This window comes from Pinus tabuliformis, chromosome 6 (genome assembly GCF_031772625.1).
Source record: "Pinus tabuliformis cultivar Carrire ecotype Pingquan chromosome 6, CPIR1, whole genome shotgun sequence".
Lineage (NCBI taxonomy): Eukaryota > Viridiplantae > Streptophyta > Pinopsida > Pinales > Pinaceae > Pinus > Pinus tabuliformis.
Window position 1 is genome coordinate 941,099,347 of NC_142292.1, and position 144,179 is coordinate 941,243,525.

Here is a 144,179-nt window from a genome sequence, read left to right on the forward strand (position 1 = left end):
CTCCTTTGCCTTCCAAAGAGTTGGAATAGCTACCAGGACTCTGTTAATGGAAGGGAGAAACTGCCAGATTAGGAACGACTGTGGTCAGATCTTATGCAGGAGGAGATCAAGAGGAGCACACAGGATGGTTCTTCATCCAGGAATGATGATGAATAAAATATGGCCTTAGCAAGTAAGGCAAGGAAAGGGAAGAGGAAGGCTTCCCATTTCAAATCAAATTCTTCTCATGGAGGGAAGAAGGGTGACATGTCTAAAGTGAGATGCTTTAATTGTAACGAGATGGGACATTATGCGACTAATTGCCCATCGAAGAAGTCCAAGAAAGGATCTTAAGAAGGATTAGAATGTGAGGCATTAGCCTCTTAGTTAGAAATGGACTTTACCCTCATTGCATGCATGGTGTCATCAATGATGGATTGTTTTTGGTATCTTGATAGTGGAGCCTCATTCCACATGACCAGTGATAAAAGTTTATTTAGAGACTTGGAGGAGAAAGACCTCAAGATGCGCATAGAGATGGGTGACGAAAAAAGTTATAGTGTTTTAGGAGTGGGCACGATTGCTTTTCATAGGGAGCATGGAGCTCCTATCACCATGACAGATGTGAAGTATGTCCCTGCACTGAAGAATAACTTGGTATCGGTCACGATGTTGGAGAACAAAGGATATGATGTTGTCTTCAATAAAGACAAGGAATTCCTAAGACACATAGACATGGGTAAGACCAAGACGATAGGGATTCGGGTGAATAATATGTATAAACTAGAGGTAGATGATTGTGCAACATTTAGTATGAAATAAGAATTGGTGCAAATCCAAGACATTGGCAGGTTGTGGCACAAGCGGTTGAGCCATTTGCTTCATGGGGCTTTGAAGATAATGTAGCAGATATCTACAAGACTTCCCAAAGGTAAACTTGAGCAAGTTGACACATGCAAAGGTTGTACCTTAGGAAAGTACACCAAGTCTTCCTTTCATGATCGAGATATTCAAGCAAAGGCTATCTTAGAGCAAGTTCATACTGATTCATGTGGACCATTCTCGACAGAATACAGAGTGAAGCAAAGGTATTATGTTATTTTCATTGATGACTATTCTTGTAAATGCTAGATTTATTTCATGTAGAAGAAGGACAAAACTTTCACAAAGTTTTGTGAGTTTAAAGCTTTGGTCAAGAAAGAGTCAGGGAAGAAGATCAAGGCCTTGAGAAGTGAAAACAGTGGAGAATATGTCTCTCAAAAGTTTAAGGACTTCTATGTAGCAGAAGGAATTAAACGAGAGCTGATGGAACCTGATAACCCACAACAGAATGGGGTGGCCGAGAGGAATAACAAAACTATTGTAGGGGCAGCACTGATAATGCTACATGACCAAGGCCTACCACTTCACTTGTGGGCTAAGGCATGCAACACAATGGTCTATTTGCAGAATAGAAGCCTGCATCACATACTTGGGATGAAGACACTAGAGGAAGCTTTCTTTAGTAAGAGACCAGAGTTGGGTTACTTGAGGATCTTTTGCTCATTAGTATATTTCCGTGGGATGAAGGATGCACAGAAGAAGCTTGATTCGACAACAAAGTTGGGGATACTTGTGGGGTACACTGATACCCCTCACAACTATTGAGTGTACTTGCCTACCAGTTATAAGATAGTGGTTCTTAGAGATCTCAACTTTAATGAGTAGAAGGCCATGCGAGTTTCCCTTGAGAAGGAGCTCCAACTAGAGGGTATGGAGGAACAGTTGGTTCCTAAAGAGGAGGAGCCTCAGACTGATGCGGAGCAGCCACATGCAGAGGTTCGGGGAGTGGAGACATCCACTCAAGCAGAGTCTTCCAAAGATGGATGGAAGCACACAAGAGAAGCTGTCATATTGTTGGAGGATGCGAGAGAGAATGTGGGAGCACCATCTTCTCAACATAGACAGAGGATGTCACCTAAGAGGTACACTGGATACATGAACCTTGCTGGCGAATGTGTTGAGACCGAGACATCATCCAAACTATTGACAAAAACCTTGTTCTACTATGAAGAACCCCAAAGCCTATAAATCCCCTTTGGCCCACTATAGAAGCCAATGGCATATAATAACCGAAATTAAAAAAAAAACAATATTACAATAAAATTTTATGTCATGATCAAGGCCTATGGGATTGAAAAAGTCCATGACAAGGTTTTTAAGTTGTTTGAAATAATATAAGCTCAAGGGGTTATGGACTTCTAGATGAATCAAAACACTTTATTACTAAAATGCAGGATGTAGGGTTTTTGCCTAAGTGTTCATTACTTTGTGTTGTTATTGCCACCTATGGAAGATTGGGTCAAGCTATAGGCAGAGAGGATGTTTGAAAATATGGTTAAGGAAGGTTTGGAGCCAGATGTTTTAGTTTATGATGCCTTGAAAAATGCATTTTCAAAAGTTGGATGAGTGGAAAAATTTGTACGTATATGGTCTTTAAAGAGAGGAATTCAAAGCTCTCCATTATTTTGTACAGAAAGGGAATTTAGAGGATATAGGTAAACTTCTGAAAGGAGAATATGTAAATTTTCTTCGAAGACCAAGATCTACTACCTTTACAACCCTCCATGCTAAATTTCTTAACAGCTTGGAATCTTTGGTGAAGTTGTTGAAATATGGCAACAAGAATAATCCAAATTAATTTGTCCTTCAATTAAATTGTGAATTAAAATCAAATTTAGTCTTAACAGCTACTTGGAAATAATTATTTAATTCATTTTGAATTAGTAAGTTGGAGAAATTCAAGTTAGAAGTCTTTCTGAAGTCATGCAAGAGTTATCCCTTAAATTAAGGAGATAAGATTGAGTTACATTTGAGATATAATTAGTTAACTCAGGTTACTAAGTTAAGTCCAGTTAAATTAGTTCCAAATTGTTTGAGGAACTAATAGAGAGTTAACAACCAGTTGATGCATGCATGCACTCAATTAGTGTACTCCAGTTAACTTAGAATTTGCTTGTCAGAAACTCATGCATGTCTGTTCTGAGAAAGACCTAGTTGAGATTAAAGAAAACGACACTCTACTATAAGTTGCATGTGTTTTCTTATAAAGAAAACTTATGCATGTAGTCAAGGCATCATTCCTTGAGGATTGCGCAGTTCTAACAGTGTGTGAGAGGATATCATTCACTGGGTAACAAGTGAATCATCCACAAGGAATAGCGCAAGGAAATAGGAGCTTGGAGGGTAGAGAGGAAGGCTGGTGAGAAGCCAAGAATTCTTGTGAGCATCAATGAGGATTGTACTAAGAGCTGGCTAGCTTTGAGAGCTAACACTTTGTCTAATTCCTATGTATTTCCAACTTGTATGATAATACACATAGTGGGGTTTTTAGCTGAGGCTTTCCCAAAAGTATTTTCATGTGTATTGTGTGATTGATTCTTCTTATTATGGCTCTATTTTTCAGCTCGATCTTTAAGCTTCCACAAATTGATAGTAGAAGTATGTTATAGTATTTTTCTTTGATTTATATTGCATTATTGGGTTAACCTACATCAGAATTTCTACATGGTATTGAAGTTACGAACAATATAATGAGAAGAGAATTTGAAGTTTGAAGTTCAGGGTTGTAGGTGCAAATTGAATTCATATCATACTTCAAGGTTGGCCAATGGCATTCTATGGCTTGAGACTCTAGGATGTCTCGGAAGGTAGCTCGAACTACATAGCATGGAAAGATAGAATGGAGGTTGTATTAGAACACAATGGCTTGAAGGAATTCATTGATTAAAAAATCCCAAAGCCAGCTTCAGCTAATGCACAAGAGTTGGCTTTGTGGAAGAAGTGTGTGGTGAAGGCGAGACAGATCATCCTTGAGGGTGTTTGAGACCATATTGTCTCGAGTCTCCATGGGAAGGATACTCCATTTTCAATGTGGAAGATATTGAAGGACATCTACCAGAATAGTAGCGACCACAGGAAATTGGTTCTCAAGGATAAGTTTCGAAGAATTAAGATGGAGAAGGTCTAGACGATTTCCACATATCTGAACAAGCTCACCACCTATAAAGATGAGCTTGGCAGTGTGGGAATAACTACTTCCGATGATGATATGGTGAGCCTTACTCTCCTTTGCCTTCCAAAGAGTTCGAATAACAACCAGGACTCTATTAATGGAAGGGAGAAACTGCCAGATTGGGAACGACTGTGGTCGGATCTTATGCAGGAGGAGATCAAGAGGAGCACACGAGATGGTTCTTCATCCAAGAATGATGATGAATAAAATCTGGCCTTAGCAAGGCAAGGAAAGGGAAGGGGAAGGCTTCCCATTTCAAATCGAATTCTTCTCATGGAGGGAAGAAGGGTGACATGTCTAAAGTGAGATGTTTTAATTGTCACGATATGAGACATTATGCAACTAATTGCCCATCGAAGAAGACCAATAAAGGATCCTCAGAAGGATCGAAAGGTGAGGCATTAGCCTCTCAATTCGAAATGGACTTTACCCTCATTGCATGCATGGTGTCATTGATGATGGGTTGTGTCTAGTATTTTGATAGTGGAGTCTCATTCCACATGACCGGTGATCAATGTTTATTCAGTGCCTTGGAGGAGAAAGACCTCAAGATGTGCATAGAGGTGGGTGACAACAAAGGTATAGTGTTTTAGGAGTGGGCACGGTTGCTTTTCATAAGGAGCATGGAGCTCATATCACCTTGACAGATGTGAAGTATGTCCTTGGACTGAAGAATAACTTGGTATCGGTCGTGATGTTGGAGGACAAAGGCTATGATGTTGTCTTCAGTAAAGGCAAGGCATTCCTAAGATACATAGCCATGGGTTAGACCAAGAGGATATGGATTCGGGTGAATAATCTCTATAAACTAAAGGTAGATGATTGTGCAACATTTAGTAGGAAACAAGAATTGGTGCAAAGCCAAGACATTGGCAAGTTGTGGCACAAGCAGTTGAGCCATTTGCTTCATGGGGCTTTGAAGATAATACAACAGATATCTACAGGACTTCCCAAAGGTAAATTTGAGCAAGTTGAAACATGCAAAGGTTGTACCTTGGGAAAGTACACCAAGTCTTCCTTTCATGATCGAGATAGTCAAGCAAAGGCTATCTTAGAGTGAGTTCATATTGATGTGGACCATTCTCGATGGAATACATAGTGAAGCAAAGGTATTATGTGATTTTAATTGATGACTATTCTCGTAAATGCTAGATTTATTTCATGCAGAAGAAGGACAAAACTTTCACAAATTTTTGTGAGTTCAAAGCTTTGGTCGAGAAAGAGTCAAGGAAGAAGATCAAGGCCTTGAGAAGTGACAACCATGGAGAATATGTCTCTCAATAGTTTAAGGACTTCTATGCAGCGGAATGAATTAAACAAAAGCTAATGGCACCTAATAACCCACAACAAAATGGGGTGGCCAAGAGGAAGAACAAAACTATTGTACGAGCAGCACCGGTAATGCTGCATGACCAAGGCCTACCACTTCACTTGTGGGCTAAGGCCTGCAACACAACGGTCTATTTGCAGAATAGAAGCTTGCATCACATACTTGGGATGAAGAAACTAGACGAAGCTTTCTCCGGTAAGAGACTAGAGTTGGGTTACTTGAGGATCTTTAGCTCATCGGTATATTTCCGTGGGACAAAGGATGCATGGAAGAAGCTTGAGCCGACAAAAACGTTGGGGATACTTGTGGGGTACACTGATACCCCTCACAACTATCGAGTGTACTTGCCTACCAGTCAGAGGATAGTGGTTTGTAGAGATCTCAAGTTTCATGAGTATAAGGCCATGCGAGTTTCCGTTGAGAAGTAGCTCCAACTAGAGGCTATATATTGTTGGAGTATGTGAGAGAGAATGTGGGAGCATCATCTTCTCAGCATAGACATAGGAGGTCACCTAAGAGGTACACTGGATACATGACCCTTGCCGGGGAATGTGTTGAGACCGAGCCATCATCCAAACTATTGACAAAAACCTTATTCTACTATGAAGAACCCCAAAGCCTAGAAATCCCCTTTGGCCCATGATGAGCCCCAAATTTGGTAACATTTTAGGCTCATTTGGCCTAACTACCCTTGCTCAACCCTTCATTTTTCATAACTTATGCATCATTTTTTAGTATGTTTATGTCATTTGTACGAATAAGGGCAGTCACTATTCCTAGGTGGCTAACACGTGCTCATTTCAGGTTTTTTGACACATGTTGGAGCAAAACCGAGCAGATAAGGGCTAGGAGACAACCAAGATGGGGTTGAGGATTCGTAGGAGGGTTGTCCACGGCATTAAATGGCCTTCCTCGGGATCTTCACCCCCAACTCCGAGCTCCAACAGCCACCACAACCGGATCTAGAAGGCAGCCAAACGGATTTTGAGGAAGCAGCTGTTCACTCCCAGTTTGGTCAGCCAAGTCCCATAGATTTAGGAGGCCAGCTTGGGGCCTCGTGATGTATAAATGATAAGGCTTTAGCCTTCGAAAAGGACTTTTGGAACACTGTTGCACATTCTGCACTACGAGCTGCCAGCTCTGTTTTTGCTCTTTTGTAGCCATCATTGGCAGACCTTTTGACTTATGATTATTATTTTTTAATGGGAAGCAGTCAGATTTGATCTCAGTTCTGAGTTTCTAAAGGAGCCATAGCTCTCGGGGTTGGGCCCAACCTGAGAGCCTAAGGCCTCCTTCTTTTGTATTGATATCTTTTCTTTCAGCATTATGGTTTTCTTTACATGCATTTGAAACGCAGTTTGTTGAGTCAGATTTCGTGGTATGGTTAAGTAGGTCATTGTTAGAAGATAGAGTTGCTCCAGATGTTTAGAATAGAGTAAAGAGATTAGAATTGATAAAAGCTCCAAAAAAGGGTTGCCTGCACTCTCATTTTCACCTCTTCCTAGGGGCTGGAATTGCAGACAGTGCTACCCACCAAAAACATTGGTTTACGCACTCATGCAATCTTTGGTGCAATATTTTCATTTGTAGAAGTTATCCATGTGCTCAGACCTCTTGGAATGTTTCTTTGCTTCAGTACCATACATGGTTCTCTTTAGAAATAACGTTGTTGTTCATTGGTTTCATTAAACAGTTAGGATAGATTAGTAATATTTTGATTATGTGCAGGACGTGGATGATTTGGTTCAGTTTATATTGTGCAGTACATCTCCAGCATTCTCTCGTCCTTCTAAGCTTTATCCAGGCCAACTACTCATCTCCAAATTAGACCCCTCGTCTCAAAACTACTCTACTGCCCACGTCATCCAACCTTTTTGGCCTTCCATTCCCTCTGCCCTCTTTAAGACAACTTAGCTTCACACACCCTCTCATCACCTCACCTCTCTGTCACTCAGTCATTAAAAACCCCTCTCCTACCTCCCTATCCATCCATGCAGCCTTTTTCACTCTCCCATCATCCCAAAATCCAATCGTAGAACATCCTGTAGGAATTACTGAACATCCTGTAGAAATTCTGAAACATCCTGTAGAACCCCTGCAGACTTCCTGTAGAAGCTCATAAACGCGGTCTCTTGGCAGCCAAACTTTGTGAAACTCACTGGAAGGATGTTAGGAACTCCTTAGACCCTCTCTGAACCTTCCCTACCTCTTCCAAGCATTTCTCCCCCATGATCCGCCTCTGCACAGTAAGAAGCCAGTTAAAAGCACATGCATGATAATTATAAATAACTTATTCAAAAATACAAAAAGATGTTTTCTTCAGGTAGAAGTAGTCTAGACACATGCATCTTACCTTCATAGAAGTAATGGCATCTCTTTCAGTAGTTTGCATTCCCATCTCTGCATCAGTAGGACTAGCTGGTAGAATTAGGGTTTGCTAGGGTTTGCGTTTCTTGTTGGCTTTCAGTTCCTTTCTGCAAGTAGATTAGCTTCCTTTGAGTTAGCTTTCGTCCATCAGTTAAAAGGCTTCTTCTAAGAGCTCATAGAAGTTGGCTTGAGCCCCTAGCGAACTTGTGCTAGCTGACCAAGTGACAGCTACGGCAAGAGCTAGTACTTGTGCATACAGCACCGTCGCTTCCAAGTTTGTTTCGAACTACCGGGTTGATAAAATTAAAGAAGGAAGCTCCAGGAGTTGTAGCATTATTGCTACAATACTGGAGCCCACCAACCCACAATAGATGTTAATGGCATATAATAAGCAAAATTAAAAAAAAAACAATATTACAATAAAATTGTATGTCATGATCAAGGCCTATGGGATTGAAAAAGTCCATGACAAGGTTTTTAAGTTGTTTGAAATAATACAAGTTCAAGGGGTTATGCTTGAAAGATGAATATATGCCTTTGTATTTTAGACACTTGCAAGTTCATGACTTCTAGATGAATCAAAACACTTTATTACTAAAATGCAGGATGCAGGGTTTTTGCCTAAGTGTTCGTTATTTTGTGTTGTTATTGCCACCTACGGAAGATTGGGTCAAGCTATAGGAAGAGAGGATGTTTGAAAATACAGTTAAGGAAGGTTTGGAGCCAGATGTCTTAGTTTATGATGCCTTGAAAAATGCATTTTCAAAAGTTGGATGAGTGGAAAAAGTTGTACGTATATGGCCTTTAAAGAGAGGAATTCAAAGCTCTCCATTATTTTGTATGGAAAGGGAGTCTAGAGGATATAGGGAAACTTCTGAAAAGAGAATATGTAAATTGTCTTCTAAGACCAGGATCTACTACCTTTACAACCCTCCTTGCTAAATTTCTTAACAGCTTGGAATCTTTGGTGAAGTTGTTGAAATATGACAACAAGAATAATCCAAATTAATTTGCCCTTGAATTAAATTGTGAATTAAAATCGAATTTAGTCTTAACATCTACTTGGAAATAATTACTTATTTCATTTTGAATTAGTTAGTTGCAGAAATTCAAGTTAGAAGTCTTTCTGAAGTCATGCAAGAGTTATCCCTTAAATTAAGGAGATAAGATTGAGTTATATTTGAGATATAATTAGTTAACTCAGGTCACTGAGTTAAGTCCAGTTAAATTAGTTCCAAATTGTTTGAGGAGCTAATAGAGAGTTAACAACCAGTTGATGCATGCATGCGCTCAACTAAAGTACTCCAGCTAACTTAGGATTCCCTCGTCAAAAACTCATGCATGTCTATTCTGAGAAAGACCCAGTTGAGATTAAAGACAACGACACTCTACTATCATTTGCATGTGTTTTCTTATAAAGAAAACTCACGCATGCAATCAAGGCATCATTCCTTGAGGATTGCGCAGTTCTAACAGTGTGTGAGAGGATATCATTCACTGGGTAACAAGTGAATCATCCACAAGGAATAGCGCAAGGAAATAGGAGCTTGGAGGGTAAAGAGGAAGGCTGGTGAGAAGCCAAGATTTCCTGTGAGCATCTATGGGGATTGTACTGAGAGCTGGCTAGCTTTGAGAGCTAACACTTTGTGTAATTCCTATGTATTTCCACCTTGTATGATAATACACAGAGTGGGGTTTTTAGCTGAGGCTTTCCCCAAAGTATTTTCATGTGTATTGTGTGATTGATTCTTCTTCCTATGGCTATATTTTTTAGCTCGATCTTTAAGCTTCCACAAATTGATAGTAGATGTTATAGTATTTTGATTTGATTTATATTGCATTATCGGGTTAACCTACATCAGAATTTCTACATGGTATCAAAGTTGCGAACAGTATAACGAGACGAGAATTTGAAGTTTGAAGTTTGGGGTTGCAGGTGCAAATTGAATTCATATCATACTTCAAGGTTGGCCAATGGCATTCTATGGCTTGAGACTCGAGTATGCCTCGGAAGGTAGCTCGAACTACATAGCATGGAAAAATAGAATGGAGGTTGTATTAGAAGACAATGGTTTGAAGGAATTCATTGATCAAAAAATCCCAAAGCCAACTTCAACTAATGCACAAGAGTTTGCTGAGTGGAAGAAGTGTGTGGTGAAGGCGAGACGGATCATCCTTGAGGGAGTTCGAGACCATATTGTCTCGAGTCTCCATGGGAAGGATACTCCATTTTCAATGTGGAAGATATTGAAGGACATCTACCAGAACAGTAGCGACCAGAGGAAATTGGTGCTCAAGGATAAGTTTCGAAGAATTAAGATGGAGAAGGGCTATACTATTTCCACATATCTGAACAAGCTCACCACTTGTAGAGATGAGCTTGGCAGTGTGGGAATAACTACTGCCCATGATGATATGGTGAGCCTTACTCTCCTTTGCCTTCCAAAGAGTTGGAATAGCTACCAGGACTCTGTCAATGGAAGGGAGAAACTGCCAGATTGGGAATGACTATTGTCAGATCTTATGAAAGAGGAGATCAGGAGGAGCACATGAGATGCTTCTTCATCCAAGAATGATGATGAATAAAAACTGGCCTTAACAAGGCAAGGAAAGGGAAGGGGAAGATTTCCCATTTCAAATCGAATTCTCCTCATGGAGGGAAGAAGGGTGACATGTCTAAAGTGAGATGCTTTAATTGTCACGAGATGGGACATTATGCAACTAATTGCCCATCGAAGAAGACCAAGAAAGGATCCTCAGAAGGATTAGAAGGTGAAGCATTAGCCTCTCAATTCGAAATGGACTTTACCCTCATTGCATGCATGGTGTCATCGATGATGGGTTGTGTCTAGTATCTTGACAGTGGAGCCTCATTCCACATGACCGGTGATAAAATTTTATTCCGTGCCTTGGAGGCGAAAGACCTCAAGATGCACATAGAGATGGGTGACGACAAAAGGTATAGTGTTTTAGGAGTGGGCACAATTGCTTTTCATAGGGAGCATGGAGCTCCTATCACCTTGACATATGTGAAGTATGTCCCTAGACTGAAGAATAACTTGGTATTGGTCGTGATGTTGGAGGACAAAGGCTATGATGTTGTCTTCAGTAAAGGCAAGGCATTCCTAAGACACATAGCCATGGGTCAAACCAAGAGGATAGGGATTCGAGTGAATAATCTCTATAAACTAGAGGTAGATGATTGTGCAACATTTAGTACGAAGTAAGAATTGGTGCAAAGCCAAGACATTGGCGTGTTGTGGCACAAGCGATTGAGCCATTTGCATCATGGGGCTTTGAAGATAATGCAGTAGATATCTACAGGACTTCCCAAAGGTAAACTTGAGCAAGTTGACACATGGAAAGGTTGTACCTTGGGAAAGTACACCAAGTCTTCCTTTCATGATCGAGATAGTCAAGCAGAGACTATCTTAGAGCGAGTTCATACTGATTCATGTGGACCATTCTCAACGGAATCCACAGCGAAGCAAAGGTATTATGTTATTTTCATTTATGACTATTCTTGTAAATGCTAGATTTATTTCATGTAGAAGAAGGACCAAACTTTCACAAAGTTTTGTGAGTTCAAAGCTTTGGTCGAGAAAGAGTTAGGGAAGAAGATCAAGGCCTTGAGAAGTGACAACGGTGGAGAATATGTCTCTCAAAATTCTAATGACTTCTATGCAACGGAAGGAATTAAACGAGAGTTGATGGTACCTCATAACCCATAGCAGAATGGGGTGGCCGAGAGGAAGAGCAAAACTATTGTAGGGGTAGCAAATGAAATGCTGCATGACCAAGGCCTACCACTTCACTTGTGGGCTAAGGCATGCAATACAATGGTCTATTTGAAGAATAGAAGCCTGCATCACATACTTGGGATGAAGACACTAGAGGAAGCTTTCTCCGGTAAGAGACCAGATTTGGGTCACTTCATGATCTTTTGCTCATCAGTATATTTCCGTGGGACAAAGGATGCACAGAAGAAGCTTGAGCCGACAACAGAGTTGGGGATACTTGTGGGGTACACTGATACCCCTCACAACTATTGAGTGTACTTTCCTACCAGTCGGAGGACAGTGGTTTGTAGAGATCTCAAGTTTCATGAGTAGAAGGCCATGCGAGTTTCCCTTGAGAAGGAGCTCCAACTAGAGGCGGTGGAGGAACAATTGGTTCCTAAGGAGGAGGAGCCTCAGATTGATGCGGAGCAGCCACATGCAGAGGTTCGAGGAGTGGAGACATCCACTCAAGCAGAGTCTTCCAAAGATGGATGGAAGTGCACAAGAGAAGCTAGCATATTGTTGGAGGATGCGAGAGAGAATGTGGGAGCACCATCTTCTCAGCGTAGACAGAGGAGGTCACCTAAGAGGTACACTGGATACATGACCCTTGCTAGGAAATGTGTTGAGACCGAGCCATCATCCTTTAAGGATGTAGTGCAGTAGCAGATTTGGGTTGATGCTATGGTTGAGGAGTATGACTCCATAGTTCGTAACAGTGTGTGGGATGTGGTTCCGAGACAGAGAACAAGTCAGTTGTTAGTTCACGTTGGCTTTACAAGGTAAAGCAAGTTGTTGATGGGAGTGTTGAAAAGCATAAGGAAATATTTGTTTCCCGTGGCTTTTCATAGGTCGAGAGGATCATGTTGTTGCAATATATTTCGACAAAGGAGCAAGATGCTGACATTTTGACAAAGGCATTGTCAAAGTGTAAATTCGAGTTCCATAGAGATAGGATCTGGGTGGCAGATAATCCCTTTCTTGTTGAGAGAGAGTGTTGAATTATGACAACAAGAATATTCCAATTTAATTTGTCCTTGGATTAAATTGCGAATTAAAATCGAATTTAGTCTTAACATCTACTTGGAAATAATTAATTATTTCATTTTGAATTAATTAGTTGGAGAAATTCAAGTTGGAAGTCTTTCTGAAGTCATGCAAAAGTTATCCCTTAAATTATGGAGATAAGATTGAGTTATATTTGAGTTGTAATTAGATAACTCAGTAAATAAGGCCAGTTGAATTAGTTCCAAACTGTTTGAGGAACTAATACAGAGTTAACATTCAGTTGACGCATGCATTCACTCAACTAGTGTACTCCAGTTAATTGAAGATTCCCTCATCAGAAACTCATGCATGTCTATTCTGAGAAATACCAAGATGAGATTAAATAAAAGGACAGTGAACTATCAGTTGCATGTGTTTTCTTATAAAGAAAACTCATGCATGCAGTCAAGGCATCATTCCTTGTGGATTACACAATTCTGATAGTGTGTGAGAGGAGATCATTCACTGGGTAAGAGGTGAATCATCCACATGGAAGAATGCAAGGAAATAGGAGCTTGGAGGGTAGAGAGGAAGGCTAGTGAGAAGCCAAGATTGCCAGTGAGCATCTGTGAGGATTGTACTGAGAGCTGGCTAGCTGTGAGAGTTAAGGCTTTGCATAATTCCTATGTATTTCCATCTTGTAGGATAATACAGATAGTAGGGTTTTTAGCTGAGGCTTTCCCCAAAGTATTTTCATGTGTATTATGCGATTGATTCTTCTTCTTATGGTTATATTGTTCAGCTCAATCTTTAAGCTTCCACAAATTGATAGTAAAAGTAGGTTATAGTATTCTGCTTTGATTTATATTGCATTATCGGGTTAACCTACATCAGAATTTCTACAGAAGTGTTTGGCTATTGGATGTCCACCAGTTTAAGAAAAGGCAATTGAGGCTCTTTCAAGACTGTGAAAAGACCAATTGAGGCTCTTTCGAGACCGTGAAAAGACCAATCTGTAGTTCTTGGAGATTTGGCAGTGAAAATGGCAAGATTTATTGATGCTTTGACAAATGGAGTCATTCTAGCTTAGAAGTGAAATCTCAAGGAGCTACTCTTCTTATTTTTGCTACCAAGGAACATAAGAAAATAGCATTGGATACTCTTAATGAATATGGGTTCTTTGCACAACTTATTCACTCTCTTGTTCGGATGGTGAAGCATGCTATGGAAAATGTTCAAGGTCGCACAAGCCAAGGAGGGCATGTTCGAGAAAGAGGAACATTCCTAGTGCATGATTATGTATCAGTGTTGGGAGGAATAATTGCATTGTGGTTGCTATCAATAATTACTTCCTTCCAACTTGCTCATTGGCTTCAGGTCCCCAAAATGAAGGAATTTTTTCTTTAAATTATGATTTTTATTCTATCAATCCATAAAACCAGGCACAAAGATGATGTCCTGTTGCTGGATGAAACTTGATGGCTAATGTATTCAAGTCAAGTGGTCTGCAACAATTATCGACTTAACTCCCATGCACAACTGCTTCAATTCTTATTAAAGTGCAAGGGAAATCAGTAGCTGATTCTTATGGTCAACTCGTTTGCTTCTATTGAGAACATTTGTTTCTACCGAAAGCTTTAACATGTATTAAAACTCACTTTTTACTTGCACATTTTATAACTATGGTGGACAAAATGCACTTTAGATTGCCAAGAAAGAGAACAAATACAAAAAGGAAGAGATTCAACAAACTTGAAACGTAAAGAGATGAGACCAAAAGCAGGGGAAAGAACCATTGAAAGTGAAGGTAGTAGAAAGAGAAGTTGTACCAGAATAACAATTACAATAAACTTGAAACATAAAAAAATAAAACAACAAGTAGGCGAGTGAGTAAATTAATACATCATAAACCCTGAAGATTTAATGATGATTACTTGCCACTAGGACTGTTGGATTCTTAGATTCCTCTGGATTAAAAAATAAAAAATATAAAAAAAACAATCTCTACTACTTTCCTTATTTTCAAACATTACCATTTAATACCTTTTATTAAATTAGTACATGCACAATTTCATATATATAAACGGTTGAAAAAGGTTAATAGATATTAAAATATTTTTCTTCCATATTTAAGGTTAAGTAAAGTGGTTAAGTAAAGCTGAAAATTCTAGATCCATTATAAGATTGGAAATCAGAAAAATAAGAAAGGTTTGAAAATCCTTAATTTCAATAATTCGATCTTTAAATTGCGTCAACCAAATCCACTCTATTCATTATTAATTTTTTTCCTTTTAAATAATGAAAATTGTGAAGAGGCTATTACAGAACACCACGCATAATAACTAATTATGGTAAAATTTAAACTCTTCCCGTTTATCCCTCATTGATCGATGCCGTAGATTCGTCGATGTCAACGAAATCACGAAACATTTGCAATATTTCTCCCAAATATCTTTTTAGGTAATGAGAATAATAAGGTTGGCCAGGAATGGCAGCGTGAAGGAGCGACTGCTAGAGCTGAAACTTGTTTTCTGTCATTAAATCAGCGCTACCCACTTTTTTGAAGAATATTTTTGCGATGTCCAGTGCAAGCAGCCAGTGCTCGGCAGGGAGATTATTCCAGTGCACACTCTGCCGCTCAATTGTCAGTGTGATCATTTCGTGGATGTGCATCAATAGATTATTTTCAATGGCATAAGCGAGAAATACTTCTTGAGACTCTTGGGCGATCAGGAGCAATTCACGGAGCCAGAAAAGGGACAGTTCGATAGCTTCATAGGCGTCATCCACAATGCCTATGCGATCATCCTCGTTCTTGAAGTTGACCATTGTATATATCAGAATTTGAAGAAACGCTCGCAGTATCTTCTTCCGGAGTCCAATAACACTTGCGCTAGTGTTAATTAAATTATACGAAACACTACAGAAGCCATTCAAAATGCGGGCTAAATTTCTGAGATCTGTTGAAGAAAGGGGCGTGGGATGGATCTTCAAAATGTATACCAAAATACGATAAACCTCGTCGTGGTCAACAATAGTGTATGCTGCGAGCGCGAGAAGGTCTAGGATTATGGGGAGTAAACCTTCGTCGTACAATAGGAGATTTCGAAGTAAAAATCCTCTAAACCGATCACACTCCGACACATCTTGAGGCATTAAATGATCGCGTAGTGGATGTGTAATCAAGTCGAGTGCGCGTATTGTTCTGAGAACTTCTCTGTGGAATAAGTTGGATTCTTCACTTTTTGCATCGAGAGCATAGGAAAGGACGATAATTTCAGCGAAACACCTGATTGGTTCTTCGTTTGAAAGGAAGTGTTGGCGGTTCTGAGGGCTCGTCTGGAGATTGAGGCGCAGATAATTAAGTCGCTTCCATGCATCAGACCAGGTCTCAGGTCTCATTTCGCGCACTTCTGCCTCTTCCTGGGGAAAATATTGGCGAACTTGTGCAAGACTGTCTGTAATGTTAGGCAAGGTGAGGAGTTGAGGGTAGTTGGGAATGACTTCCCATCCCGTGTATTCGGAGCCCATGAGATCCTGGAAATATTGTCTCATTTCTGCTCTGAGAGCAACGTTGGGAGTTATATCACCTACAACGAAAGGCTGGCGCGTTTGAGGGATAGTTGAATTCCGTGGATTCTTCTCCACCCATGTCTCCGCCGTGTTTCGATCGTACAGGAATGTTGTTGGAGTTATATTCACCGGGTCGTAAGCAGTGCATAGACTAATGCTGCATTGATATTCGTCCTTGTCACACTCCATTTTTTTCTTCAGTCGAGATGATATTCTATATTATATCTTTGCTAATTTGTTCTTGATCCAACACAATAAGCTGAAATCCTCTGTCACTTACATATGTGAGATTTCCTTCGCCATCCTACACCTTTTGTATTCGCGTGGCGTCGCTTCACACCTTTAACCCTAACCCTAAAGACCCTTTAGCGCTGCAATCTCGAACGATAAGCTCTAATCCATAGCATGATTACTCCTACCAATCACTTATATTAATCGCTCAACGCCCATCCATTTATATAAACTTAACGAATATACTATTTGAGCGAATCTCATAGTTATTATTCTATGGCATGTTATTTAAAAAAAATCACATTCAAATCATATATATGCCAAACTCTATATATCGTCTCTAAGGTATATAATATTTTATTATTAATCTCTGTTTTCAGCCGGACTATCACTCCATCGTTGAGTGCCAATTAGTATATTCTTTGACGGAAAATTTTTATGGTTATGTAAATTTAATCAAAGTTTTAATATTTGCAATTTCATTCATCTTAATTTTAACTAAATTTTTTGGGCCGTAAAACATTCCATGCAGTAAGGCTGAGGCAGTGTTATTTTATTTTATCCAAAATCTGGTTTGTGGAAATGCAGCAAGTTTTTCTAATATCCAGATTTTCTCGTATCTAAAGTTTTCTTATACAAAGGGTTTTTTGAACGGCAAGCAAATTCTTTATATCCAAAGTTATTGCCACATGCTATTTAATTGCAAAAATACTCACTATGAAACCTGGAAAATTTCTCTCTATTTGGGTAAGTTTAGGCTAATTACAGGTAAGAGGGTTTGTAGAGATAAGAACTAATCATTTTTTTTTAATTTGCCATTGAATAGTAATATCTCAAGGTGTGAAAGGTAAAAAATAATATCTTACTAGCTAGTATCCTTGATCTAGCAGCTGACCACATTTACCTTGAGGTGTCAGTGTGGAAGTGTTTAAAGTTTACTTTGACTTAGGACCAGAACAAAATTCTCTTTATGTGGTCCAGGAGCCTTTTTATTTAGATTCCCATAAATATGTATATAAAAGTGACCACATTTACCTTGAGGTGTCAGTGTGGAAGTGTTTAAAGTTTACTTTGACTTAGGACGAGAACAAAATTCTCTTTATGTGGTCCAGGAGCCTTTTTATTTAGATTCCCATAAATATGTATATAAAAGTGTAAGCCTTAGTGGATGAACTAAGGTTACTTATTCCGTTAATGGCTTCACTCGATCGTTGAATGAACGGTTGTGGTTTACCTTAACCAAGAAGAGAGTTAGAACCTGGATCCATATAAATGCTTTTGAGCCACATCCATTTCTCTTATTTCATTTATTTAATAAAAACTAGTTTATAGAATTCACTGAGTAACACCACCTATATCGATTGGAAAATTGTCTAGAGATATTACTGCTGAAATTTTTTCCAAGGAAAAGAAGTAACATCAAGGCTTTTAGATCTTACCTAGAATGCTCTTAAAGACGAAAAATTTGAACAGTTTCATCTTCTCCGCTGGTTTAGACTAACTTTAGGATTTTAGCATTACAGATCCACTGAAGCCCCCATTATTGGCTTCACCTAGTTACATGCCTACCCCCATTATTGGCTTCATCTCGTTACATGCCTACAACAGGTCATTATTCCTCATTATTCCACGGATGTAAATGCCCACCCAAGAAGGAGGGTGGAACTCAGACGAGGATGAAATTTTGGAATTATTGTTGTTGGTTCCTCAAGATAGATTGCAATCATACAAAAGGTTTTCCACAAAGCTCAAGGGCTTCACAACACTTTGTCTCTTCTTTCCACAGCAGACAACCGACTATGAAGCAAATAAGCCACCATCTTTGGAAGTTAAATTTTTTATTTTTATAATGTTCTTAATTTTTAAACCGTGAATAGTTTAATGTGGGAGTCCATAGGGCGAACGTGGGTAGAATGCAAGCTCTGTGTGTGCCTATCTCATATTCTTCGTATTTAATTTAATTTATTATGAATATTTTTTTGTTTTTTGTTATTTTTTTTAATGTTCCATTCAATTATTATAATGAAAAATGTGGCCCTCGTCTTCATTGATTGTACATGGATGTTGCAGTGTGCTTTAGATAGTTCTAAGGGAGGTTTCCAACAAACAAATCTTGTGTGAGGCATTGTCTTTCTGCTCTTGTTGGTTATTTGACACAACCTAGTAGGTGAAGAAGTTTTAGTTTTTTCAAAAATCCATTTCCCTTGTGTTCAATTCATACTACCATAGTGCTAATGGTCCAACCCATATGTCGCTTTAGGGAACACAAGAGAAGAGTTCAATTTTCCTTGTCCTTCCTGCATCCTTTTGAATGGTTATCCATTTAGATGCCTGAAAAGCCATGGTAAAATTTGTGTTTCTCTACCGATTGCAATTTTTAGGAACATGTATTAACTCTCAGAGGAATATTATTTTCATAACTAATTTTCTTTGGTTCTTAGATAATCGGAGGATGATTCCTACATATTGTTCCACTCCTGGATTTCAAAAGATATATGAAAATATGTGACACCAATGAGCAATAATCATCCCTGAAAACACTTGTTAATTGTAATGAATAACACATAACGCCTATTCACTTGTTAATTGTAATGAATAACACATAACGCCTATTTTTTGTTGTGTTCATGAGGCCTCTATATGCATGGATGTAGTTTCCATAATTATTGATTTTGACCACTAAACAAGACCTTCCAAACTCTTATAATTATTTTTGCTAGGCTTATATCCCTTTAATTTTGATAAACATAATGTATGATGATTTGAATCTTTCATTTTGTGTTTCTAAATCCACATAAGCAAAATTGCACAATAGCTTTACTTATGTCTTAATTTGTGTGAGGTTTCATGGATGCAACAAGGTTTAGAAGTTGGGAAATTATTGTGGATAAGGCAATATATTATTCTATGCATCTGGATGAATAAATACCTCTATAAATCCTATTTTCCTTTTTGGTTATATACCATTCAATGCTAAAGTATTCTCAATAAGTGTAGGATCAAGTAGCATGATTATTCAGAGTTGGTTAGTATAATTTTTTAAGCTTATGATAGGTGCTCTGCATTCACGTTGTTGATTGGTTAAATTATTTATTTATTCTAAAAAATGGTGAATAGAATATCATTTATACCTTATGAGGATTGTAACAATTCCTTTTAATCTTTTTTGCGTTCAACTGTAGCGAAATTTGTTTTATTAAACTTGTATTACCATCCCCAAGGTAGTTAATAATATCAAATACAACATGTATGAGCTAAAGTAATAGAGTAACAACAAGAATGTTAAATATAGATTACAACATGGAATACATGTTCAAAGGACTTACAATTTTACAATATATTAATGACCAATATTTCACACTATGGAGGTACTACTAACACTATTTAGATCGAAATACAATCCCCTTTTTGTTTCCCTATACCTCTCACAATACACTTCCAAAAGATCCACTTAAATCTAGATATCGTGCCTGCTTTGTTTGAAGCCAGTTATATTAAAGCCCAACATCGGTAACAATAAAGGTATTGTTGGTATTAAAACCAATCAAACCTTGAGACATTCTCCATTTTTTCTCTTTCAATCTATAACGCCACACTTTAAAAGCTTCAGTTCAGTATTTTACTTTCTTTTTTTTTAAACCTTCACTTAAATGTGTGTATTTTTCTTGCTCTGTTTTAAGCTAGTCTGCCAAAATTTTAGCTCAATCACTAGAAAGAAATGTCAAAACCAGTGAAATAAACACAAATTCTATGCGTTGGTCGAGATCATTATCCATTTTGTAAGGATATTTTTAATAAAAAAATTGTAGGTCAAGTTGTGGTTTTGTCTCCTCTATAAATGGTAGCCAAAGTTAAACCAGATGTGTTCACCTTGGAGAAAAAAGGATGTCAGGCATGGAATCCCCCCAAGGTAGGTTTTGGGGCTTAAAGCCAAATTTTTGACCTAATCCTTTTGTAAAAGCTCCGCAAATTGCGGGTGCAGAGCGTGAAATTATAATAGAGTCACAGGTTGTCCGCCCTAGTTTTTGTAATGTAATGTTGGCTGGATAGACCTACCCATGGTCCGCAGACTATGGGATTGTATAAATAGAGATAGGCTCTAAGTGTATAAGATAACTAATAGAGAAGATATAATAGAAAAGCATGACAAGTATAAGTGATTGAGAAGCAGTGTAAAGTGTTTCCTTGGGTTGTAAAGTAGGGGAAGGCTCTACAGCTAAGTGCACAGAGGCCTAGTAGTCCGTAGCTAAGTGCGCAGACCCCTGCAACTGAGTGCACAGGGCAGGCTGAGTCTGTAACCATTGGAAGAATAAATAAAGAGAAAGTTTACCATATTTCTGTGCATCTTTTCCTGTTTTAATATATGATTGGGTATAATTTGCAAGTATATTGTTTATATGTTGCGCAAACTTATTTGAATGTTTTGTATAACTAATTATAACATAAGACATCCAAGTATGCGAAGGTAATTAACTGGTATAGGAAGATAAGTAGGATCATGAGCAATAGCACAGAGCGTGGTTCTAGTAGCGCAAAAGCTCCACACTCCCTGGTTAGGGGTGCACGAAGGCAGTGTATCAGGGCATGAGGAACAGGGAAGTGCACGAAGTAACTTGCGCACAAGGACACACTGTGAGACCAGTCAAACCACTCAAACATCTCAAGGGTTCAGAAACTTGGTTCTAGCACCATCCCATAATACTTCGGGTGAAACCTCAGTTCGTGCTCCGTGGACTGTTGCCGAAAGGGCCAACAGTACCGGGATTTCTTTGGCTAATTAACTCTGAACCTAGGTCAGGCCCCAACAAGCCAACAAAGGATTACATTTTCATACCCAATTTCCTACATTTTCAAACTCAACAACTTCCAAAACATTTCCTGTAATTTCTATCAATTTCACTTTTTTTTTCAATAGACATGACTTAAATCTTAAATCTTTAATTATCTAATGAATTTTATCTAAAGCTTAGCCCACTTACTGACAAATTCCATTAGAAGATCCATCTTAGGAAAAGTGTGACACAACAATAAGAATTCAACCAAAAATATTACCACTACTCATTTCATATGAAATCAAATTAACTTGTCTCTACCAAAAACCTCTCTCTTGCACATACACGTGGTCATGTTCTCACATGTATAGAAGAGAATAAAGGATTAAATTTGTTTACCTAGATTCTTAGGAAAATTAAGCAATATTTCAAACCAATAAGGTTCACAAGAAAACTATGCTTAGGTGTGAATAGATACAATTGGACATATTTGAATCCCATTTCAGTATTTTTTAAAATTTCCATATCTCTCGAGTCATCTCCCACTTCAAGAAACTCATAGACTTGTAGCCATCTTTGTCTGCCATTTGATAGAGAATTCCTTCCATCCATGCAGTGTCAACAAAATAATAGGTATAAACAATAGATTAGAATAAAAAATTACTATTAATGATGCTAAATATATTAAGAGTTACTGCAAACCCAACTTCATATGCTCACAACTCCTTCCTATTCTACTACTAAACATCCTAAAGTATAAAATGCATTTAAAACATTGTTGGATACTAAGGGCCTGACCCAGGTTCAACAGTGAGTTTAGCCAAGCAAATCCTGGTACTACCGGCCCTTTCAGCAACATTCCGCGGAGCGCAAACTAAGGTCTCACCCGAGGTAGTTTGGGAGGGTGCTGGAACCAGGTTTCCCCACCCTTGGGATCTCTGGATGTGGGAGATCGTGGTATGTTCCAGCCTTCGCGCTTACTAGACTATGTGTACCAAAAGCTTCTGGTGTTCTTCGCACATCTTCAACCACAACGCGATCGATGTTAATTGTCCAATTCCTTATTAATTAGGGTTCGTTAATTAAGTATTAAGGAGAACCGCAATAATAACCATACATATAAGTGCGCGCAGATAAAGAAACACGTATCATCAACACATAACATTCAAATGTAAATCTATGAATTAGATGCACAATATAACAATCAAATTATCTTTATTATTAATCTCTTTCAAGCTTGATCAATACCGACTTGACTCCTTCCTGCACACACAGCTGCAGGGGTCTGCGCACTTAGCTACGGACTCTACTAGGCCTCTGCACACTCAGCTGCAGAGCCTTTACCCTTTACTATCACCTAAGACTCGGACTTATAGACTCAGAGTTGTTTCCTTCTCTAAGAACTTCATCAAACTTAACATTTCCTTCTACCCTTAGAGCCTCGCTCTATTTATACAATCCCATGGTATGCGGACCATAGGTAGGCCGACACACTCTATGTCGAATTTACAATATTTTAGGGCAGACTACCCTAGACTCTTCCGCTCCACGCCTGCATTTTGCGGGGTCTTTACATTGCATGGACCAAAACTTGGGCTTTAAGCCCCAAAAATCCACTATGGAGGCTCTGCTACCCAACAGGCCCTCAACACAATCAACGTGACTCGTCCCAAGTCACTCGGCTGGTGCGCTGATCTTTGTACGGAGTCCATCCAGCAACTTCTGCGCTTCGCTTATGGCGGCACCACACTCCTCCATTGTTCGCTGTATCTCTTGGGCGCGGCTCTCTAATGCATCATCGTCAGGGGAACCTTCTTGCCTTAACACAGATGCATTCTACATCTGTGAAAGCTTTTCCTCAATTGTGGCGGTGACCAAGAAGGCTTCCTTGAGCCAAGGTTGAATGCATGCTTTAAACATTTCTTCTTTTTGGTGCACAACATCCACCTATTCCTTGAGAGCCTAGGCCTCCTCCATTCTGGCAAGAGGCTGAGTAAGGGCGACCGCTTGTGCGGTCCCTCTGATATTGTTGTATTCCTGCTGTAGCTACCATGCTTATGTCTCTAGCTGCTATATGGTTGGATCTTATTGCAATGAAGTGAGTGTGAGGAGGGACTAATCCAACAATCCTGTGCAGTCCTGTACCATGTGCTCTATCGCTTCCAACCCTAATTGAATGGCACAGTGGCACTGCTCTCTAACTTCCGAGGGCGTAGAGGGTTGCACCTTCAGCCGTAGCTCAGCGATCTACAAGTTCAGCACCAACTGATCTTTCACGGCCTCTTTTTGGGCCCTACGGAATCCTACCACAATATGCTAAATCTTTTTAGCTGCTGGGAGTTCCATTGGCACAGCCAGTTCTGGTATGCTGCTACAAGATTCCTCCACAGCTTGTTCCAATCCTTGGTTGTGTACAACCAAGTCATCGTACTGTAGATTGATCTGCTCTAGATTTCCTTTTTGCTCCATTATGAATTAGAGGGCGTGACCTTCCCTAGCGTGGAGCTCAATGATTACCCCATCATGTAGCTGGTATAGGGTCTCTCTGGGAAGGGCGGCCAAATTCAACCCCCAACCCTTCATCGTGGCCCCATCGCCCTCAGTTCTGGCTAGAACTGCACCTTCTGGTAATCTAACGGTATGTGCCATATGGGCGCACACCAGCTGATTATTGTCGGATGGCCCTGTTGCGCCATGTGGTGGAATCACTCCTAGGGGTGGCACTTGTAATGCCTATAGCTGCTCTCTAAGCACCCCCAACATAGTTTTCTGCTCCGTGATTAATTCCTCCAAGGCATCTGTTGGCTCTAATGCCTTTATCCTCTTTCATGGCGCTGCTTTCTCCTGGGTGCATGGCCTCTTGAGTTGAGTTGGGACAGGGTCTGTGCATACCTTTGGCTGATATTCCCCCTGTATGTTCGGCTTCGTGGACATTTTCTAGCCCTCATCGGGGTCCCTGCTCGGCGCATCTTGGTGTCCTTCTTCTGCTGCTGCTCGGCAATCTTCTCTATTGCAGCCAAGTCTAGGGTGCACCACTCTAGAGGCCATGATTCCATCACCGCAAAGATTGCATCATCTTGGCGATGAACGGGAGCTTTACCCATGTGCATGCCGGATCCTTGTGGGCATGGATATACAGGTTATGCATATCTACCTTGAATTCTGCCGCACTTTGTAAACTGTTATGCACTGTCGAGGACAAGCGCAGCTTGAGGTCAATCCATCTACATATACTCACCTCTACAAACACCCAAAACACCTCTATTTCATGAATCCTCGTCGTGTTTTTTGTCGCCCATAGCAAGGCATACCTCGCGGCTTCAGGTAGGTTTCCCTCGACCTTGGGAAATTGGTTGTGCTCCGATAACTCTCCTACAACCTAGAGGATGGATAAGAGCAACCACGCATAGTGGAAGGTCTCACCCTACTCTTGGGCTTCTCTACAGTTTGTAAAAAATTCGTTGGAGAGGAACCGCGCCCAATTGAACTGGACCCCCTTTGCACACTGCTCTTCCAATGCGATTATCGTTGTTGGTACTTTTTTTGCTTGACATTTCGTCATCATCTTACCGTCCAGCAGCTGGGTAGCTATGCGCACCCCCCGATCCTTGATGCTTGCTATTGCATATCCTCTCTTCTTTTTCTCCAGCTTATATTTGGCTTTCATTGCTTCTGCAAGCGCCGAATCGCTGCTCTTTCCTATTATGGCAGTGAGGTTGTTCCCTTAGATTGGTAATCGAGAAATCCTGTGAATTAAGTCGGTTGTGATGGGAATCGGCTCCTCCAGCTAGAGATACCCATCATGGAACAAAAATAGCAGCTGCCGTATAACAAAGATCGTGACAGGTGCGTGGTGGTAGTGGGGTATCCATCGTAGATGGAGTAACCCCGACTTCTCTACTTCGTGTAGCCATTTTTGTTTCAACAGTTTCTCCATAGCCAATTGAGGGAATTTCTCACTGTCCACAAGGTCCCGGTCTTAGAACTTCATGTTCGGTACCCGTCCCAGTGGTGGTCTGTCAAACCTTAGTTCATCAGGAAGGAGTGGGGTCTAAAACCCGCTCTTTGTGGCCTCCAAGTCCATGGGTATCTTGGCTTTCCCCTTCCACGAGGTGGTGTAGGGGGGTAAATTTATTTTCGATGGTACTTGGGAGACATTCTTTGCCTCATCATCCTGTGCTTCAATTTGGGCAATCAGGGCTTGCAAATATTCCTCCTCCTCCTCCTCTGTTTCAAAATTGGTGGCTTTGCCCTTCTCCACCATTGACAATTTACTAACTCGTGGGTTCCCTGGTAATACCCGGACTGGCTCCATTATTTGCTTGTCTTTCTGTGGCTGCGGCATGCGGGGTGAATTTGGAACCTTTGGTGCAGCTACCGCCTCTCCTAACCCCTCCTGAGCCATACAGGGCTCTGGGGTAACTTCCGCGAAGCGTACTACGGTTCTTGCAGCTATCATTGTATCTACACTGGGTCCATTTGGTCGCATACTCAAAGGTGGCAAGAGTGCTTGGTGCTCAATGCTCTGTACTGGCTCAAATCTCAAATAACCAAGTGTTGCCTCGAGGCTAGCCCAATGGATTTTATAGTGTCGTTTGAATTTGAATTCACCCATTCCCTCCACTTCTGAGTCATTAATACCTTCTCGGCGACAGATCATCCTGAATCTATCTATTAATTCCTGCTTTAATTTCCCGCTACCCGCTCCTTTCTGCCTTAAATTGGACCTCTTGTCATGAACAGTGACATCAATGGTCACCTTCCAATCTATCCGCGTAGCATCGCAACTCCTTTTGCGTGACCGCAATCCTTGTGACATACTGTCCCTTCGTGTAACCTCCTTCCTGTGTAGTTCTTCTATAGACTTGTTTATAGTACTACACTTTCTTTCAACTGCTCGGAGTGCTGAGACTATGATTTCTATGACTAGTCAGGTGGGGACACCATCTGCGCAAAGCATCCCTGCACCTGCCAGCCTAGTCCACAAGCACCCTTCAATTACCCTTACATCAGTTAGCATCGCGCGTTCGTCTTTATATGGTGCACTTCCTTAGTTCCTTTGTCCATTGAAGTGCAGCCACAACCATGGTAGCGAAGCCACCAATTCTTCTAGTGTAGTAGCGTGGCTGCCTACCTTTCATTTTGTTGGGCTTAACTTCTCTGCGTGGCCTGTCTGTGTGATTTCAATTTCCAGTTTGTTGATTTCTTCATCTAGGATCCTACTTTTCGGCATCAGCCAGACTCTATATTCTTTGAGTGCACGAATTTTCAAGTATCCTTGCCGACCGACTCTCTGCATCTGCGTACATTTGTTCCTGCGCGACGAAATAACTTCTTTGCATTGGTCCCTATGAGTCGTTCCAATTATGTGATGATGCCTTCCTTGCAAGCCTATGGTCTCGACTCTGTCGGTCGTCTCCTTGCTCAGACGCTTGTACATAGCCCTAGAGGCCCACCGAACTATTGCTACGCGCCGGTCCCACGCAGTTCAGATGACCTGGTGAACCTTACCCAGGATCCCGCATACCCTTTTGACTGCTTCTAGGTGGCACTTTCATGGTGCGCATCATTTTTTATGTTGTTGTGAATGGTTTCCAATGTCGATCCTTAAGTTGTTTGCAGACGACACAGTCCATGTTCGCTGACATCAAGGAATGCACAACCTTTTCTGTCCTAGCTCCCTGACTTTTGTTTAGCGCTAGGAGCTTCCCATCCATAATCGCACCTACCTTTTAACCTCACGCCAGCTTACCATGGTCTTGGGATGTGTACTCCTCTGCATGTAGGTGTCGCACACAGTGATTTTTCATTGTTGTGTCCCACTGTTGTTTCGGTACTCCGCTTTCAAATTTTTCCATGAATTCCCCTGCCATTGTCACATCCTCCTGTGTGGGCAGTTCCCTTGCTTCTGTCGTTACCTGACAGAATGATCTAGTCATCATGTTGCAATTCAGTGTTGTCACTTCATGTAACCTATTCTGCCAACGTTCTACTTCCTCGTTTGAATCTAACATGCAGGAGCTGTCAGGCTCCCATGAGATCCTTCCATCCGTAGTCAAGCTCACCCAATCCTGGTCCTGTGTGGTTATTTGGTAAATGCAATCCAGCTCATTGTTGTTGTCCTCATCGTGCACGGGTTCGGTGTAGCATGCTCCTTCAGACGGGTCTAACGGGACTACTACACATAGTGATTCTTTTTCAAAAATCATCTTCCTCTTCTTTAGATTGATTACTCCATTCATATCAATTGCCCAGTCTATTCCTAACAATGAAGGATAAGGATTGTTGTCATCAACAATCTCCATAACTTCAAAGTCTGTCTGTGTGCTCGCACCTTCAATATCGACTGTTACACTTTGCAACCTTCCCATAGGCACGATCTTCTGTTGGTTCTCCATTCGTAATTGGATAGGGGATTAGTGCAACGCAAACCTACCCATGCGTTCCCAGGTTTTCTTTGGTAACACGTGTTCGACCCCAAGTCCAAGATAACTTGATCCATTTCATAATCACCAATCTGCGTTGTCAATCTCATTTCCCTCCCCATGCGCAAGGCATGTTTTCCCAACTTCTGGACTACACGCAGCTCTCCCGATCTTGTGCACTGAGTGATCAATTCTTGTAGTCCGTTAACTTCCTTATTGTCATGCAACAGCTTCATGCAAGTCTCCAGAAAGGTAGTAAGCATGGAAGGATCCAATTTTGGCTCTGGTTGGTCCTTACTACCTGAAGTGGAGGCTTCCATGAAGCTCTTCCTAGCTTCCATAAACGTCTCCTTTGCATGTTCCAAGTCAAACTCAGGTTCCTTGGAAGGAGTCTTGCAAACCCATGTATCGTCCTCAGGCCACTTTCCCTTGTCGTCCCCTGTGGTCATGCCACTTTTGAGCATCATTTCTACATTGGGATCTTCATCGCAGGGTTCAAATTTCATCATCTGGATGTTCTGAGTCGGAGGGGGCTGGAGTACCCCCTTTTCACGCATTTGTGCAATTGATGTAGGAAAATCCACTGGTTCATGATCAAGCTAAGCACAATACGAACAAGATATCCTCACTAGATTGGTGCAATCACGAGCATAGTGCCCCAATCCTCCACATTTGTAACAAATCAACTGTCTTCATCACCTTCCTGGTCCCATTCCTCCTCATCCTCAACCTCAGCCCTAAAATATAGCGTGTGCAAACCCTGCAGCTAGGTTGAGGCCTCACGTCTCTGTTTGCATCCTATAGGCCGGAGTCCAATCTATCATTAGCTCATAGCTACGACAAGTACACTCATAGTGTCCTACCGAACTGCAGAACTTACAAAACAGTTGTTGTGGGATTTGGGTATAGTTCTGCAGCAAGTGACAATTGTTTGTCATGTGTTTTCCTCTTATCTGACAGATTGTGCACAATAAGGCTAGTGTAGCACTTGGTCGTGCCTGTGGTTCTGGTCTCAACAGCATTGGCCCCCCTCCTACCAAGTAGTTTGTGAATACTGGATAGTGATCTTTGTCGTGACCCTGACCTTTACATTTTATACACCATACTTCTTGGCATGCCTCTGGCCGTGGTGCCCTATCCTGCTTCAAACTCTACATCTCCAAGCATAGATTCCGTAGTTGCGCGTGGATTTGTTGAACTCTCAACCTAGGATCTTTTATTGGAGTTTCATGCAATCTCATCGCCATTTCCAATGCTTCAGCCTGGTTTGAAATCTTCTGGTGTGACAGCACCATCCTCAGGTGTAGTGTCAGAAAGGCCACAAACCATGTGCGGTGTTGCACATCTGTAAGCGTCATATTAGCCTCATGGATCGTCCTTTTCAACTGCTGATCCAGATCCCAGGAGGTCTCGCTCGGGAGTATCACAATCTCCTTGAATCCAATGATTGACTACGTCTCAAATTTTGGACGGGTAAATTCTCTATTCAATGCGTTTTGGATCTCTACTATTCCTGCGTTGGGGTGATCGTTAAATTTGTTGATATACCAAGTCAACGCGTGATCTTGCAGCACGCTGACCAATGTAGCCTTCTTAATGTTATCACCCATGACCCCTTGTGCTTCCCACACTACTCTTACCATGAAACAGAATTGGTCTAGGACTTCATTTCATACTCCTCTGAATACAGGTAACCTGATCGCATTCACCATACTCAACGGTGGGATTGATGAAGGTGGAGTGGGAAAGGATGGCAGTGAGGGAGGTGAAGTGGGTGGTGTCGAGAGTGGACATGGTAAATGCAGAATGCGTTGTTTTATCAACATGACCATACTTCTCGGAGAGAACCTAGCGAGCTCTTCCTCACTTTCTCATAATGGTGAAATCAGGGGACTATTTTCCAATCCCTCGCTACCTTGGTAGATCTTCCCACTCCCCGTCATTCCAAACATTAATGTATTCGTATAATCCTCTTTTCACATAACAACATATTAATCCAGGTATCTAAATATTTGACGTACCTGCCTTGCGGTCCCTTGATAAAACTTCGTTCAGCTTTGTTGTAGCTCATGATTGTATCTCTCATGAACTCAGTGATGAATCCCCCTATTACCCGGTCAAGCCAGTGGTCCACAACCCATGTGGTCTTGTCTTTTGATGCTTCTAGCCTGCGCACCAACTCTGGGGTCCACACTATTGGTTGATCGAGCTTATACCTTCCCTGACTATTGACTAATCTCGCAATCCAATCACACAGTTTAGACAAAATGGATGCAATGAAAATCTCGTGCATTTTCGTATACACGTACCGATCCAACCACCTTTTCTCAAATAGTTGTGGAGTTATGTTTTCCTGTTTCAAGAACTCATGAATATTCTAATCAAACCACTCTTCAATTCCTTCCTTCATTGGATTCTAATGTTCCGACATTAGACATCCCTTAGGAAGATCCCGGTCCCGGCAAAGGAACCATTTGTTGGCTACTAGGGGCTTGACCCAGGTTCAGCAGTGAGTTTAGCTAAGGAAATCCTAGTACTACTGGCCCTTTCGACAATAGTGCACGCAGCGTGGACTGAGGTCTCACCCGAGGTAGTATGGGAGGGTGCTGGAACCAGGTTTCTACACCCTTGGGATGTCTGGATGTGGGAGATCAGGGTCTGTTCCAGCCTTCACGCTTAATAGACTACGCATACCGAAAGCTTCTAGTGTTCTTCGCATAGCTTCCGCTGCAGTGCAATTGATGTTAATTATCCAATTCCTTATTAATTAGGGTTCGTTAATTAAGTATTAAGGAGATCTGCAATCATAACCATACATATAAGGGCATGCAGATAAAGAAACACGTATCATCAACACATAACATTCAAATGCAGATCTATGAATCAGATGCACAATATAACAATCAACTGATCTTTATTATTAATCTCTTCCAATCTTGATCAATACTGACTCGACTCCTTCTTGCGCACACAGCTACAGGGGTCCGTACACTCAGTTGCAGACTCTACTAGGCCTCTGTGCACTCAGTTGCAGAGCCTCTACCCTTTACTATCACCCAAGACTCAGACTTATAGACTCAGAGCTGTTTCCTCCTCTAATAACTTCATCAAACTTAACGCTGCCTCCTACCCTTAGAGCCTCACTCTATTTATACAATCCCATGGTCCGCAAATCATGGGTAGGCCGACACACTCTATGTCAAATTTGCAATATTTTAGGGCAGAATACCCTAGACTCTTTTGCTCTGTGCCTACATTTTTTAGGGTCTTTACATTCCATGGACCAAAAATTGGGTTTTAAGCCCCAAAAATTCACTATGGGGGCTCTGTTGCCCAACAAGCACACAACTAGAAGAGTCCATTTTACAAGAAATGACAGTATGTAGATTCCATTTTATTGGACAAAGCTCATGTATATTCCAAAATGGGGATAGTTTCTCGCTTTACTAAACCAACAGAAGTAAATGTGCAATGCAGATAGATTTTGAGATTACCACAACCAAAACAAGAGAAATTGAAAGCAGTCTGGTAAGCAATATATAGACATGGAATTCTAATTCCAAGCATGAAAAAAAAACCAAGGGTATGCACTGTGAATAGGAATGTTAATCTTGCTCATGAAATAAACCAACAAGAAAATATCTGAAAATTGACCATAGAGATTCACTTTTTGGTTGAGAAGCACTTTAATGTTTAATAGAAATTATCTTAAGGTGTTCTACAAGCTAGTATGCAATATGAAATGTCAATGTCAATAGCCTAAGGGGTTAACTCAACCATTAAACTGGTTGTTGCTAATGTTGTTAGCCATTTGGCTAGTTCCATACAAACATGCATTGGGTTTGAATCCAGGTTACACTAGTCTATGCCGACGCATTTACTAGGGATGTTATCCTCAATTGTGTGCAAGCATCCCTTCTTTTTTTAAACAATAAAAAACTCTTATAGATGTTTTTTTACTTCATACTTACATTGTCATGTATTGCAAGTAGAGGTGCATCGTCATATTAGACTGTCATATGCTCTACATGCTTTTGTGCAGGAGCTTTTAGTTCTTCCGAAGAAGCAGGAGAATTAGAATGTTTTCTATCAACTTGAATTACAACATATATGGCAAAGAGAAACATATTTATTATCGCATCTGAATCAACTGATTGAATTCTAGCGAGGATGGAAATGACTTTAAAACCTAGGTTTGAAAGGTTTGTTATAATTTATTCGTCTTCATGTTACTCATACAAAACCGAATCATAATATTGAACACATTTTGAAAGTATTCGATCAGCACTAAGTTTGGTGGTTACTTTCGAAATGCCAAGAGACTTTTTTACATTCTACAATGATTTTGCAATGATTCATTGTCCACATAATTGGAATTTTAATATAAATCGATAACAAATGAATTTAGGTGAAGGATACCCAAATGACTGAAAATTAACACTCCAACATACTTTCAATTCCATGATATTTTCAAACAATTTCTATCCTCTCATTTACCGAATTTCCAAATTCTAGTTTTAATCTTTGAACTTTAGAACCATATAGGAAGGTCAATGTAATTTATTTTTATTGAATTTTACTACAGTCAGCATCTATTTAGAATTTTAGATGAATTTTTGATCGAAAAATTTATCTAATTAAATTTTTTGTGGCTTTTGAGCAACTTTTTCTTTCTAGTATCGACTATTGATATCTCTTAGCTTTTTGTGAGAACTAGATTGAATTCTCATCGCTTATTTTCCAAACTAAGACTGGGCCATAATAATTTTCATGCAAGGGGGGTCTTTATGTGCTCCATTCTCACCAATCTCTATCTTACAACATCTTACACAAAATATGAACTCATCCATAAGAGGAGGGTCAAATACTAAGCAGTGCTCTTTAAATCTAAATGCAACAGAATTTGTTTCCTCAACACTTAGAGTTGCACCTGGTAGTGAAAACAACATAGATGTATTCAAGTTAGAAATTGCAAAGATTTTTGGTAAAGTTGTCTTAAATAGAACTAAGTCAACAACCTCCAACACCTACGATGATGAAACTAACAAATATTAGTGTTTCAAACTTCTTCGTTACAAAATTCTTTGCAAGAGTGTGAGGGTTTTTTATCAGTAAGTTTGATTGGTCATGATTATCCATGTGCTTCGAAGTCTTAGGGTGTAATGGAAAATGGGCAACTAGATTTTGACAAGATGTGTCAAAGTGTTCATGTCAGTTTTCCCAATGGAAAGTCTAAAGTTTCATTTTGTTATTATGTAGAAGGGAGATTTGGTAGTGGAATGGCACCTTTATCTACTTCTACTGGATGGGAGAAATATATTATGGAACACGATAAGTAGCTGGTGAAAAACAAGGATGGATATTTTAGTGTTGATTAATGTGATGTTGGGTTTTTGAATGAATTGGTAGGAGAAAAATTGATTTCAGACAATGGAGATATTAATCCCATGGAAATTCTTGCTACAAAATCCCCATGTTTTGTATCTAATAGCCTAGCAGACATATACTATGCAAATGTAGGAGATTTAATCTTGACACTCATGATGCTGACTTAACTAGAGGTACTAGTAGACATTAGATTGTCAGTTATAAAAGTGTGTTTCTCATTGAATGTTTTCATATCAATTAAATCACCAATTATTTTTCTTTTAATATCGTCGTGTGGATGGATTACTAAATAACTTGTGCAACTTTTCACTAGTCACTTTTTGTCATGGAGGAGACTTTTGTACCATTCCAAGGAATCAAGAATGACCTGAAGGGAGGGTTTCTATGTAACAAACAAGATTGGGTTTGTGGCTTTAATGCAAGATTCAGATATTTAGTTCAAGACAAGCTCATTATAATTATCATGGAATGATATTATGGAATTAATTCTAAACAGTTTGCCATTTTCCACTGTGAGCATTATTGACTCCTTTTCTTTCTTTAATCGTTGCTCATATCTACTGTATTTGGACTTTATTTTTAAATAAATGTTTCGATTTGTTTCTTAAATTCATATATAGCCATGATGTCCAAACTCCAATGCAATTTATGTAGATGGATTTTCTTATATGATCTAAATATTTTTTGGAATAATGGTGCTTGAACATGATCCGTTCTCCCACTACATACATGTTCTTTGCTTCTGTTATTGCAATAATTTCTTTTGGAGAACAACTAGACAAAAGCACAATTCAGTTGATATTTTTATGGCACTCTCTAATATGAATTTGTATTTTTTATCATTTCTCCACAATAAGAATATTAGAAAGGGATAATATTCACGATATAGTCGTATTTACTAACCATCCTTCATTATAGGAAGATATTTGTTAGTTTTATGAGAAAAACATAAGACTTCTCTAAAATATTATAAGGATGGATCCAATTAAATATTTTGAACACATTTCATCATAAAGTTAGACAATCACTTTAGAAGGTCAATATTCTTATAAATAAAATTTGAAAAAAGATAGCAAAAAGATAAATACAATCAGGTGTTACTGTTATGTTTTATCACCTTAGCAGATTCTTTAGTAATACATGGTATTTAAAATAACAAATAAAATGTGTTGCGGATGGAATCATTATTGCAGTCTAGACGTTGTCATCCACTGCAATATGTGGCATCATCCATTCTCTTATTGGAGGTCAACCTCTGTTAATTTTTGGGGTGGAAAAACCAAATGTTCTTATGTATACATTCAAGTAAAAAATTTTCTAAAGATAATTCTTGGGGTGGAAAAACCAAATGTTCTTATGTATACATTCAAGTACAAATTTTCTAAAGATAGAGAATATTTAGGCCCAAAATTGTTCTTGGCTGGGACAAGTTGGTAAGAACTTGAAATTTTATCATCATCTGTGATCTTTCACATATTTATTCCCTTTTTCAATAGTATAATGAATGTTGGTATGAGACAATATGATATATTTATTCAGTTATTTATGAATGATACTCGAGATTTTTCACAAATAAGCTTTCATTCTATTGGAGTAACTACCAATTCTCTGCTTGTTACAAACAGGATATGCATATGAATAACATTCTTGTTAATCTTGATGGTCATTCTTTGGGAATGTTCAATTATCAATAGATTTACCATGATAGTTAGAGAACTATTTGAGACTCTCATTGCTATATTGTTCATGCAATAGGCTATCTAGGTATGATTATGTGAAAATGTTCACCTTCCATAAAAATGGCATTGATGAGCTCATTCTATCCTTTATAAGAATTTTGCTTTCCTTTTCCTAAATGTTAGTCATCCATAACCACATCTACAATGAATGTCAGGAATAAATTCATGTTTTCAAATCTTGATAAGGGCAAGATGTCGGTAGATTATTGCAAAAATTTCAAATGGCTTCATACCCCAATCTCTAATGCATGCAAAAAACTTAGCTACTTTGAAACATTAGGTACCTTTCCATTACAACTCAGATTTTATGTTTTGTAAAAATGTAAGAATGTTTAAGAATGTGATATTTTATCAATTAATGGGTTATACTCGCTACAGTTGGTCTATTATAGATTGGTAAAGATTGCTAAGAAAAACATTAAACAAAACTCAATCTTAGGGAAATTGTGTGGAAACACGCAAGAAGCATATAGCAAATGCAAACTCCATTGGTTTACCAGCCACCTCTAACCCTTGTAAGTTAATGATGCTTTTGGATATTTAAAAATTTGCAGGTTGTTCTTTATAGGAACTAAAATTTTCGTAGTTCTTTCTCATTCTAGTTTGGATGTGTTTTGGATCTTTGGAAGGCACTAAAACAACTTGAATAGGCGAACCTTCAATTAGCTGCATCTATTGGAAATTTGGATGCCCCGGTTAATGAGTCAATTTTTTATCCAAAGAAGGACATTAACAACCTACTTCCAGTTGAGGTCAAAGAAAAATGCATCAGTAATTTGTTGTCGTCCATGATGGTTGGTTCTTGTGTTGCTGCTATCCCCTTACTTAAAAATATTCCTACTTCAATGTTATGGGGTTACTTTGCGTCTATGGTAATAGAAAGCTTCACTCATAATCAATTTTGGGAAAGTTTAAATTTGAAAAATGTAAATGCTTTTCTTGTGTAGTTGAAATTTTTGGTTTTGAATTGAATTATTGTTGTGACTAAATTGAATTGAATACTTTTAAAACTTTAAATTGCGTAGTTTTGGTTTAATATCTTACAAAAACAAAATTACAGTAAATTGTGTCACCGTCAATTTACTAGTACAAACAACTACTCACTAGTATTTACTAAAAATTGGCAGGTACTACCGTTACGTAGTTGCCCTTGTTGATTTATGTTATCAACAAAAGGAAATGTACAATATTTTATGATTTTTTATTGGTTTGGTGTAGAGTTAATTTCTTGGTAGTGTCTATCAAAAAGAGTAACTAAAATTATAGTAAATTAGTAAGCTTTTAATTTTGATAATCCTATCATATTTAAAAACCACAACCTTATGATTGAGAGTAATATATAAAGACAAAGTATTTATGGACCATGTTAATTAGAAGGGGAGTCCATATATATGAGAAGACAAATCAAAATGTGCTAATATTATCTAGCCCTTTAATAAAAGTTGAGACTTTATCTTTTAGTTTCTACACCTTTTACAAACTTGATCAATTCATAGCACTAGCTTGATTTGAGTATCTGAGCACTCTAAAAGAACCTATCCCAAGTGATTTTAGATTTTCCACTATAGGCCAATTGTTTACATATAACATGTTTAGTGAGACTTGGTATATATAGTATCAAGAATCTAATTACAACTTTCCATCTCTATTAAAACACACTTCATCCTTGAAATTTGATATGATATTATGAATTTCAACCGGGGTAATATTATTAAATATTTCCATGGATTGTCGAACCTCCACCTAGGATTAAGGTTGCAAGTTTATTCGATCTCTCCTTCTCCATTACTTCCCATGTAAGTCCTTTGCTAAGAAATTTTAAGAGGGAATCCACACAAAAACCACCTATCCCACCTATTGAAAAAAAAGTTCATCATTTTCCAAACTATTGTAAGAGGGAAGGTACACAAAAAAATGCCTATCCCACCTGCTATAAAAGTAGAATTCACACCTCAACAGAGAACCCACAAAGAATAAAAATAAATTCCAGATAGTATTATGTACCAACTAAACCAAGGAAATGCAGAACTCCTTCCATCCTTCTAGAGAAAAAAATAGTTTGTTGAGGAGAAGGCCACAACAAGAAGGATTTTTGGATGTTATAGAGAACCAAAACCACTAAACTCCCTTGGTATTTAGGGTGAAAAGTAATATCTCCATATATAAATTGAGGACCTGAATTCAGTGAGAGAACAAAACCTAATATACCCAAGAATCCAAAAGATGATTCAAGAAATATCTAACCAAAGATCCAATTTCTAGTGCTCAGAAGAAACATAAATCGACTTGAGGACCAATACCTAGAGGTGTGGAAGGAATTCCTTGATCTTCGAACCAGAATTAGACACAAACAACCCAATTCCCAAGAACACATCAAATCCATCCAAACTCTTTCTCCAACCCCATCAAAAGACAAATCCAATATGAGAGGCATCGAGAGATAATTGACAAATAGAAAAAATATTGAATGGTTAGATTATTGAAAAAATCTATCGAAATAGAAATAAATGAGAACTGAATAACGAAACTAGGTTAGGAATACCTTAATACATAGTAAAGAAGTAATAAAACATAACACAGTAGACTGTACCACAAAAACCAACTAGAATAACTTCCTTTTAAACTTGCAATGTGAGCGAAATTTGATATTCACCACCCATGCGACATGATATAGGTCGATTCCTTATCACCACCTTCCATTCTATATGGATGATTAACCAAAGGACGGAGTGGTAGATTGAGTTGTCCTACAGGGACACCCTGATTCCTGCATTGCACCATAACACACATGACCACCCACATAATGATTTGATTACATGTGTGATGCCACTTGTGTGGAGCGACCAACCCCCTCATAAGTTAATATTTAAATTTATATTTGAAAATATCTAAAGAAATGTTTATTTTTAAATATTATTTGTCTAATACATTATATGAAATAAATATGATTATAACTTAGATTTATTAAAAAGAAAGAGATTTTATTAAAATCCCGATGAAAAGAGCATGTGTTTACTATTTAATTGACTTTGTATGTTAATTTTTTATATTAAAAGATGAAAATTTTTTATTCAAGAAAATTTTTAACAATGGAAGTTTATCTTAAAGTTTAGAAACCTTGGTAAACTTCACTAGTCTTTAATAGAAAGATTGTAAAATGTTTGATGATATTCTTGTAAAAATATTTGGATTTATGATTATATTATTTTATTTTATATAAGATCTTGATGATTTTTAAGATAAAATAATTTATATTATAAATATTGGGTGAATTATTTTTTGAAAAAATAGAAATTGGTGAACCTTTTTTTTGGAAAAAATATAGAAAATTAACCCACCTGCGAATATTAGCCCCCAAAATTTTTGTTCATTTGATTTTTAAAAATTTGATTTCTCAACCTATTTAATAAATCAAAATTCAAAATTCCTTTCTAATATATATATTTAAGATTAGGCACTTTAAATACTTTTAAGAGGAGGTCCATAGCTATTTTTCATAGGTTACTAGTATTGCAATTGGGAAGCCAAACCAATAGTAGAGGTTCATAACCTTAACATTTCATATTGAAAACGCTATAAATATATCATTTAAACTATAAAGAAAATTAATGGAAGTACATTACCAAAAATTAACATCCATGGCTATAGCAATGTCTCAATATAAAAATATCACATAAAACCTAGCTCGCCTAATAATGTTAGCCTCAAGGAGATTCCACTTGTATTAGTGCAAGAGAATCATTGTGCTTGTTAGAGGAGGTGAATATGAGGTTTATTAGCATTTTGGAAAGCACAAAAACCTTTATTTTCAACCCTTCCACTTTAACCATCACTTTTCAATGTGGACCAATGTTTCTTGATGTGTCTAAATTATCTATGAGAACCATTCACATGAGTTTTATTGTTCAAATATAAATTAACTATTCGAATGTATGGAATTTGACAAGCCCAAGTAGAACTACTATTATCAAGGATCCAATTCCTTATGCCCACGTTGAATCGATAATCAAGGATGAATATGTGACTATGACGAACTTCCTCCTCAACCTCTAAGATTGTTTTATGAACTTATTCAACAATAATATCCATAAATCTATCCATAGAATTGCAATCAACATCGTAATCTTGAGGCCATGAAAATGAGGGCCAGTGAGATTTGGGACTGAAAGGGGGGGAATATCTACCTCTTCTAACTCATGTGTGACTAGAGGATACCATTCATTACACCATGCTAAGGGGAGAAAGAAATTTGAAGATACAATGGCTAGGATTAAAGGGATAATTCCAGAGGCATGTGCCTAGGGAAGAGAACCAAACAGAGGAATGAATAAACCCATATAAGTTACCATTCCAACATGGATAACAGTTACTTTTCTTAATTCGCCATGTTAATAGACCTCCCTCCAAACGTTCATAGAAAAACAGGGGAAATCCAAAGTCTAACAAAAAGTCATTTAAGGACATGAGATAAGGGAAGGAATAAGAATAAAAACTTGAAAACCACTAGAAGGCCAAGTGAAGTGTATAAAAATTAGAATACAATAAAACAAATCCAAATGTAGAGTAAAAAAACTAAGAACCTTGAAATCCAAATGTAGAGTAAAAAAACTAACCTTGAAATAGCTAGGCCAATGAGAAAATAAATTACAATGAAACTAAACCTCAGTGTCTATGGTGGTGTAATATTTGCTCTAAATAAAGTGAGCCTAAGAAATTCCACCTTTATGTTGAGAGCCTCATTAAACTAAAGTGTACTATCATTGTTACCTAAAACCTTCCATTGAGTTAGCAACCCAACACTAACACTCAGAGACAACCAAAAACTATAATAAAGGAAACACAAGCAAAATCATGATAAATGAAATAGGATTTACACCCAAACATACAGAAAAATATAGGAAATTTGAATAATATCTCATCATACACAGGAAAGGAAAAATATAAAAACCTGACCAATATTCTGATTTTACTCCACTACCTTTTTCATAATTCTATATAATTTTGATTGAAATGACTTAGAAAAAAAATACGAATTTGAATGTCTGTCTCAAGTATACCATGCATCAACATCCATAATATTGAAACAGCCCATAATCTAAATTCAAACACACCCATACGTGTAAAATATTTCATGCATTATAACTTTTCAACGGGAAGCTTGCACTACCATCCTAAATTAAATTCCCTACTCTCATCGACACAATGGCATAGATTCCACCATTAACCACCTTTCATGGGAGATTAAATAATTGAATTGTTATTATATACTCATACAATATACAATTATTTATTTTTCCTTTTTTAATTATTTGAAAATATATTACATTAACGGGTAACATTTCCTTATACAAAATTATTATAAAATTCTCTCAATTTAATAAAATTCCATTTATTTACCAATTAAATGATTTTTTAATTTTATGAACAAAAATAGGAAAAATTGTTAATGGAAAATATAAGTTGAACACATTTCAATTATTTCCTAGAGAGGCACTGTATAACCAGAATGGGGAGACGTAGTGGGGAGATGTAGTAGTGTAAATGTTTGTTTATAAAAGTAATGGTGTAAATATTTGTTTGTAAATTATTTATGGAAAATATAAGTTGAACACATTTCAATTATTTCCTAAAGAGGCACTGTACATTCTGTCCAGAATGGGGAGATGTAGTGGGGAGATGTAGTAGTGTAAATGTTTGTTTATAAAAGTAATGGTGTAAATATTTGTTTGTAAATATTTATATGTGAGGTTCCACTAAAATGTATTAAAAAGTTAAAAGTAATAGAGATCCAATATGTGGAAGATGTAGTTTCTATAAATAAGTGTAAACATTTAAATGTTGTTGGTTCAATTAATTGATATTAGAGGCATATTATAGCCTAATATCATAGAGATGTGATATTATCCCGTTATGTTACATTTAAAATAATAAAATAATATTCACAATAACAAATTAAAAAATAATAATAATAACAAAAAGAAATCAATATTTCTCATAAATAGAATATGTCAACGTCCATCTTAATTTTACATTCAAATTATATAGAGATAAAATAATTGAAAATAAGATAAAAATAAAAATTTAATTCTTAATATTAAAGAGTTGTATAGTTCCTTCACTATTTAATATATTTAATATTGAGTTGACATACCATGAAAAAATAACATAATTAATATTACATAATATGTAATTCATTCTATGTTTAATTGGAATATATTTTTTAAAATAAAAATATACTAATAACTAAAAATATTATATTGTTATCCAAAAATAAAATATTTAGATGTCCATACTATATATCTATATATTTGTATTTTCACTTGTAATGGTAAAGGATATGTATAATTTATTTCATTTTTAATATAAAGTTGATATATAACCTTTATAAAATATTAATAACAAAAAATTGTATATCTATATATATATATATATATATAATTCTTAGTCAATTAATAGGTTTTTTCTTTAGAGTTTTGTAATTCATTTGTTTTTAATATAAAGTTGACATGTAACATTTCATATATTAATATCAAAAATTATATATAGATAATAAATATTTAGAAGAAAAATAACTATATATAGAAAGTTTTAACAAATATAGGTTTTTAATTTAGAAATATAATTGAAGCGTGTAATATATATATATATATATATATATATATATATATATATATATATATATATCCAATTCTTATTCCATTTTTTTTAAAAGATGTGTAATTCATTTATTATTCAATATCAAATTGACATATAACACACATACACACATATATAACACACTTAAAGAAATTTAATATGGATTTTATATATACCCGTGAAGCAAGGAAGATGTGTCGATCCAAACCTCTACTTCAAAAGTGGTCTACGGTATGACTTTGATTTTGGTTTTATATGTTGATGGTGTATTCTTGACAAGTAATGAGCTTGTGATGATTAAAATAAGAGGGATTTGGCCTTTGAAGTTCGAAATGAAGAATCATGGCATGATGGATTACTTTCTAAACTTTGAAAAAGAAAATCTATATCATTGAAGAGTTGTTGGAAATTAGAAAAACAAATCCTTGAACACTTTGATTGAATTATGCATAGATATTTTGGACCTGCCTTGGCAATCGATAGTTTATTAAAGCACTGATGTTTCTTTTGAACACTCATCTGTATATTCATATGTTTTGCATATAATCTGAGTCAATTCATGGTAGAGTCGCTTCATACACATTCAGTTGTCACCAAAAACCTTTCAGGATACTTGCATGAGACAATAACTTTTTGGTTTGAGATATTCTTCCTATGATATATGACTCCATGGATGTACTCATGCTATTTTAGATCATTCATGATGAGGACTTCTCTATAGGTTTTAACCCTGTATAGAAATTACTTGCATGCGAATTCTAAAACACAGAAGATAAACAATGCGAGAGCATAACACATAAAACACATATACACAGAGATTTTCCCCTGGATCCCAAAACTGGGACTACTAGCTTGATTTTTCATTATGTTCCTTTCAATGTTACAATACGTATTTATACACGTTGAAGCATCCAATACCATGGACCGAAAACCATCGCGTCCAAAACCATGGACTGAAAACCATCACGTCCAAAACCATGTGCAAAAAATACAAAACCATAAGTAGGTATGCCCAACCCAATATAGGGTTCAAAAACAAAAATTTTCAGGGCGCTACCCCGGACCCCATAAAGCGGGGTTACCTACCTGCACCCCTCAAACCCCCTATGACACCCCCCCCCCCCCCCCCCCACCCCGACTATGCAATCGGTGCAGCGAAGGGGGTGCTCTGCGCCCCTTCTAACCCCCCAGTTAACTGTCTAGGCTAGTCGTGGAAAGAATATAACACAACACAACATTCTCCCACTTGTTGTTTTCCTTCCATAGGGGGCCACAAGAGAGCTTATTCATTTATCTAGCCCTGCAATGCCCATTATTTCTATACACCAAGAGAACTTCTCAGAGCTCACAGATTTTTTCAATGCATCTATAGTATTCTTCAAAGTGTCCACCTTTACCAGCAACACCATTTTGTCTTCTATCATATCCCTCAAAAAGTGATACTAAACATATGTAGGTTTATTTGCCAAGAAAATTGCACTTTGGATGTCACAGTCTATCCTTATAACTCCCTATACTAACCCCATACTTGAACACAATCTCTGCAACCAAACTTCTTCCTTGCTTGAATGTGTGGCTGCCATGCATTCTGCCTCTGTAGTTGATAGTGCCACTACATATTGTTTCTTACTCATCCAACTGACTGAACCTCCATATAGGTTAAATACATACCCACTTGTAGATATTCTTTGATCCAGATCTCTAGCCCAGTCTACATCAACAAAGCCACAAATATAAAACACTTTGTCCAAACCTGGTCTTCCCTGATAGCATAAACCATAATCACTAGTGCCATGCAAATACCTGAAAACCCGCTTCATTGTTGTCCAGTGCTCCTTCCCTAGTTTTGACATAAGCTTTCTCAATACTCCCACTGCATGTACAATGTCTGGTCTAGTATCAGACCATCGCATATATCAGGCTACCGACTGCACTTGCATATGGAACACGGGACATGTCCTCTTCCTTTTGTTGTGTCTTGGGACACTATTTAGCAGATAACTTTACAGCTACAAGAATAGGAACCCTCACCGGTTTACTATCCTGCATATTAAACCTCTGCAATATTGTCTTGACATACTTCCTCTGGTTTAACCAGAGCTTCCTCTTTGTCTGATATCTTTTAATTTCCATGCCCAAAATATAGTTTGCAGCAACAAGATCTTTCATGTCGAATTTGGAGGACAAATGGGTCTTAAAATCCTAGATAATTTCTTTGTCATTTCCAACTAGCAACATATCATCCACATACAAGACCAGATAAATAACACGGTCACCAATTAATTTCAAATACACACAGTGATCTGTTTTGCTTCTGGTGAAGCCAAGTCCCCATATAAATGTATCAAATTTCTGATACCACATCCTTGGTGCACCGCAAACCCTTCAGGTTGCTTCATGTAGATCCCCTCTTCCAGATCCCCATGAAGAAATTTTGTCTTCACATCCATCTGTTCTACCTCAAAATCAAAAGAAGCAGCAAGAGATAAATGTAATCTAATAGAAGTTACCTTGGCAACAGGAGAAAAAATATCACCAAAATCAATTCCTGGCACCTGGGAATAACCTTTTGCTACCAACCGAGCTTTTTATTTCTCCACCTTTCCCTTTGCATTTACCTTCTTCTGGAACACCCATTTGATGCCAATGGGTTTCCTTCTGGCCGATAACTCCACCAGATCCCAAGCCTCATTTTTGTGCAATGATGCCATTTCATCAACCATGGCCTCTTTCCATAGTTTTCCATCCTCTGAATCTACTGCTTCCTTCACAGTTCTGGGATCATCATCAGTGATAGATGAAGCAAAATTTGAATAGAAAGTAGATGGACTATACCTTTCTGTCTGCCTTCTTTCTCGATCTAATATTCTCACACCCGGAGTTTGTGGTTCTTCATCTTCTGATTCCTCCTCTGTTGTAGAGTCTGATTCTTCCTCCTTTAGCTCAAACTCTATCTTCTCAGGTTCCTTTGGTTGGACTTCATGTTTAATAACATCTTTCACCTCTCTGAACACCACATCTCGGCTTTACACAACCTTCCTTTTTATTGGGTTCCAAAGCTTATAACCCTTTAAACCATCCTTATACCCAATAAAAATGCAATTTTCAGATTTACTATCCAACTTGGTTCTCTTCTCCTTTGGAACATGTACATATGCATCACATCCAAATACCTTCAAATGTGAAAGAGAAGGTTTCTTACCAGTCCATACCTTTTGTGGAGTCTTGTCTTCCAATGCCGATGAAGGTGAATTGTTTACCAGGTAACATGCAATCTCCACCACCTCTGCCTAGAATTCTTATCCTAACCTAGCACCACTGAGTATGCTTCTTGCCCTTTCCATTAATGTCTTGTTCATTCTTTTTGCAACTCCATTTTGTTGAGGTGTATATGGAGTAGTCTTTTGCCATGCTATACCACTCTTCTTACAGAATTCTTCAAATTCCTTACTACAAAACTCTCCACCATTATCTATTCTTAACACCTATATGTTCTTCTCTGTCTAGCTTTCCACCAGAGCCTTAAATTCTTTAAACCTGACAAAGACTTCAAATTTCTTATTAAGGAAATATATCCTTGTATTCCTTGAGAATTCATTTATAAATGATACATAGTACACATACTTACCCAGTGATGGAGCCTTCACAGGTCCAAACACATCATTGTGCACAAGCTCTAATATCTGTTTCGCCCTCTTACCACCAGAGGGGAAACTCACCTGGTTCTGCTTCCCATATACACAATTTTCACAGAAATCAAAATCTAGAGAGCTATTACTCATACCTTCTACCATACCTTTACCATGAAGTATTCGAAGGCCCTTCTCTCCAATATGTCCAAGCCTTTGAATCCACAACATGGTCTTCTCTCCATAGACCACTAGATTTTCTGCTCCACTTTCAGGAACCATAGAACTATTGCACCCATTAACAACAATGCTACCTTGCAGCTTGTATAGAGTTCCAATTCAAACTCCCCACATCAATATCACTTCCCCACGAACCATCTTGCAGGTATCCTTCTCGAACACTGTTTTTACACCTGCATCATCCAACTTGCTTACAGGAATTAGACTTCTGGCTAATGCAGGAATATGCATGTTATAGACATTTTTATGCCTTACAGCTATAAGCATGAAATGTCCATAAACCAAGGGATCCTAAGTCCCTAAAAGTGTTGTTCCAGCTCCTAAAGAAACAAGGTCAACAAATTATAGCTTCTCCCATAAGTTCTCCACCAGAAACTGCTCAAAACTAGTCAAAACAGGATCATTTCAAGTGCTCCACTAGCTGGCTGCGTTGCAAAGCACCCAAATACACTGGCTAGGCGCGTTGCAACGCACTTGAATGCACTACCAGGGTGCGTTGAGCGGGAAATGACAAATGGCAGAGTCATTCAACGAGGTGGAGAGACAATGGAAGCTTCCAGAATCTTCTCCAATGACACTTGCTTCACTGAATTCGACCAGTGATGAGTAAGAGGCTCTCGGTCTCCAAGTGGAAGCAAGAACTAACAGAGAGAAGCCACTAATCAATTCATGAGCTGACTCATCCTCTTTGCATACATCTATATATGGATCCCTCACCAAGAGATCCAGAGGCTGGAATTTTGTACATTGCAGAGAATTGTTGTTGGTTTTGTGATAGATATCAGAGTATTGGGTGATTTATGCTTTGTTGGAGGTGAAGAAGGGATTCTATGATGGGAGGTTGATGCTGGATCAGGAATCATCGGTTGTAACTCCTCCTGGATCTTCTTGTTTTATCAATAAAACTACTTGAGTTTCTCCTACATGCTTGTATATCTGATGTGTGTTATATTTGTATGTTTAGCTTAAATCTGATCCTAAGATTTTTATGAACATAAATCTATGTCTTTGTGTAGTTTCTCTCTTCTGTGAACTTGCAGGAACTTGGTGACGCTGGGCAAGTGAGGGAGCAGATCGTTGGAAGCTGGCAAAGAGAAGAGAGATTGGATCGAACAACTAGCGCAAGACACAGGTCGGTTCATCTTAATCATCTTCGTTTATAGTTCATAAAGGAGCATACAAGAGTAGTTTTCCCTGTTTGTTTCTGAGGTCTCTATCACAACCCAGTGGGATAGGGTCGTTCTGAATAGACACATTTCCCGAAAACAAAATGGCGACTTCGCTGGGGATCATGTCTAGTTAGTTAGTTTGTGTTTCTATTGTTGTTCATCTCATAAACTTAAGAGTAATGAATCGAACTGCATTTGCCATTTACAAATGCAAAGTAGGCATCTGCTACTCTAGTCCATTCACTGGGCCTGTTTATGATCTGAACAGTTGACTCACAAATGATCTGATTACCCTTTGTGATAGCTCTTAAACCTCTTGTAAATTAACCCTCTGATTGTGCACTATTGATTGCTTTTACCCGCCCAAAAACCATAGATTAAACTACAAACCGTGACCCAGAACCCAGAGAGAATTCTCGTTTCTGCTTCAGCGCAGGCTCTGTGAAGAGACTCTGCATTTCAGTGCAGTTCCCGAGAGGGCTACCTGCGTTGCAATTCAGTTTCTCTGTGTAGCAGGTGCGCTGATCAGCCTAGCCCTGCCTAGCTGAGGTTCTTTGCTCACTTTTTCCAGTTTTGCCTCTGATTTTTGCATCCTGTGATCAGTGTGTTTGTCTGTTTAAAAGCCCCTTTTCTTTGCCTTAATTCCGCCTCAGTTGTATAAAAGAAACTGTATTTGTTTTTTTGTGTTTGTTACGTCATTTACAGTTTCCCATTGCAAAAGTAAACTAGTCATACTGTCGTCCTTAGATCTAGATCTGTCGTAAGTGTCGTTTTTTATCTTAGGAGAGAGTTTATTTGTTGTTGACAGTTGATTACGCTTTTACTTTTGCCTTTGGTTTGAATTTGTGAATTTCTAGTGTCGAAACAAGTGTTTACTTCAAAATCATAAAGTGTCGTAATCGTCTCTACCTTTTGATTTCGAAAAGAAGCCTGTTTGTGTTTTTCACTTGAAATCGAATTCAAATTTGTACAACAACTTTCTTTTTAGGCATCAATATTAAGAAAGTGAAAAACAAATACATGCACAAGTGCATTTGCATATTGACAGTTTGTATGGCTTGATTTAGGAAAAATGCATTTACAGTGTGCTCTTTGCTCTTTGAGAAAAGATTGTGTCTTTCTTTTCCCCTTGTAGCTAGGATTTTCATTGCTGAAAAGAGATAAAAGCTTGCTTATCATCTTTAGATTGCATTCTAGGAATTACATCTACATCTCGTGGTGAACCCAAAAGGCAAACTTCATAAAAAAAAGATCAACCTAAAATAAATTTAATGAACTTAACAACGCTTTGTAACTTAACGCACAACATCTAGAGGTCTAGGCTAGAGACGTATTCCGGCGTCATAAAGCCTGGTAACTGTTGTCCTCACTGATGTTTGGGTGATTCCTCCACTTTGAGATGATAAGTGCCAGTACGGACTTGTGCTCCCACGTACCGTCAAGTATATATTGGGAGACCCCTATAGGCATAAAACCTTTATCCATAGGAAGCCGTGTCGGCCGCCCTACTGATCGCAATGCACCGAACACAACATTCGGGAAGATTGACTGCCGTACCCTAAAAAGTATTCTGCGGTTTTGTGATTGGTTTGGCACTCCCTCTACCTAGACCTCCAGAGCAGTCCCTTTCTTTCCTTTTCAGACTCCTTAACAGAAAAGGTCCATCTTAGCACTTGTCACTTTAGGCTCATTAAAAATCGAAGGAGACTAGAGTCATCTTTTGTTTTTTCTCGACTCTTTAAAACTGAAAAAGCAAGTTGTGTCAAAAGCGTCTAAAATTCATTTAACACGGAAACATACTTTCCCTTTTATTTTAGTTGATCGAGTAATCCGCAATCGTGGAAGAAACTCAATTGAAACCCCGTCGTTCACGGAGGCTTACGAGTCAACCGTCTTTGTCTCCGGAAGCGAAACCAGTACGGACAAAGCGAACTCGTTTAACCGGATCCAAGTCTCCTATGAAAGTTAGAACAAGTGTTCCAACGACATTAGAGACTTCGGTTACTCCAAACATTTCTGGAATCCCTGCCTCAACAGAAGAAGTTCAACAGCCACGAAAGGACAGTGATACTGATCCTAGTTTGAGAACAAGAACATGTGTTACTGAACCAGTTCCATCCATAACCGGTTCAGAGAGTCTTACTCTTCAAACATCTGTTGCTGCCTCTTTGGCACCAGAAATATTTTACGGACCTGACGGTCTTCCCCTTCCACCTGGTCTGATTGCGATAGAGGAAATTGTAGAAGATCCACAAGCAAGTACTCCAACACATTTTGGAGTTGGGATCACTCTATTTCCTTCGACATCAGAAGTTAGTCTACCACCAGCGGAAGTTCCTGTAGAATCACTAGGTAATCTTTTGGATAGACTACAAATGTCTGAACAACCGTCAACATCTAGGACTGTGTCTTCTGACACAGCGACGGCAGAACTCCCTGCTGTCATTCCAACAATGTTCGCCGGCATACCATCTGTCCCGACTAGCTCACAACCGCTAGAAGGAGCCCACCCAGGGGCTATTTCGACAGTCTGGTCCATTCCTGTTTGTTCATCCGGAATAATATCCGGAAACTCTTATGTTGAGTCTCAACAAATTGATCCGTTTGGAGGTCAATTTGGGCAGTCCGGTCCCCAAGGGCAAACAATCCCCTTGAGTTCTGGATTACCACCGTATGGGGGGCAGTACGCCCTTTCATTACCACCTTCGGGAGGATATCCATACGGGAGTTCACAACAGCATTCAGGTTATACTGGAATTACCTCAAGTGGTTGGGTACCTATACTACCTCAACAACCAAGGGTTGTATATTCGATGCAACAATGCGTACCTGTGTCGAACATACCCACTACGCCAGCTATTGTGACTGTGTCGCAAGTTCAAGCGTTGCGTGTTGTGTGTCAACCTCAAGTTTCTCAGGTTGTAATGCAACAGCCCATTGAGCCTGTGACTCAACCACAATCGCCAACTAGTGGGGCGACACAGGCCTAGACGGGTACAATTACCCCTCACCTTGGTCAAATGGTTAGTATCGGGCAACAGCACATGGCTTCACAACCGTGGCTAGTGCAATACCAACAACCACAATTCCAACAAGTATACCAAGGTGCTGAGCAACAGATCTTTGCAAACAGTGGACAACCGTACATTCAAAACGGTCAAAATCAACCATTTTATAATGGTCAAGTCCACCAACCTTACCAAACATACCAGCATCAAATTCATTATGCCGGTATGCAAAGACCAATTGCTCAGGCGATCCCATCGTATCCTGGGTATGCCTCACCTAACCTGAATCAACAGTTACCATTCGTGGAAACCTTAGAGTTACCTGATTTAAACCGGTTAACAAACGATCCAATTGCTTACGCCCCTTGGTGGCCAGCGATTCCGCATAAACTACCATCAGATATTCCTAAATTTAATGGAAATCCTGGTGAAGATCCATCGAATCACGTCATGACATTTCATCTATGGTTTTCATCAAACACTTTAAATGATGATTCGATAAGGCTTCGCCTTTTTCAGAGGACATTAACAGGTCTGGCGGCAAAATGGTACATTGAATTGCCTAGAGCTTCGTTCGACAACTTTAGTACCTTAGCCACAACCTTTTTAACCCATTTTCAATTACCGATAAGGTATGAAACGGGAACAGAACTGCTTACCAACTTTAAACAGACAACAGCCACTCACATATCTGATCATATACATGAGTGGCGGCGTCATCGTAGGATGGTAAAAACGTACGTTCCCGATCAGCTATTAGCTGAATGGTTTATCAAGTCATTACTGCCTTCCATCACGGAAGATGTGGCAAAGGGGGGAGTCGTAACAGAAGAGCAAGTGATCGCTCGTGCACAATATTTGGATTTGATTTACACTCAGTCCGGCACGCTCTACGACAAAATACCTGACACCCCTAGACCGGAATCCTCGATTCCTCCTCCTCCTAAATCAAACAATGACTCTCATGCCGGTGATGGCATGATTGGCACGACAGACACAAAATCGACAAGGGCCACATCCAAAAAGGCCCGTAAGGTTTCAGGTCAAAATGCAAAAGACGAACTTCTTGCTTCGGAAGTAAATGCCGTATCAACAGATAAAGGCAAAGAAACCAAACAACCAGGAAGCAAGAAGAAAGGAAAAGGAAAGAAGAAGAAACAGGATGAGCAATCTCCCGAAAAATCTTCTTCAAACCCTCATGGAAATAGGAAACCACCTTCAGGGTGCATGATATGCGATGAGGATCATTGGACGAAAGAATGTCCATACAAAGCTGAGCTTAAGAGATTCTTTAAAAGTTCAAAAACCTCAGCAATGTTAACCGATCCGTTTCCGAATCTAGGAACAAATCTGGTTGAAAATGGAAATGCTTCCCCATATCAAGTGCTAATGTTGTCGATTTTGAAACAGCAAAATGATGCTTTGATTTCGACAAGGAACAAAGATTACGAGAATCCTCAGCTGTCGAACAACAAGGATAAAGATCAACCAAGTAGTTCGACAACCACTTCGACAGAAGTTGTACCACCCACCATCCCTGAATTGACAATAAAACCGCCAAAGGGAGTAGTACACAAGTCGACGTTTAATCCTCGCGCTAGAGCGGCGCAACATTATAACATAGTGGAAGATTTGGCCCAATCGCCATCCGCTATGTCAACTCTTGAAGTACTACAAAACTGCCCATCCCAAAGGCAGGCTTTGTTATCAGCCATTGGTGGGATTGATCCAAAGGATTCCAATCTTGTATCCTTTGACCACAAAGGGTACGATCCTCAGTTACCAGCTCAATTAGCTTTCCTTGTTCAAGTGAAAGCCCTCAACAAAACTGTTCACCGAACAATTATTGATGAGGGGGCATCTACATGTATCATGTCGATGAGTTGCTGGAAAACTTTAGGATCTCCAACCTTGTCTCGGTCTGCGACAACATTAAAAGCATTCGACGGAAGGACGTATACCCCATACGGTATCCTAAATAACTTGAAGGTTGAACTAGGAGGGAAAACAGTAGAAATAGATGTTGAAGTCATCGATGGGAATCTTGATTACAACATCCTACTAGGAAGACCGTGGATATATGCCATGGCAGCTGTTGTGTCGACCTATTTTAGAAAGATTGCATTTCCCTTTCAGGGAGGGATTACAATCATCGACCAACAAAACTTCCTCCCCAATGGTTCACAGGTTACAGGAAGCATTCCCATGATCCATGGAAGCCCCCATTCGCTTCAAAATATCGGAGTAGGCCTACTAAAAGATCCTATACTAATGGGAACTTTTGCTCTTCCACCTTCAATTGATTTGGCGGAAGTAGCGTCGATAGGAACCTGCAACATGATATCTTGCAAAGATCTCAGAAAATGATATCAACATGGATCATGCAATGGTTTTTCCCCCGAGCTCGATAGAAATATTATAGAAATCAATGTTTCTAGCATGGGAGGCAAACCCGAATCAACGCTCAACAAGCGTTTGGATGGATAGGTCTAGAGAATATGATACTCCTTCAGATCCTTGGTCACGAGTGCATGACACCGACGAGGGAATTCTCCAAGCTATGGTAGTTGAAGGAGCGCCATGGAATGATTCCCACCATCGTTCTCTTCTTCCAAATTACGAAGAAGATACTCAAAATGACCTCTACCATCCTTCAGTAATTCATTTTCTATCAAATACTGTAAATACTGTGGATTCCGAGCGAAACTTGTCCAACATTGAAGAGACTATAGCCATAAATATCATAAATTCAGAACGACCCTGTCCCACTGGGTTGTGACAGAGACCTCAGAAACAAACAGGGAAAACTACTCTTGTATGCTCCTTTATGAACTATAAACGAAGATGATTAAGATGAACCGACATGTGTCTTGCGCTAGTTGTTCGATCCAATCTCTCTTCTCTTCGCCAGCTTCCAATGATCTGCTCCCTCACTTGCCCAGCGTCACCAAGTTCCTGCAAGTTCACAGAAGAGAGAAACTACACAAAGACATAGATTTATGTTCATAAAAAGCTTAGGATCAGATTTAAGCTAAACATACAAATATAACACACATCAGATATACAAGCATGTAGGAGAAACTCAAGTAGTTTTATTGATAAAACAAGAAGATCCAGGAGGAGTTACAACCGATGATTCCTGATTCAGCATCAACCTCCCAGCATAGAATCCATTCTTCACCTCCAACAAAGCATAAATCACCCAATACTCTGATATCTATCACAAAACCAACAGCAATTCTCTGCAATGTACAAAATTCCAGCCTCTGGATCTCTTGGTGAGGGATCCATATATAGATGTATGCAAAGAGGATGAGTCAGCTCATGAATTGATTAGTGGCTTCTCTCTGTCAGTTCTTGCTTCCACTTGGAGACTGAGAGCCTCTTACCCATCACTGGTCGAATTCAGCGAGGCAAGTGTCATTGGAGAAGATTCTGGAAGCTTCCATTGTCTCTCCACATCGTTGAATGACTCTTCCATTTGTCATTTCCCGCTCAACGCACCCTGGTAGTGCATTCAAGTGCGTTGCAACGCACCTAGCCAGTATATTTGGGTGCTTTGCAACGCAGCCAGCTAGTGGAGCACTTGAAATGATCCTGTTTTGACTAGTTTTGAGCAGTTTCTGGTGGAGAACTTCTGGGAGAAGCTGTAATTCGTTGACCTTGTTTCTTTAGGAGCTGGAACAACACTTTTAGGGACTTAGGATCCCTTGGTTTATGGACATTTCATGTTTATAGTTGTAAGGCACAAAAATGTCTATAACAGTTGCCCCCTAAAGTATGAGGCCGTTTATCGGGTGAAATGCTTTATTAGGAGGATCCGAAGTTCTTCTGATGCTGGGGAGGAGACCTGTAATAAGATACAATACAAGACATTCTCTTCATACTGTTTTCATGATCTAGCTGAGGCGGGCATTCCCATGCTCAGCTTTATAAATTCATTTTCATGTACATAGGACAGACAATCGTCTGATGGTAGACTGATGATTCTGATGAAGTCATCATCCTTTTGGTAGGATGATTATCTGTGCTGCAATGCTGTACATTTCAATGTCTTTATTTTTCCTGAATATATATCGCAGCCCGGATGGATGAAACTAGATCCGGGGTCTTCAATCTCGTCTGATCTTCACTCTAAGTACAAGTCGATCCATGTGAGAAATGTTTTGAAGTCGAACATGGAAAGACATCGCTTGATTACCAGTCAATGATGTAAACTGTTAACAAACGCGAGAGGAATCACCGATAATGATAATGACCCTCAAGGTACTGCAGTACAATTCACGTGGTGTGAATAAAGGACTCGGCGTTGAACACCACGCAAAATCTTTCGGTCGAAGGTCATTGATGTATACCTGTCGCCGGAAGTGAGAAACTTGCCATTGAGGCATGCAAGCTTCAAAGTACCGGAGGGGTGTTCCTAGATCAACTTCTTGGATAATGAGCTGATGTTGACAAGAAGCGATCCGTCAAAGGAGGGCCTTAATGAATCCCACATCGATGACACAGAATAGAGCAAATGATTGTGATGGAGGTGAAAACGATCTGGTGATATACGGTTTAGGGTGGCGGTCATGAAAGAATGAAGTATAATGTATGGTAGTGGATGGGACACGGGTGACTTCTCTGGATGACTTCTCTTGAACATGTCGGCAACACTTATGTGATGGATCGGTAGCATTTACCCCAAATGTGGATGGTATGGCGTGACCATGGTGATGTGACCGGTGAATGAAACAACCCAACCCGACTCTGGCACGGAGTGGAAGTGTCATGTTCAAGAGCGACTTGCTACCAATAAAATTTCTTTGAGTTTTCTTCCCAATTTTTCCCCAATCATTTCTGACCAGTACCTCTTTATTTTTGTCAAGCTTGAGGAGGATAACATATGCTTGTTCTATAATTTTCCCTTCGGGAAAACCCATCGCTATGTTTTAACGAGCCTAGCGATAGTGAAACTCGTTCTCGTCTAAAGACAAGTTTGTCGCTATTAATCTTTTTAACGAGTCTAACGACAAAGATAACTCGGTCCTTTTCCTTTTTAGGGAGTCTGAAAAGGTACGTAAAGATAACTCCGGAGTTCCTTTTTCGTCATCCAATCCCTTAAGTCCAAAAAAGTATAAAACAATACAGAAGGGATGAATTTTCGATAGTTTTAACGAGTCGAACAAAACAAGCACTCGATCTTTTTGTGCAATAATCCCTCAGGTCCAAAAAGATTAAAATCTAGAGGAGGGATAGCACTTCTTGTCGCTTTAACGAGCTGGTAGGCCAAAACTCAGCAATCTTTTCATATTTTACGAGTCAGATGAAAAGAGCTTAAAGAAGACTCGTCTTTTGAGGAACGAGTGATAAAACGGGTAGCAGCTGATTCCAGGTAAGGTTTGGAATTCTCCAATCACGGCAGTGTCACAAGGATGGCTAGTGAAATCACTCTTCGCAGCTGTTCCTCAAAATGGGTAAACAATCAAATGGAGGTGAACGATCGGCCAATGGAAAAGTGGAGGTGACGGTGCAAACACGACCAAGGCTTTAATGGCTAAAAATGCTTCATTCACAATGGTTATTTACCGAAGGATGGTTCATTTTTTAACGAGCTTAAACGCGGGTGGAAACATTTGCTCGATCTTATGTTTATTTTTTAACGAGCTTGAACTATGCGCTAAAACTGCTTGATTAAGTGGTCTTGTTTTGATTTTTACCATAGATAGCTTTGTCCTTCCAAAGATAGTACTATATTTTTCAACTGCTTCATCAAACTAGTTAGAAATGATCAATATTTGCTTTGAAAACGAGATTAAAATGCTAATACCTTACTTTGAACTACGTGAAAGTAATTAAAAAGTGTTTTAACCTCTCATTTTACCATTTCATTTGAACTTGGTTTGTTGGAGCTTTGGAGGTGTTTTCCCCCTCGATTTTCATCAGCTGATTTCGGGAGATTCTGTGGATGATTCTCGGCGCCGTCTGGACCAGGTAGGAGCTAAACCCTAGCCCTTTCATTTCATGGTTTCCTTTTGACCGCCTTTGCCTTGGAGAAGATACCACTGATGCAGCCGCAGTACATTGCACTCGACTTACCTTCTCCTACTGAACCACGCATGCAGAGATGGGTTGACCATATGTCTAGGCATGCTAGTCAATCTCAGATTTCTTTCCCTGATACCTTCTTCAGCTGGTTTGATCGTTAGGAGATGGTCTATTCCGAGTATCCATATGCCGGCATGGATTTCCGGGGTGATCCAGATTTGGTACTGCCGGATGGCGAGCAGTGGGGTGATATTGGTAAAATCTCTGACCATATTGCTGTTTACTATTTTTTTTATAATGTCCTTGTGCTTTGTTCTATCAAGACTCTAATCAAACTCATGTGTACATGCAGATGTCGGTCCTGTTCGTCCAGTAGCTCACGTGAGAGTACCAGCTGTTGTCCCAGCCAGAGAGGCCGCCGGAAGGGTTATTCTTCGCGACCTTGATGTGGCTGAGACTCTTACAGCTGTACAGGAGCAGGTTGAGAGCCTTACTCTCGGTATTCCAGATGTGAGGATCGACGAGCTACCTTTGCAGTTACAGCGACATACTACTGGTGTGCCCAGACGATGGACTCGTCTCTTACGCATGATCGCACAGGCTGTGACTTGCTATCACGAGCATCATTAGACTAGGGTGCCCCCTAGCATTTTGAGTTTTAGGTCGTGTGACCGATTTTGTCTTGGTTACAGAACATTATGTGTAAACCATAAACAACTATATATGTATTTTTTATTTTCGGAGTTTTATTCTGGTTGAGTTATGTAATCCACATGTAGAACATTGATGATGTGTTTCTTTTTATAAATGTTGCAAATGTCTATCTAACACATAGTTTGCTAATGAGTCGGTTAATGTGTTTAAGTTTCTGGAAATATGCTAGTATTGAATAAGATCAAATTGTCTTTCCAAAATCTTAACCCTTAGGAACATGTGATAAATAGCTGGGTTTCGGATGGAATATATACCATTGAGTTGTAGTATTACGAGCTGTGAGTCTAGCCTGACGATTAGTCAGCGTATACCATGAGTGATGGCATCAGATTGAAGTTCTATCAACGCACTATATTCAGCGATATTGTTTGTTGATTGACCAATACATACACCTCTGAAACTTATTAACTCGCCGCTTGGATCAAAAATGGCCCAGGCTGCGGAGGACAGGTTTTGCGAACTACGACTTGCTCCATCGACATATCCAACACATGGTTCCAATTGGTTTGACATCTGCAATAAATGTAAAAAGGTGGACTATTCGACCAAAACAAACACTCTTAGCGAAAACAAAAATATAACAAAAGCATATTGGTTACTACTAGGCGTAGTAACGCTTGAGGTACAACCCATTACGAGGTTGCGCCAGTGGAATTCCGTCGTAATCCATCAACTCGTAGGCTCCTTTTGCTAACACCCGCTTAACAATGTAGGGGCCCATCCATAAAGAGTTAAATTTACCTGCTCCCAATTTATCGGATTCTTGGTCGTAAAGCAGGACCAAGTCACCTTCCGAGAAGACACGGGGTTTGACATTTTTGTCGAACTGTGCCTTGACTCGTTTCTTATGGGCTTTGTTGGCCAACGCAACGTCACGACGGGTTTCATCCAATTGGATTAATTCCAAGAAACGAGCTTCTTCTTCTGAAGTTCTAGGGAGGAGATCGATTGCGAGTTTGAGAGACGAAATTTCACACTGGACTGGTAAGACTGCTTCTAGGCCATATACCAGTTGGAAAGGTGTGAACCCGGTCGCATTCCTTACCGATGTTCGGTAAGCCCACAAAGCTGAGTACAGGATTAGGTGCCATCTTCTTTTGTGAACTCCGATCATCCTTTGTAGCATGCGCTTCAGGACCTTGTTGATCACTTCAACTTGTCCGTTGGCCTGCGGATAATATGGAGTAGAGCTATCGTGAGATAGCCCTAGTTTGGCAGCTAATTCAACCATCATGTGATTGCGAAAATGCAATCCATGATCTGTGACTATAGCCCGTGGTATGCCGAATCTGGCGACTACATGATTGAAAAAGAAAAGGGCAGCTGTTTCACCAGTATTATCTAATGTAGGCATCGCCTCAGCCCATTTGGTAAAATAGTCCACTGCGACTATAATATACCCATGCCCCCCGGTCGAGGTGGGGTTACATGTCATGAAATCGATGCCCCATTTGGCGAATGGCCCAACAGCAACTATTGGCTGTAAAGGTGCGGGTGGTCTTCTGGTTTTGCTATCAAAAATTTGACAAGCATGGCAACTTCTGACTGCGGTTATGCAATCTTTGAACATGGTTGGCCAGAAGTATCCTGCTCGTAAGATTTTTTGTGTTGTAGCATATGCAGATTGATGCCCCCCACACGCGCCTTCACTGTAACAGGATCATGTAGGGCAATCATGTCCTCTTCTTCATGTTCTCGTTCTCGCCATGTAAGGGTCATTTTGCTTCAATATCTCTGCAAAAACAAACAAGAGAGGAGATTAATTTTGATGAGAAACAGGGAAAAATTCCATTAAAAACTGTGCAACAACTTTCCTTTCTGCGCCCAACGCACCTGCAGCAATGTTACAGGTGCATTGAATGTCAAACTGCCTTCATGAGGACCAACATTCAGCGCAGGTTTTGATGTACCCAAGGTGCGTTGATGGCAGAACGAGCCCATCAAACCCCAGGGGCTCAGAAAAGTAGGGAACAGGGCACAGAATGCAAAAAGGAAACCATGAAATGAAAGGGCTCGGGTTTAGCTCCTACCTGGTCCAGACGGCGCCGAGAATCGTCCACAGAATCTCCCGAAATCAGCTGATGAAAATCGAGGGGGAAAACACCTCCAAAGCTCCAACAAACCAAGTTCAAATGAAATGGTAAAATGAGAGGTAAAAACACTTTTTAATTACTTTCACGTAGTTCGAAGTAAGGTATTAGCGTTTTAATCTCGTTTTCAAAGCAAATATTGATCATTTCTAACTAGTTTGATGAAGCAGTTGAAAAATACAGTACTATCTTTGGAAGGACAAAGCTATCTATGGTAAAAATCAAAACAAGACCACTTAATCGAGCAGTTTTAGCGCATAGTTCAAGCTCGTTAAAAAATAAACATAAGATCGAGCAAATGTTTCCACCCGCATTTAAGCTCGTTAAAAAATGAACTATCCTCCGGTAAATAACCACCGTGAATGAAGCATTTTCAGCCATTAAAGCCTTGGTCGTGTTTGCACCGTCACCTCCACTTTTCCATTGGCCGATCATTCACCTCCATTTGATTGTTTACCCATTTTGAGGAACAGCTGCGAAGAGTGATTTCACTAGCCATCCTTGTGACACTGTCGTGATTGGAGAATTCCAAACCTTACCTGGAATCAACTGCTACCCATTTTATCACTCATTCCTCAAAAGACGAGTCTTCTTCAAGCTCTTTTCATCTGACTCGTAAAATATGAAAAGATTGCCGAGTTTTGGCCTTCCAGCTCGTTAAAGTGACAAGAAGTGCTATCCCTCCTCTAGATTTTAATCTTTTTGGACCTGAGGGATTATTGCACAAAAAGATCGAGCGCTTGTTTTGTTCGGCTCGTTAAAACTATCGAAAATTCATCCCTCTTGTATTGTTTTATACTTTTTCGGACTTAAGGGATTAGATGACGAAAAAGGAACTCCGGAGTTATCTTTACGTACCTTTTCAGACTCCCTAAAAAGGAAAAGGACCGAGTTATCTTTGTCGTTAGACTCGTTAAAAAGATTAATAGCGACAAACTTGTCTTTAGACGAGAACAAGTTTCATTATCGCTGGGCTCATTAAAACATAGCGATGGGTTTGCCCGAAGGGCAAATTATAGAACAAGCATATGTATCCTCCTCAAGCTTGACAAAAATAAAGAGGTACTGGTCAGAAATGACTGGGGAAAAATTGGGAAGAAAACTCAAAGAAACTTTATTGGTAGCAAGTCGCTCTTGAACATGACACTTCCACTCCGTGCCAGAGTCGGGTTGGGTTGTTTCATTCATCGGTCACATCACCATGGTCACGCCATACCATCCACATTTGGGGTAAATGCTACTGATCCATCACATAAGTGTCGCCGACATGTTCAAGAGAAGTCATCCAGAGAAGTCACCCGTGTCCCATCCACTACCATACATTATACTTCATTCTTTCATGACCGCCACCCTGAACCGTATATCACCAGATCGTTTTCACCTCCATCAAAATCATTTGCTCCGTTTCGTGTCATCGATGTGGGATTCATTAAGGCCCTCCTTTGACGGATCGCTTCTTGTCGACATCAGCTCATTATCCAAGAAGTTGATCTAGGAACACCCCTCCAGTACTTTGAAGCTTGGATGCCAAAATGGCAAGTTTCTCACTTCCGGCGACAGGTATACATCAATGACCTTCGACCGAAAGATTTTGCGTGGTGTTCGACGCCGAGTCCTTTATTCACACCACGTGAATTGTACTGCAGTACCTTGAGGGTCATTATCATTATCGGTGATTCCTCTCGCGCTTGTTAACAGTTTACATCATTGACTGGTAATCAAGTGATATCTTTCCATGTTCGACTTCAAAACATTTCTCACGTGGATCGACTTGTACTTAGAGTGAAGATCGGACGAGATTGAAGACCCCGGATCTAGTTTCATCCATCCGGGTTGCGATATATATTCAGGAAAAATAAAGACGTTGAAATGTACAGCATTGCAGCACAGATAATCATCCTACCAAAAGGATGATGACTTCATCAGAATCATCAGTCTACCATCAGACGATTGTCTGTCCTATGTACATGAAAATGAATTTATAAAGCTGAGCATGGGAATGCCCGCCTCAGCTAGATCATGAAAACAGTATGAAGATAATGTATTGTATTGTATCTTATTACAGGTCTCCTCCCCAGCATCAGAAGAACTTCAGATCCTCCTAATAAAGCATTTCACCCGATAAATGGCCTCATACTTTAGGGGGCAACTGTTATAGACATTTTTGTGCCTTACAGCTATAAGCATGAAATGTCCATAAACCAAGGGATCCTAAGTCCCTAAAAGTGTTGTTCCAGCTCCTAAAGAAACAAGGTCAACAAATTACAGCTTCTCCCAGAAGTTCTCCACCAGAAACTGCTCAAAACTAGTCAAAACAGGATCATTTCAAGTGCTCCACTAGCTGGCTGCGTTGCAAAGCACCCAAATACACTGGCGAGGTGTGTTGAAATGCACTTGAATGCACTACCAGGGTGCGTTGAGCGGGAAATGACAAATGGCAGAGTCATTCAACAAGGTGGAGAGACAATGGAAGCTTCCAGAATCTTCTCCAATGACACTTGCCTCACTGAATTCGACCAATGATGAGTAAGAGGCTCTCAGTCTCCAAGTGGAAGCAAGAACTGACAGAGAGAAGCCACTAATCAATTCATGAGCTGACTCATCCTCTTTGCATACATCTATATATGGATCCCTCACCAAGAGATCCAGAGGCTAGAATTTTGCACATTGCAGAGAATTGCTGTTGGTTTTGTGATAGATATCAGAGTATTGGGTGATTTATGCTTTGTTGGAGGTGAAGAAGGGATTCTATGCTGGGAGGTTGATGCTAGATCAGGAATCATCGGTTGTAACTCCTCCTGGATCTTCTTGTTTTATCAATAAAACTACTTGAGTTTCTCCTACATGCTTGTATATCTGATGTGTGTTATATTTGTATGTTTAGCTTAAATCTGATCCTAAGATTTTTATGAACATAAATCTATGTCTTTGTGTAGTTTCTCTCTTCTGCGAACTTGCAGGAACTTGGTGATGCTGGGCAAGTGAGGGAGCAGATCGTTGGAAGCTGGCAAAGAGAAGAGAGATTGGATCGAACAACTAGCGCAAGACACAGGTCGGTTCATCTTAATCATCTTCGTTTATAGTTCATAAAGGAGCATACAAGAGTAGTTTTCCCTGTTTGTTTCTGAGGTCTCTGTCACAACCTAGTGGGATAGGGTCGTTCTGAATAGACACTTTTCCTGAAAACAATGCAGAACACCCAGAACTTTTCTAACCCTTCCACCTTGCAACTTCAACTTTACTTTTCCGCGAAAAATGATTCTAGCCTTCCTGTCATCCCCCAAGAAGACATCACCAAAATCATATTTCTCATACTCGCAAAACCACTCTCTATGGGGAGTGAAGTGAAAGGATTCACCTGAGTCAATCAACCATGCCTCATGATCTACATGTGTACTTAAAGAATCCAAGTACACATCCCCACCTTCATCTAAGGTAGTTTTCACCTCTGCAAAAGGAGTTTCATCAGATCCCTTTCCTTTATCAAGAGCTTTAGATTTACAGTCCCTTTTGTAGTGCCCTTCATTTCCACATTTCCATAACACCATTTTTACAGGTTTTCTTGGAGATCTAGACCTACCTCTAGACTTAGATCTTCCACTCGATAACTTATTTTTATTTATGTTCCAGGACCTTCCTCATATAGAAAAGGCATCACCATTCTGGCTTTGCATATTTTTCCATCTCATCTCCTCCGTCAGCAAGGATGAGACTATTTCATCAAACTGTAAGGTAGTTGCATTGCTACCTATTGCAATAAACAGACTATGCCACAAATCTGGTAGAGAACACAACAAACCAATGCACTTATCTTGATTTAAAATTTTAATATCAACAGATGATAAATGACTTACCACAATGTTAAATGTGTTCATATGTTTTGTCACCAAGTCTCCATCTTTCATGCTCAAGTTATACAGTTTTTTCCGTAGGAACAGTGTATTCACCAAAGACTTAGATTGGTACAAAGTCCTTAAATTGTCCCACAAAGCCTTCTCCGTAGCTTCCCCTAATACATTCAACAATACTGAATCTGAGGCACACAATCGTATTGCGCTCTTAGCCTTCCGATCCAACTTCTTCCATTCTTCATCGGACACTCCTATTGGTTTAGTACCTAGATCTACCGTGTTACACTGATCTTTATCCACCAACAAATCCTCCATCTTGAGTTTCCATAACTCAAAACTCTGACCATTAAATTTCTCAATCTCTATCTTTCCACTACTCGCCATCCTCTTTCACCACCCGAATCGATCTCACAGATCTCCCACTGAACAGGGTCTACCATAGGCCTGAGTGAAACCCCTCAGCAACAAAGGCGTCCCCTTGAAGCCAAAACAACTATGATTCCAAATGTAGGTTTTAACTCCGTATAGAAATTACCTGCATACGAATTCTAAAACGCAGAAAAAAACAATGCGAGAGCATAACACAGAGAATGTTGTGATACATATTTATAGATGCTGAAGCATCCAATACCATGGAAAAAAAACCATCACGTCCGAAACCATGGACCGAAAACCATCGCATCCAAAACCATGTGCAAAAAATCATGCACAAAACCAAAGTTAGGTCCACTCAACCTAATATAGTGTTCAAAAAAAAAATATTATGAGGCGTTGCCTCTGACCCCATATAGTGAGGTTACCTTCACCCCTCAAACCCCCTGTGATCCCCCCCCCGCCCCCACGCAATCGGCACAACAAAGGGGGTGGTCTGCCCCCCTTCTAACACCTGGTTAACTACGTGGGCTAGTCGTGGAAAGAATATAACACGATCCAACAATCTGGGTGTTGTCTTAATATGATATCTTCCATGATATTCTTGGATCAAAATTTTGTAGCTTTAAGCATGGGTAATATTGGATATGATATTTTTGGAATAACTAGATGTGAGGCAAGTTGAAGAAGGTCTTTGGAGAGTTGTTTGAGGAGGTTCTAGATATGTCAGGGATACATTGAGATAATACTGAGTAGGATATCATTGGTAGAGAATCCCATATATAGCTGGGACTGAGATATATTCAGTTGTTGTTATTGTACGAGACAAGATTAGGCTTGTGGTTTCTACCTCCATGAGAGGGGGGATGAATAAGGTGTCATTTTTGTGATATATATTTGTTCTAACATAATATTTGATATAATGACCTATATGAGCAAGAGACAATGCTATTGTGACCCAATGATGATTAAGTTGACACCAGAGATGAGCAATGATGATATGTTTCTATTCTATAGAGAGCAAGATTGGTCGAGAACGTTGAGCCAACACTTCCCCCCCTGTCTAGGCTCCCAAATTTAGGAATTGAGATAGAGGGCTCCTAGGGTTGAGGAATCTTTGAAAAATAAGTTAATAGATGTTTCTCCCCTATCTATCACCCATAGGTTCAAAGATGTTATCTCCCATATCTTGGTATATGTAGAGTATACTCGAGTTTGCATCTTACCCACAAGTTGGGCTTGTTGGGAATACCGCTCCTCATCTAACCAACGGGTTGAGAGTGTAACCCAAGTTGATTGTGATGTAGGTGTTCTACCACATCACTCTTTAGGGTCATTGTTGGAAAAATCAATGGGAAATAGGATGGGTTGAGTTGTGCTCCCTTATATCACCTATTGTTTGACATAAAGTAAAATATGTTTTTCTCTCCCATGAGATTCTGGTTTGAGATGTGCTCCCCAATGTGGTTCAAGGTTGAAATGTGCTCCTTGATGATAAGTTCCCTAATTTTCCCAGGTGGTAGCATTGGGATCTCCACTAGAAAAGATTCCAGGTTGAGATGTGCTATCCGATGTGATAGAGGGTGGTAGCATATGAGAAGAGACAATCAAAAGATAAACAAGGATGAACTAATATATGCAATGATGACATTAGATGATGAGATACTTGAGATTAGATATGATTTGATGATAGGATACTTGTGATCATTACATGATACAATTAGAATTTCTCCCTAGCTGAGAAGGTGCATTAATTTGGTAGGCCATTGACAAATTCCAACTATGGGATGAGATTCCTCTTTTTGAGAGGACCAATTTTGACTATTGAAGCACTCAATTTGGACAAGGGAAAGTGTATTTTTGAATTAAATCCCACATCTACACATTTGATTAGGTCAACCCTAAAGCAAATTGGATACGCATGGAAGTCTACAAATACAAGTGACCTCAACCTTGTTTGGACATCATCATGGAACATTATTCTCTTCTATCTTTGGTTTTGGATCACACAGGTGTAAGGAAGTTCGTAGAAATTTGATTTGTACAAGTCTGAGATTATAGGGTCTGAAGCTCGCATGTGTCTAGGGTTTTTGGGTCACGACGGAAGGCTTGTCACAGGACATTTTTGGCTGCAACCACACATAGGCGGGCTCATACATGCGGTTGAAGCCTTTCAGCCACACGCACCTCACATCATCTGTGTCATTGGGACCTAGGTTTTGTTTTTATTGGTTGACCGTAGGCTTCGCTCATTGACCAAGGTTCAGAAGTTGACCGCAAATAGTGATAGTTGATCGCAGGCTTCTGAATTAGAGTTTTGATCATTGGCATTATTGGGTTCATCTCATGATGTTGTTTGGTTGATTTTTGCTGGATAGTTGTATGAATGAAGAGATGGATCATTATACTCTCTTCTACTGAATCATTCAATGAAAATCTAATAAGAAGAAGAATTTGAAAGGGTTTTCCCTATTGACGGTTTTACCCTAGTCTCCGACCAATTTTGGTGTCTCTATATGTGAATGATTTTCTTCTATTGTTCCCTTATGTTTCGCTACATTGACAATAATGTTGTTCTTTCTATATAATTACATATGTTGTTGAATAATGATGTAAATCTGAATAATGTTAAATTATTATGTGTGAAATATAATATGCAAATTTTGAAACACAATTATCAAAACAAAAAACAATATAACCTTAAAAAAAATAACAAATTGGTATTTATAAACAACTTTTTTATAATAAATTAAAGAAATAAAATAAAATAATTCTTATCTACCCTTATTAATTTGAAAACTAAAACCACCAAACCAATAGATTATTGAAATAACATGGAATAGAGATCATAACCAAGAAGACTTAAATAAAGATTGATGCTAAACTAATGCGACATGCAAGTCAATGAAACTAACAGCAACAAAATTGCTTGCGGTTCAATTGGCTAATTAAAAAATACATGTGAAATTAATAAAACCTTCCAATAGAATAAATAAAAATGAACTTGTTAAACTTGAGAGGGTAACTAAACCATTCAGAAATCATAAAGATAGACAATATAGCCCATATGTAGGATAACTCCCCAAACAAATTAAACAATTCAGAAATCATAAAGATAGACAATATAGCCTATATGTAGGATAACTCCCCAAACAAATTAAACAAAGATAAGTGGGTTAAATTAATAAGAAATATGATCTAAGAGATTAAACTATTATGAAAAAAATCTTTTTTTTAAAATATTAAATTTATTCAGCAGGGTAGATTCATGGAGAGAGCAATGACATGAAGGTTAAACTATTAAAAGAAAAGGGAGGGTATTACATACCTGTAGCTCAATTTTGTCTACTGAAAGGGTTTTGAACGGTTTGAATTATATTGAAGGAAACTCTTTCTTCCTTACTCCATTGAAATATTACCAAATCTGAAACATTTGCAATTATGGTTTGAAACAAGTTCAGATTTGAGATTTATTTCTCTTTTTCAACCTCACTTCAACGGATACATAGTTTTCTCTGGAACAATCCATCGGTTACAAAGGACACGAACGTCCTCTCTCTCTACAAACGTCCTCTCTCTCTGGAAAATTCCCAACAGTGCGCTTACCCATTCTTCTCACGCACCGTCCGTCAGAATCTCCGGCCCTTTTCAGTTTTGATTTCGAATTTAATTACATATATTTAAAAATAGGGGGCGGAGTCCTTTTAGAAACTACATATATCTCATATTTACCCAATTATTCACAATTATATCATATGTACAGAAGCTGGAATGAAACCATCGGAGTGAAATGGGATACATCGAACCCAGGTGGGGAGGCTATAACCACGCGGGATAAAGACTCCATCTATAAGCTGCCGTCGTTAACCACGCCGGATAAAGACTCCATTCTTAATTTGATATATGGTTTATAGCTTATTTTTTCTAAATTAGAGTATCACAAAGTATTTTAAATTTGTTTAAAGTATTTGTATTTTGAAATATTTAATAATAATAAATATTAATTTATTATTTACATTTAAGTAGTTTATTTCAATATTATATTGAAATATTTTTAAAACTTATAAAAATTATAGATCTTTTCCTGATATTTAAAAGTACACATATAAGTGATTTTATATCATTTTTTCAAATTGATAAAATTATATTATATAGACATTAAAATATTGCATATATAAATGATGACATTTTTATCACATTTCCTTGAAAATTAATTGTAATGTTAAAAATAAAGAAATGAAAATACAATTATTATATATTATAATACTATTTTTAATAATATAAAAATAATATATTATGTTATAGTATTATTTTTAATAATATATTATAATACTTCTTTTAATTGTCTCTATACTTGTCACCTCTTTTGTCCTGGAAAATACCTTAATCTTTTTTTGCAAACATGGAATTATGTTGATGGTAGTTTGTTTGCTCGTTTGCTTTAGTGTGGTTAGAGAGTAATTTCTCTGTCAACCAAGGTGGGTAACGTTTAAAGGATTTCATTGGGTTCTTTCGTCATACGTATTACGAGTGTTTTAAGTATGTGAATATGGGTTTTAGTAAGTATGTCTAAGTGTAATTTTTTTTTATTATGTTGGGTTTTGTTTTCCCGGTGATATTGGGTGTTGTACTTGATATTGTCTTTTGAGTGGGGTATGTGGAGTTTTCGTTGTTTGTTATGGTTTGGGGGAATATGGTATGTTATGTATTCTTTGTGTAGTGAATTTGAAGTTTGATTAAAATTTGATTTTATTATATAGTAATTGTGGAGTGATTTTGTAGTCTTTAGTTTAGGTTTTAAGTCTTTCTGTCTTGTTCATTTTTTGTTTCTCAGGTAGAGATCTTCTTAGTGGTTGTTCACATTATTTCCTAGTCATTGTACCTATGCATTATCGCCAGAGAATAATGAGGAGGGGTGGTGTAGGTAATGTACCGTACAAATGAGTTCGCCCTTTTGCCTATAAACCTGTTGCTACTTTTTTTAATGTTGTTCCTCTTGAGATGAGGAAAGAAATTTTATTATTTTATTGTATCATTCATATTCTAGAGTGGTGGGTGAGGATATGAAATGGGTTCCTGAGCTTGGTAGATTAAGGAAAAGTCTACTTCATTTCTCGAATTCTTTGGCTTTACACCAACAAATGGCTACATTGTTGCATTTAATTTTCAAAGATAAGAAAGTGAAGAATTACAATGTATTTTCTTCACTAGAGAACATCAAACCTATGCTTCAGAATCAAAGGTTTTATTTAGAAAATGCGGATTCTCATTTGGCTCTAGTGGAAATTTTTATGGTGATTGATTCAGCCTCTAGTGATCTCACTAATCATCTGGATGGCATGCTCGGGATCCAACTATAGTACCCTCAAATCAAGACTAGTGAGGGTTCATTTGATGCTTTTTGTTATAATTTTGGCAAACATGTTCCAGGAATGGTCTCTTCATGGTGGTCTCAACATGTTTTGGTTGGATTATGTTGTCTGTATATAACTGCACTATTGTGGAGAAACTTGTCTAGTCCCTGTTTTCAGTTTTATGAATCCACAATGCTATAGATGGTTTTATTTTTGTTCCAAAAATGATTTTGTTGGGTTGATTTTATTGTATCTCTGTATGGTTTTGAGGTGATATCTTTGGCCTCTGTGGACCTCGAGTAAGGATTTCAATCTAACGTATGCCCTATGGTTCCAAGTTGGTGCTTTAATGTTGGTTGGTTTTTGGTCCAAAGTCACTTGGTGCATTCATGTCGCTATAGTACTTCATTTTATAATTGTGGTTCCTTTTGTGGCATGTATGGTTTTATATTTAGCCCTGGGTGTATATTATTATTGTTATGTCAGAGCGAGTGTTATTAAGTTTTCTCATGGCGTATATTGTCTGTTTAAGTCAATTCTGGTCAAGTTGTTATTGGAAGGCATGAGCACGATTCAATTTGTTTTTTTTTGCGTGGTAGGGCTCCCGGCCTTGAAGTTTTTCTGAGCAAGGTACATTGGATGTGTATTTATGTTATATTTTAAGTGTCGTATGTTATAGTAATGAATGTGGGGAACATTGTAAGTTATGATTTACTAGAGATGCATTTTGTTCTTGGATACGAGAGACCTAGAGAGAACTATCATATTTCTATTTTGGTGTTGTCTCAAATAGTTAGAAAATGACTATTAAAGAAACTATGTTATTGTATATTGTTATCTTGAAGAGCATTATGGCTCTCCCTCTTTACTTTTTGTTTTTATGAGTCATCAATTAAGCTTGGAAGAAAATCTAGATATAGATATGATAGCTATGTAATTTCTTAATTTCTTTTGCTAATAAATATAAAATGTCGCAATTAAAAAAATCATTACTTTAAATTAAAAATCATCAAATATATATATTCATTTTGTTTTTTATTAGAGTTTGCCTTACATTCTTTTAATTTAAATAATATATTTCTTGGGTGGACCATAAGTTCTTGGACACAAAAAGAAAACTCTCGATTTAGATATTAACATGTGAAAAGCATGAAATATTTTCATAATCTTTACCAAATACATCCGGTTTAAGAAATATAACATTTTTCTTGTAAGATTATTGAATGGGGTTTAAAAAATATACCATTTTACCTGTAGAAAGGTTACATTTAAACTTATAAGAAAACATGGAGATTCATTGTCCATTATTTTGGCTCCTCTACTGCATAGATATATTTGCCCTGCCATTTGGGTTGATTTAGTGTCTTAAGTTAGCGGAGGAATTAACTATTGCATGAAAGAGCAAAAAATTAGAGCAAAATCATTTTCAAAAGCAGGGTTGGAATTTCGATTTCTCTTTACTCATCATACAATCTTTTTTTATATTTCGGATCTTTAAGCTTCTCGTCAAGAAACATTATGTTTAGAAGTTTACCCTTCAATAATGATGTTCTCATAATAAATTAACCCTTCACCAATCCATGATCACAGAGCTCACCATAACTTGCACTCTTATTTAACATATTTATAACATAATATTTGTAATTAAATATGGTACATCGAATCTCTTATGAACTGACCTTTAATATAAAACTCAATTAAAAACCGGAAAAAAAATTGAATACTAACGACAAGGAAATATGGACTTCCTATATGCCTTGCCATAATGTAAATTGTTCTGAACAAAATATCATGTAAACCATAATGTAAATTGCTCTGAACAAAATATCATGTAAATTGTTTATGTTTGATAAAATTCAACCATTGAGAAGTCTAAAATCATTATTGCATTTAGTATCTAACTAATTAATTTCAAAGGAAGATGACATGGAAATTAATTCTTTGTAGATATCTATAGATTGGTGTTATAATTATTAACTATCTTTTTTTTTTTTTAATTTGTCTTCAAATAGATGGATGAGTGCAAAAGAGAGTATATATAATAGATTGATAAGTGAGGAGTTGTAAAATAAGATATATATAAAAATTATTTTTCTTAAAAAACTCGAAAATAAATCAAAAGTTTTAACTAATGAAATTTTAGGAAAATATAATGGAAATTGTTTTTGTTTTTTAAAATTTAAATCATTATCAAATTGAGTCCTCCAATGGAACGCATATAATAATTGAAAATTTTAAATTTTAAATTATTTTTAAACTTTCTACTTGATAAAATTCAAATTATTATAATATTTAATTTTTCATGGAGAAGTATAAAATAAATGAAAAGTCAATACTGATGATTTTTAGGATTTTCAAGGAAAATATAGTGAATATTGTTTCTATTGTCATAAAATTCAAATTATTTTCGCAATTTGTCCACGACTTAAAAATATTAAATAAATATAAAAGTTAAATGCGGTGATTTTGAAGGAAAATATGATACAAATTAATTATGTTTATAAAAATTCAAATTATTATTACATGTAGAGATTGCAAGATTACATGATATGAGATTGATGAATCTTTAATTTCAATAAGATTCTATTGATGATGAAATTTCCTCCTTTGTTATTATTTCAGTTCTTTCTCTCTATTTCTTTTGTGATAGATTTTGATTTTATTGGTTATCAAAAAACGAGAAAAAAAACCAGCGGTTGATTCAATTCAAGATGACAAAGGGGAAAGTTGGAGCTTATTTTCATGGAAATAAATTACCCCAAATTTAATTATGCACAGAAGATGCATTTATATCTGGTTCATATATTTAGATTAAATGAAAATAAATTATATGGAATGAAACTCAAATTCACCTGCCAAGAGCTGTTAAATAAAAAAAATTAAAAGTTGGCAACAACTCAGACACACGATGTCTGAAGAAAAAAAATCAATGCCTAACCTGAAGGGGGAAATTCGCAGTTTCCTCCGATCGCATCTTCTAACATATTGCTTGAGAATGTGATTGTGGGAATTAGACAACCCAAAGCTCTTTCTCTGCGCCTGCACAGTTTGACGATGAAGCCACGCCACCATCAATCTGTATCGTATACTTTCACTGCATTCTGAACTATGAAATGGAGGGGTAACAGTGGCGCTGATGGGCATTTTCACTGGTACTTCACGACCTTGGCCCTATTCTTTCTTCGGTGTCTTTTATGTAAAAGAAAGGTGGTGTACTTTCTGTAAAAGGGAGCAGAAAGCAAGATGGAAAGGATGTTAAAATCAATAATCATTCGCCATTACTGATATACTTAAACGACTAATATTTTTAAACGTTAAGAAAAGTTTCCCTTTTTAATAGAGTGGTGAATCTATCGTGGTTGCAGACTTGCAGTTGCAACTTGAAATGAGGATATGTCGAGATGTCAACTTCCTAAAATAACACACTAGTAGATCTAAAATAAATAGGCGTAAGAACGTTTTCTAAAAAAATTTAAACGTAAAAATAAGTGTTCTACCCTTCCAGCACGTCACGAAAAACACGCATCCATGAAATCCAACCGTCAAATACGGTCAAAATGAAATTCCATCCCTGCTCAGAAGGCATGAGTTGAAATCTTAAAAATTGAAAAGGCAGAATTGAAATTGGAGAAAAGCATGAAAGCCAAATTTTCGATTTAGCGATTGGCATAGCTACTAACAGTTTCGTGTGGTGAGTCATCTACTTTTTGTGTTTATATTTCCATTCCAATGGTGGATAAAGTACTAATTTGTTGAGAAGTGAAATCTAATTTGTGTCAGGCGGCAACAGTTCATTTTATAGAGAAGGGAGAAGGCAGCCGACAATGTATACGTTGGAACTTGGAAGGATATGGACATATTATATATGTCAAAAAACTTCCCTCTTTTGTTCTCGATCAATGCTATGTTGCGTGTGTGATTTTCTATGAGTCTGAGCTTGCATGTGGTCTTGTGTTTGAGTCTGTGTATGGACCTTTGTTTGATAGAGGATTGTGGATCGAAGGGAATTAGATTTTGATTAATCTTTTGAGCAAATAGACTCGAAGGAGATGGAGTGGGTAGCCCAATTGTTCAACCTCTAGATTAATGTTGTCTCAATAGTTGGGGTGTTGAGTGTAGGTTATGTGAGTTGTTATATGATTGTTATGTTGAATAGTCCCTATGAGGGTATTTAAGCAGTTAAAATCATTGGAATATCGCACCTAACTTGGGTCACAAAACCCTGACCTAGGTCATAGGCCTATTACCAGATGTTACCAAAAACCTAGTTGCTAGAAATATTAATGTCAACCACCCCCTTAAACACGCTGACAGACACTATGCTTGCCAAGTCAACTACACCGTTGTGATTTTGTTTGCAGACGAAAGGACTGAACTGAGAGCAGAAGTACAACACTGACCATTCCCCAACACAACAAAGAGTTTAAGGCATTTATTAAAATTTGGTAAATAGATATGGGCAAACACTTACTCCTTGACTGTTGTCCATACTCCACAACACTTGCAAGATCAGAAAACTAATTACTATGTAAAATTGCCCATGTTGCATATTAATTATTTGCTCTGTCATGTATTAATGTCAAATTTGTATATTGATATAAATATGGATGTAAAAGTCATTTTTCATGTTCGAGGCAAGTTAAAGAGCAAGAGTCTATGAGGTAGTGAGGACAAAATCGTGGAGGAAATATTGGTGGGCACGTGAAAACTAGTTTTACAAATTTTTAGAGACAATTACTCCGCAACCCTAGTGATGCTTAATTTGCAGTAAGTCTTTTGTATTTTCACTTGGAGTTGCAGCTTCCACTTATCACAAGAATGTATTTTCCTATGGTTTATATGATAATCAAATTTACCGCAACCCTTTTTGCTTTTACTCTACTTTTCCATGAGTTATTTACTATGTTTTATTAAGCCCTCGTGTAGTTGTAATTTCCATGCCGCAACATAAGACATACCTCGAAGCAACTGAATTCTCATAAGACTTATCTTGCTGCACTTGAATTCTGAGTGAAACTCCTTTCCTCTTCCCTGTAAATTTTTTTCTAACATGGTATAAGAGCGGGTTAAACTTTGTTAGTGTAAAAGCAACTATTTTTACTAGCAGTTAAAATTGCTTTGAGGGAAGATTGTTTTTTTGGCATATTTACCAGCATGTAGAAAGTTTTTTTTACACTCAGAAATGGCAACATCAAGCACAAGATTGACTAATCCTTAGATACCTCAGTTTAATGGAAAACATTATCATTATTGGGCTATTACAGTGAAGGACCTATTTTTGTCTCAAGACATTTGGGATTTGGTGGAAAATGGTTTTCCAAAACCAACACATGCAGCAACATGCAATGCCTTGTCTCAAGCAGAAAGAGATTTGTTAAGGTACAACAGGAAGAAGGATTTAAGAGGCATGTTCTATAATTTCTAAGAAGTTCATGAAAGTATTTTCCCAAGGGTTGCAGTAGCAACGAAGTCCAAGCAAGCATGGGACACCCTCGAGACAGCCTACCAAGGCATGGAAAAAGTCAAGATAGCAAAGTTGTAAATGTTGAGAAGAGAATTTGAAACACTTTGTCGAAAGAGGCTGAGAATGTGGACTCATTTTTTACACATATAATTAGGTTGGTTACTCAAATCAGGTCTCATGGTGAGACACTTGAAGAAAGAAGAATTGTTGAGAAAGCTCTGAGAAGTTTGCCAGCAAGGTTTGATGCCATAATTGTGGCCATAGAAGAGACAAAAGATCTCTCATAGTTCTCAGTGGATGAGCTTCATGCATCACTGATTTCTCATGAACATAGACTGGATAGAGAAACAAGCTCCTCATTGGAGCATGCCTTCAAGACACAAATTTCATTTGGCCAAGGTCGAGGCAGAGGAAGATCATATGCTAGAGGAAGAGGAAGAAGCCCACACAGAGGTGGAAGACACAGCCTTTCAAGCTCAAGTGGAAGGGGCAGTAATCAAAATCCAAGTCAAGGCCCAAGCCAAAATCGAGAACAATGTCAGAGGTATGATAAATCTCAAGTTTAATGTCATTACTGTAAGAAATATGGTCATTATGCAAATGAATGTAGAAAGAAGCAATATGACATTAGTAACAAACCAAAAGTAAATTTCACAAAAGAAAATTAGAACCATGATAGCATGTTTTTAGCTTTTAGTGTAGCACATGAAAAAAAAAGTGATATATGGTATCTAGGTTTAGGGTGTAGTGATGCAAGAGAATTCAACCAAAGAGAAAATCATTGTATTTTAGTAAACATAGGGGGGTCATGTATTTTAAGGAAGTTGGATTCCTAAGTGATGAATTAATGTAATATTTAGGCTTTTGAGTGCATAGAATAGGAATTAATTAGATAATGTGAGATATCTTGTAAGTACTCTTGAACTAAGGAGAAAATGAGTGGTCAATAATGATAAAAGATTTGGAATCCAAATATAACTCTTAAAGCAGTTCATGATTCGAGGGACTAGAGAGAGTTCTTAGGAATTAAATGAAGTTAGAAGTGGACATAGAGGATTTAGGAATTAATTCAGTAGATTTAGGATTGGAACCAAAATTAGTTCAACAGAACCATTCTGGGATAAATGTAAGCTTACGGGCAGAGTAGAAGGAAGATGCCACAGATATTGAAGTTCAGGCCTGTGAGAGACAGAGAGTCTCGACATGTAACAGTTGTTCATATTTATATATACAAAGAGTTATTCTGCGACTCTGTATATGTGTGGAATAAGTATTAATGAGTATTTTATGAATGAATTACATGTGAATTTGTAAGTTCTGTAACAGGGTTGCAGGAAGAATTCTAAAGGATATGCAGAGGCGAAGAACGATTTAGAGGAATCGTAAGGGATCATTGAATCCAATTGAATGATCATAGTGAAGCTCTGAAGAGAAGGAGACGTAAGAATTCGCAGAAGAGAAGCTCAAGAAGAGTGCGCAACGAAATAGTAGAAGCCTAGAACCTTTTGAAGAAACCCGAATCATACAGGAAACACTAAAAATAGCATAAAACATAAGTAAACAGAGTAGCATAGAAGTGAAGTCCTGTTGCACAGCAGCCGTTGGATCTTTAAGATCAACGGCCAGGATTAAATCGCATTGGCGAAACCATTGTAACGAAATCGGAACGGGCTGAACGGATGTTACATAGCGACTTTGCGATTGAACGAGGACCACTGGATCAGAGTCTGGATCAACGGTCGCAATCTAATAGTTGATCGCTAATCGCAGAGATCAAAGCGAAGGATAGTGGGTATGCCAATATGCTGATAGCGATAAAGCGCCAACCGGCGATCAGAGATCAGAGAATGCAGAGTTCAGAGGAATATCACAAAGGAGAGTGGACCTGACAGGGTTATAGTGGCAGATATATAATATTTGATATCTGGCTATATGTGCGGAGCAGGCTTTTCCTTTGTATTCTCGTGTTTCCATATATTTTTGATATTATGTGTTGGTTGGGTTTTTAATGTAAAAGCGCTGATAATGTGTTCTGATAGTCACATATTGGAGGTGAAGGGGTGATGATATATATATGTGGTATGCCTGTGAAGGAGCGATCCCTAATTGCGATAAGCAAACCTCGGTGTCTGTGCAAAGGTTGTATCGAGGTGGAAAAATATGTGTTTGCATATATTTTCCTTTGTAAATGGTTTTATAAGGAAAATAGCATCGATGAAAGGTTTTGTGGGTTAAATATATGTGTAACCAATGGTTAAAGGGGAAGGTTATATATATGTGGTTAGCGAAAGCTTAAACTAAGGTTTATGGGGTGAACGGGTCCCGATAGAAGGGTTAATAAGTCCTGATAGGAAGGATTTGAAAGAAAGGCTTTAATAAAGTCTTATATGAGTGGCTTGAGGGGTGATTGAGTTCCGATAGAAGAAAATGGAAGACTATGCTATTGTAATGAATGGTTTCGTTGAGTTATTAAGAGGCCTTAACCATTGATGGTTGAAGTTTTGACTCCTTAGAGAGTTAAACACCTGGGACTGATGTGTGTATGCATTGTACATGCATATTGTGCGTGTAAGCTAGGGTAACTCTGGCATCATGTAGCAACCACATGTGAGGGAACATAGAAATGTTTTCCAATCTAGATGACAGTGTGAAATATGAGGTGACATTAGTGACTAATAGAAAAGTCTCTATCATGGGCAAAGGAAGAGTTAATAACCTAACAAAGAAGGGGGAGAAGAAGCACATCTCAAATGTTTACTTTGTCCCTAGTCTGAAGCATAACCTCATAAGCATTGGACAACTCATGCAAAAGGGCTACAATGTCTTCTTCAAAATGATGTGTGCACAATTTTGGATAGTCATCCAAGCAGACAACTGATTGCAAAGGTTCATATGAAAAACAATAGAATGTTTCCCCTAAAAATTAGATCAAATTTGAAGGAAGAAGGTGCACAAGCACAATTATCAATGAACTCACAAGAGGATGGAAGAAAAGAGATAGTTGTCACAAAAGTGAACTATCAAGTAGAGTTCAAAGATGAAAATTGGTTATGGCATTTGAGATTTGGTCATCTCAAATTTGGAGGTTTGAATTTGTTGCATAGGAAAGGCATGGTGAAGAGATTTCCACTCATAGAAAAATTGGACAGCCTATGTGAAGGATGGATCTTGGGCAAGAAACACAGAGAGACATTTCTAGCAGGAAATTCAGTAAGGGCAAAGGCACCTTTGGAGATTGTCCACTCAGATTTATGTGGACCAATGCAAACACCATCAATTGATGGGAGCCATTATTTATTGACCTTCATAGATAACTACACAAGGAAGAGATGGGTTTATCTCCTAGAACAAAAAAAAGTGAAGTTTTTGATCACTTTCACGAGTACAAGGCTCTTGTTGAGAAGAAAAGTGGACACTACATCAAAGTCCTCAAGACTCACAGAGGCAGCAAATACATCTCAAATGACTTCCTTCGATTTTGCAAGGAGCATGGAATTCAAAAACAATTTACAACAAGATATACACCTCAGCAAAATGGTGTGGTGGAAAGGAACAATAGAACCATTATGGAAATGGCAAGGAGTATGTTGAAGGCAAAGCATTTGCCAAATGATTATTGGGCTGAAGCTATCGCATGTGCAATACATATCTTGAATATATGTCCAACCAAAAGTGTCCAGAACGTGTTTCGTAAAGAGGAATGGAGTGGAAGAAAGCATAGTGTCACTCACATGAGAGTCTTTAGATGTGTGGCATATGCACATGTCCAGGATGAGTTGAGGAAGAAGTTGGACAACAAGGGGAAGAAATGTATATTTGTTGGATACAGTGATGAATCCAAGGCATACAAACTCTACAATCCACTAACCAAGAAGTTCATAATCATCAGAGATGTGCAGTTCATAGAAGAGGAAGCATGGGATGGACATTTAGAGAATACAGTGAATGTCAAAACATGTATACCACATGAGGACAAATAGGATTTGACAGCAACAAGTAATTCCTCAACAGTGACTCCCTCTACTCCTATTCAAGTGCAACAAAGAAGGCAGCAAGGAACACCACTAACAGATAATAGTACAATGTCACGCAGTCAAGAAAGTGTTTCTCCAATCATGCCACAAAGCGCAACACCAAGTGACATGTCAAGCCCATGGTCAGCGAGCACAAGAAGACCAAAATTCAAAAATTTAAATGAAATTTATGAGCAAGATGAAATTGATAGAAGCACTAGTCTAAATTCCTTATTTACATTATTTTGTCATGTGGGTGACCTAATCCATCTTGAAGGTCCAGTCAAAGAAGAAAAATGGGTTGCGAAAATGGAGGAAGAAATTGAAGAAATAGAAAAGAATGACACATGGGAGTTAGTGGACTTTCCGCAAGGAAAACAAGTCATTGGAGTGAAGTGGGTTTATAAGACCAAGAGAAATGTCGACTATAAGATTGAAAGGCACAAAACAAGGCTAGTTTTCAAGGGATACAAGTAGCAGCATGGAACAGATTATGCAGAGACGTTCACGCCAGTCATGAGGATGGAGACGGTGCGTACAATTGTGGTGATTGATGCGCAACATATATGGAGAGTATATCAAATGGACATAAAATCGACGTTCTTAAATGTAGTGCTGAAAGAGGAAGTGTATGTTGCACAACCTCCTGGTTATGAGGTAAAAGGCCAAGAAGACAAGGTATATCGCTTGAGGAAATCTCTTTATGGGTTGAAGCAAGCATTATGTGCATGGTATAGCAGGATAGATGCTTACCTGTTGGACAATGGTTTCGACAAATGTGACGGTGAGCCAGCTCTCTACATCAAAAAGAGCAATGGTAAGATTCTTATTGTCATATTATATGTAGATGATTTGATTTTTATGGGAAATGATGATTTTCTCATTGCTGATTTCAAACAAGTCATGGAAAATGAATTTGAAATGACTAAATTGGGGTTATTAAGGTATTTTTTGGGCATAGAAGTAAAGCAAACAGAAAATTGAAATTTTATTTCTCAAGAAAACTATGTAATAGACATTTTGGAGAGATTTAATATGCATAACAGCAAGACCGCACCAACTCCAACTGTCATGGGGTTGAAGTTGAGCAAATAAAATTATAGCAGTAATGTCAATCCGACATTATACAAAGGCATGATAGGCAGTTTGATGTATTTGACCGCCACTAGGTTGGATATAATGTATGCAGTGAGTTTGGTGTTGAGGATCATGGAGAAACCCAAGGAAACACATTGGCAAGCAGAGAAAAGGATTCTAAGGTATGTCAATGGGATAAAACAATATGTTACTCAACATGCCGCAACAAATGATTTCAGGTGTGTTGGTTACACTGATAGTGATTGGTCAGGAAGTGTCGATGACAAAAATATCACGTTAATATATGTTTCTCATTTGGGTTCCGGATCCATTTCATGGGCCTCCAAGAAGAATTCAATAGTGTCATTGTCAACAACAGATGCTGACTATGTCGCCGCAACAGCAACAACATGTCAGGCAGTTTGGATGAGGAGGATGTTGAGGGATCTTCGCCATGACCAAGGGGGAACGACAACTATTTTTTGCGACAACATATCAACAATTGCATTATCAAAGAATTATGTTTCTAACAAGAGGGCCAAGCATATTGATGTTAAATATCATTTTATCAGAGATTTGATTAACAATGATGAGGTTGTGTTGCAGCACTACAGGTCAGAGGAACAATTTTCTGATATTTTCACAAAGCCATTGGCACCCAAAAGTTTTGTTTATCTCAGAGAGTGTTTGGGAATTTTCAATAGAAAAAGTTGTGATTAAGGGGGAGTGGTGGAAATATTAATCTCAACCACTGCCTTAAACACACTGACAAACACCATGCTTACCCAGTCAAATACTGCACGGTTGCGATTTTGTTTCTAAGCGAAAGGACTGAAGTCAGAGCAGAAGTACAACGCTGACCATTCTTCAATAGAACAGATATTTTAAGGTATTTAATAAATTTTGGTAAATATATATGGGCAAACATTTACTCCGTGACTGTTGCCCACACTCCACAACACCTGCAAGATCAAAAAACCAATTACTATGTGAAATCGCCCATTTTGCATATTAATTATTTTCTCTATCATGTATTAATGTCATATTTGTATGTTGAGATAAATATGGATGTAAAATTCATTTGTAATTTTGGGGGAAAGTTAGAGAGTGAGAGTCTATGAGGTAGTGAGGAGAAAATCATGGAGAAAATATTGGTGGGTGCGTGAAAACTAGTTTTATGGAGTTTTACAAACATTTACTCCACAACCCTAGTGATGTGTAAATTGTAGTAAGTATTTTGTATTTTCACTTGGAGCTGCAGCCTCCATTTATCAAATGAATGTATTTTCATATGTTTTATATTATAATCAAGAGTATGTTATGTTGCGACGTGGTCTTAAACATTCATGAGTAAATTTACCACAACCCTTTTTTCTTTTACTCTGTTTTGCATGAGTTATTTCCTGTGTTTTATTAAGCCTCTGTGTAGTTGCAATTTCCATGCCCCAACATAAGACTTACCTTGATGCAACTGAATTCTCATAAGACTTACCTTACCGCAACCGATGTTACCAGAAACAAAACAGTGGGAGGCATTACTCTAGAAACGCGACAACACAAGAAACATTGTCATATACGCCCGTTTCTGTTCTCAATGACCTCAAACTCGTTTCTTGCGAAACTGCTCATTTCTTACCATGGACATACAAATTGTTTCTCTCGATTGGCATTAACCGTTGTCTCAAAAACTCCAATATCCCATTCTCAAACTCCTGTTTCTTTTCTGAGTTGTGCATGCCAATTAATTTGCCTTTTTTAACTTTGCAGATGCTCAAATAAATTTTCCTTTTTTTAGCTGTACAACTATGCATGCAAAATAAATTGTTGTTTTTATCAGCCCTAAGGCAATGTTTTTCAAGGATTTAAGATGCAGAGGAGAGTCGATTACCATTCACTAGATACAGCCAAGGCGCAGATTAGAGCCAATTGAGCAGCTTCACGCCCCTAGCGAGTTAGCTTTAGTGCCATCTCGATTATTTCTTGTCAACAACGATCTCAAATACACCCTAAAACCAATCTATGGAGTTTTCCTATTATTCCCTCACCATGTCCTGATACTCTTGAAAGTTTTATTAATTAACACATATAAATATTTGTTACGCTGCTGGTTTGAGACTATTCTCCATTTATGACATTGGTAATTTTGATTTAAGAAGGGAATTTTGAAATTAAAATAATATGTGTTCATGATTTTCACAAAAAGATGCAATTACACAAAAAAATTTAAATTGTTTATCATCAAAATTTTGTCGAGGGACCCGAACAAACGATTTCTATAGGTTATTTTTTGACTGTGAATAAACGACTCATCCCTATGAATAAAAGTTTAGTAGCTTTAAATTTCCACAAAATTTATAGAAGTCTGAAAAATCCACTGCACAACATAAAAAGAGGACCTCACTGTGAAGCTAGAGACAATGAGAACATAAAGCCAGTCCCAAGGCTATTTGCTTCCAAAAAAAAACTCTTTATCAAACTGTGGCAAAGATGTGCTCGAGTAGACTCTGGTTCACTTGCAGGGCCTCAACAAAAAAAATCATGATCTTGATTAAGCATACTAAGAAATTCATTCTCAATCAAATCATCATCATTCCAAGTAGATGGCTTTCCCAAATCACTGTGCCTCTCTTGTTTATGCTCATAAGACACTTGAGATACCTGAAAATAAACAGTATTCTCCAACAAGGGATAAAGAGAATCTGATGATTGAAGTTGTGAGAGACTTGTGCCTTTCGCATTTCTTCCTTCCTCTTCTCTATATTTTGAACCAATATCTCCACAACTCTTATTTCAATCCAGTAATTCTTATAAATTGCCATATGTCATCTCCACCCCCTTTCAATAACTGTGAACTCAATATCATCATCTAGACCAATAACTTCATCCTCATTCTTGCAAACAGTCTCATTAGAAATACCACTGCATTGAACTAGATGATTGGTTGGAGGGAATAAGTTGTCTTTCACTTCAAGAGAAAACAAAGATGCCAAACTGGACCTCTTTGTATCTTTCGACTATTGATGTTGCAGGCTATTTTTAAAAGGGTTCTCATTATCAGGGTCCCTTAAACACAAATCAGTTAAGTAGTTACTAGTTTCCCCTGTTTGAAATATGGAAAAAGATGCATGACCTTCTAATGCACAAATTGGTGGGGCCTTAGATAGCTTTGATAATCTATCATGAGAATCCACCTAACCAGTATTTATTGGCTGCATTTGCCAGATAACCTTGTTCAGGGTTCTATATCGTAAATTCATAGCTAAAGTTCCTCCTACAGCCTTACTTGCAAGCTTGAAACTTGTACTCCAAGTTTTGGGTCCTGCATTCTCTCTACAATCACCTAAAAACCCTGGAATCATTTTGCTAAGATCAAGTCAATGTTTCCCAAAATATAGGCCTTTGGCATCTAGAGTAGTCACAAAAAGAGTGAATTCTTTTAATCCATAATACGTAACTTGATCAAGCTTAAATTCACTTCCATAGATGGTAATCTACCTTGAGTTGCATCTAAAACTATTTTGACTCTTGTTTCTCGTTGAGCCTTGCACTAGAACCTGGTAAAAAAAATAAGAACCAAATGGATGTTGGTTACTTTCTTTATTCCATTACCAATTCCAAAAAATGAACTCCACTAGATATATTTTATCATAGAGGTAGCTTTCTGAAGTCTAGATTCCTTACAGTATCCCTGTAAAGATACCAGGTTCCTATGGTTGAGTCTAGAAAGAAGATCAACTTTTTTATCAAAGTGATTATGTTAGTGTTATATATGAAGAAGTATGACAGTGTCATATATATATATATATATATATATATATATATATATATATATATAAGTGATTTTATAGTAAATTCAAATTAAATGATTTGAAAACCTTAAAATTACCTCGTTTAAAATCTCTTGAGCTCCTTGCTGGGAGAACAATGAAAGCAATTTAACTGCTATATCCTTTCCTTTAGGTAATCTACCTAAGAATATTGATCCAAATCCCCTTCTCCAATCTTCACACCAAAGTTTTTTGTGGCTACCTTCAGCATATCTAGAGTGAATGAAGGAGACTTTGATACTTTTAGCACCATTTTCATCAAGTAGTCTGCAATCCAATCATTTCATTGTAATAAACCCATAGTCTCAAGAAGAAGATAAAATTTAGAATTGATAATAACATCATTCACAGGGATAGGCATTACATAATAGACAATGCTTATCTATTCTCTCAATCAATGGATAAGAATTCCTTAATAATTAATAAAAAATAGATAGTAATTTGTGTATAGATTTATTCTTCGTAATACCGATATCGTTGATGTTCCTCACATTTTCTATCAATTATGTCAAATATATTTCAAAATTTCATTGTACTTAATGAACTTAGTCCATTAGACGTTTTGGTTTGTTTTGATACCACTGCTTCTAGTCGCCACATCCATTTTTGAATTTTTTTGGATAGATCTTTAGTGTTAATAGATTCAATTGAATGATTTTTTTGTTTTTGTTTTTTAGGTTAGGAGATAGATCATCCATAGGAATTTGAACCAATAACAATAACAATAACCAAACTGAGTTACTTACACCATTAGCTCTTAGCCTAAATAATTAAGCCAGAAAATATTATAATAATGAAATTTAAGTATTTTGAATTTAATTCTACATTAAAAGAAATATTGTCCCTCATGAGTATATTTATGATTGCTCCATGATTATAGTCCACCATAAAACACACCAAATTCTACATATGAATACATTTATCTCTTCAAATTTTTAGTTAATTATACTTTTCAAATTAAGTATCAATTTGATTTTTTTTTTTAACTAATTTTCATATATAAATTGTGCAAATTAAAATTGGTTGTGGCAGAGAATTATCTATTTCTTATTCCACTCATTTCTCACTACAATGGAAGAAAGTTCATCAACGTCAGAAAGTAGACCACCCCTTTCCCAACAAAATTCTTCCACATTGGCATTAAAACAAAATCCAAACAAAAAAATATCAAGAAGAAAAAAATCCTTTAAAGCAAGACTATGGGAAGTTGTGAAATGCACTTAATCTTATAGTGGAGGATAAAGTGGAACAACTCGTTCAAAGATTTGGTTTTTTCCTTATTTTAAAATACAAAAATCAAGGAATGTAGGAAGTGTTTGATGGCATTGAAGCATAATGATAAGGGAATGATAAGTGGAGTCTAACAACTTCTCCAATTCCACTCATCGAGATGTATTGAAACTGAGCTTTAGGATCATTTGCTATTAAGTTATTCTATATGGAGATCAAAACTCTCTTCCAATCATTTTGGGCTTCGATTCTAGGTACATTTACTATCATTACCTCTTAGCTTTGCTCTGCAGTGCTTTCAAAATCCATAGAAGCAATGGCCATTTCAGTTTGGTAATTTATGTTGATTTTTGAATCCTCATCATGAGGGAAATGAGAAATTGGTTATGTTCTGATATGTGTTTCTTGTGTTACACCAAGAGTGAACGAAAAATTGATCATAAGTAGAGTAGTTATCATCCCCATTAATCAAACCCTTCTTCTTTCAACAAGTTAAATCTCTAATCCATCAAAGTCATGTTGAAGGAGGATGTGGATGTTCTGTTGCTCCAACCAAATCAAATCACACTCCAGCTGCTCTATCCAAATTATGGTGAAGTTGTTAAGCTTTCCAAATGAATTCAAATTCCAAGTAGACATGGATCTGTCACACTGTTAGCATAATCTATTTATTTTTTTCCCTCATTTTTTTTGGTTTAATTTCATCTATCAATTTATTCTTTTATTCTTAGTGAAAGATTTATTTAATTATTTAATAATAAAATTCAATTTCAATAACATTTTACATTGATTATCTACAATTAACTACCTACTTCTTTACGTTTTAAAATTTGTTAGACTGTATAATCATTTGTTGAGTCATTGTTTCCAATGCTTTAAAGCCACATCTGTAGGTTTTAACCCCGTGCAAAAATTACCTGCATGTGAATTCTAAAAATTAGAAAATAAAAAATGGTGAGAGCATAACACATAAAACAAATATACACAGAGATTTTCCCCTGGATCACGAAACTGGGACTACCAGATTGATTTTTCATTATGTTCCTTTAAAGGTTACAATACATATATTTACATGTCGAAACATCCATAAACCCCAATCCATTAACCCTGGATTATAACATAACCATAGTTCCCTTGACCATATCTACAAAACACCATGGACCGAAAAACCATCGTGTTCAAAACCATGTGCGAAATCCATGCACAAAACCATAGGTAGGTCCTCCCACCTAATATAGGGTTCAAAAAACATTCTCGGGTGTTACCGGGAAAACTAGTGTCTATTTAGAACTACTAGTCCCACTAAGACGAGTAGTTATCTTAGAAACAAACAAACTAAAGTCACTTGTGTTATCCTTTACGAGAGACAGATGAGAAAGAAGCAGCGAGTACCAACCTCAGTCTTTTGCTTGGCTCCTTGCTTGTTTCCTTTCCCCTTCGACAGAATCTCGCCACTACTTCCTTACTTGTCCTGGTTTAAAGAGCACCTATAGAGTCACAGCAGCATAATACCATCAAAGCATAGAGATCTATCACTATAAACAATATAGGATCAGATATATATTGACCATACAAATGCATATATCAACACAATATTCAGAGATACACAAGAATATAGAGGAAAACTCAAATAGCTTTATTGATAGAAGTAGTAGAAGAGAGGATTACAACCACTTGGTCTGACCCAGTGCCATCCTCCCAGCTTGAAAGCCCTCTTCACCTCATACAAAGCAAGATCACCCAACAATGTCTTCAAAGAGAAACCAACATCACTTCTTTGAAAATTACCAAATTCCAACCTTTGGATCTTTGGGATGAGGGATCCATATATAGATGTTTGCAGAGGGGTGAGTCAGCTTCTGGAATTTTGATTAGTGTCATATCTCTGATAGTTCTTGGTTCCACTTGGAGATTCCATGATCTTTTACTCATCCTTGGGCGAATTCAGGGAGGCAAGTGTCAAATGAGCAGCTTCTAGAAGATTCTCACGGTCTCCACCTAGCAAATTGCTTGTGCCATTTGTCTGCGCTCGCTCATCGCACCCTACAGAATGGCTTACTAGTATGCATCACACTTTTTGCATGTGGAAGGTGAGATGCATCGCACCCTTAGCACTGGGCAGTCTGTATGGTCCTGCTTTGACCAGTTCTAAGTATTTTTTCATGGAGAACTTCTGGGAGATGATATAATCAGTTGACCTTGCTCCTTTAGGGTATGAAACAACACTTTTAGGGACTTAGAAGCCCTTTTTTATGGACCTATGTGATTGGGGTTGCAATGCCCAAATATGTCTATAACAGTTGCCCCCTAAAGCATGAGGTCATAAATCTTTTTGATGTCAAGTGAAATGCTTTATAATGAGGATCCGAGGTTTTTTGAACTAGAAGGTGACTTGTAATAAGATACAATACAATACATTATCTTCATAATATTTTCATGATCTAGCTGAGTTGGGCATTCCCATGCTCGGCTTGATAAATTCATTTTCATGTACATAGGATAGACAACCGTCTGTGTGCAGACTGATGATTCTGGTAGAGCCATCATCCCTTAGTTTGGATGGTTATCTATGCAGAAATGATGTACATTTTATGTCTTTATTTTCCTGAATATATCGCAGCTTGGATGGATGAAACTAGATTCGGCGTCTTCAAAACTCGTTCAATCTTCGCCCGAAAGTACAAGTTGATCCACATGTGAAAAGATGTTCTGATGTCGAACATGGAAAGACATCGCCTGATTACTAGCCAATGATGTAAGCTGTTAACAGGCACGAGAGGAATCACCGATGATGATGATGACCCTCAAGGTACTACAGTACAATTCACGTGGTTTGAATACATGAGTCGATGTCGAACACCACACAAAATCTTTCGGTCGAAGACCATTAATGTAAACCTGTCGTTGGAAGTGAGAAACTTGCCATTGAGGCATGTAAGCTTCAAAGTACTGAAAGGGTTGTTCTTAGGTCGGCTTCTTGGATAATGAGTTGATGTCAACAAAAAGTGACCCGTCGTAGGAGGGCATTAATGAATCCCACATCTATGACACGGAACGGAGCAAATTATTTTGTGGAGGTGAAAATGATCTGATGATACAAGGTTCAGGGTGGTGGTCATGAAAGAATGAAGCGTGAAGGTATTGCAGTAGATGAGACACAAGTTGGGTTGGTGAATTCTCTCAGAAACTTCTCTTGAACATATCAGTGACACTGAAATGGATTGGTAGCATTAACCCCCAAAATGGATGGTACGGTGGACCAATGGTGATATGACTGGTGAACAGAATAACCCAACCTGACTCAATCATGGTGATGGAGTGAAAGTGTCATGTTCAAGAGTGACATGCTACCAATAAAGTTTCTTCAAGTTTTCTTTCCAATTTTCCCCAGTCATTTCTGATCAGTATCTCTTTATTTTTGTCAAGCTTGAGGAGGATAACATATGCTTGTTCTATAATTTTCCCTTCGGGCAAACCCGTCGCTATGTTTTAACGAGCCTAGCAACAGTGAAACTCGCTCTTGTCTGAATGGACAAGTTTGTCGCTATTGTTTTAACGAGTTTAATGACAAGGATAACTCGGTCCTTTTCAATTTTTAGAGAGTCTGAAAAGAGACGAAAAGGAAACTTTAGTAATCCTTTTTTGTAATATAATCCCTTAAGTCCGAAAAAGTATAAAATAATTCAAAAGGGATGACTTTTCAATCATTTTAACGAGCTGAACAAGACAAGCGCTCGATCTTTTTGTGTAATGATCACTCAGGTCCAAAAAGATTAAAATCTAGAGGAGGGATAGCACTTCCGATTGCTTTAACTAGTTGGAGAGGCCAATTGCTCAACAATCTTTTCATATATTACAAATCAGATGAAAAGAGCTTAAAGAAGACTTGTTTTTTGAGGAACGAGTGATGATTTTGGATAGCAGCTGGTTCCAGGTAAGGGTTGGAACTTTTCAATCATAGCAGTGTAAAGAAGATGGCTAACAGAATCACTCATCATAGGTGTTCCTCAAAAGGGGTAAACAATCAAATGGAGGCATGTGATTGGCTAAAAATAGTGGAGGTGGTGGTAAGAACATGACCAAGGTTCAAAAGTTGATGATAATGCGATCGCAATGGTTATTTACTGAAGGTGGGTTCATTTTTTAATGAGCTTAAACTCTGGTGGAACATATGCTTATTGCTAGGTTTATTTTTTAACAAGCTTGAATTTCTCGTAAAACTGCTCATTGCTAGGTTTATTTTTTAACGAGCTTGAGCTTCGCATAAAACTGCTCATTGCTAGGTTTATTTTTTAATGAGATTGAACTTCACGTAAAACTGCTCATTGCTAGGTTTATTTTTTAATGAGCTTGAACTTCGCGTAAAATTGCTCATGGCGGGTTTATTTTTTTAATGAGCTTGAACCCTGCGGTAAAACTGCTCATGGCCTGATTCATTTTTTAATGAGCTAGAACCATGCGGCAACATATGCTCAGATTCGGTTTCATGTTTACGCAAGCATGAAATGAGAAGCTATGCTTGTTATAAGTTCGCATGCCCCTAGCATAGTGACACAAATCGCGATGCATGCCCCCCAAGCTTCATTGCATTCAACGAGGTGGTTGGAATGAAGGTTTACCTTTGAGATCTTTGAAATACTCGAGTTGGATTTTACGAGATCGTAATCAAAGACTCAATTTGGAAGGGGATTTGTTTCAATTTTTAATGAGGTTGACACAGTAAAAGAACTATCCTCATAATCCATCGTATTTACAGTATTTGATAGAAAATAAAAAACTGAAGGATGATTAAGGTTGTTGGAATAATCTTCATGGTGATTTGGAAGATGGGAACGATGGTGGTAATCTTCCCATGGTTCCTCCCCTATCATCATTGACTAAATGATTCCTTCGTCTGTAGAATGTACATGTGACCAAGGATGTGAAGAGGTGTCGTATTCCTTAGACCTATCTATCCAAACACTCGATGAGTGTTGATTTGGGTTTGCCCCCTAGGCTAAGAAAATTGATTGCTACAATATTTTATTGGGCTTGGAGGCAATACCTGGTGATGATCCATGCTAACATCGTGTTCGGATATCTTCTGAATGGAAGATACCATATTGCAGGTTCCTACTGTGGCCACTTCTGCCAGGTTTTTTGGAGGCGGTAGGGCAAAAGTACCCGTCAATGTAGGGTCTTTTAGCAGGCCTACTCCAATATTTTGAAGCGACTGAGAGCTTCCGTGGATCATCGGGATGCTTCCCGTAACTTGTGGAATGTTGGGGAGAAAGGTTTGTTGGTCAACGATTGTAATTCCTCCTTGAAAAGGAAATGCAATCTTCTTGAAGTACGTTGACACAATAGCAGCCATAGCATAAATCCAAGGCCTTCCCAATAGGATGTTATAATCGAGATTTCTATCGATAACTTCAACATCAATTTCTACTATTTTTCTCCCCAATTCAACTTGTAAGTTACTCAAAATCTCGTATGGAGTGTATGTTCATCCATTGAATGATTTTAATGTCGTTGACGATCACGACAAGTGTGGTGATCCTAAAGTTTTCCAACAACTCATTGACATAATACATGTAGATTCCCCCTCATCAATAATTGTTCGATGAACAGTTTTGTTGAGGGCCTTAACTTGAATGAGGAAAGCGATTTGAGCTAGTAACTGAGGTTCATATCCTTTATGATTAAAGGCCACAAGATTGGAATCTGCTGGGTCAATCCCACCTATTGCTGATAATAGAGCCTACTTTTGGGAGGGGCAAGTTTGTATTACTTCAAGTGTCAATATAGCGGACGACGATTGGGTCAGGTCCTCTACTATATTATAATTTTGTGCCGCTCTGGCATGAGGATTAGATTTTGATTTGTGTACTACTCCCTTTGGCAGCTTTATCGTTAGCTCGGGAATGATGGGTGGCACAAATTCTGTCGAAGTTGTTGTCGAACTACTAGGTTGATCAGTAGCCTTGTTGTTTGACAGCTGTGGATTCTCGTAATCTTTATTCCTTGTCGATATCAAGGCATCATTTTTCTGTTTTGAAATGGACAACATAAGCACTTGGGATGGGAAGCATTGTCGCCAACAACTAGATTGGTTCCTGGGTTCGGAAATGGATCAGCCAATACTGCTGAAGTTCTTGAATTCTTAAATATTTTCTTAACTTCAACTTTATATGGACAATCTCTCGTCCAATGATCCTCATCACATATGAGGCATGGTTGACTATGTTTATTTTGCCTAGAAGGGTGTGCAGAAGATTTTTCAGTAGACGAATTGTCTTGTTTCTTCTTTTTGCTCTTCCCTTTCTTCCTGCCCCCCTGGTTGCTTCGGTTCTTTGCCTTTGTCGGTCGACATGACATTAACCTCCGAGGCTAGAAGTTCTTCATTTTCATTTTGACTGGAAATCTTACTGGCTTTTTTAGATGTAGCCTTTGTCGATTTCATGCTTGTCGTACCTATCACACCATCGCCAACATGAGAGTCTTTGTTTGATTTAGGAGGAGGAGGAATGGAAAATTCTAGCCTTGGAGCATCAAGGATTCTGTCATAGAGTGTGCTAGACTGAGTATAGATCAAGTCTAGATATTGTGCACGAGCAATGACCTTCTCTTCAGTGACGACTCCTCCCTTTGCCACATCTTCTGTTATAGAAGGTAACAAGGACTTAATAAACCATTCAGCTAGTAGCTGATCAGGGACATATGTTTTTACCATTCTATGACGACATCACCATTCATGAATATGATCAGATATGTGAGTGGCTGTCATCTGTTTGAAATTGGTAAGAATCTCTGTTCCTATTTTGTACCTTATTGGTAACTGAAAATGGGTTAAAAAGGTGGTGGCAAGGGCGCTGAAGGTATCAAACAAAGCTCTAGGCAATTCGATGTACCATTTTGCTGCTAGACCAGTTAACGTTCATTGAAAAAGGCGAAGCCTAATAGAATCATCATTTAGGTTGTTGGAGGAACACCATAGATGAAAGGTCATCACATGATTCGACGGATCTTCACCCGGATTTCCATTGAATTTAGGAATATCTGATGGAAGTTTATGAGGAATCGCCGGCCACCAAGGGGTGTAAGCAATTGGATAATTCGTTAGCCAATTTAGATTTGGTAACTTTAAGGTCACCACGAAGGGCAACTGTTGATTCAGGTTCAGCGAAGCGTACCCAAGATAAGATGGGATTGCCTGAGCATTGGGTCTTTACATACTAGCATAATGCATTTGATGTTGATAACTTTGATAAGGTTGTTGGGCATAACCAATTTGGGATGATTGATGATAACCATTTTGAATATACGGCTGCCCATTACCTGCAAAGCTTTGTTTCTCAGGTCCTTGGTAAGCTTGCTGGAATTGCGGTTGTTGATGTTGCACTAGCCATGGCTGTGAAGCCATTTGTTGTTTCCCAATACTGGATGTTTGACCAAGATGAGGGTTAATAGTACTCGTTTGAGCTTGAGTCACTCCAGTTAAGGAGCCGCTAACCGGCGATTGCGGTTGCGTCATAGAGACAAGAGGTTGTTGTATTATGACCTGAGAAACTTGAGGCTGGCATACAACAGGTAACGCCTGTACTTGCGACACTGTCACAATAGCTGGTGTAGTGGGGATATTTGACACAGGTAGACTCGGTTGCATTGAGTATACAATTCTTGGTTGTTGAGGCAGTATTGGCACCCAACCACTGGATGTGATTCCATTTTGACCTAAATTTGGTTGAGAACTCTCATATGGTTGTTCTCCTCGAGGGAATACTGAAAGGGCATACTGTCCTCCATATGATGGCAATCCAGTGCTGACAGGGAATATTGGCCTTTGGAGACCGGACTGCCCAAATTGATACTGTCGTGAAGGATCAATTTGCTGAGACTCAACATAAGAAATTCTAGATATTATTCTGGACGAACAAACGGGAACAGACCATACTGTCGAAACAGTCCCTGGGTGGACTCCCTCTAGCGGTCGAGAGCTAATTTGGATAGATGGTATGCTAGCGAACATCGTCAGAGTGGTGGTAGGAGGTTCTGCTACCGCTATATCGGATGACACAGTCCTAGATGTTGATGGTTGTCCAGACATATTGAGTCTATCCAAAAGACTTCCTAGCGATTCTATAGGAACTTGCGATGAAGGGGTGCTAACTTCTAAAGTGGAAGGATGTAGGTGGATCCCAGTTCCAAAATGCGATGGAGTACTAGATGGAAGATCCTTCGTAATCTCTTCTATAGCTATCAATCTAGGTGGAAGAGGTAGACCATCAGGTCCGTAAAATATTTCTGGTGTTGAAGAAGGTATAGACTTTGCAGCTACAGATGCTGGAGGGGTAACACCTTCCAAATCAGCTCTAGATAGAGTTGGTTCAGGAATAGAAGTGTTTACTGTTACACTAAGATCAGTTCTAATGTCCTCTTGTAACTATGGAACTTCTTCTATAGAGGCAGGGATACCAAAAATGGTTGGAGTAACTGGAGTCTCAGAGGATGTTGAAACACAAGTTTCAAACAAACCAAGAGACTTTGACCCAGTTAAACAAGTTCGCTTGGCCTGGAATGGTTTTTTTTCCAGATTCAAAGACGGATGACTCGTCAGTCTCTGCGAACGATGGGGTTTTGATTGACTTTCTTCCATGATTGCGGATTATTTGATCAACTCAAAATAAGAGGGGAAAAATGTTATTCTGAATTAAATGAATTTTAGACACTTCGACACAACTTGCTTTTTCAATTTTTAAGAGTCGAGAAAAAGCTAAGTCGCCTTCAATTTTTAATGAGCCTAAAGTGACAAGTGCTCAGATGGACCTTTTCCTTTAAGGAGTCTAAAAAGGAATGGAAGAGACTACTCTGGAAATCTAGACAGAGGGATTACCAAACCAATCGCAAAACTGCAGAATACTTTTTATGGTACAACAATCAATCTTCCCGAATGTTGTGTTCAGTGCATTGCGTTCGATAGGGTGGCAGACATGGCTTCCTAAGGATAAAGGATATGACCTATTGTGGTCTCCCAATATATACTTGACCGTACGTGGGAGCACAAGTCTGCACTGGCACTTGTCATCTCAAAGATGAGGAATCACCCAACCTATGTTGAAAGCGACAGTTACCAGGCTTTACGACGCCGGAATACATCTCTAGCCTAGACTTCTAGATGTTGTGCGTTAGGTTCCAAAGCGTTTTTATGTTCATTGAATTTATTTTACAGTTGATCTTTCTTAAGAAGTTTGCCTTTAAGGTTCACCGTGTGATGTAGACATACAACTCCTAAATATGCAATCTAAGATGATAAACAATCATTTATTATTCTTTTTGCAATGAAAATCCTAGCTACTAAGGAAAGAGAAGTGAAATCCTTTCAACATCGAGCAGAGAGCACACACTAGATGCACTGTCCTAAATCAAAATCAACAAGCAGTCTAAATGCAAATGCACATGCATGTATTTGTTTTCCGCTTTCTTAGTGTGTGAATGACAAAAAGAATGCTAGGTACAAATCTAAATTATTTCTTCTTTCAAAGAGACAATACTAACGATTTTATTTTCAAAAAACGATAGGAAGGCAAGACGACACTTTGTGATTTCGAATTGAAAACTGCTTTCGACACTTCAAATACTATAAATTCAGATCAAATACAAGAGTAACGGTGTAATAGCCTATCAAAATGTGGAGTATTCTTTTCTTTTACTGAAAACGACACTTGTGACACTTTCAAATCAAAAGATGACAGTTCGATTAAGCTACTATTTTGTAAAGGAGAACTATAAATGGAGAAAAATACATAAAAACATTCACAATTCATTGTACAATGGAGGCTGGATGATGTAAAGGAATGGGGTCTCAACAGTGGTCTACTTATCACAGACAACAAAACTCCTGAATAATGCTGAAGGCAGTGAAGGAAAAACCAAAATCTGGAGGCAGAAACAGTATTACCTAATCATCGCACCTGTAACACAGGGAAATAGGGATGCATCCCACCTACTGCACATGGGAGGTGCGATGCATCCAATCTGCCAAAAGGAGATAGTGCGATGGTACAGGAATGAGACTTTAACTTGGGTTTTGGTCACAATTTGCAGCTTAGTTCAGGGATTTAGGCTAAGCTAATGATAGTCAGTAACTACAAAGTATAAGGGCTGATCTAATGAGGTTACTTGAGCTACCTCTAGGGAACTTAGAATGTTTGCAAGTCAATTGTTTAGTTCATAAGAAAACTTGGAGATTGACTAAAGCAGTGTTGATCTACTTTGAACTTGCATAGCAAATGCAGTTCGAAGGCTAGTTGGCTTAACTTCAGGCTCCATCTGTGGTTTATGAATCAGACAAATAGAGACAAGAAATCAAACTATTCGCTCCCCAGCGAAGTCACCATTTTGTTATCGAGAAAACTAGTGTCTATTCAGAAATGCTAGTCCCACTAAGATGGGTAGCTATCTTAGAAACAAACAAACTAAAGTCACTTGTGTTTTCCTTTATGTGAGACAGATGAGAAAGAAGCAAAGAGTACCAACCTTAGTCTTTCACTTGGCTCCTTGCTTGTTTCCTTTCCCCTTTGACAGAATCTCGCCACTACTGCCTTACTTCTCCCACTTCAAAGAGCACCTATAGAGTCACAGCAGCATAATACCATCAAAGCATAGAGATATATCTATGTAAACAATATAGGATCAGATATATATTGACCATACAAATGCATATATCAACACAATATTCAAATATACACAAGAATATGGAGGAAAGCTCAAATAGCTTTATTGATAGAAGTAGTAGAAGAGAGGAATACAACCACTTGGTCTGACCCAGCACCATCCTCCCAGCTTGAAAGCCCTCTTCACCTCATACAAAGCAAGATCACCAACAATGTCTTCAAAAAGAAACCAACACCACTTCTTTACAAATTACCAAATTCCAACCTTTGGATCTCTGGGATGAGGGATCCATATATAGATGTTTGTAGAGGGGTGAGTCAGCTTCTGGGATTTTGATTAGTTTCATCTCTCTGATAGTTCTTGGTTCCACTTGGAGATTCCATGATATCTTACTCATCCTTGGGCGAATTCAGGGAGGCAAGTGTCAAATGAGTAGCTTCTAGAAGATTCTCAGGGTCTCCACCTAGCAAACTGTTTGTGCCATTTGTCTGCTCTCACTCATCGCACCCTACAGAAGGGCTTTCCAGTATGCATCACACTTTTTGTATGTGGTAGGTGAGATGCATCGTACCCTTAGCACTGGGCAGTTTGTATGGTCCTGCTTTGACCAGTTCTGAGTAGTTTTTCATGGAGAACTTCTAGGAGATGATGTAGTCAGCTGACCTTGCTCCTTTAGGGTATGAAACAACACTTTTAGGGACTTAGAAGCCCTTCGTTTATGGATGTATGTGATTGGGGTTATGGTGCCCAAATATGTCTATAACATCGGGGCACTGCCTCGGACCCTATACATGGGGGCGATAGCCCCCCTGCTTACCCGTTGTGACCCCCCGCATCACCCGGAGCAACGTACAGGGGTGCTGCCCCCCCTGCATGTGGGATAGTCGTGGAAAGAATGTAACACAACCCAACAACACCGAACTACAATCCTACCTCCCTCGCATTGTTTAATTATTAAATTTACTCTCGATACATTAACCCATTTCTGTTTAGTTATTTTTAGTCCTGACAGGGATTATATCATTTGCCTTGCTGTCAAAGTGTATTGAGTTTGTATTTTTTTCTATGTTTTTGTAATTTTAATAAAAATTTCATGAAAATATTGAATATTGCTATTTTTCATAAATTCAAAAATAGTTTTCTAATTTTATGGAAAATTTATTTTTAATGTTCGATTGGCTTAGAAACTTGTGATGGGACATAACTCCCCTAGTAAAAGGAACTTTATTTTTATTATTTGTGACACTTTATTTAAAAATGAAAAATAAAAAACTAATTGTGTGCGTTTGCCCATGAATGCTCTATACTAACACTGTGACGCTCCTCCTACTCTGCTCAATGTTACAAGTATCTTACATAGGCGAGGAGCACAAAAAGTTGATACATTATGCGTTAGCATTATTTATTCGAAAAATATTTATTTCATTACATAAAGCTCTTGTTTCATAATTACTCTAATTTTTTCACTCAATATTTTACCAATTAAAATATAGTTAAAAACAATTAAATATTCTTTCAAACCGTTATGTATTTATTATGATACCACTTGTGGGGAGCTTAAGTGGTGGAAACACATTGCTTCAACCTCTTCACATTAAGGCTCCAAAAGAACAACAACAAGGCATCCACACGAGTGCAGAAAAGTGATCTTGATTGAGCTTGCAAACGAATGCAATTGTGGTGAGTCAACAAGGTTCATGTTTACATGTATCCAAGAGCCCTTTAAAGGGTTGAGAACCTCTATCTCCTCCCTAAGAAAAATATAACGACTTTGTAAGAGAAATACTATGGCCATGTGAGGAGTTGTCTAAGCGAGGAAGGTCCTTTATACAAACTGATTATATCGATGATGGTGCATCCATTGGTAAATCTTCCCGTGGGAATCCCTCCTTTGTAATACATACCATACCAAGGGAAATTGGATTTTTTTGGACAATATGTAAGATAATTTTTATTTCCCACATCTATTAACGAGTCACCAAACAATAAGAACGAAGTACGTGGTTTCTCAATGTTTTTGTTCATTTCCCCATTAATGTGACTTATCAGCAATGGTGACAAGATGAAACTCAATATCAGCAGCCATGGCCATGAATTATTTTGGCAGCATGAGTACTCCATTCTATTCTAATCCTCTTTCGCTCACACACAATGGATTACAAAACATGACTAATGTTTCTATGGAAAATGGAATTTTTTTTCATATCAACTATTATATGAATTCATGAAATAGGCCACCACAATTTTCATCAAGCTCACACTTAAAACTCATGAATATGTGAAAATCTAGAGCTAGTAGTCAGGTCAAATTTGACCCATGAGAGTAATTATAGCAAAACACATTGCTACCAAGTCATACACCTGCAACAAGATAGTTTCGCTCGTTTTCTCAGCCTTCTTCTGTGACTAGTGATTGAATCAGGATTGTGTATTCCATCTTGTGCTATATCCACCTAATTTTTTTTTAAAGGCAATTTAATATGGTGTAAATGAAACAAAATTTCTTGCAGAACGGATACTGTTGTACAATTTATACATACAAAAATGCATTGTTAACCCAAGGGGAAATGTTTGATCCAGATATCACAAATTGGATTTCATTATGACTTCCCATCCCTCGATTTGCCAAAAGAGATCTGGTTACTAAATTTTTAATGCAACATGGTCGATGGCTTTACACACAAGCATGCGATCAGACAAGGAAAATTGTTTTAATGTGAGTGATGATGGATTTCATTGGAAAAGTATTATTTTGAAGTGCATCATATCTCTAAACTTTCCTCTTTTGTAGAGATATTTTATTCTCCATGCTACATACAAACGTGGGTCTTTTTCCAATATCCTTTCTGGGGAGCACAATGATGATTCTTGTGAAAGAGGATTTTATAAAATTAAAAGTGTATACCATCTAGAATGCTAAATTGACTTGGAAAGCTTGATTCATGAGATAAACTTGTTTTTAGATAAAGGGTTCATAATAAATACGATTTCACAAAATAAAATCTCACAGCAACTAAAATAAATGGAAAATTTATAATTTAAGGGTCACCCTGCAATTTCCCAGGGTGGTCAATCAATTTAGTCATTTTCTTATGTTGTCAATTTTTGCATGATAAATAGGTACAAGTACGTGGAAGTTGAGTGCAGAGCTATAATCCAAAGTTTAATTAGTTTGTTTTTCAACTTAAGTATTAGTGTAGAGTGCAAGAGCTAATGAGCATTATGCAGAGCTCAACACTACCTCACAGTTCACACATACCAGGCTTAAGGATTTCATGTTAGAATTCTATCTGAAAATACAAATTTTAAAATCCAATTTCAAAGCCACAACGGGATGACCCAAAATAAAATAGTCTTCGTATGTGCACAAAATTGACCGTTCAAGAAAGATATGATGTATGTAATTCTTAATAATTAAATTAAAAAAGTTTAGATTTACTCCATATACGTGCCATCACACATTTAATTCATTAAATCAACAAGCAATAAGAATATATTAAAGATAATTGGGTGGCAGTCTGATATTAAATCATTGTGCATAAGTATCGCTTGTGCAGAAACTCATTGTGTGGAAGCTTATGCACAAGCGATACTTCCACACAATGATTTAACATAAGTTCAAATAACCTAGAAAATTGAATGAACGAGACACCTTTCGAGTGCATTTCTTTATCTCTAAGATGAAATAAAATTGATATACTCTCTTCGCAGTGTGTTTCCTTTATCGACTAGGCATAGGTCGATTCTTAAAGTAATTGGGATTTATTTTTTCATCTAGATGAGTTGTCATATGTTACCAATCTTGAATACAATTTGGACAACGAGCAATTATATACCATGTATTTGTTTACCAATCATCAAATATAATTTGGACAACAAGAAGTTGCATCCAAGTTTTTTTATTTTTTATTTTAAAAATGTTTAATATATGTGGAAAGTGAGAAGTAAAAATTTCCAGTTACATTATTACCTTTTATGTTGTAACAAATCTATGTAGTAAAGAAACATCGTGTATGTATTTTCTTCTTTAGTAACAATCTACAAACTTTATTTCTACAACTTTGGGTGACTATGGATGTGTTGGGAATAGGATCCCCCAAGGATAGTTTTGGGGCTAAAAGCCCATGTTTTGGGTCAAATTTTGTAATAAACTTGTAAAGTCTCTGCATTTTGTGGTCACAGAGCACAAAGGTGTCATGAGTCATAAAGGGTTGTCCGCCCTTAGTTTTGTAAAGTAAATTCGGTTATAAGATATTTACCCATGGTTCGTAGACCATGGGATTGTATGAAACAAGCTAAATAAGTAAGCTCTAGGTAGTTCAGATAAGCCTTAGAGAGTGATAGCTCTAAAGTAAGAATTCTAAGTTTCGGGTCGTAGCATAGGTAGAGGCTCTGCAGCTGAGTGCATAGAGGCCTAGGGTGGAAGTTTGTAGCTGAGTGCGTAGACCCCTACAGCTGTGTGCGCAGAGTGGATAGAGTCTGTAATCACTTGAAAGATATCAATAAAGAGAAGTATTCTGCAAATTTTGCATCTTTGTTCATGTTAATGCATTTGACTTGTTATGTAAGAATTTCATTTATAATTCTCATATGATGCACGAATGTATGTAATTACGTTGGTTAAGTGAACGCATGTAAGAACATCTATTTACGCAGTGCTAACTATGATTGTCTAATAAGATAAGTAAGATATTTAAGCTAGTTTTGGAATCTGCACAGTGCACTACTTAGCAGCGCGAAAGTACCTCAGTCATAGGTTAGGGCTGTGCGAAGGTCAATTGTACCCTTTCGCAGAGGTATTGAAGGGCAAAATAAGGGGCTAGTATGGTAAGCCCTAGAGCAAAATGACCTGTGCGAAGGTAGGAATAGAAGGAATAAACCAACATCTCGACCATATCAGGGTGCAGAAACTTGGTTCCAGCATCTCCCCATACTGCTTCGGGTGAGACTTCGATCCGCGATCCACGGGCTGATGCCGAAAGGGCGAGTAGTGTAGGGATTTTTTTGGCTAAATAATGTTGAACCTGGGTCAGGCCGACACAAGCCAACAAATGGTTCTGTTGCCGAGATTGGAATCTACATAAGAGATGTTTGATGTCATATCACTGGAATCCAACTAAGAAAGAGATCAGACATTGGTTGGATAGTAAGCTCCACAAATTCGCAGCATGGGAGAAAAGAAACCCACCACTGACAAAGGAATAGTGACTGGAAAGATACCTATATACAAAGATCGACGAAATCTTTTTCTGCTCCTTTTCGATTGAGCTAGACGAGTGGATCATGAAGATAACAAATAGCCAAGGAAGGTGGAAACTTAACGGTCCTATTGTTTAGACCCTAGAGCTAGTACAAAAATTGGAAGCATCTGAGGAGAAGATCGCCTGTGTTGTCAATCATTGGCTCGATCGCATCATAGGAGGATTTGTGACTGAATTCGCGGTTGATACCTCAGTCAGTTGCAGTGAGGCAGAGAGATGATTTTTCAAAGAACCGCGAGGTAAGTACTTGAAATTTTGGAATACCTAGATTAAAATGTTATTGTACAAAAAGCGGGTTATGCAGCTACCTTGATGTCGCGAAGTGGAAAAACTTACAGGAATGAAGGAAAAAGGGGTCCTCAATATAATCCATTGGTTTTGCCTCCATGAGGTGACGGAGAGGGAGTAGTGTAGGTTTCTCTGCGAAGTGCTATTCAGTTAATAAGACAAGGATTCCCGCGATTGCCACCTCCAGCCACACCACCTCCAACTTCACCACCATCACTTGCGACTTCACCCGTGCCACCTCCACCTCCATCGTAGTTCAGTATGGCAAACTCAGTGAAGCTGCCTTTGTTTAAGGGCTTGGGAAATGAGGACTCGGACCAATTCTGGTTCATCGTGAAGACCATATGGGAATCTTAGGATGTTATAGATGATCACATGAAGAAGGCAACCATGGTTAGTGCTCTGCAAGATTGCGTGCTAACCTGGTACATCAAGTACTCGAATGATAACTTGAATGCTGGAGTGGCAGACATCTAGACATAATTGAATAGAGAATTCAGTCGGCCTAAATCTGAGGCACAATCGATTGTGGGGTTTAAGGAGATCGCGATGCAGCTAGGCGAGACACCTTGGGAACTAGATTAGAGGTTGAAGTGTAAAATCCATGAAGCTAATATGAACTTAATAGATGGACAGCATCGTGAATGGTTTGTGGCTTTGCTCCTGCCACACTTAAGGGTTTCGTTGTCACAACAAAAGATAACGACTCAAGGAAAGGCCTTGGAGATTGCAATGAGACTGCATGAAACTTCAATTTAAGATCCAAATCTAGCGGTTCAGCTGATCCATGCGTAGTTGAAAAACATTTTCCTTGAGATGCAAAGTTTGAAAGAAGACAGAATAGTTTGACCAGAGTGCGCAAAGAGGTATGGTGCCTGAAATGCAAGAGTCAGGGGCATGACAAAGACCATTGCCCAGTCTTTGCAAACTACATTACAGGAGGGGGACTGATGCCTTTGAGGTCGGAAGCTCAAGCAGGACCAAGCGTGGGGCCTACATTGTGGTGTGCTATATGTCAGGTAGCAGGAGAACATGCTACAGATAACTGTCATTTTCTACAGAAGTTTTTACAGACACTGCAACAAATTTTCTCCAACTTTTGTAGGTCAGTAGGACATGATGAGCATAATTGCAGTAGTTATGAATTGATGATGGATAGAACTCCTACCTATGGGGTTCAGGCAGAATGCGCCCCCTTGACCAAAGCGTAGGGATGGCGTGAACAATTTTTTAGGGGCGTGGACAAGGACGAGACAAAGGAGGACCTAGCAGAGGTCGGGGACAGTTGATCTGCTACAATTGTAGAGGACTAGGACATTATGCTCATGATTGCACTAACCCAACACATCCATCGTGTGAGTATTGCACTCTATTTGATCATGAAACATAATACTTTCTTGCACTAATAACAAGGATACATGACAAAGTGGAACTACCACCTCAGCCAACTTAGAACCTGCAGATGATAAGATCTGAGCTGCGCAAAGAGGATCTGAACGTGAATATAGTGCTCTGAAGTGGAACCACAATAGCAGATGACAAGGGGAAACAACCGATAGACAGTACATGGGTTCGAAAATCTCTGGTGAAGGAGGTTGAGTTCGATTTAGAGTGCACATGTGAAACCTTCACGGAAGCGAAGAAGAGCTTAGCTGAGGCCTCCACCTCAGGAATCAGGGATAAGCCCAATCAGGACATGGACCCTTCTATGATTATAACCTTCCTAGAGACCTGCATAAAGTTGATGCACGATAGCAAGACTATGAAGGGGTTACAGGAGCTCATAAATAGATGCATCGTAATCGCTCCGGTAAGCCCCACGTAGTATGAAATATTAGTAAGCATAAAACAAGGACGAGATGGGAAATGAGACTGACTGCACAAATAGGAGAGTATGAAATGGATTAGGTTATTTTGGACCTGGGGTCAGATGTGAACGTCTTGTCGAAGAAGACTTGGGAACAAATGGGGAGATCTGTGCTGCAATGGTCTCTGATTCAACTAAGGATGGTCAACCAGCAGAAGATCATGCCCATGGGGTGGCTGCAGGCGGTGACTATAGATATTGAAGGTGCAAGCGCGTTGGCTAACTTTGAAGTAATAGAAATTGTGGATGATAGCAAACCCTATCCTACACCCCTGGGAATTGAATGGGTCACTAATATGAATGGGGTAATCAACCAAAAGAAGCGAAAAATGATATTTGAGAAGAAATCACTCCGCATAATAGTACCCCTAGATCTTGTTGAAGGATCGTGCTATACGGAACTAGTCTGTGATTATGAGAACGATGTCGATCTAGACTGTGTCTATAGGATAAAAGCGCGAGACCAATATTGGGTGAATCCAACAACAGATGGATGAATTACATGGGATCGCGAGAGTTCCTACACCTCGGACTCTGATGAAGAATCAGAGTGGTGGAAGAATTTGTTACATGAAGTAACTACATGGAGTTGTAACATGATGACCCGATTGATGCATTGTATGTCGTAAGAGGTGAGAAATCTACCCACTTATGATGGCCTAAATGTTGTAGATATATTTTTAGATGAATTTGAGAGGGAGGTACTGGAAAATCAGCACTTCCAGGCGTTGGACTAGGCACTGCGCTATGCCCGCGAGATGCTGAGGTACGCATAAGGGAAGCTTTAATGATTGGCATGAATGTAGGAGGATGATGAGAACACGCTTTAGGAAGCCGAAGGTTTGAATGACATACAAGTATGATGGGCAGGATGATCCATGCGTGCACTTGGCCAAATGGACTCACGCTTATGGAGAGAAGCCCCAACTTGAATTGGTGCACTTATTCTGTCACACCTTGGACGTCATCCCAATGAACTGGTATGTAGAAACAGAGCTCTGCCATGGTACAAGTGAATGGGATATTCTACGCGATGGATTCATAATGACATTCAGTTTTGAAGATGGGTTTGACTGTGTTGATGAGACGCTATAAGAGGTGAAAGCAACAATCTTTACGATACCGCAAGATCCTTTGGACCTGGCTTAGCCTAAGTGCGCTACTCAGCTGAGTCATGCACTAGAATGCTATAATGTAACCGTTGAAGAAGAGGATGAGGATCTGCAAAAGATTAACATCCCTAAATCAGTAGGTCACCACGACATTGAAGGACCGAAGAATGAGAATTTTGATATAACTGCACCGTTGAAAACAAAATAGGTAAAAATTGGTAAGGAGGCAGAACCCATATTCACGAATATTGGAGACTACTTGGACGATGCGACAGTGGATAAGGTTGTTTAATTTCTCCGTGAATACCAGGATTTATTCCCTACCAAGTTAACGGATCTGAAGGGGATAATCGGGGACTTGGGTGTTATGAAGATCACATTGTAGCCTGACGTGAAGCTGGTTAAGCAAAGACCTTACCATCAAATTCCAAAGTATAAGGAGAAGGTCCCCTTAGAGCTAGACAAGATGCTCACAGCAGGCATCATTGAGCTTGTGGAAGAATCTGACAGGGTAAGCCCAATGGTGGTACAGGAAAAGAAGTAGAAGGATGAAAGAAGGATATGCGTGGATCTCAAAAAGTTGAATGATGCTTGTGTACATGATCATTTCCAGACTCCGTTCACCAATGAAGTGTTGGACAATGTAGGTGGCCAAGAAGCATATTACTTCACTGATAGTTTCTCCGGGTACCACTAGATCAAAATCGCACCGGAGGATAGGAGAAAGACAACCTTCGTGACTGAGTGGGGTTATTTTCAGTACAATGTAATGACATTTGGATTGAATAACATGCCTAAGATCTTCTCGCCCGTAGTCATTGTGACGTTCAAGAAATTTATTCATAAGTTCCTGGAGGTATACTTTGATGACTGGAATTTGTTTGGACTAGTGAAATTCCATGTCGCCAGTTTACGCCTGATGCTAAATACTTGTCGAAGATACCAGATCGCGCTAAATCTGAAGAAATGTTTGTTTTGTGTTCCTTTTGGGACCCGACTGGGTCATGTGGTTTGCATAAAGGGACTAATGGTAGATCCTGTGAAGACAACGATGATACTGAACTTGGAAGCACCAAGGAGTGTGAAACAATTGCGTGCTACCTTAGGACATATGGGATATTAAAGGAAGTTTATCAAAGGCTACGCCTAGATCACCGTGCCTATGGAAAAATTATTGAAGAAGGATGTCACATTTTGCTGGAATGAGGACTGTAAGAAGAGCGATTGAAAGAAAAGTTGGTCACCATGCCGATTCTAGTCTTCCTGTAAGGGAAGGAGTTTCATGTACATGTCAACGTGTCATGTATAGCGCTCGGAGTAGTACTGACACAAGCTGGCGGAGGAGACTTGGGCCATCCTATCACGTTTGCAAGTAGAAGTTTATCCAACATGGAGAAGAACTATTCCACCACTGAGCGCGAAGGGTTAGCTATGGTATACATGCTCTAGAAATTTAGACACTACTTACTGGGAGGCCATTTTAAGATGTATACAGATCAATCCATGCTGAAGTGCCTGGTCAATAAGCCTGTGTTAGGGGAGAGAAACTGTGGGTGGATGTTATTATTCGAGGAATATGATTTTGAAGTTTTTGTGAAGCTTGGAAAATGTGGGACCAGACCATCTGTCGCACATCGAAATAGGGGAAGAGCCCACTAATTTGGAGGAGGAATTACCTGACGCATAGGTATTTGTAGTGCACGCCGTAGATGGTCATTTTGAGGATATAATATAATTCCTAATGACAAGAACTTCCCCAAAAGGATGCACCATCCAACAGAAGAAGGAGTTAGTGATGCACATGGTAGATTTTTCTGTCATTGCTGGGCATCTCTAAAATGGGGTTTGATGAGATATCGTGACAATATGTACCCAAGTTTGAAAGAAGCTGCATCATTGTGGACACTCATGGGGGCACTAAAGGAGGACATTATGCAGGGAGAAAGACCTCACAAAAGATTCTACGTGCAGGGTTGTGGTGGTAAACCCTCCATCAGGACTCAAAGGCGTATTGCAAGGCATGTCATGTGTGTCAAAGGACTGGTAGGCCATCACGGAGGGATGAAATGCCTCTGAATCCACAAATGACATTACAAACCTTTCAGAAATGGGCGATAGATTTTGTGGGAACCATTCAGCACCAAGGAAAAATGGGAGCGAGGTACATTATCACCACGACGGAGTATTTGACTCATTAGGCGGAGGCACAACCTGTGAAGGATTGCACGGGCGTGACTGTTGCAAAGTTCCTCTTTGAGTATGTACTAACGTGATTTGTCTGTCTAAAGATCTTGATGAGTGATCGCGGTACACACTTTCTAAATGAGACGATCAATGCGACAGAGGAATTTCAGGTATATCACTAGAAGAGCATATCGTATCACCTGCAGGCTAACGGGACAGTGCAAGCATTTAATAAAGTGTTGTAGAACACACTGACCAAGGTTTGCAATGCTTAGCGAAGTGATTGGGACCTATGCATACCAACAATGCTATGGGATTATCGGATGACATGCAAGAAGTTGACTGGACAAACACCCTTTACGCTTGTCTATGGTGTTGAAGTGGTAATTCCTATGGAATATATTGTGCCTAGTCTGCGCGTAGTAGCACTCACAGGTATGACGGATTCCGGAGCTCTAGAGGAAAGGCTTGCACAGCTGAATGAACTTGAGGAAGAGAGATTTCTAGCTGGATTTCACCAACATGTCCAAAAGTAGCGCGAAAACGCATGGCATAATTGACACATTAAGTTGCACACATTTAAGGTAAATGACATGGTTTTTCTATATGACAACAAGTTTGATAAATTTCCAGGGAAGCTCAAAATGAACTAGTTAGGGCCCTATGTCATTAAGGAAATTACTGACGGAGGAGCAGTACAGTTGGTTAAAATTGAATGGAGAACCCTTCCCAGGAAAGGTGAATTGCAGTCGCTTGAAGCCATACACCGGTGGCCCAACCATGTGACTAGATTAAGGTAGCATAGTTTTAGCTATCCAGGCAGCTGAAAGAAGGCACGGGACTATAAACTACATTGCCTGAGTTGGGGAGCTGTGCGATTTGAGGACTACGTGAAGCAAGGATGTGTCATAGGGTTCGGTACAATGTGAAGGGAGATGCGCTACCCAGGGAGAAATCACGCAGGTCGGCCGAAAAGTGACCGTTAAAGTCACTGCTCATGATTTGATGATAGAAATGTGGCCAAATGGAGTAGGCGATCGACATTTAAGACGAAATTTATGGCTCGAATCCTTGAAAATCTGCCGCCAATCCAACATTAATGAACCGAATTTGGGGGGGACGGTTGGATTTGAATTCAAAATGCCCTATAAATTACAAGTGGATGTCCAGCGAAAAATACTTGGCATTTTTAGATTTGAGTTGTTGAGATCTCAGGCACACATGAATCGCGAGCACTATGAGCTTCTAATAGCCAGTAAAGTATTTGAGACATTTCCAAAGGAGACACAAGAGTTCTTACAAAAAATCATGTCAGCGCCCATAGAAGCTATAGATACCGAAACAGAGGAGTCGGTGTCGAAAATTGAGATGGAGGCAGAAGTAGCTGCTCCAGAGGTCGCCAAAGTGCTAGCAGAAGTCCCAAAATCATTGAGGATGCTGAGACAAAATCCGACCCTAAACAAGGAGACCGTGAAGGATAAAAATGGAAAGCAGCCTGCCATACCAGTATGCACATTGCCAAGGAGAAACCCACCAAAACCCACTGCACAGGAGAAAGGAAAGGCCATAAATTTGGAACCAGAGACATTGAAGACATCCCAATGGATGATGAGGATGTGGGAGGCGAAGGGGAGGAGGTAGAAGCCCAGGGTGTGGACCGTATTACTCAGTTTCCTGAGTATGTCCCTCTGCGCAAGCCTAAGACCAAGGTGTTGAAGGACATCAATGAGAGAAAGACCCCCTTGCAAACCCCTCTGCTTTTGGATGAGGTCGTTTTCGAAGGACTGCGCTTGGCATGGGTGTCGATACTGAAACTTGAAGTCTGGGACTTGGCCAACCACGAGAAGTTCCCACACCTGGCGACTTAGCAGCTGATGTGCTGCATCATTGATACAAATATCGGTATGACCACATTGGAGTCCCAGAGGTGGCTCGGAGGAGTAGACAAGGCAGGGTTGCTCAACCTTCTTTGGGTGTCGCACTACAACCACACCCCGCTGACAGTCTTGGTCATCAAGCAGCTGTTGTGCTTGGTGCATGATGGGTGTTTGTGGCTGGAGGAGCCAATACCCATCACGGATAGATTGATTCACTAGATAACGCAATTTCTGTATACAAGAGAGAATACAGCCATGATATATGGCGGAAAAGGCGACGAGTAGGCCCTCCCAGAGTCTATGAAGGAAAAATTTAAACCGTTGAAGAAGTCACGTGGATATGTTATATCCAGTGATCATGACCCGGCTATGAAGGTAGCCACAAAAATCTTAGCAGGGAAGGTGATGAGGAAGTTTCGTGCCGATGAGGTGCCAACACGTTTCTTCGTGATAGCAGCCCAATGCACCAAGGAGTCGAGTTCAATTGGTCAGACTACCTTCATGAAGAGCTCCCGCCGAACTACCGCAAAGCACAAGAGCTAAGCAAGACGTTCCGCTATGTGTGGCTCTTGTTGTCAATTGTGCTGATAGCATGGGAGCTTCCAGAGGATCACCAGTTCCCTTCGATCGCGACCTCCCAGAAGTAGTGAAGTATGCTTTGCTGTGGGCGACCGAGGACACATAGCAAGTCAGGGACATAAAGATGTTTTGGATCTTGATGGAGATGAAAATCCGCATGGCCATCAATCAAAAACCATGATTGTCGCCTACGGTGTACGCCAACCTACAGGGCTACGCAGAATTTAAAGCATACTTCCATCATGTATCCATCAGGGTATGGAAGGACCCTGTGTAGAAATGGTACGAACTGTCTTATCGGGCAACAAATGATGCCATTGATGTGGTACTTGATTAATGGCTGACATAGTGGCGCACTACGATAGACTTGGCAGTGGGAGGAAGAAAGTCTGTCGTGCAGAGAAAGAAGGAGGAGGCCAAGCTTAAGATAAAACAGATGGCCGAAAAGAGGAAAAAGGAGGCTACTGATAAGGCCCAAGCAAAGCAGGACCTCATATAGTAGACAACAAAGTAGACAGGTGGGATAGAGCAGGGCTCTAACAAAGGTGTGAGGTCACCCTCCTCTGAGACATAAGAGGAGACAGCCAAGTAACATGGCGCGGACCCTCAGGAGACATCTGCCCGCATCAAGCACCCAAGGGAGCAGGAGAAAGGAGGGTCTAGGAAGAAATCAAAGGCTACCAAGACATCTCTGGACCCTATTATGCTAATAGAAGGAAACTTTCATGATATCAGTGACAGAGTAAGGGATGTCACCGCGGAGGCCCTACAACAGTTTGAGCAGCAACAACAGATAAACTTGGGGGCTATCCATACAAGTTTGTAGAAGCTACAGACGCATGTGTCTTAGGTTGGCAGGGTGTCTACGATCCCGGCTATCTGCACTTTAGAAGTTGACAAGATGTCATGCACGAAGGCCTCTAGTGCGATAGTGCTACCCAATGGAGCACTCACAATAGAGAATAAGCCTGTCAGGCCCACTGTCAGTGCCCTAAAGGGAGTAGGGTAGAACCTGGAAGTGCTCCTGCGTGAAGCACTCCACCTCTTATAGGATGGAGTGACTGCAGAGCTAAGGGCTGATGAGCACCACATCCTCAACGTGAGTAGTGAACAACAGATCAACAACGAGTAGATGGAACTATAGCGAGATTCTTCCATCGCTGCTGAGACTGAGGTGACCAATCAGAGCAAGCGCATTATGCAGATCGTTGAGGAGGCATTCTGAATGGTCCCAAAGTTGGCCATTCTGAAGGAGGATCTGGTCGAGGTACGCATCTACAAGCTGACCACAGGGGTGCATGACACTCGTACTGAGATGGCAAGGGTTGAGTTGGAGTTGAACCTGCAAATCATGGAGTTACAATTGAAGGCCCAACCTTCAACTCCACCAGAAGTGAAGGAGAAGCAGGCAACCATTGTCACAGAAGCAGTAGCGGTGGTGGAAACTGCAGTAGCAGACTGCACGCAACTGTTTGAGCAATTATTTGACGTCCTGAAAAGCTTGGAGGAGGACCCCAATGTACAGTGACTAGAGATGGAAGCGCGTGAGCTATAGAAGCACTATGATGAGGTTAAGGGCACAACATGAACCATCGCGCTGACACAAAGACTAGCAAAGCTACAGGAGGCCAAGCAGCTGAAGGAATAGGTGGATGCAGTGCTGCACAAGGAAGCAGTGCTGAAGGCAAGACTAAAGCCCTGGCTGGATAAGGCTTACGTAGTTACTAGATCTATTGAAGGCAAGCTTGCAACTCTGCAAGTGACGCAGCAAAAGCTTTAGGCCGATAGTTAAGGCATAGTGACTGACCATATGGTCGAAGACGTGAAGCAGGTGACTGCATAGTGCACAGCTGAGGTTGTAGTCATACGAGTCGAACTGGAAGGTCTTCGCATAAAGATCTCCATGCCTGTCGAGTGACTCGAGGGCGAGTCACAACGCTTCTGTTGGGGGCCTGTTGTGAACGGGATCCCCCAAGGAAACTTTTGGGGCTAAAATCCCATGTTTTGCGACAAATTTTGTAATAAACTTGTAAAGTCTCTGCATTTTGTGGTCACAAGCGTGAACGTGTCATGAGTCATAAAGGGTTGTTCGCCCTTAGTTTTGTAAAGTAAAGTCAGTTGTAAGGTATTTACCCATGGTTCGCAGACCATGGAATTGTATAAAAAGTGTTACGTAAGCTCTAGGTAGTTCAGATAAGTCTTAGCGAGTGATAGCTCTAAAGTAAGAAGTCTAAGTTTCGGGTCATAGCATAGGTAGAGGCTCTACAACTGAATGCGCGGAGGCCTAGGTTGAAGTTCGTCGCTTAGTGCACAGACCCCTGCTGTTGTGTGCGCATGGTGGATAGAGTCTGTAATCACTTGAAAGATGTCAATAAAGAGAAGTATTTTGCAAATTATGCATCCTTGTTCCTGTTAATGCAACTTGACATGTTATGTATGAGTTTCATTTATAATTCTTATATGATGCGTGAATGCATGTAATTATGTTGGTTAAGTGAATGCAAGTAAGAACATCTATTTACGCAGTGCTAACTATGATTGTCTAATAAGATAAGTAAGATACTTAAGCTAGTTTGGGGATCTTCATGGTACGCTACCATAGGAGTGCGAAATTACCTGAGATGCAGGTTAGGGTTGCACGAAGGACAATCATAACCTTTCGCAGAGGTATTGAAGGGCGGAATAAAGGGCTATTCTGGCAAGCCCTAGAGTGAAGTGACCTGCACAAAGGCAGGAATAAAAGGAATAAACCGACATCTCGACCATCTAAGGGTGCTAAAACTTGGTTCTAGAAGCCCCCCATACTGCTTCTGGTGACACTTCGGTCCGTGTTCCATTTGTTGATTCCAAAAGGGCTAGTAGTGTAGGGATTTGTTTGGCTAAATAATGTTGAACATGGGTTAGGCCCCCATAAGCCAACTGATCTGGATTTAAACAGGTACACAACAAATCACATAGATAACCATAAACACAGATATGCAGCAGAAATAATACTTCATTTCATTAATGTAAAATACTGAAATATGCTTACAAATAGCAATGGAAACAAACCAGCTAGGGTGATGGTAGCTTATCTCTGAGAAGAGATGTGGTGGCTACATGCCTTTGAACTCTGTTACAATGAGGCTCAAAGGCCTATTTATTGTTGAGAAATAATGGAAAACCATAAACATCCAAAAACCTAACCCTAGAAGATGAAATGCCAAACTGTGGGCCCCGTTTGGGTAAATTGGTACATCAACTTCCCGGGTTCGTAACTTTGGCATATGATCTCTGTTTGATGCGCATAATATCTTGTTAGAAAGATCTATCTGAGAGCTAAAACTTTGGGAAAATGGACCCATGTGGCTCCCAGTTTTCCCAAAAGAACGTCGTTTAGGGCCTCAAAACGGCCCCGAAAGTTTAGGACCTGAAAAATCGCTAAAAATAGTAAGTTGTGCTACAATTAAGGAAACTAAAAAGCTTAAAGAAACAATGGTGGGGGTCCAAGTGGACTTGGCAGGTGGCCACCGATATCCACCTGGATCATTCCTCCCCCCTTAGGAAGCAATGGTCCCATTGCATTGAGTTCCTCCATGAGATGAGAAAACTTCTGCTGAACTTGGTCCCTGGTGAGCCACTTGCCCTGGTGAAGGAGTTGGCCTACTTTGAAAACTCAATACAGTTGGATATTCTATTAGTGGGTGTGCTTGATCTGTGTTTCCATGATCTGATCAGTTGCAGCTTGTTCCATGCAATCAGGATTTAACTTTGTGGGTGTGAGTTGTTCTGCAATGTCGGATGTGTCTAGTAATGGTGGAAAGGATGGTTGAAGGCGGTCCACATTGAACATTGGGTGCAGGAAAAGGAATGGGGGAATGCTGAGCTCAAATGCATTATCTCCCATAGACTTAGTAATGGTGTAAAGACCATATCCGAGTGGACTGAGTTTCCGATAGGCTCCAGTAAGGCATTCCTTTTGTAAATTCAACCATACTTTGTCGCCCACCTAAAACTTATGCGGCACCCGAAGTTGATCATGTCGTTGCTTGTACCTAGCATTTGATTTCTCCAGAATGTCATGGACTTGTTGGTGAATATGTTGGATGTGCTCAATGAAGCCGGTTTCCTTATCTGTTTCGGACTAGACATGAGCCGAATCTACGTCAGTAGCTGCAAATGGCATGGCCACATCAATGGGACATAGTGGCTGGAATCCCAAGCCCACCTAAAAAGGGTTGTGGCCAATCGAGCTATGAAGAGCTCGGTTGTAGCTGTGCTGAACGTAGGGGAGGCTCTCCTCCCATGTGCGTGGATGCTTTGAGTTGTACATGGACAAAATGTGTATGATCATCCTGTTGACAACTTCTGTTTGGCCATCAGTTTGAGGATGGAAGGTTGTGGAATTAGTGAGTTTGGTGTCCAGCATCGACCAAAGACTGGACCAAAATGTACTGAGGAACCTGCTATCCCTATCTGAGATGATAGACTGTGGGATCCCAAAGTGTACCCACGCTCGTTCAAATAAGAGTTTAGCAGTGGCTTCTGTTGTGATATTCTTCTTGCAGGCTACCATAATGGCCATCTTCGAGAACCTATCGACAACCACAAAAACACATTCATTTCCATGCTTAGTGGAAGGAAGGCCTGACATGTAATCCATGGAGATGGATTCCCAAGGTCGACAAGTGGTAGGTAGCGAGGTATATAGGCCTTGCTTCTTGATGGTTGGTTTGGCAATAGCATAGGCAGTACATGATCTAATGTACTTCCCGACATCTTGTCGAAGATTCGGCCAATAGAAATACTTTTGCAGTACCACCACCATTTTCTTGACCCCAAAATGCCCAACAACCCGACTGTAGTGTGCTTCCCAAATCATGTTGGCACGCTTGCTTGAAGGAACAAAAAGGTGACCCAGGTGGCATAATAGGGAATCCTGGAGGTGAAAATCTAGAACATGCTGACCCTCCAAGAGTGTCTGGTATGTGTCACCGAATTTTGGGCCGCTTTTGTAGAGAAGTGGCCAATCAGAAGTCTCATGCACACAAGAGTTGAGCACGGTGGTTAACACCATGATTGGTGGTCAACTGAGGCAATTTACAACATTATTGGTGCTACCCTTATTATACATGATATTCAAATGGAACTGTTGCAGGTATGTGGACCATTTCTGATGGCAATCATTCTACAATTTCCCTTGGGTCTGTTTGAAATGCAGGGGTTGGTGGTCTGTGTGGATGACCGTTTCCTTCCCCAAAATGTAATGATTCCATTGTCGGCAAGCTTGCACAATGGAATACATCTCTTTGTCATAAGTGGGATACTCCCAGACTGTGTCTGAAAGTGTCTCACTGTGATATGCCACTAGATGCCTGTTTTGAGTAAGCACTGCCCCGATAGAATAGTCAGAGGCATCTATCTCGACCTCAAATGGTTGTTGCAATTCTAGTAATGCAAGAAATGTTACCTTGTAGAGACAATCATTCAACTCTGTGAATGCCTTCTATTGAGATACAGACCAAAATAATTTTTCTTTCGCTCCTCCCTTGGTGACTTGACTCAAGGGCCAAGTGATATGAGAAAATCCCAATGCGAACCTACGGTATAAGTTTGCAAGACCTAGAAAGCTGTGGACCTCTGTCATAGTGGTTAGAGATGGCCAATCCCAAATGACTTGGATCTTGTTTGGATCCACATGCACCCCCCGTTCATCAATAATGTATCCTAGATACTGAACCTGGGTCATGCCAAAAGTGGGTTTCTCCAAATTGGCACACAACTTGTGTTGCCGCAGTGTTTGGAGAACCTGTCAGATGTGGTGGAGGTACTCTTCCCAACTCTGGTTGAAGATCGGGATGTCATCCAAGTATACCACCACAAATGAGTTGGTGAATGGCCGCAAGATGTCATCCTTTAGTCTCATGAAGGTTGCAAGAGAATTCGTCAATATGAAAGGCATAACCAACCATTCAAAAAGGCCCTCCTTAGCTTTGAAGGTAGTCTTCCACACATCGGAGGGTTCAATTGGTACCTGGTGATATCCTAACTTCAAATCGATCTTGCTGAAATATTTCCCCCCCTTTAGTTGGTCCAGGAGGTCATCAATCAGTGGGATTGGGTACCTATTACAGATAGTGATCTTGTTCAGTGCCCAATAGTCAATAGAGAGTCTTCAAGTTCGATCCTTCTTCTGTACCAACACAATCGGGCTCCCACAGGGCGATGAACTCAGATGGATCTGAATTTTTTGTAGCAGCTCCTGAATCTGCCTCTTGATTTCATTGTTCTCCAGAATGGAGCACCAATATATTGGTCCATTGGGCATCGATGCACCTTGGGTCAAATCGATGGAGTGCTTGACTTGACAGTGCAGAGGAACCCCTATGGGGGAGGTGAAGATGTCCTCGTACTCCTCCACGACCTTGTCCATCTGTAGTTGTCGTGCGGAGGGGCCCTGTCTAGAGGTCGTGGCCACTGTCTTCTTCTTTCCTTGAGGGCGTATCATCAGGAAAACAAATTTCCCAGTTTTGGAAATGAGCTTACTGCATTGTTTTGCAATAACCAAAGAGATGGCGGTAGGCGGTGCTACCTCCAGTATCCTGTACAACTTATTTCCCAAAGTAACAATAACAACACAGGGCCTTGATTCATACACAACATGTCGCTTCCACAAGTATGGTTGTCCTAATAATACATCACAAACTTCAAGGGGAGCAATGTCACACAATACCTCATTCGTGAAGGGCTTGATGTTGTATGGAAGGCAACACTGCTAGCTCACGCGAAGATCCTGTCCTTGGTGAAGCCACCTGATGGTGTACGGTTGTGGATGTGTTGTGGTTAGTAAGCCCAAGTGCTTCACAACCTCTATAGAAATGAGGTTCTTTTGGCTCTTGCTATCGACAATGAACTATAGTGGGTCGCCCTTTACCCACATATGGGAGTCGAAGAGATGCTCCTCCTCCTCTAGATCTTCGGGTTCCTCCTTTTGTATCTTCGTGGGGAAAACGGTGGCATTGGGCTCTGCATCAATAATTTGCTTCCCTTTGTCATTCCCCACATCTGGGAGTCGAAGAGATGCTCCTCCACCCCTAGATCTTCGGGTTCCTCCTTCTGTATCTTCATGGTGGCAACGGTGGCATTGGGCTCTGCATCGATAATTTGCTTCCCTTTGTCATTCCCCTTGTTAGGTTCTGACTCAGAGTCAGAACATGAATTTGATTCTAAAACCTTTAGCTCGACCACCAATGACTGCTTGTCCCAACATTCACTTGTGTTGTGGGTGGAGCTCTTATGGAACTCACAACACTTTCTTGTGTCCTTTTTTGGCTTCACGACGCTAATCTTTTCTTGCAGCTTTGGTAGGTTGTCTTGGGCCACCCCGCCTTGGCTTTGTCCTTTGTTCAGTAGTTTGGGGACACCTTTCCCTTACATCGAATTCGCAGATCCAAAGTCTCGCTTCTTCTATTTAAACTTTTTCTCAACCTTGACATTATGAAACTAGCTCAAGAAAAGACAGAAAAGATAGATCAACGCCTTAGAATTCAGCCTCTTCGAGGGGGTAACCTCCTTTACATTACATAAATGAACAATTCTTGGATGATTCAAATGACAAAACATCCTTTCAATATATAGCAGTCTAAGGAGTCAAAATATAATATAAAGCCACAAAAATAACAATAGAGGGATTCTATGGGGCACAATAATAACAATATGGGGATAATAGGGGCACAACAATATTAATAAGGGATGCAACTACAATAGTAATGGGGTAATCACTATTATTATAGGGACCCAACATGCCCCTCTCCTTCAAAAAAGTGTTTTCCTCAACGCTTGAGTAGTTCTGGATGCTTCTGTATAAAATTCTCATCCTCCCATGTGGAATCTTCAGCGGATAAGTTCTTCCACTTGATAAGATGCTCTGAAATTGATCGATTTCGTAGCTGTTGAGTTCTTGTTTCTGTGACTGCTTCTGGTTCCAATATAATTTTTCCTTCCTCGTCAAGTTCTAGCAATATTTTTTGAACTAGGACCTTGTCGCCTATAACCTTCTTTAAACATGAAACATGGAAAACTGGGTGCAATCGAGAAGCTGCGGGAAGCTCCAATTTGTATGCCATAGTACCAATCTTTTGCAACACCTTGTACGGACCATAATACTTTGGTGATAATTTATTATCCTTCTTAGCTTGCTTGAGGGACATTTGCTTATATGGTTGTAGCCGTAGGAATACCCAATCAGCTACATCAAAACTTCTATCACTGCGATGTTGATTTGCTTGTTGTTTCATTCTATTATGTGCTAACACGAGGTTATCCTTTAAGAGTTGGAGGACTTGTTGTTGATGTTTGATGTGATGTTCCACTACTTGAACCTTAGAATTTTCTCTTAAATATGATGTGATGGATGGTGGCTGATATCCATAAAGTGCCATAAATGGGGTCATTTTTGTTGCCGTATGGAAGGAAGTGTTATACCACCATTCAGCTAGAGGCAACCATTTGACCCATTGTGTCTATTTATCAGATACAAAGCAACGAAGATATCCTTCCAAACATTTGTTTACTATCTCAGTTTGCCCATCAGATTGAGGATGACAAGATGAGCTATGAGCTAAATGAGTAGCAAGATAAGAAAATAATTCTGTCCAAAAATTTCCAGTGAAAATGGGATCTCTGTCACTTACAATAATCTTTGGGTTTCCATGTAGCTTTTGAATTGTTTCCATAAATGTAGTAGAAACTGTACTAGCTTTAAATGGATGTGATAATGCACAAAAGTGTGCATACTTGGTAAGTCTATCAACTACCACCATGATGACACTCTTTCCCTCAGACTTGGGTAAACCTGTGATAACATCCATTGAAACCTCCTCCCAACGTTGGCTTGGAATGGATAAAGGTTGTAATAGACCCTGTGTCTTAATTGTTTCAACTTTATTTTGTTGGCAAACCAAACATTCCGCCACAAATTTTTGAATATACGATTTAAGGCCATCCCAAAAAAAAAATCCTTCTTAACCCTGTGGTAAGTTTTTAAAAATCCTGAGTGCCCTCCTAAGGGAGAAGTGTGCAATTCCATAAGAATATTTTGTTTTAGTTGGGAATTCTTACAAAGGTATAAGCGATATTTGTACCATAAAGAATCATTTTTCCAGCTAAATGTATTAGACGTACTGGGATCTTGTTGTAACTTTCGAATAAGTGCCCACACTTCTTCGTCATTTTTCCATTCCTCCCTTGCTTCGTTTATCCAATTTGGTTGGATAATAGAAATGGCACACAACAATGCTTCCACATCCTCATCCTTTCTTGAGAGTGCATCTGCCACCACATTTTTCTTCCCTTTTTTGTAGATGATTTCAAAGTCATAACCCAACATCTTTGTGACCCACTTTTGTTGCTCTTCATAGGATAATCTTTGTTCTAAAAAGTATTTAAGGCTATCATGACCCGTTTTTACCTTGAAGTGTCTTCCCATTAGGTAGGGTTGCCATTTCTTAAGTGCATGGAGTATTGCCAACATTTCCTTCTCATAAATAGCTTTGTGTAAAAACTTTCCCTTAATTGGATGACTTTCAAAAGAAATGGGTCTTTCATCTTGCATTAAAACAGCACCAATTCCATTTCCTGAAGCATCACATTCCACAATAAAGGTTTTTGTGAAGTCTGGTGTAGCTAAGACCGGTGCTTGGCACATTGCCTCTTTAAGATGTTCGAAGGCCTTTGTTGCTTCTGGAGTCCATGAAAATGCATCTTTCTTCAATAATGTTGTTAGAGGTGCTGCTATTCTCCCATAATTCTTAACAAACTTGCGATAATACCCTGTCAACCCTAGAAATCCTCGCAGATGCTTTATGGATATGGGGATTTTCCATTCCTTAATGGCTTTAATTTTGCTAGGGTCTACCTTAACTCCTTCATGAGATACAATATGACCCAGATATTCCACCTCTCGTACTCCAAAGAAACATTTGGATCTTTTTGAATATAATTGTTTCTCCTCCAATAATTGTAGCACCCTGTTAACATGTTCAACATGATCCTTCCAAGACTTGCTGTAGATTAGTATATCATCAAAAAATACTAACACAAATTTAATGAGGAATGGTTTGAAAATGGAATTCATCAAACCTTGAAATGTTGAAGGTGCACTGGTAAGGCCAAAAGGCATGACCAAAAATTCATAATGATCCTCATGAGTTCTAAATGCTATTTTTGGAATGTCTTTAGTATTCATTCTGATTTGATGATATCCTGAACAAAGATCCAACTTGGTGAAGTAAGTTGATCCATGCAATTCATCCAGTAATTCATCAATGGCGAGAATGGGAAACTTATCTTTAATAGTGAGCTTGTTGAGCTCCCTATAATCCAGACACATGCGCCATGATCGATCCTTCTTGTGCACTAATACTACTGGAGTAGAGAAAGAACTTTGACTCAGTTGAATTATACCAGCCTCTAACATTTCTGCAACCATACTTTCAATTTCACTCTTTTGGGCATAGGGATATCTGTACCGCCTAATGTTTGGAGGAACACTTCCTGGAATCAAATGAATAGCATGATCATGATCACAAATAGGTGGGAGACCTTGGGGAGTCTCAAATACCTTGGAATGAGTGTCCAATACTTTTTGGAGATCTGGAGAAATAAATGATTGCAATGTGGAAACATCTAGCGAACATAATTGTGCAATTACGCCCCTTTGTTCCCTTTTTAGAATCTTTGTCATACCATTAGAGCTAATTATCTTTCCCGGTTTCCATACAATACCCCTTAATTCAACTTCCTTTCCTTCCACGGATTTCATGAATATTAAAAGCTATTGTACCCAAGGATTATATCCATTGGACTCCTAGTACAACATCAGCACCTTCCATTGGAATGGAAAGCATTGGGCTAGTCAATACATATTCTCCCATCGATAGCTTGATATTATGGCACTTTCCAGAGCAATTTATTGTTCCTCCATTTGCAACCATCACTTGACACTCTGGTGCTGGATATAAGAAGAAATTCAATTCTTTTGCTACCTTACAATGAATAAAATTGTGGGTACTTCCTGAATCAATCAACACTATTACCTTTTTCTTCTTGATTTGTCCTTCTATCTTGATGGTTTGAGGAGTGGTAATTCCCGCCAATGCATTACAAGATATGGTCGGATTAATTTCTTCTTTATCTAGGCTTTTTTCCTGGAGTATATCCTCTTCTTTTGACCTTTCTTTCTCCTTTTCTACTTCCTCTTCGCAATCTATGTAGAATAATTTCTTCTCAGCACACTTATGACCTTTAGTGTATTTGCTATCACAACTGTAACAAAGCCCTTTTGCTCTTTTCTCTTCCAATTGTTGTGTTGTCAACCTTATAGGTTGTGGAAGACTAGGGGAAACCACACTTCCATCTTTATAGTTGTGAGTGGTATGCTTCCTGGTTGCCATGATTTTGCTTTCCATTTTTCTTGCTAACCTGAATGCCTTCTCTAATGAATCAGGTTCCGAAAGGCGAACATCATGTTGGATATTATCCTTTAAAGTACCTATGAACACATCAATCCTATGCTCCTCTGGAATATTTTTTACCCTTATGTTCAATTTTTGGAACTCCTCAATGTGCTCCATTATTGAACCCTTTTGTTTGAGACTGATCAAATGGCTAAAAAAAGTGTTGCTTTTTGTATCCTCATAATGTGCTATCAATTCTTCCGTAAAAATTTCCCAAGTGATAATTTGTTTACGAGAGAAAAGCCATTGATACCATACAAACTGATTTGGTTCCAAATATAAAGTTGCAATACGTACCTTTTGTGTGTTTTTCACATTATTAAGATAAAAAATTGCTCCATTTGTAATATCCAGGTAAACTCTAGCACGTCCAGGTCCCTCACCTGCTGCAGTGTGGTCCAGTTTATGTATTGATCCTCATAGCTTCCAACAGGGTAGTGCTGCTCCCTGATGACATCCTGGAATGAATCCCAAGTGGGTGCAGCTGAAAATAATGAGCTTGTATTTTCATTCTTCTGCTCGTAGTAGGTTTCCCACTAGTCCTTAACGTGGGGGGATGCTTTGAGAAGAGAGAAAACAATATTTTCCCGACTTGAAAAATCATAAACAGAAAAATAACCCTCTAGCATATTTAACCATTTATTGACGGCATTTGTGTCTATCTGACCCTCGAATATGGGGATTTCAAAATTAACTTGTACCTTATATGGTGTGGTGTTTCCAGAGTGGCTATTGGAAGCCGATGCATGGCCCCTAGGCAGCCATTGAAGGATCTGGGCAAAGTTTTCCATCATCACGTTCCTTTGTTGCTCGAGGGCTTCTTCAAGCAAGATTTTGATAGGATCTCCTACCCCCTCATCTTTCTTTTCATCTGCCATGGGAGGCTGTCGAGATTTGCGAGGCTGGTCTTGCAAAGGTTTGACCAGTTCCAGCCTTAACTCCTTATATCCTGACCTCGTTGGGGACATGCAAAGAAAAACACAGAAAAAGCAGACCGCTCTGATACCACTAATTTGGATTTAAATAGGAACACAACAGATCACAGAGATAACCATAAACATAGAGATGCAGTGGAAATAATACTTCATTTCATTAATGTAAAATACTGAAATATGCTTACAAACAACAATGGAAGTAAACCAACTAGGGCAATGGTAGTTTATCTCTTAGAAGAGATGTCGAAGCTACATGCCTCTGAACTCTATTACAATGAGGCTCGAGGCCTATTTATTGTTGAGAAACAATGGAAAACCCTAAAAATCCAAAAAACTAACCCTACAAGATGAAACGCCAAACTGTGGGCCTCGTTTGGATAAATTGGTACATAAACTTCCTGAGGTCGTAACTTTGGCATATGATCTTCGTTTGACGTGCAGAATATCTCGTTAGAAAGATCTGTCCGAGAAATGCAACTTTGAGAAGAGAAAAATTGGGTCCATGGACCCATGTTGCTCCCTCTTTTCCCAAAAAACATCATTTAGGGCCTAAAAACGGCTCCGGAAGTTCAAGACCTGAAAAATTGCTAAAAATAGTACGCTATGCTACAATTAAGGGAACTGAAAAGCTGAAAGAAAAAATGGTGGGGGTCCAAGTGGACTTTGCAGGTGATCACCAATATCCACCTGGATCACCAACAAATGTTTCCGTTGCAAGGATGAGAATCTACATAAGAGATGTGTGATGTCGTATCACTGAAATCCAACTAAGAAAGAGATTGGAGACTGGTTGGATAGGAAGATCCATGAATTCACAACGCAGGATAATAGAAACCTACGACTAACAAAGGAATAATGGTTGGATAGATACCTATATATAGAGAACCAAAAAAAAAATTTCTAGTCCTTTCCGGTTGATCTATACAAGTGGATCACAAAGCTAGCAGATAGCCAAGGAAGGTGGAAACTTGACGGTCCTATTTTTTGGGCCCCGGAGCTAGTACAGAAATTGGAAGCATCTGAGGACAAGATCACATGCACTATCAATCATTGGCTCGATCGCGTCATATGAATATTTGTGATTGATTTCGTGGTTGATACCTCAGTCAGCTGCAGCGAGGCCGATCAATGCTTTTTCAAAAAACTGGGAGGTAAGTACTTGAAATCTTTGAATTCCTAGATTAAAATGTTATTGTGCAAAACGCGGGTTACGTAGCTACCTTGATGTTCGATGCTACGTGAAGTGAAAAAACTTACATGAAAGAAGGAAAAAATGGTCGTGAATATAGTCCATTGATTTTTCCTCCATGAGGTGATGAAGAGGGAGTAGCACAGGCTTCTCTGCGAAGTGTTATTCAGTTAATAAGACAAGGATTCCCGCGACTTCCACCTCCAGCCACACCACCTCCAACTTCACCACCATCACCTGCAACTTCACTCGTACCACCTCCACCTCCACCGTAGTTCAGTATGGAAAACTCAGTGAAGCTGCCTTTGTTCAAAGGCTTGGGAAATTAGGACTAGAACCAATTCTGGTTCATCATGAAAGTTGTATGGGAAGCTCAGGGAGTTACAGATGATCATATGAAGAAGGAAACCCTGGTTAGTGCTCTGCAGGATCGCGCGCTAACCTGGTACATCAAGTACTTGAATTATAACCCAAATGTTGGAGTGGCAAAAATCTAGACAACATTGAATAGAGAATTCAATAGGCCTAAATCTGAGGCGCAGTCGATTGTGGAATTCAAGGAGATCGCAATGCAGTCAAGTGAGACACCCTGGGAACTAGATCAGAGGTTGAAGTGAAAAATCCATGAAGCTAATATGAACTTAACAGATGGACAGCATCACAAATGGTTTGTGGCTTCGCTCCTACCACACTTAAGGGTTGCAGTGTCACAACATAAGATAATGACTTAGGATGAGGCCTTGGAGATTACAATAAGACTGCATGAAACACTGATGTAAGATCTAAATTGGGGGGTTCAGCAAATCCATGCGCAGTTGAAAAAACTTTTCCTTGAGATGCAAAGCATGAAGCAGGACACAACAGTTCAACTAGAGTTACACGAGGAGGTATGGTGCCTAAAATGAAAGAGTCATGGGCATGACAAAGACCATTGCCCGGTCTTTGTGAACTACATTGCAGGAGGGGGACTGATTCCTTTCAGGCTAGAATCTCAAGTAGGACCAAGCACGGGGCCTGCATTGTGGTACGCTATATGTCAGATAGCAGGAAAATATGCCACAGATAACTGTCTTTTGTTTCAGGAGTTTGTACAAACACTACAACAACTGTTCCACAAATTTTGTATGTCAATAGGACATTATGAGCGTAATTGCAGGAGTTATGAATTTGCGATGGACAGAACTCCTCCCCATAGGGTTCAGGTAGAAACATGGCCCCCTAACCAAAGTGCAGGATCATGCAGACATGCTTTCATAGGCGTGGACGAGGATGAGGTCGAGGAGGACCTGGTAGAGGTTGGGGATAGTTGATTTGCTACAATTGCTGAGGACCAGGACATTATGCCTATGGTTGCACTAATCCAACACGTCCGTCATGCAAGTATTGCACTCTATTTGATCATGAAAAGAAAGATTGTCCTATGCTAATAAAAATGATATGTGACAAAGGGGCGCTACAACCTCAGCCGACTCAGAACCTGCAGATGATGAGATCTGAGCTGCACGAGGAGGATCAAAATGTGAATATAGTGCTCTGAAGTGGAATCACAACAGGAGATGACAAGGGTAAACAACCCGAAGACATCACATGGGTTTGCAAAACTCTGGTGAAGGAGGTTGAGTTCAATTTGGAGTGCGCACATGAAACCTTCATGGAGTGAAGAAGAGCTTCGTTGAGGCCTCCACCTCAAAAAGAAAGGATAGGTCCGATTACGAGATAGACCCTTCTATGCTTACAACTTTCCTGGAGACCTGCATGAAGCTGTTGCGCGATAGAAAAGCTGTGAAAGGGTTATAGGAGCTCATAAATAGATGCGCCAGAACTGCTGCAGGTGAGCCATGCATAGTACGAAATATTGGTAAGCATAAAACAATAAGGACGGGACATGAAATGAGACTAACCGTGCAGATAGGAGAGTATCAAATGGATCAGGTTATTTTGGACTTGGGGTGAGATACGAACATCATGTTGAAGCAGACTTGGGAATGAATGGGGAGACTCGTGCTGCAATGGTCTCTGATTCAGCTAAGGATGGCGAACCAACAGAAGATCATCCCCATGGCGCGGCTATTGGGAGTGACTATAGATATTGAAGGTGCAGGCATGCTGGATGACTTTGAAGTAATAGAAATTATGGATGATAGCAACCCCTATCCTCTGCTCCTGGGCTTTGATTGGGCTACTGATATGAATGGGGTAATCAACCTAAAGAAGCGAAAAATTATATTTGAGAAGAAACCGCTCTGCGTAATAATACCCCTAGATTCTACTAAAGGATTGCGCTATACAGAACCAGTCAGCAATTATGAGAGCGATGATGATCTGGACTGTATCTATAAGATAACAACGCGAGACCAAGATTGGGTGAATCCAATAGCGGATGGATGAATTGCATAGGATCATGAGCGTTCCTGCACCTTAGACTTTGATGAAGAATTAGAGCACTAGAAGGATAGGTTACATGAAGTAACTACACTAAGCTGTAACATGATGACCCGATCGTTGCGTTGTGTGTCGTCAAAGGTGAGAAATCTTCCCACCCATTCTCTGAAATAATTTCTAAAATTATATATATAATCCTCTAAAATAACTCATAATTTCTTTACACCTCGAAATCAAAATCATGTTATTTTCTTGATAAGTGCCAATTTAAAGACTACATGTGCATGGATTCATTGTGCGATAATTTAATTACTGAATTGTAGGAATTATCCATGACACAATACCGAAAATTAGTTTGAATGTTGGGTTATTGCAACATCCCATAGTGGTCTCTTTGTTGATGGAGATGATGTTGAATGGAATCTTGGCGAGGAAAATACAAGAAAAAATTCTCGATTGGGAAATTGTGGAACCCGAAAAGATATATACTTTTCTCAAAAAATTATGTGGAACCCAAGAATGTGTTTAAAGGTTTACTAGTTTATTTGTGTGTAGCTATGTGGAACTTGAGAATCAATGTGCGAAAGTTTGCTAGTTTTCTTGTGTGTAGAGGTTTAAAAGCTTCACACAAGAAAACCTCTCCACATGATTATCCAGTTCCACAAAGCTTTAAAAATCAATATAATAATTCAATAAAATAATATAATAATTTAGATAATAATTCAATAAAAATAATATCATAATTCGATTTGTTGTTTTTTTTTGTGCGTTGGAGAATCCTATTCCAACCAACTGTTATGTGTTAAAATCGTCCCTCCAAGTGTCCTAGTTTAGTTTCACTTAGTCCAGTTTAAGTCGATTTTCACTCAAGTCATTTATTACTAATGTTTCCAATGTAATATTATTTAAGTCATTCGTAATACTGAGAAGAGAAATCTTCTGCTCCATGTTTTGTTCTCTTCAATTTTTGTCATGGTATCAGAGCTTAACCTGTGTGAGACTCCTTGAGAGCAATAGAATAGAAGATAGGCTAGTTTACATAAGATTCTCTAAGAGAGCAAAAATGTGAGCGAAGTGAGAGAAGCAAAGAGAATAGGTGAGCCCGCATAAGACTCTTTGATAGAGCAGCAGAATTTTGAAGAAACCTACTGTGAAGAAGCAAATAGAGAGAGAGGGAGAGAGAAAGACTCTTTGAGAGAGAAGAATACAAGCAAAGTTTTTTTCTCTTGGTTGAAGCTATAACGCGTCCTGCTAGTTGTGATCAGAGCATTATAATGGAAGAGGGATTAGTAGATAACCGCGTTACAGGTTGAAAACTTGTGCAATTTTGCATAAACTCAAGTTTCTTATGTCCTACGTATGTTAAATCACTAATGCTAGCCTTCACTATCGAGAAAGGAGTTAGCACGCGACCTCACCACCCTTCATGTCATGTTAGCAAAATCAAATATCACGAGTCAAGCATTTTCGAAAAGTAAAAAATCAAATTTGAATTGAAGCCTTCCTTGTATATTCAAAAGACTCATTTGTTTGTGGAAGCCAAGAAACAGAGGAATTTTTATTGCATTTAGATGTGATGTCTACAATTGTTTTTTCTTGTTGAGTTGTAGTGAGAAAGTTCTCAATAAATGGGAAAAGAAAGTGACAACAATATATGTTTAATATATTTTTAGACTTGAAAGTGAAGAGGAAAAAAGATTCCTTTACATTTACATGCATAAAAGAATCTGTGGATGATAACATTCTTACCATGATTTTTGATGCCAAGATAGGAAAGGAGGTGTGGGATACCCTTGAGGGGAGTTTTGGTGTAAGGGGGAGCATTGAAATTGAATATGAAGGTGGATCTATAATAATAGATCTACATCGAGATAAAAAGTTTGTTGAATCCCATTATGCTCAGTCACAAGTGGATGATGTATGTGAAGAAGTCGTAGAAGCAAGAGAGAAGGAGCACATAAATGCTCATGAACCCCACTATGCACAACCACAAGTGGATGAAAATTTGGTGATTCCAACAACAGAGCTTACTCATGAAATCTAATGAATCCAGTAATAGAGCTTGTTGATGAAGATTTGGTAAAACCAGCAACAAAGCTTGCTCACGAATGTTTGGTAAATCCAACAATAGAACTTGTTGATGAATATTTGGTAAAACCAACAACAGATCTTGTTGATGAAGGTTTGGTGAATTGAGCAACAAAGCTTGCTGATGACAGGGAAGTTTCCATTGGAGCAGTCGATAGTATGGTGAATCCAACAATTAATATTTTTGATGTAAAATTTGATGAACATTTTTTCATGAATGATGAATGGTTGTAGATAGTGGAACAAAAGCATGATATCGACATGATGTTATTCGATGGAGGAATCCCACTTGAATCTGAAAACCAAGTGGAAGCCAACCCGTCTACAGCAGCACATGTTAGTATAGAAGTGGAAGACACGGAGACAAAGACAGAGTTATAGGTATAGAAGGAAGCACAATCGAAGGAATCTCTCATTGCAGAGAAGAAGGAACAGAACCAATTCAATTCTGCAAATATTTTTAATTCTAACATTGATTTTCAGTGTGTAGGTACACAGAATGATTATGAAGAAGAGTTAAATTTTCTTGAAGCATGGCTTGCAACATTATGTCTTAATGAAGTATGCTTAGAAGTTGCAGAAATGAATGTTGAAGAAAACATCAATGAAGAACAAATTAATGAAATTTTCAAGCATTGGATTCCTAAAGAAATATTTTTTTTACTATAAACTTATGTTGAAGCAAATTGATGATAAAGAGAACAGAAGAAAAGATGACATGTGGCAGTAGTCCACATACAAGCTGATTTTTGAAGAAGTCTAGCACATGCTTAGACAGCTTGGTAGAATGGAATACCCGCACCAAGAAATGAAGAAACTAAGGTTTGAAACATATGACACAAAGAAAAAGCTCAAACGATTTAGAGGCTACAGGATCTAGAAGAAGAGAAGAAGAAAAGTAAATGTAGTTGAAGTCAACTTTTTTTAAATTGTAAGCCTAGATGAGATATTAATTATTATGTTTTTGTAATTAAGGGGGAGTGTTGGAGAATCTAATTCCAACCACCTCTTAGGTGTCAAAATTGTCCCTCCAAGTGTCCTAGTTCAATTTCACTTAGTCTAGTTTAAGTTGAGTTTCACTCCGGTCATTTATTACTAAAGTTTCCAATGCAAACATATTTAAGTCATTTTTAATACTGAGAAGATAAATCCTCTCCTCCACATTTTGTTCTCTTCAATCTTTTTTCATTGTGTGATGGTTTGAAAGCTAAACACAAGCAAACTAGCAAGCTTCCGCACATTGATTATCTAGTTCCACATAACTCTAAAGCTCAATATAATAATTCAATAAAAATAATATTATAATTCAATTATTACTATAAAAAATTCAAAAATACATGTCTTCTTTCTTTAACCTTTTTCTAGGTTTATTGAATTAGTATAAAAAATTCAAAAATACATGTCTTCTTTCTTTAACCTTTTTCTAGGGTTACTGAAGACTTGTCATTTTTCTGAGACACAAATAATATAATAGAAGTTTTTTTCCAAGTTCATTGAAGAGTCCTCCTTCTTTTCAATGTGTAGAAGTTTGCTAGTTTGATTGTGTGTGGAGGTTTGAAAGCTCTGCATAAGCAAACTAGCAAACTTTCACACATGGATAATAATTCAATAAAATAATAATATAGTAATAGGCTTTATACTTTACTCGCAAATCTATGAGGAACCCGATAATTAAAGTATGTGGAGGTTTGTTAGTTCGTTTGTGCAGAGTTATGTGGCACAGAAGAATCAATGAAGTATTACTGTAATGTATAGATTATCAAAATAAACACTAATTTCTACAATGTTTATGATTATTCTAATAACCTTATAATGGGTGGACTCAACTCTCCAATATTTAATCTAATTATTTTATAAACTCGTTAATAGTTTTTAATCATCATTTGATTTCACTATGAACAATGAGTTATTAATGATTCATTTAGTCTATGGGAGCTTTGCTCGTGCGAAGATTTCTTCACAATGAAAGCTTGGCACAAGCAAAGGTCTGTGCAAGTCTTATAAATTAAAATAAATTAAACAACATTACAATATTGAAAGTTGAAAATTTCATTATTCTTATGCTCACTTTTTTAAGTCACTCTAGCATAATCCTTAAATATACACTGTAAATTAAATATTTTGACAAAAACATGTAAAAAATGAGAAAACATCCCACATAAATGCAAAAATCATTAAAAAAAATCAGAAAATTAAAATTATCATTTCTAAAAGGAGCTTAACATCGTATTTTTTTTGCAATACAAGCAAAGCTTCACACAAGGAAGTTACACACTTTGACAACCATGGAATCTAGCCTAGAGCATGTGTAGAGGTAGCAGTGCAAAGGAGATTTGTGCGGAGCAAGCATGTGCGGAGGTGGAGGTAGTAGTGCAGAGAATGTTTGTGTGGATAAAGCATGTATGGAGACCGAAATACAAGTGAAATGTAGACCTCACTTAATTAGTGGTAGATATAGGAGTTATGTTGCATTCCAGAGAAAGTTTATACAAAGGTGGTTTTGCGGAGGAAGTTGTTTGGAGACACACATGTAAGCAAAATGCAAGCCTTATTGAAAAAACATGATGTTAATCGATTAATTATCATTAAATAAACATAATGTTAATAAATTAATTAATGCTAAGTAGAGATTGGTCTCTATTAGTTTTAATGTAGATAATTTTAACCTACATTATCGTTTTGACCCTTTCTTTCAGTTATTATTAAATATATTTTATCGTTATTATTAAATACATTTTATTATTAAATATAAATTCTCCATCAATTTCATTGTAGCTTATTAACCTAATTTACCATTAAGTTTTTTTAGTTTAATATTCATATATTTTAGTTTACCCCTTAGTTCAATGTGTGTTAAGTTTTTTTAGTTTAATATTCATCTATTTTAGTTTACCCATTAGTTCAATGTGTGTTGCTTTGGGGTGTTTTTGGGTTAATTCTTTTCATGAGTTCAGTGTTGAACAATAATGTTTGTTTTTTCTTAATTTTGTATTTTAAATTATTTATTATTATTATTATAAATTTGAATTTCATTTTTTTAATTTATTATTTCTGTATAAATTTATTTATAAAAAAGAATTGTCAAACAATTTTTTCAGGATTATTTTTATTTTATATTTTAAAAATATATATTTTTAATTATTTTATATAAATATTTAAATTTACAATTTATGTAAAAAATACAACATCTTCTTTTTTTTAATGTAGAAAATATATTTTCCTTAATATAAAAAATTCATATCTGAATTATGTTATTGTATCTTATTAAATTTTATGGTTTCTCTTAATTTTGGGTATTATATCTTATTCTCATCAATTTTTAGTTGGTCAAATATAATTTTTAAAGTATAGGTGGTCAAATATATTATTATTCACAATTGACAGTTATTCAATTTACAATTGACAGTTCTAATAAATGACTTATAATTCAATAATTGGTTCTATATAATAGACTTTCCAACACTAGTTTACTTATAAGACTTTTTTTGGTCCCTTATGAAGTCACCATCAGAACAAGACTCTCTTTGATCCCTGATGATAAATGGAATTGACGAATCAGCCATATTACACAGCCAGAAATAACTAACAAAAAATAAAAATATAGTTTTGACTGAAATTTTGAAAAAATAATTCTTTTATTTTCATAACAACCATAATAAAATAAAACATTTCATCATTTTCAATTTCCATTCTTCTTTGATTATTACTTTGACTTATCTATTTGTTAACATTACTTGTTCAACATGATCATTCTTTATTCTCTTTTGTCTAGTCTCGGAAACCGAATACAGATTGGATATATATATATTTTACAAATTCTCAGAATCGTTATTCAATTTGGGCTGATAATGGAAACTATGTGCATCAATTCTTATTCTACTCTTGCCCACACTATACCTATTTCCTTTACGTTATATGTTTATTTTTATTCTAATCTATACATATGAATGCATTTGAAATATATATATATATGAATAAATATATTAAGCCTTGTATGTCTATATCATGCACTTTGTATAAAACATAATGACTATAACTTTCTGTATATATATTACCCCATATCCTAGTTTTACAACCTTCAGGTCTATACACGTACAGTGGCTCCAAATTATCTTAATCCTACGACTTTGACCTGACACACATCTTACATATATGATAATATGTAATATGTAATATTTTATTTGGGTTGGCCTGTGGACCGCTCACATTTTTCATGCGATGGTCGACACAACGATAGACATTGTGTTTATGGTATACATTGTTTATGATGCCATCCTAGATGGCTGCCACATAAACTAGTATTACGTGATCTTTGTCTCGTACCTTGGGACCCAACTGCGCTCGTGGAAAACCTATCTAGTTGTGGATTTTAAGGGTGTAGATAGGGTCATACTGGGTGGATAATGGAGATTTCTCGGGTAGAAGTTAGGGTAACTACCGTACCCAAACTCACTGGCACAGTTTCATTGTGTTGATTCTTTTAGTGGTGAGGAGGAGCTTTGCAACCCCATTTAAACCCTATTGCCTCCCAATATTTTCCTTGATTTCCTGAAGATTTCTCCATTTCATTTCATGGTGACTCTCCGTAACTTGGTCCTTCGAACTCTAGGAGCCTTTCATGGTTAAGGAGGAGCACAAACTCGTCTATGCTAAGCTCTCCGGGTTTTCATGCATGCCAAGCTTATATGCCACTTGAGTTTTAATTTTCTTGTGTGTCCATTCTCCAACATCATTGTTAATTGGTGCTTGTCATTTAGAGGGATATCCAAGCTACAAGCAAGGGGTTTTTTCTAGCTGCAACACTGGGTTTTCCACAGGTTACTTTAGAAGACTATTTTCGATCTACTCCAAGAAGCATTATCATTTTCCTTACCGGGGTAAAAAACGAATTGCCAAACCCTATCTCAATGACTTCTTACATACTATTCTTTCACTTGAGTAGCTTGTCTACATATCCTTCTGGAAGTTCTTATTATTAAATGTTTATATTGTTTCTTCGATAGGAGACATGGCGACCCAAATCACCTTTCAGGTAATTAAATTATGAATAACTTACATAACTTCATTCTTTTTCCTTCCATCCATATTCGCTTAGGCTTTGATCAAGAGCTAACTTTACTCAAATTTATTTTACAGGTATGCTATCATGGTGTCTTGAAATTGAACATACGGTTACGTTGAGGTTTTGTCTAAGTTTTCCTTCCTTTCTCCTCGCATTTCAGAGTCTTAGGTGCTCACATTAGCCTTATAAACTGTTTATATAGTTTATGAGTTTAGGGGCTATTAAATTCGCCCCTAGATTGGCCCTAGAGCACTTCTTTTGTTAAAATAAAACTGATATATATGGGCAAAGTTGTGATTTTACATGAAATTTATGTATGTATCTCAAAAACTATAATGGTAATGCCAAGGTAATGTTTCCTCTCCTCCGTAAATTTATCTCGTGAGTTGGTTTATTAACATTATATGGTATCTCGTGAGTTGGTTTATTAACATTATATGGTCTTCCCTCTCTCCACGAGGACTATAACACGTGTATATTTCAAATATATTATTTGTGTAATATATTTTTGCATGAATAACTATTTAAATATATAGTTGTCTGTTCAATTTTTCTTTCACATAAAATTGTGGTCACGGTTTTCATGTATAGTTAGGTATCATTAAATACTCCACAAGTATGTTTATTATTTTCTTCTTTTCATAAAATATATTTCGTAATAGTTATTATATATTTTTCTTTCTATTTTCACTCCATAGCAATGTTATGTGGCAATTGATAATTCTTACATGCATTTAAACATTTTTTTAGCCTGTGTTTGTAATTTGTAAAGTTATAATATTATTTTAGCATAAATATGTATAAATATGTATTTAAATATATAGGCCAAAGGTCTATTAGACCCTTATATTGGGGACTTCTTTTCGGTCTCTAAGTCCTAACTTATTCAGGTTCACAATGGATGATGTTAGCTTGAGAATTAAATAATAGTTCTCTATAGGTCTGCACATCTAATTTCTACACAAGACCAACCCTAACCCTAGTTTTATTACCTTCCAACATTTGTACAAGCATATGGTACCTATCTAAATACTTATACATAAGTATACTTCAGATTTTCTTTGCAACCTACAACTTTTTATACATAGTTATGATACTATAAATTCCTATAGTTAGCATATACATGTTTATTTTCTATCACATGATAACATCAATTGTATGCAATCCTATACGTAGAACCATCCAGTCAGAAAAACAACCTCTAAATTTTTTGAACATTAATATTCATATTTAGAAAAAATACAATATTTAATTTGTAGTTTATAATTTTCTAGTTCATTAGTTTTTACAAAACTATCTATTTATACTTACTGTATAATTCCAATTTCCTGGTGAGCTCCACCCTTAGTTGTCAAGAAAAATTTACTAAATTCTTTATCAAAATTTACCTCTTGAACCCTTAGCAATGTCCTACCAATCTTCTATGGGTTCTAAGAGTCTTTCTCTTCCACTCTTAATATCTTTCAAGATAACTATCTTTATTTCCCACAATTTCTTGATACAGAATCCACCACATGAAATTTTTCTCCACTCAGGTCTATTTATGAGTGGTTTGTCTCTCTGTCAATTTTTTTCTCATTTTCCTCCCTTGCACTCGGTAGTAAGCACCATGGAAAAATGAGGATTTTTCTTCCTTTTTGTTTCTGGAGCTCTAGGAATAATCGAATTCAACCATTTTTATGACAGTTAGGGGTTATCCTCTCATGTTAGCCTTTAACATATTTCTAAGAGGATTAACACACACAAAATAATTTCTTATTTCATTATTGAAAATAATATTTACCACAACTTTTTTTCACATGTATTTTATTTTTTCCAACTAGCAAATAAATAAAAGTCACATAGTAAATTTTTCCAGGGGTATTACATCTCCCCTCCCCTTAAAAGGGACACTGTCATTAGTGTTTTTAGGCTTCTATCAATTGTAAAGAAACATAGGAAAAGAATCCATCATTTCATCTTCCCTTTCCCAGGTGGCCTCCTCAAGCCAAGTGCCTCCATTTTTCTTTAGCCTCTGTGAGGGCTCGATTCATAGTAAAACCCATTCATATTTTCAAATTCATTATTAAATTCTTGAATATTTCCACTAATGCTAACTAGACATTGTCAATTTTCATTCATGCACCCATCAAGGGTCAGAAATATCAATATAAACACATGATTAATAGTATTTAACATCAATAGATTATCTTGCACATTTATCACATTATAGGTAACATGGAATCAACTAATTGACTTTATTACATAATCCCAAACATGAGAATTACCAATTCCACTTTTATACCATTGACACAGTGTATATATTTATAAATAGGAGTGTTTCCTTACATGGTCAACCATGATGTCTAGCAGATAATGATATGTCACCTTAGTCAACACCATAATTTTAGAATATCAAATACACTAGAGAAATACATTAGAGCCAAGCATTATCGATTTTTAGGGCAATTTTCTTTTTCCCATACCACTTTCATGGCGGTTATATTATTGTATTTTGTTCAAGTGGATCTAGTCATATCCATTTTAATTATTCTACCATTTTATTTTATGCATAAATCTTGATAAAGGTATTATACCTCAATTGGGTTTTCTAATTTTTCTCTTTTCCTAGATTTATTTTCCTTTTACTGTTTAATACCTAAACACAAAAGGAGAAAAAAAAACTGCAATAAAAAATCAACGCAAAGAAAGAAGCAGCATGTTTATGCTCAAATTCAACAAAAGACAACAATAAAATTGCATCAAAAAATCATGCAACCATATTCCTCCTGACACAATTCACTCATAATTTATCACAACTCACTTCCTGAAGTTTCCATTCCTCTTTACAATGGATATAATTTGTTACAATGTATGGAGTTTCTATTCTTTTTCTTTTGTGCAATAGTTATGGGGTCCTTTCCCTTTACATCTTTGTGCCTGCAAAACTGACACAACACACATCAGGTTAGTACAATTGCCCTAACATAATTATTTTTTGTTGTAATCTCGTAAGAACATATTCATATATTTAATCAACTATTTAATAATATTGAACATGTGCATATAATTAAAAAGTCACAATAAATATTTTTAGAGTACTTATTTGGAGATCCATTAGCTAATATCCTATTGCGTTTACTATGTTGGCACAACACACATAAGTTTCAATAGTATTAAGTGTCAATATGCACAAGTTTCACTTGTTCGAATCTCCCATCAACACCCTCTTCCTCATAATCTTGATTCTTAAGATTACACTCAACAATTTCATAAGCTCCCCAAGTGGTTATCCACCTATTCCTACTCACCTTTTTATCATTATTCATTATTAATCATCTAATTTATGTTAGGACCACAAACTCCTCAGAGTATTTATCCATGCACATCTAGTATTATATGCATCTAACATCTCATTATTTAGTATCTAATTTAATGAGCATGCATCTTTGCACTATTTCTTCTCTTAAGTTTTATCATGCCTATATTTCCATTCATCAACTTATGGCTTATTTTCAAAGAAAATACATCAACTAGAAAAAGTCTAATTAAAATATTTTCCCCTTATAGTTATGGCTACATCATTCAGCCATAATTGTTTTGTTATTCCATTGGCTACCTCGTGAATCTAGCCAGAATTCTTCTGATTTAACCTATTGTACCAACTCAAATCAACCTTTATATATAGGAGTTACAACTATCAATCATTTTAAGTAATCTAACATTCTTTTTCATTTTGTCTCTAGAAAAACCTAACTCTTTTTCTATTGTAAGAATATTATAAAATAAGCCAATTAGGGAACCCTTAACAAAATAATAATACAAGTTTGTAGCCTTATAACTATTTGATACCCACCACATCATTCAATATAGTTAGTCAAGGGTTGTTTGGACCTTTTTAGTGTCCTTTACAATTCCTTCATTGGGAATTTTCATGCTCTTAAGATTGAATCTAGTTTTAATTTTTTTCATATTTATTAAACTGGTGTAAAGCTAATATCTTTTTGAGAAACTGCGGCACTATTCCTAAGTGATTTCATGCTTATCTAGTGTCTTGGATTAACCAAGGTGTCATCACCTTATTATTTTCAATTGAATGTCTCAAAATTTTTATTCACTTTGTTATTTCAAGACAAATTATTTTTCCTTTCAATCATGGAATATTATGATATTCTATCTTAACATTCTTATAGTTTGTAAACCAGAAATTTAACCAATAATTACTCTACACCATACCATTACCTACCTTTTAATGTTTTCTTTTTTCTTTTAAAAGTCTTATTGGCCTTGCTCTACCACAAGTTTAGCTCATTCTGGTGTAAATTCTCCGAGAAATTCCTCAGTCCACAGTTACATACTCTAATATTCAGAAAATTTAAGCTATTGGAAAATTGATCTTTATATTTAACCAAGGAGGTGAAACAAATTTCTCTTTAAAATCCAAAAAGATGTAAAATGGTGAGAGAATTCTTACATCACCAAAAGAATCATTATGGTTTTCAAAAAAATTCAAATAGCAATATTTATTACCACCGTCTCCATTCTAATGGTTTATACCAATGTACTTAACTATTCTACCTATGTAACAAGTTTCCGGCGTTTTTCCTACGAAAAGATCTTTCAGTCAAACTTTTCTTAATTCAGTAGTTCTTACACAAATCTTATAAGACATGAAATTCAAGGCCTACTCATGCTAGCCATGATGGTTTACTTAGCTATTTTTTACTATAATTGGCATATATCTAATCCATGTTATGAGTGTATATATACATGTGTATATATATTATTAGTCCCTGCCATCTGGCATTCGGCAGGGACTATAGTAATCGTTCGGGTGCGATATAGCATTAGTTTGTAGTCGCTGGCGAGGGTTATTCGGTCATTAGTCCAAAGTTTGGAAATGTATTGTGCGGTGATGTGGGCACATAGCCAAAGTTCTATTCCGCCCTGAACCTTTGCCATCTTATTTGGCCTCTTCCCGAGGCGGAAGAGGCCCGAGCATAGCCTAAATTGCTATTTAGGCCTAGTTCATTCTGCCTGACCGTCAGCGGTCTGATGTTAATGCTAACATTAGTTCGTCAATTCGTATGTCAATTCGTATTATCTGCAAAAAGGCATATGCTAAGGTTTGATACGGTTTGATCTGAACAGGTGTTGTGCAGGTGATCTTAACAGGTGTTGTGCAGGTGTCCGTGCATGGCGGGAGGTGTCATGAACCACCGCCTACCCGCTCACCAGAGTCGGATCCCCAATATCAACACCTCTCTGCGCAAAACCCCCACTAGTTTCAGTCGTTGAAGCCGTTGAAGAACCAGTGGATTAACCAGATGCAAAGCCGATGCGCCCCTCCCCCGACTGGCATTATTCCCTTCCTAGCATTAATTCAACCGTGTGTCTGTTGATGAATTGTTCCGAACTGTTAAGCCAATCTGAGTAGCGCCTCGGCCGCCTCGTACACCGCTTCCAGAAGCGCCAAAGTGAACTCTGCAACTTGAGCAGATAAATTCCATGCTGCCTGAAAATTCGTGGTGACATAAAGGTAATGTTCTTAGACTAGTTACCTGGTGCCATTATTTAGCGTGCAGATAGAGTCGGGTTCTTCAATTGCTGTTCCTGGAGTATCACTTATACCCTTGTGGCTTCCTGCAATCTCTTCCGTTACTGTATCCAGCGTTTGTTTAATCTCTACTTCTAAAATTTTCCTCTTTTTTCCATTGTATTCAATCACAATCTCACATTCCTCCGGCTTGCAGCTTTGTAATCTCATAATAAGCGGGAGTCTCGTACAAATCCCTTGCCCCGTTGGGAGGCTTATCCCTGCAAGAGATTCCAACACGCTTGACTTCCCGGAGGACTGATCCCCAATAACAACAATAGTAGTGAGCCGGATACCCTCTTTCACTACTCCAAGATTGCGTAGTGCGTCGACAGCATCGAGCAGTGGCCTAATGCGCTCATTGTAACTCTGGCTCAAGTTTAGTTCGTCATGGCTCGTCATCTGCAAGTTGCGTTTCCCTTCAAGAAGCTCTGCCCGCCTGAAGGAAACAAAACAAAAAAGTTGAGGTTTAAATAGGACCACTGGGAGCCCTCAGCCTAAAACCAGTAAACCCTACCTAGCACCATCCAAGCCTACCCTGTGATTTTAAACAACAATATTAAGCAAAGAGCTGTATCTCCTAAAACTAGAGCAAAATTCCCAGAAAACTGCAGGAATCCTCCATGTGCCTCGGCTCAAAACCTTTCGTTCACATAGAATGCTTACCCGGAAGAAAAGCGTCCAGCTCTAACTCGTGAGAGGGTTGCCTAGGTGAAAACCTCCGGAACTGCAACTTCTTTCCTTTCCCCTGCAAACAGAAAAACTGAGATTAGCAACAGGATATGAAACCAACTCTGTATAAAATGAAAATGCAATACTCATGACAATCTGCGGCTGGTAGTGGAAATCTGCAAGGTTTAGTTTGAACCACAGAAACCCCCATCTTGGTGAATAATTGTTATGACAACGATGGGCATAACGATGATGATTGTTATTGGAAGTAGTAACAGAGCTCTGGAAACCATGAATTTAAATTTATAATATTTTCAAAGCGCGTGGTGGCTAAATCATTAGGTGGTCGAGCTTTGGAATAAGCTTAAAATCGGTGTGGTAACTTCCATCGTCTGCTTCGCCACCTGTCAGACATGCATTAAGCCACTTTAAGGCATGCTCAAACAGAGCATGGTCCAGAAAACGCTTATTCTCGGCTTATTCTCCATTCATATTCTCGGCTTATTCTCCAGAGACCAAAGTCGACCATGCTCTGTTTGAGCATATTCACCCGGTCTTCTTCGGAAAATTTTATTCTTTTAACTCCTTATTTCAATGAATTCCTTCTTCGAATTATCTTGGTTTGGTATTGCTTTAAATCCACCTGGCATTACCTTAAAGAAAACGTGTAAAACAACTTGTAATGGCAGATTACAAATATATTTAAGTTATCATGTTACGTTTCATAGTGGTTAACATATTTAAGTTGTGTTACGTTTAGTGGTTAACATAGTGGTTAAACTAATTAGTTTATGATTTTCAGACTTACATTTATGAACGGACATAATAGCACAATTACAAAATGTGTCTTGATATGAAGGGGAACACCATGAACTATGACCATGACGAGTAAACATATGAAAGGAAAGCATTCGAATAAGTATCGTAAACAATTTCACAAATAAAACAAAGGTGAATGGAACATAAGTTCAAACGAAACATAGAATACCAATGTGAGAACCAATTCAAGCTAATTCCATGAGATAAAACAAAATTTATTGAATTCAAACCTCAAACAAATATATACGTGTAACGCTCCTTCAATTTCACTAATCTCATGTACGCTGTATGAAGGTCTGGTAGTGTGATTTTTTTAATTTAGCATAAACGCATATTACATAATCTTTGCTCAACATAATTTTTGCACCGTTGCGTCATCCTATAACTAACACCCTGTTGTGCATTTCCATGCATTTGAATGTGCACGAGTTTCAACCAAAATTTTTGCAAATGCGGTACAAGTCAACTGGTTCTTGATGCATATATGTTGGTACCCATGATTATAGCTTCGAGATATGGTTTATAAGTTTAAATGTACCGGCGAGACCGAGGAGGACGGAAAGGACTCATACATCGGCTCCTGATTGGGCTACGACCACCTCTGAACCCTCCGAAAGCGGGCAAACAACTTTCTACTCAAATGCTTATTTATCTTCCTGTCATGCTATATTATTGTTTTGGGATCTCGGTCAGTGGTTTGGCTTTTCTGCGTGGTCGTTGCTCAGCTCAGGAATTATAAAGGTACTGCGTTCTTGGTGAAGAAACCAGTGCAGTGAGGGTGCAGACTACTGATTTTAGAGTTCAGTTTTGCAGCGTTCCAATTTCAGCGCTTTAGCTTTTCAGTAACAGAGCTGTATTGTTAATTTGTTTCGCATTTGTTTCTCCTGTCTTAGCTTCAACTAAGTTCAGCGCTTTAGCTTTTCAGTAACAGAGCTGTATTGTTAATTTGTTTCGCATTTGTTTCTCCTGTCTTAGCTTCAACTAAGAGCTTTCAACCTTGTGGCACTGTCTGCCAGGGTATGTAGTATCGTTGCACCTTCGGGATGTGGATAGAATTGAAACCGCAGCTTCAGCTTGATTCCGCTGCAGGGAGCTCAGGAGCAACCACTATTTGAACCAACAATGAGAGAGCCAACAACTATGAAATCTGCAAGTGCAGTCCCCGGAATCTATGCAAGTTGTAGAATCCCCAGAATACAAAGAATGACCTGCTGCCCACCTCACTCATTAAGGACGTGCCAGGAAGTAATAGAGGGAGGGTATTATTAGGCATTCGACCGACCATTAACTGCAAGCACCCATTACCGCTTTCACCCCCTCTGATTCCCTGAAAGCCGCTGGGAGACCTGCTATATCTTTACTAATTATACTGACCGCTATTACTATATCCTGCTACTGCTACTTCCTACCGGCCCGATACTACTGCTACTCGCATCACGAAAGGAACGATTACAAAAGGAATGAGCACCGGCTTGGTGTAGGGATACCGGTCCGATACTACTGCTACTCGCATCACAAAAGGAACGATTACGAAAGGAATGAGCACCGGCTTGGTGCAGGGACTCGCTGCATCGCAGCCTCCCTTGTTTATTTATAAATGTGTTTTATATTCATACAAGTTCAAACAAATGTCAACCTTGAGTATGCCCCGACAGACTCTCTATATATTTTAGTTTGTGTAATATAAAGTTCTCATCCCCTCTTTTATATATATATATATAATCTTGAATACACTTTATTATGTGTACTTCTATGTGTTTATTCTATTCATAACTCTAAAACCGATTCATTTATAAGGTTTTCAAACCTTCATACTATACTATATATGGTGCAATTATTATTTTAAGAAAACCCTTCAGCATATATAAACATATAATCTTGTAGTCATTTTCATTTTGGAGCTATTTTTAAACATCCTTCGGTCGAGATATACATACTTTAAATTTTTGTTGTCATATTATCTTTGATTGATGTTAGGAACTCTCTCTATTATATAAGGTTATTGATTTGTTTTAATTATTATTATTATTATTATACAGAATTACTTTGTTGTTGGATTCAGTAATTTTTTATTAGTTATTTCTTTCATCTTCATTTTTTCTTTAGCTCTTTCTTCTCGCAAGACAATTTGGTCAAAACCTAGTGCTTGGGATCATTTCTCAAGAGGCTACACTGGATATTTAAAATAAGACATCTAGGAATATAAGTATTATAAGTTACGTAACTAAAATATTTTTATGCAAATTTAATAGGGTCTCGCTATAGTTATAGTACAATAGGGAATTAAGCTTAAGATTTGGATTTCGCATACAACATCTCTAGATTCAGCATTTTCCGGGGTAATTTCATATGTATCCTAACTGTTATCATATTTTTAACAAAGAAAAATAGTAGTTCTACAATTTTTCTTACATATTTATACGTTTCTTAGCTAGGCTATGAAATACTTTCTCAATCCAACATATTACAAGATTCTTTTTCTACTCAATATTAGTTTTTCCTCCTATAATCGGTTAATACTATATAAATTTACTCATAGTAAAGAAATATTTTATCTATTTATTCCCTTGTTGCATAATAATAATAATAAAAAAAAAAATTCCCTTAGTTCTCTATTTTGTTATAAATGTTTACTATATTTATTTTTAGTTGTAGTAAGACTCATAGGCCATAGTATTGGAACTTGGCTCTAATTTCCAATTTTTTTTGCACAAACCCCAACAAGAATATCGGTCATCCTGTGGACTCGAGTGGATTCACTAGTGAGAGATGTGAAATTGGTGATTTATAAAAAAAATTGGTATCCCAACGAAACTGCAAAACCTAATTTATGTGAGCATATCCATGCAGGACCAAAGGCACTCACAAGACTATGGAATAAAACAAAACTCCTCAATCATCATTAATATGAGGTTGCAGGGGGATCGGAAGGATCTAATATCCCTAAGGGTCTAGGTTTATCCAAAAAACAAACCAATGAATTTACATCATTCAAAGACTCCCTCAAAGGAAAGGTTGCAACATCAGGTAAACTTGAACAAACCCTCAATATCCTGGGCCCTATATTATAGAGAATATGAATAATATTCCGAAAATAATATTCTATCTAGCAGAGATCAATATTATATGTACAACATATCAATCCTAGGCAATCATTTGCATCTTCAATGGTTTTTGGCCAAAATATGTGGATCTTTTTCAGTGGATCTTTACGACCTAGATGGTAAACTGTGAGATTGACTTATGAGCAAAGGGATTCTTCATAGTAAAATTTGAATCGTCAAAGATCATAGATTAGGTTTTAAATGATGGTCCTTGGCTCTAGGGGAAACATGATATTTTTATCACCCCATGGTTCCCAGATTTTGATGCTAATATAATGAGGTAATCCAAAATATCGGTCTAGGTAAGATTGCATAACTTACCCCTCCACTTATGGCATCCAAAAGTATTGGAAGGAATCAAAAATAAGTTTAGGAGATACATCAAGATGGATACACAAATAATTGAAGAACCAATTTATACTTTTGATAGGATATGTGTTGAGGTTGATCTTAATAAAGGACTACTTGATTGTATCAGTTTGACACACAACAACCAGTGTTGGACCCAGTTCTTAGATTATGAGAAAACTACATTCAGATTTCATTTATGTCTTCAAACTGGACATATAGAAACCACAAGTCCTTTGGAAAAGAATGATCCCAGGAAGAAAAAGAAACCCATAAAAAAATCCAATGGGATGAAGTTTCCCAACACGACAACCTGACAAAGAAGAGGAAGAGGAGGACTTGGGACCCCCCATCACTGAGGAAATCTCAAATCCACAAACTCTTCAGCGAAATAATAATTGAGTCAACACAGAACAGGGGGATCAGCTTGGGAAAATCCAAGAGCAGAAGGTTGCTTAAGCCAAGAAATTTCGAAGGAGAAGGAGATAGCATGATTCAAACATGCTTATACATCTGGGATTTTAGACTCAGATAAGGAACATCTGAGGCATACATAAGAGAACTAAATAATTATTGTAACAACCACTCCTAATCAAGGAGGATGGTGAAAAGTAGAAAAGAAGAAAAGGAGAAAAGGGTGACTAAGATTTTCTGCTTAGCCCCATTTTTTGTTGTTGTTGTTTTGGCTCAGATTTATGGGCACCATATTTTTGAGTGGTTCATCTTGGGAATGCACTATGTGCATCTACTTGTGTAACTTTTCATAATTAATAGAAAGTTACAATTTTTCTATAGAAAAAAAAATGTAGAAAATACCCGTTTGACTGAAATTTTGACGAAGTAAATTTGTTTCACAACAACAATAATAAATTAAAACATCTCATCATTTTCAATTTCCATTCTTCTCTGTGATTATTTCTTGACTTATATGTTTATTTACATTACTTGTGCAAGATGATCATTCTTTAATCTCTCTTATGTACAATCATGGAAACTCAGTTATATATTGGATATATATATATATTTTACAAATTCTCGACAACGTTATTTAATTTGGGCTTATAATGGAAACTATATGAATCAATGCTTATGCTACTATTTCCCACACTATATTCCTCTTTCCTTTACATTCCATGTTTCTTTTTATTTTGATTTATGTACATACTAATGCATTTGAAAACATATATATAAATATAAACATATAAATATATTTATATGTATAAATATGTTAACCCTTGTATGTCTCATGCACTTTGTATAAAACATAATGACTATACCTTTCGGTCTATATATTACCCCATATCGTAGTCTTAGGACCTCTTGTTCCATACAATTACAATGGCTCTAAATCTTAATCCCACAAATACGAACAGACATACAACTTAAATATATGTTGATATGTAGTAATATATTGTCTTTGGGTTGGCCTTTGGACCACTCACATTTTTCATGTGATGACACCATGACAGACTTTGTGTTTATTATATACACTATTTATAATTCCATTTGAGATGGATGCCACATATAATAGTATCACATGATCTCCGTGTAGTAGCTTGGGACCCCACTACGCTCATGCAAAACCTATCTAGTTGTGGATTTTAACGGTGTATATTGGGTCACATTGGATAGATGATGGAGATTGTTAGGGCGGAAATTAGGGTAACTACCTTACCTGGACTCACCACCACTATTTCATTGTCCTTATTCTTTTCTCGGTGAGGAGGATCTATACAACTCCATTCAAACCTTGCATGTCCAAATATTTTCCTTGATTTCCTGAAGATTTATCTATTGCATTTCATGGTGACTCTCAGTAACCTAGCTCTTAGAACTCTAGGATCCTTTCTTTTATGGTTAAGTAGGAGTGCTAACTCGTCTATGGTAAGCTCTCCAAGATTTTAGGCGTTCCAGGATTGTATGCCACTCGAGTTTTAATTTTATTTTTTTATCATTCTCCAACATCATTATTAATTGGTGTTTTTAATTTGTAGGTATATCCAAGTTGCAAGAAAGGTTCTTCTCTACTCGCGATACTAGGTCTTCCATAGCTTATTTTAGAATATGCTTTCTGACCTACTCAAGGGAGAATTATCGTTTTCCTTGTCAGAGTAAAAAAAAATTGAAACCATAGCTCAATGACTTGTTACATGTTATTCGTTTACTCAAGTATCTTGTCTATGCATCCTTCTAGAAGTTATTATTAAATTTTTATATTGTTTCTCTGATAGGAGATATGGCAACCCAACTGACCTTTCCACGGGTACTTAAATTATGAATAACCTACATAGCTTCATTATTTTTCCTTCTATGCATATTCACCTAGGGTTTTATCAAGATCTAACTCTGCTGAAATTTCTCTTATAGGTATGCTATAACGATGACTTTGAAATAGAATATACAGTTAGCTTGAGGGTTGTTCTAAGTTTTCTTTTCTTTCTCCTTGTGGTTAAGATTTTGAAGTGCTCACATTATCCCTATAATTTCTCCAAGTCTATCACATTTTGAAAAACTTATGGATAATTTTAGTTTATATAGCTTATAATTTTATGGTTTAATGAATTTTGCCCTAGACTGGCCTTGGCACACTTCATTTTCTAAAACAAAACTTTATAAATATATATGTGGAAAATTTCTGATTCTACAAGCAATTTATGTATCTATCTCAAAACCTATATTGGTAATGATAAGGGAGGATTTCCTCTCCTCTGGAAATTTATCTCCTTGGTTAGTCTATTAACATTATATGGCCATCCCTCTTTTGGCCAGGACTATAATTCTTGTAGATTTTATATATATTATTTACGTGTAATATGTTGGTTCAGTTTTTCTTTCACATAAAATTGTTGTCATGGATTTACGCATGCATACTACAGTATTGTTAAATACTACACAAGCATTTTTTTTAGTTTCCTCTTTTCAAAAAATATATTCCATAATATTGATTATATATGCTTCCTTCTATTTTCACTATATAACAATGCTATGATGCAATTGATAATTTTTAAATCTCTTTAGACATCTTCTCTTTTTTGAGCATGTAAAGATTTTAATTTGTAAATTTATAATATTACTTAAACATATATATGTGTTTAAATATATACATTAGAGGCCCAATGGTCCCCTCTATTTGGGACTGTACTTAAGTTTCTGAGCCCTAACCTACTCATATCTAGGATGAACGATGCTATCTTGAGAATAAAATACTAGCTCTATATAGGTCTACACATCTAACCTATACACAAGCCGAACTATAACTGTAATTTCATTACCTTCAAACATTCATACACACATATGGTACCTACATATATACTTATACATAAGTATACTTTATATTTTCTTTGCAACCTATAGATTTATG

The 144,179-nt window shown here is 38.2% G+C and overlaps 2 pseudogenes; one reads left to right on the forward strand and one right to left on the reverse strand.

Moving 5' to 3' along the window:
- Window positions 1-19,794: 19,794 nt before the first annotated feature.
- Window positions 19,795-31,960, reverse strand: LOC149262014 (BTB/POZ domain-containing protein At3g05675-like; annotated as a pseudogene).
- Window positions 31,961-32,267: 307 nt separating this feature from the next.
- Window positions 32,268-106,561, forward strand: LOC149262015 (polyadenylate-binding protein-interacting protein 7-like; annotated as a pseudogene).
- The last annotated feature ends 37,618 nt before the right edge of the window (window positions 106,562-144,179 follow it).